The sequence below is a fragment of the Myxine glutinosa genome, chromosome 1 (assembly GCF_964187855.1).
Source record: "Myxine glutinosa chromosome 1, kmMyxGlut1.1, whole genome shotgun sequence".
NCBI classification, from domain to species: domain Eukaryota; kingdom Metazoa; phylum Chordata; class Myxini; order Myxiniformes; family Myxinidae; genus Myxine; species Myxine glutinosa.
In genome coordinates, this window is record NC_136261.1 from 402,941,133 (window position 1) to 403,085,311 (window position 144,179).

Sequence of the window (144,179 nt, forward strand, 5' to 3'; positions counted from 1 at the left end):
CAGTGGCGGAGGTGTGCAGGTAGGTAAACCTGCTGGTAGAGCCACACGACCCAGCCCCGAAATTGTGCAAAGGCACAGTATTGAAAAATTGGGGGGAGTGAGACCCCAAATTTGGAAGAGCACCACAGAATGGTCAATTGGAATTGGTTTTTAGAACCACATAGAGTAAAGAGGCCAATTGGATTGGCAGGGCAAGACCCCGGGTAGTGTCACTGGTTAATTTCAATTAGAAGGATAGTTAGGATGAAATCTCTTTGCACCATCCGCATCCACTCACCGAGGTGATAGAACTCCACACCAAGTTTTTGCAAATGTTTGGATGGTGAGACGCATCATGATGTGGGTGAGACAATGTGTTTATTCCATCCCTTCCTCCTTGGGGGGGATTGGGTGATGAATTTGGATTAGGGGAGATATGGGAGACAAGACGATAGAGATGGAATTTGTAAAGTGTAAATATGGGGAGGGGCAAGGGTAGTGTAGGCTGACATGGGGGGTGATGAACGGTAGGGACGAGCCTGCTCTGCTCGCTCCACCACGCCACTCGCAGTGCATTGCCTTGTTTTGATGTGTACCCTTGTGTCCTTGCCCCCGCTTAAGTATCTGCTTTTTGTCTTTCCTCCCCACCCATGGACCCATCCTTTTTCTTGAGGGGAGTGTGCAGGGACCCTGGGGGGTGCTGTGGCACGTTTCCACCTGTGCAGCCGCACTCTGCTACCTGCCGCCTGCACCAATACACATATGGACCACACGTTCTGTAGCCTGGCACCTTTGATGGAGCAGACCATTGCTGCCAGCAGCATCTTACTTGCGGACCACTGTTCTTAAGTGGCTCACATGCCATGCAGTCGGACCACATCAGTTGGCCCTGCTGGCCTACAATAAAACGGACACGGTTTTGTGCCTTTTATTTGTTTTCCTTTGGTGTGTCAGTGTTATGGGTCCCTCACCGATCTACTGGTGTCGGTAAACCTCCGAACCCCGAGAGGAGCCCCGGCAGAAAAATATATTATTCTGTGTTGAAAATCAATAGTGAAACCACACCAATGATTATAAATGAACAAATACTGTATTAAAAATCACACACAGGAATAACGGTACAACAAATGGCAATTAAGAGTGCACTCTATATACCTTATGGCTTATGATGGTACCATCAACTAAAGTCAGATAACTCACTGCGCTCCCAGTGAATGAAAAGGACACTCCTCAATGTCTCGATAACCTTTTCCAAGGCGACGGTGATTCGCTCCAGCGGTCGCTAAACGATATCCAGTCGAAGCCCGAATCGCGTGCAGGTGGCAATGGCGGTTGCCCCGCCGAAACTGTACAAAGGCGCCCTCCAGAGGTGCACGTTCACAGCTCAATCAGCAAACCACAACGTAGTTTGAGACGAAGCGGTCCCACACACACATCCCCGACAGAGGGTAGGATGCTGGAGTTAAGCTGACGCGGAGCGAAACCTTTGTCGGTGTACAAAGCACGAGGTTCAAAATGGCCAACAGCTCTTACTTGAGTCGATGCGGCTAGGCGAGGATTCGTCGGAATCTCAGCACCCAAAACCTGACTACGCAGATTTCTCAATTCCAGCGATAACCCCTATCGCAGGATGTCCTTTCAAGGAACTCAAAATTCCCTCATGTCTTTCGTTAAACCACGCTCGCTACGGAGACTCGAGGTCACGCGTCTTCCCCGACTTTGCTCGCCACGCCTCTCCTCTCTCGTCGTCTTCCGGTTCTCGATCCTGTATCATTTAAAGATATCCTTTTTAACTTTTGAATACCGTTCATGAATAATAAACCTTTTCGAAAATAATAATAGTACATAATATCAGAGATATGTCAAGTGGGTGAAAACCACAACAACGGAAGTGACGAATCCGTAACACTTCCCCCCCTCAAGAAAGAAAGTTTGAACACAGCGAAAACATTCTTTGCATGCAAACTCTTTAAACAAACAAAAATAAACTCACAACCCAAATCATCAATTCCCGGGAGCAACAATTTATCAATATCTCAAAAATAAAGCAACAACATTTCACACAACCCACAGAGATTTCCAAAGTTAATTTACTCTGGACAGAGCATCAGCAACGGCAGTGTCCCTGGCCTTCACATGTTCAGTTTCCCAGTTGGACTCCCACAAAGCCCAAACTCCATTACATCCCCTTATGATTTTTTACTTTTAGTTTTTCTTGAATGAAGGTTAAGGGGTTGATCAAAAATATCAAAGTCAAGCAAATCGATAGCACTTTTTCCCGGGAGGCCGAGCTGAGAGTCAGGTTCCACGGTGGTTGGGTGGTGAGGCCTGGAAGTATTCACTACATGGATGCCTTTAGGAACATGGAGTTCACGGTTAGTCCGTGCAGGAAAGTTCACTACATGGACGCCTTTAGGAACGTGGCGTTCACAGTTAATCCATGTAGGAATCTTGGCTCGGCTGCTCTGCAGCATTCAGTGCTTCAACTCTTTCTAACTTTCGTAATAATCACAGTTGGACCACTTATCACTGTAGTCACGTAAATAGCGGCCTCTTTCTCGGCCACCGCCCTGATAATTATTCCTTCGGGAGGTGCCGTAACTCTGGGAGCCTCCAGAGTAATATCGACTGCGGCCACCACCAAAACTACCGCCACATTTTCCTCTTCTGTAGTCCCCTCGATGCCTACGGCCTGCCTTCTCTCCCGCTATGGTCCGACCATCCAACTCCTTGCCATTCCAATCCTTCTCTGCCTCTTTGGCGTCCTTTGTGTTTTCAAATGTGACAAAGCCAAACCCTCTTGACCTTTGCGTTTCCCTGTCTTTTATCAGCCGCACTTCCAAAAGTGGTCCATATTTGCCAAAGACAGAGGTCAGAACCTCTTCCCTTGTTTTGAAGTTCAGTCCCCCTACAAATAGCTTGCCAATATTGCCTCCATCCCTGACTGGTGTGGTGTTATTTTCCATACTGGACTTTTTACCAACCATCAGGTTACCAGAAACTTGACTACCGGCCAAATCATTCCCAATAACAACAGATACTCCCTCTACAGGAAGAGTGGCTTGTAGACCTACGGTGACCGGTCCTGACACTATATCAGACTCTAAATGGATAACATGCAGTGGAGCTCTCACACTGCCACCAATCCCCTGTAAACAAACACTACCACCAGTTGCCGTCTTCCCTGACAATGGCAAAATGCCTTCAAGCATTAACGATTGATGTGCTCCTGTGTCCCTCAATACCCTAACAGGTGTCTGGTTATTCGATTCTCCATCCAGTGACACAAACCCCTCTGAAATAAATGGTTGGTAACCCTTTTGAGGGCGATTTCTCACATTGGCCATTGCATTCGGAGTTGTACTAGTCTGACTCCATTCTTGTTTTCCCTTTTCCAGAGCATAACATTGGGACATCAAGTGTCCAGGTTTATGGCAAAAAGTGCAAGTAGGCCCAGAGGAGAACCTCGTGGTCTGTCTCAAGCCCCCCGGAAGAGAAGTCTGTCTTGGAACCGTAGTCTTCGGATTTCTAAAAGTTGTGGTGTCAGAGTGGTCCTCATAGTCATCTCGAGGCCGCCCCCATGAATCTTCGTTCTCCGCCCCTGATGTACCATAGCTCCCATGGCTAAGTCTAGGCGAAAAGTTAGGTTTGTGGAACCCCATCCTGTGTGTTAAGGCATAGTCATCTGCCATGGTTGCTGCCTCATACAACTTTGGTACTTTCCTTTCCTCCAGGTGTACTTTAATGTCCTCATGGACACACTGTTGGAATTCCTCCACCAGGATCAATTGTCGCAATAGTTCGCAGTCTTTCCCGACCCCTTTTGAATCACACCACCGATCAAACATGGTTTCTTTCATTCTGGCAAACTCCACATGGGTCTCACTCTCCCTCTTCCTGGCATTCCGGCATTTTTGCCGGTAAGCTTCAGGGACCAATTCATAGATTTTGAGAATGGTTTTCTTCACTATCCCATAATCTGCACATTGGTCAATCGGTAAAGCCGAATAAATATCTTGAGCTTTACCCAACAGGACACTTTGCACTAACATGGTCCAGGACTCCTCCGGCCATTTTAGCATTTGAGCCACTTTCTCAAAGTGTAAAAAAAACTTGGCTACCTCCTTTTCATTGAATAGTGGAACCAGCCTCACATGTCTGCCAACATCCCAGGTGTTTTGACTAGTTGTCAAACCAGTCGGCATGGGTGGTACCTCTCCCCTTTCCCTCATTAAATCCAGCTCCTTGGCTTTAATTTCCTGCTGAAGCGCCATTTCACGTTCCCTTAACTCCCTTTCGGCTTTTTTCTCCTCTGCTTCGAGTTCTCTTGCAGCTCTCCTTTCCTCTGCTTTTTCCTTTTCTGACCTTTCCTGGCGTTCTCTTGCAGCTCTCCTTTCCTCTGCTTTTATCCTTTCCTCGAGTTCTCTTCCAACTCTCCTTTCCTCTGCTTTTTCCTTTTCCTGGCTCTGCAATTATTGCATCTGCAATTTCTGGAGCTCCACATTTTCTTGTTCTTCTGGTAACCAATCCAAGGCTACCTCTCTCCATGTTCCTAGTTCCACCATAGATTGTATCACCACCGTCTGCATCTCTGTTTTCTTCATCTTAGCTCGGACCTCCAAGGTAAAATGTTTGGCCAATATCAAGAGTTCCGATTTTAGTAACGCTCGGAACTGTGCCTCACTAGGGGTTGCTGCAAACCTCTCTGTGTCAAACTCCATGGTGACTATCCGTTAGCACCTGTTAACCTTCACACAAGAAAAAAAAATTGTTTAAAAAAAAAAGAATTTGGGAATATTGAAAAAATATTCCAAAATTGGAAAATTTTGGGAATGCTCAGGAATTCTTTCCCAGACGAAATTTAAGGAATTTAATCCACCATCCGAGATTTAGGGAATTTAATCAGCAAAGCCGAGCCCCCAATTTTTCCACAGTACAAACCCCCAATTTCAATCTGGATCAATCCCAAATGGATGTTTTTTAGGGAATTTTATCCCAGACGAAGACCCAATTGTCAATTGTCAATTGGAGTCAATTGGACGAGCCCCCAATTTCTGTTACAGGTCCCTCACCGATCTCCAGGTCTCGGTAAACCTCCGACCCCCGAGAGGAGCCCCGGCAGAAAAATATATTATTCTGTGTTGAAAATCAATAGTGAAACCACACCAATGATTATAAATGAACAAATACTGTATTAAAAATCACACACAGGAATAACAGTTCAACAAATGGCAATTAAGAGTGCACTCTATATACCTTGTGGCTTATGATGGTACCATCAACTAAAGTCAGATAACTCACTGCGCTCCCAGTGAATGAAAAGGACACTCCTCAATGTCTCTATAACCTTTTCCAAGGCGACGGTAATTCGCTCCAGCGGTCGCTAGAACGATATCCAGTCGAAGCCCGAATCGTGTGCAGGTGGCAATGGCGGTCGTCCTGTCGAAACTGTACAAAGGCGCCCTCCAGAGGAGCACGTTCACAGCTCAATCAGCAAACCGCAACGTAGTTTGAGACGAAGCGGTCGCACACACACATCCCCGACAGACGGTAGGATGCTGGAGTTAAGCTGACGCGGAGCAAAACCTTTGTCGGTGTATGAAGCACGAGGTTCAAAATGGCCGACGGCTCTTACTTGAGTCGATGTGGCTAGGCGAGGATTCGTCGGAATCTCAGCGCCCAAAACCTGACTAAGCAGATTTCTCAATTCCAGCGATAAACCCTATCGCAGGATGTCCTTTCAAGGAACTCAAAATTCCCTCGCGTCTTTCGTTAAACCACGCTCGCTACGGAGCCTCGAGGTCACGCGTCTTCCCCGACTTTGGTCGTCACGCCTCTCCTCTCGTCGTCTTCCGGTTCTCGATCCTGTATCATTTAAAGATATCCTTTTAAACTTTTGATAACCGTTCATGAATAATAAACCTTTTGAAAATAATAATAGTTCATAATATCAGAGATATGTCAAGTGGGTGAAAACCACAACAACGGAAGTGACGAATCCGTAACAGTCAGGAAAGAAGATCTTAAGTTAATGACGGCACACTGAAGACGAAGCCAGAAGATGCGGCAGCCAAGCAAGCAAGGCATCATTAATTATCAAATGTGCATTTTTGATGACTGTGCATATTGGTGTCTTGCATTTGTGTGCTCTTCTCGTGCATTTTGGTGTGCATATGGTGTGTATTGGTGCAGTGCATAGCATTTGTTGGTTCTCCTCTCAAATTTCTCAACTTTATTTTCCCAAAAAGAACAGGTCCTGGGTTGTAGTATTGTAAATAATTTGTAGTCTTGTAAAGAACTTGCTCCCCCACCGGCTCTATGTGTAGTTTGAGAACCTTTCCATAATTTGGTTAATTGTGGGCGTGAGTCTGTTAGAATAGTACACAACGCAGTAGGTGGGACATATTAAGTGTTGTAAGACTGTCGCACACAGGGTGGTAGAGTAAATGGAGAGGGAAAACCACACCTGAGTGTCACTAAAGTTAAAGAGTAGTCCTGACCCTTGTCTCGAAACCGGTCGTACTCCCTGAGTGGGTTCGGCTCGGGACCGAGCCTGGCGAAGGAGGGATGCAGTGTTGCAGTTTTGAGACCGCACACTCGTAAGAAATAACATCATTTAATAAAGGTTAAAGACCGGTAGCACCTCATAGTAAGGCCACAAGCAACACGTAGGCCCATATAGACCATTAGTTATGTCTTAGTATGTGTTTAGGATAAGGCCATTTCCCCTAGTAAAATCATCTGCGTTGTGTAAAACAAATAAGAATAGGTTCCTTTCCTTTTCCAGCCTCCACCCCCCAAAAGCTACCCTACCCCATCAGGCGCAATCCATCTTGGGCCTAGCATTTCGGCTGCCACTAGTCAAGGAACACGAGATAGGCCCGAAAAGGGGGGGTGGGGGGTGGAGAGGCGTTGAGATCAAGGGTCACAGCATTGGGGGACGGTAAGGGCCACCAGCCAATCAGGACTGAGATGGGATGGCCTGGTAAGGGTGTGGATGGAGCTTCCAGAGGGTTCGCTGGGCTGGTCTATATAAGCGCGCATGCAAAGCCCTCTGAAGGACTCGAGTTATGAGCAGAGGTTTGAAGGACTGCCTCTGAGGACTTATTGGAAGGAGCGCATCTTATGAGGACTGAGCAGGAACGCGCCATTGTGAAGGACTTGCTGAGGATTCGTTGATGGTGAAGGACTTGATGGTAAAGAAGGACTTGTAGGAGATCGCTGGTTGGGAATTTGGCTTGGGCTTGCGGTGAGCGCAGATAAAGCGCCAGCATTCCATCACATACGCGGCCGTGAGCCAACGTAACCACAAACCGCTTACGGATCCCCCGATATATAATTGTTCGCTCCGCGCATCCGCCACGCGGAGAGCTTGCCTGCCGTCTTCCAACGCCTGCACGGTACGAGTCGGGGACCGGAGCGAGCTGTGGACACGATCCTTCGGACCATCGCCTGATCATCTGCAAGCCCCGTGTGAGTCTGAGAGTCTGTGTCTGAGTGTGATCGGGCCCGTGTCCAGGTATAAGTATAAGACTGTATAAGGCTGCCCTGTGTATCTGCTTCTTCCTCTTCACTGCACATTTCTTTCTCTTCCTCTTCTTAGTGTACGAAGTGTTAATAAATTCCTGTTATTCCTTTTCCTCTTGGTCCGACCGTTTTAGTCATTTCCTCCATTGGGTAAACGTGGCACAATTCAGAACCGCTATAATCGGGTCTAGTTATTGTTAACAGCTCGGATAGCGGATCGCTATCCGTTCGGCATATTCCATCAATATCCGTGATTTGGGCAGGAGTTATTTCCACGTTTCCAGTCAGCGTTAGTACTTAGGTAATAGCGAATCCCCAGTCCGAAAAACCCTACCTAACGCTGCCAGGGAAGGACGTCATAGCCCCCGGATCCCGTCGGTCAGTAAAAGACAAGGGGATTAACCCCCTTCTTGGTAAGGGGAGAAGGCCGACGAGGAGATCCGCAACCATATATATATATACAGTCACGTGAAAAAGTAAGTACACCCCATGTAAAGTTTTGAATTTTTCAACATATTTCAACATACAGCTATTTGATCTTCATTTCAACAATATTGATAGATAAAGGTGATATAATACAACAAATATCATGAAACATTTACATTTTGTAGTCCATTGTATAATTTAAATAAACATAAATGCAAATTTCGCATGTGGAAAAAGTAAGTACACCTTTGGCACTGATAGGTGGTATTGCCCCCTTTGGCAGAAACAACCTCAAGTAGGCGTTTCTTATAACTGTCTACCAGTCTCTGAAATCGACTGGGAGAAATTTTGCCCACTCCTCCATGCAGAATTCTTTCAGCTGTGCGATGTTTGAAGGGTTTCTTGCATGCACAGCTCATTTCAAATCCCCCCACAACATCTCGATGGGCTTTAGATCCGGGCTTTGACTTGGCAATTCCAGAACCCTCCATTTCTTTCTTTTCAGCCATTCCTTGGTGGATTTACTGGTATGTTTAGGGTCGTTGTCATGTTGAAAGGTCCACCTTCGGTTGAGCTTCAACTTTCGGACAGATGGCCTCACATTATCCTCAAGCACCCTCTGGTACATTGAAGAATTCATAGTGGATTCTATGATGGTGAGCTGCCCAGGCCCTGATGCAGCAAAGCTGCCCCAAACCATAATATTTCCACCACCATGCTTTACAGTTGGTATCAGGTTCTTGTGGTCAAATGCTGTCTTTGGTTTACGCCAAACATGTCTTCTGGTACTGTGGCCAAATAGCTCTACCTTTGACTCATCTGTCCAGAGCACATTGTCCCAGAAGTGCTGGTCTTTGCCTCGGTGTTCATTGGCAAACTTTAGTCTTGCCCTGATGTTCTTTCTGGACAGCAAAGGTTTCCTCCTGGCACACCTCCCATGTAGATCAAATTTGTGCAGCCTCTTTCTAATGGTAGACTCGTGCACTTTGACATCAACAGTGGCAAGAGCTACCTGTAGGTCCCGTGATGACATTCTGTGGTTCTTCGAGACTTCTTTCTGCATCTTGCGGTCTGCTCTCGGGCTGAACTTGCTGGGGCGGCCTGGCCTGAACAAGTTGGCAGTTGTTTGGAATCCTCTCCACTTGCAGATGATCTTCCGGACAGTCGAATGATTGATTTCAAATTGTTTGGAGATCTTTTTAAATCCCTTCCCAGACTTGTAGGCATCTATAACCTTTCTGAAGGCCTCAGAGAGCTCTTTTGATCTAGGCATGGTGACGCAGCACACTTCAACAACAAAGAGCAAACCAAACTAAATGTCTGAGGTTTAAATAAGACAGGTTCCTCCAAGATCTTCTCCAACGATGTTCTAATTATTTGCACCTGAGCTGGTGCACCTGATTCTAATTTTAGGGATTTGAAGTAGTGATAAATGTATGGGTGTACTTACTTTTTCCACAAGCGAAATTTTCATTTATGTTTCTTTAAATTATACAATAGACTACAAAATGTAAATGTTTCATGATATTTGTTATATTATATCACCTTTATCTGTCAATATTGTTGAAATGAAGATCAAATAGCTGTATGTTGAAAAAGTCAAAACTTTACATTGGGTGTACTTACTTTTTCACGTGACTGTATATATAAATATATATATATATATATATATATATATATATATATATATATATATATATATATATATATATATATATATATATATATATATATATATATAAATACATATATATATATATATATATATAAATACATATATATACATATATATAAATACATATATATATATATATATATATATATATATATATATATATATATATATATATATATATATACATATATATATATATATATATATATATAGTTATGAATTTGGTAGAGCAACATCTAGAGCTAGGTAGATCTGTATAGGTAGGTATTCGACTGTGGTGACAGGGACTCTATATGTAATAAGTTATTGATGTTTCGGCGTTTGTCGGGGTAAGATTTATGATTGTGGATCTACCTGGAGATTCGAGTGTTAAGCAGAGAGGGATTAAAGGTAACGCCCCTGTGAGTCTTGTGAGTATATATATATATACATATATATACTGCATTCCAAACTATTGCTTCATCGCACAGTCCCTCTGCGCAGTCCCATCCCATGACGTTGTGGCCACTTTTCCACTTGTCCTCTGTCCATCCTTGCCGGGCCTGTGGCTCCCATCCTCCTCATTTCTTCTGCTCGTCTCTGGCCTTCACCTTTATCTTTTATTTTCATTTTATTTGGAATTTTTTGAATCGAATTCGGCCCAATAGTGAGCAAGTCCTTTGTCAAAAACGGTATTTTTTGTTTTTTGATTAATCAATTAATTGAGGAGTTATTTAATTATTAGCGTTTAATTAAGTACTTATTTAATTAATTAAATTTCATTTCTCTTCTGACCATTATTAACTCAGGCACCTTTTGAGTTAGGAAGCTGATATTTGGACATGCCAATGACCAGTTGACTTGGCTGCAAAGGATATTTTTGATTTATTAATTAATCAATTAATCGATTATTTATTTAATTATTCGATTAATGACAAAAAATGTTTTTTTTTTTAAGTTACAGATTCTGATGAAATAGTGGTAGTTTATGTGTTCTCTGACCAAATTGATCAATAATTTAATTTTTTTATGATTATTATTTATTTATTTTCATTATTAATCATTTACTTATTTTCTTGCTCATTTGGCCAATATCTCAGGCACCTTTTGAGCTGGGAATTTAATATTTGGACATGAGTGACCAAGTGATGTGGCTATCAAGGATATTTTTGATTTATTGATTAATCATTTCATCTATTAATTATTTATTGATTAATCGATTAATTATTTATTGAGTAATCAATTAATTATTTAATTTTTTATAAATGACTTATTTAATTAAATTTCTAAAAGATACATCTTCGGATGAAGCACTAGTGGTTTAGTTATGCGATTAGCCAATTGATTATGAAAATATTTTGTGATAGTCTTTTATTGATTTTAATTATACAATTAATCAATCAATTAGTGTACACCTCTCCCTCCCATTGCAGCCTCAATGAGCTGCACTGCGGTATTGCCGGGCGCCAGAGGCGCCCCGGCAATGCCGCGCTGCAGCATATTTAATTATTTGGCATGGGGCGGTGTACTTTGAATGTATGTGTACTTGTTTTCTTTCTTGTTGTACACCGCTCCTTTCCTATGCCATCACCAGGCATTGCAAATCGTCATTGCCGGGCACCAAAGGGGGCTCGGCAGTGACGCACGCTGAAAGAGAGTACTCAGTTTTCACTCTGGTTTCTTGTTTTCTTTCTTGTTTTCTTTCTTGTTTGTCCGGACGATATCTCAGCCATCCTTTGAGCTAGGAAGCTGAAATTTCGGCACAATAGTGAGCAAGTCTTTTGTCAAAAACGTTATTTTTTTTTTTGATTAATCAATAAATTGAGGAGATATTTAATTATTAGCGATTAATTAAGTACTTATTTAATTAATCAAATTTCCTTTCTCTTCTGACCATTAACTCAGGCACCTTTTGAGTTAGGAAGCTGACATTTGGACATGCCAATGACCAGGTGATTTGGCTGCAAAGGATATTTTTGATTTATTAATTAATCAATTAATCGATTAATTATTTAATTATTCGATTAATGACAAAAAAATTTTTTTTTTTAAAGTTACAGATTCTGATGAAATAGTGGTAGTTTATGTGTTCTCTGACCAAATTGATTAATAATTTAATTTTTTATGATTATTTATTTATTTTCATTATTAATCATTTATTTATTTTCTTTCTCATTTGGCCAATATCTCAGGCACCTTTTGAGCTGGGAAGCTAATATTTGGACATGAGTGACCAAGTGATGTGGCTATCAAGGATATTTTTGATTTATTGATTAATCATTTCATCTATTAATTATTTATTGATTAATCGATTAATTATTTATTGAGTAATCAATGAATTATTAAATTTTTTATAAATGACTTATTTAATTAAATTTCTAAAAGATACATCTTCGGATGAAGCACTAGTGGTTTAGTTATGCGATTAGCCAATTGATTATGAAAATATTTTGTGATAATTTTATTGATTTTAATTATACAATTAATCAATCAATTAGTGTACACCTCTCCCTCCCAATGCAGCCTCAATGAGCCGCGCTGCAGCATATTTAATTATTTGGCATGGGGCGGTGTACTTTGAATGTATGTGTACTTGTTTTCTTACTTGTTTGTTTTCTTTCTTGTTTGTCCGGGCGATATCTCAGCCATCCTTTGAGCTAGGAAGCTGAAATTTCGGCACAATAGTGAGCAAGTCTTTTGTCAAAAACGTTATTTTTTTTTTTGATTAATCAATAAATTGAGGAGTTATTTAATTATTAGCGATTAATTAAGTACTTATTTAATTAATCAAATTTCCTTTCTCTTCTGACCATTAACTCAGGCACCTTTTGAGTTAGGAAGCTGACATTTGGACATGCCAATGACCAGGTGCTTTGGCTGCAAAGGATATTTTTGATTTATTAATTTATCAATTAATCGATTAATTATTTAATTATTCGATTAATGACAAAAAAATTTTTTTTTTTAAAGTTACAGATTCTGATGAAATAGTGGTAGTTTATGTGTTCTCTGACCAAATTGATTAATAATTTAATTTTTTTATGATGATTATTTATTAATTTCCATTATTAATCATTTATTTATTTTCTTTCTCATTTGGCCAATATCTCAGGCACCTTTTGAGCTGGGAAGCTAATATTTGGACATGAGTGACCAAGTGATGTGGCTATCAAGGATATTTTTGATTTATTGATTAATCATTTCATCTATTAATTATTTATTGATTAATCGATTAATTATTTATTGAGTAATCAATTAATTTTTTAATTTTTTATAAATGACTTATTTAATTAAATTTCTAAAAGATACATCTTCGGATGAAGCACTAGTGGTTTAGTTATGCAATTAGCCAATTGATTATGAAAATATTTTGTGATAATCTTTTATTGATTTTAATTATACAATTAATCAATCAATTAGTGTACACCTCTCCCTCCCAATGCAGCCTCAATGAGCTGCACTGCGGTATTGCCGGGCGCCTGAGGCGCCCCGGCAATGCCGCGCTGCAGCATATTTAATTATTTGGCATGGGGCGGTGTACTTTGAATGTATTTGTACTTGTTTTCTTTCTTGTTTGTTTTCTTTCTTGGTTGTCCGGGCGATATCTCAGCCATCCTTTGAGCTAGGAATCTGAAATTTCGGCACAATAGTGAGCAAGTCTTTTTTCAAAAACGATATTTTTTTTTTTGATTAATCAATAAATTGAGGAGTTATTTAATTATTAGCAATTAATTGAGTACTTATTTAATTAATCAAATTTCCTTTCTCTTCTGACCATTAACTCAGGCACCTTTTGAGTTAGGAAGCTGACATTTGGACATGAGTGACCAAGTGATGTGGCTATCAAGGATATTTTTGATTTATTGATTAATCATTTCATCTATTAATTATTTATTGATTAATCGATTAATTATTTGAGTAATCAATTAATTATTTAATTTTTTATAAATGACTTATTTAATTAAATTTCTAAAAGATACATCTTCGGATGAAGTACTAGTGGTTTAGTTATGCGATTGGCCAATTGATTATGAAAATATTTTGTGATAATCTTTTATTGATTTTAATTATACAATTAAGCAATCAATTAGTGTACACCTCTCCCTCCCAATGGAGCCTCAATGAGCTGCACTGCGGTATTGCTGGGTGCCGGAGGTGCCCCGGCAATGTTGCGCTGCAGCATATTTAATTATTTGGCATGGGGCGGTGTACTTTGAATGTATGTGTACTTGCGTTCATTATTTTCACACTTGATTTGGAAATAACTTCCCTTTTTCAGCATGCCAAGAAGAGCAAGAAAATCTTCATTTTCAACTAAATCCAAACGTGTCAAAATAAACGAGGATACAAGGTCCCAAGAATCACAGGAAACAAGATGTACCCACTTAAGAGAACAGCTAGAAAGACAAGCTGCAATAACAGCAAGAGAAGATGAAGAGGCTACAACAAGAAGGCTAACACAGCAGCAACAGCGACAAGCTACAATAAGGGCAAGAGAAGATGAAGAGGCAAAAACAAGAAGGCTAACACAGCAACAAAAGCGACAAGCTACAATAAGGGCAAGAGAAGATGAAGAGGCAACAACAAGAAGGCAAACACAGCATCAACAACGACAAGCTACAATAAGGGCAAGAGAAGATGAAGAGGCAACAATAAAAAGGCTAACACAGCAACAACAGCGACAAGCCACAATAAGGGCAAGAGAAGATGAAGAAGCCGCAACAAAAAGGCTAACACAGCAACAACAGCGACAAGCTACAATAAGGGCAAGAGAAGATGAAGAGGCCACAACAAAAAGGCAAACACAGCAACAACAACGACAAGCTGCAATAAGGGCAAGAGAAGATGACGAGGGTAGAATAAGAAGGCAACAATTTGAACAAGAACAACGGATTGTTTGGAGAACAGCTGCAGCAAGGAGACCAACATTATTCTTAAATGCTTTCAACTATGATCCCAACATTGACTACGAATCAAACACTGATTATGATATTGGGAGATCAAAAATATATGAGTATTGCCATGCAAAAAATGGAAAAGAGAGCCACCTTCCATGTGTTGCTCAAATGCTGAAGTTCAATTACCACTTTTGAGGGAGCCACCAGAACCACTAAATGCTCTTCTTATGGGAATAACTCCAGATTCTAAAATGTGCTTGAAAAACATAAGAAAGTACAACAGCTGTTTTCAGATGACATCTTTTGGAACAAATCAAATCAGAGAGGATGGTTATATGCCCACTTTTAGAATTCAAGGGCAGATTCATCATAAACCTGGGTCTCTTTTACCATTACGAGATGAACCTGCTAAATTTCTGCAATTTTATTTCATGGGTAATGACGAAGAAGAGGCCAAACAAAGAACAAATTTACAAATTCCTAATCTTGATTCAAACAGTGTTCATGCTCTTCAAGATATGCTTCACCAATATAATCCTAATGTATCCAGTATAAAGTCTGCAATGGAAAAGATGAATTCAGATCACCATAAAATAATCGTCCATGCTGATAAAACCCCAGCTGGAGAACATGAAAGGAGATGCAATGCTCCGATTACAGATGAAGTAGCGATATTATTGGTTGGTCAGGAGCACAGCACAAGAGATATCGTCATCGAGCAAAGAGACAGCCGACTGAAAAGAATCAATGAAACACAGAGAGCCTATGACTCACTTCAATCTCCTTTGCTGTTTTGGAATGGGGAAGATGGTGACCACTTTCAGTATTTCCAGGTAAATCCACAAACTGGAACTCAAACTTCACAAAAGTTTTCGGCTATGAATTTTTATTCATAATCGATTAATGGAAAGAGAACATGAATTCAACACAATACTAAGATCTACGTCTCTTTGCTGCCAATTTGCAGTTGATATGTGGGCTAAAATTGAATTGGAAAGATTATCATTTGTTCAGACCCATCAAGCTCAGTTACGAGCAACTGATTACCAAAATCGAAGTGATGCATTTAGAAATTACAGAGATCCGACAACAATAGAAAAATTAGTAATTCTTCTCTCTAACTTTATTGGTGGACCAAGGTACATGAATGAGAAAATACAAGATGTAATGTGTTATGTGCGGAATTATGAAAAATCTGATATCATTCATTACATACACTTACAATTTGAAGGGGTTTGAAGTAGCATATCACTTCCGTTTCCGGTCCCTGGAGCAAGGAAGCGTCTTCGATCTCTGCACGGCATCAAAAGTTATCGTATTTTTTCCATTCATGTCTTCGTCAATTTCTACTCGCTTTTTATTGTGCATGTGTTGCAGTGCGTTTTCCAGTTGGTGTTGATTTGCAATTCTTGCAAACTTTTGTATAATTTAATCGTTTTCTGTTCCACCGCGTGCGCGGCCTGGAGTCTCTCGGCTTCCCTACCCCCATAGGTGTTCTGTGAATTTTAAGTTCTTTCCTTCGCTGTATTGCTTATTTCTTAGATTTTCTCTTCTCCCCCTAACTTCCCGGAACATCGACCACTTGTCTAACGTTTTAAATCTCTTCAAAGTCTCTTCACGTCTCTTCTCGTCATGTCACGTCTCTTCAAAGCTGTCCATGCGCGCACGCTTTCGAAGTTAAGTAACTTTTCACAATTGTGTTTTTGTCGAAACTGTATCTTTCTTTCAGTGTGTGTAACTATTGGTGTGTCTTTAATAGTATTCTTGGTGTTGGTTTTTCATACCTGTGTACAGAATCGTCGGTTAGTTCATGTCGCGTATTCTGACGCCTAGTGTAGTACTAGTAGGCTACCGTGTCTGACCTTGGCTTGAAGCTTTGTTTCTGTCTCAGCGGCTCTTCGATTGCGCTCGCAATTACATTCGGGCTCTATTTTTCACGTTTCACGTTCGGTCTCTGTCTCTGTTTTCAGCTCAACTCAAAAAAAAAAAAAAAAATAATAATAAATTCTCTTCTCTGTTCTTATCCGTTGTTCGTTCTTATTTGTTCGTTCGTTCTTCGACCACGTTGTTCGTGATCACGTGTTCACGTCATTAAAAAATGTTTCAACTGTCCCCTGAAGAACTGTATTCTGTCATATTATAACACCTTTTTCTTCTTCTTCTATAAAAGGATGCTTTCGACTTGCTCACCAAATGTATTCATTCCAAAAAAAAATTCCATCTCTTACAGTTACAGTGCCTCTTTCATACATTCCCTAAACTCTCCAGAACTCCACCCATCCTTCAGTGTCCTCAAACATATTTTTGACTCGAAGGTCTCAAGAAACTCATTTTGCAAGAAATGTTCGTTTCCCATTAATCGTACATTTTTCAAAATCCAATCTCACCCCTCCCCTCCAAATCTTCCCCATCACCCCTTCCCTCCAAAACTTCCCCATCACCCCTTCCCTCAAAAACTTCCCCATCACCCCTCCCCTTCAAAACTTGCCCATCACCCCTCCCCTCCAAATCCACCACTTGCCCCTCCCCTCCAAATCTTCCCCATCACCCATCTCTTTCAAATATTCCCCCTTGCCCCTCCCCTCCAAATCTTCCCCATCACCCATCCCTTTCAAATCTTCCCCCTTGCCCCTCCCCTCCAAATCTTCCCCATCACCCATCTCCTTCAAATATTCCCCCTTGCCCCTCCCCTCCAAATCTTCCCCATCACCCCTTCCCTCCAAAACTTCCCCATCACCCCTTCCCTCAAAAACTTCCCCATCACCCCTCCCCTTCAAAACTTGCCCATCACCCCTCCCCTCCAAATCCACCCCTTGCCCCTCCCCTCCAAATCTTCCCCATCACCCATCTCTTTCAAATCTTCCCCCCTGCCCCTCCCCTCCAAATCTTCCCCATCACCCATCCCTTTCAGATCTCCCCCCTTGCCCCTTCCCTCCTAAACTCCCCCCACACCCCTCCCCTCCGAGACTCTCCCTCACTCCTCCCCTCCTAGACTCCCCTCTCACCCCTCCTCCTCAAAGCGTCCTCCCTGCTTCTTCCCCCTTCCAACTTTCACCTTCATCTCCCTCAACCTTCTGCCTCACTCTTCCCCCTCCTCAAATAACACCTCACTGCACCTCACCCAATCACCATCAAACCTTTTGTCCGCCCCATTCTTCCCTTTCTCCAAGCTATTCTGAAATCTCTGACACACCTTCAACAGCTCTCCCTACCTCTTCCTCCTCTTCCACATCTTACCCTACCACTCCCCCCCCTGTTCTGTATCCGATGCTCCCCCTTCCTCTTCTTTAACAGAGTTGACCTCAAACATCTGGGGCCTTCGCTCAAACTTGACTGATCTCTCCATACAGGTTGCTTCTGACAAACCAGACGTGATCTGCTTAACAGAAACTTTCCTCCTTCATGATGACTCTGATTCCTTGGTATCTCTCCCAGGTTACTCCCTCCTCCGGTATGATAGACCTGAGCCTCGTCCTGGAGGGGGCGTTGCTATCTTTATAAAAAACTCTTCCTCACTCGCCCTGCACTGCCCTCTCTCCCTCACACCCAGGAATACCTTTGGCTACGGCTTCCCCTTCGCTCCCACCTTTTGTGCATATGTGTGTTGTACCGTCCACCAAACAGTGATGACTCCATCTACATCTCGCTGTCTGATAATATGGACCAACTTCTATCTACCCATCCCAACTCTCTCTTCCTCATATGTGGTGATTTCAATTGTCACCATGCCAGTTGGCTGGGTGTGGGTACCTCTCTCACCAGCCATGGCTCTTCAGCAAAGGACTTCTGTGACTCACTGGGACTGACACAATCTGTCAATTTCCCGACCCAGATCTCAGTCAACGGAGCATCTTCTCTTCTGGACTTGGTTATGACTAACTTCCCTGAAAATGTCTGCTGCTCTTCTTCTGCTTCAATCGGCTCATCTGATCATGTGCTTGTTACAGTGGACATCTCTCTGACCATTCTCAGAGAGCCTCCTCAGCATCGACGAGTCTGGCATTTCACTCAGGCAAACTGGCACGGTCTTCAAGCAGCCATCAATCATCTGGACTGGTCTCCCATCTCTACCGCCTCTGACATCAACTCATCCTGGGAATTCTTCCAAAGTAAATTGCTCTCTCTCATGCACAGATTTATCCCATATCGTCTTCAGTTGTCATACCCTTCCTCCCATCCATGGTACACGGAATCTTGTGGTGAGGCTATTGCCCAGAAACACCACCCTCAGGAGAGCCAGGAAACAATATCTCTCCGTTCTCAGGACAGAACTCTCTTATCTGTCTCCCTCTTCCAAATCCTGGTGGCATCTGGTCAAATCTGTGTCTGGTGTTTGTTCCCCCTCCATCCCCTCCCTCACCTCAAACAGCCACACGGCTGACTCCGCACGTGAAAAAGCTGAATGCCTCAACTCTGTGTTTGCCTCTAAATCTTGTGTCCCAAACCCATCCCTCTCTGTTTCCACCATACCCAGTTGTACCCAGCTGCTCCTGGACTCTGTGTCCTTTCCTCCTGACAAGGTGGAAAAGTTTCTGTCAACCCTCGACTCTGATTCTGCAACTGGACCTGACGGCATCAGCCCATGGGTCCTAAAATCCTGTTCTTCCGCTCTTTCACCCCCTCTCTCTGTTCTCTTCACCCTCTCTTTTGCTCAAGGTCATCTGCCATCTGCTTGGAAATCTGCCAACAGCACCGCTTTGCACAAAAAAGTTGCAAAAACAGATCCCAGCAACTACAGACCAATCAGCCTTCTCCAAATTATCAGCAAAGTCATGGAATCCATCATTGCTTCAGATATGAAATCTTTCCTCTTCTCCAATGGCTTGATCTCTGATCATCAATTTGGTTTCAGACGTGGTCACTCTACTCTGGACATGCTGCTTCTGCTTTCTCAACAATGGATGGAGGTCCTCAATACCAAACAGGAAATTAGAGCTGTCTCCCTTGACATATCACGTGCCTTCGATACGGTCTGGCACCCCGCTCTGCTCACCAAACTCTCCTCTTTTGGTATCCATGGAAATCTCCACGCATGGCTGGTGGTCTTCCTCTCTAGTCATAGTCAACGTGTGGCCCTGGATGGGTTTCTCTCATCTCCTCTTCCTGTTCAGGCTGGAGTTCCCCAAGGCAGTGTTCTGGGCCCTGTGCTTTTCTGGTCTTCATCAATGATCTCTCTGACTCTCTTGAAAATCCTCTCTATCTCTTTGCTGATGACTCTACTCTGTCGCTCCATTCTTCATCCCTCAGATCGGCAGTCTCCAGCCTCCTCACTCTCTGCAGACCTGGACAAAATCACAGACTGGGCAAACAAGTGGAACATCTCTTTCAATCCTGACAAATCTCACACTCTTACGATGTATCTCCGAAAAGACCGACTGGACAACCCTCCCATACACTTTCTGAATAATCCTCTCCAAGAAGTTCTATCACTCAAGCTTTTGGGTCTCACTATCTGCCATGATCTTTCCTGGGAAAACCACATTTCAAATCTGGCCTCCAAAGCCAGTCACCGACTGGGCATCCTCCATCGTGCGAAGTCCTTCCTTGGCACACCTGAGCTCCTCACCACATACAAGGCTTTCATCCAGAGCTCAATGGAATACTGCTCTCCTCTCTGGGCTGGTGCTCCTGCCTCACACCTAGCTCGTCTTCACGCTGTTGAAACCAAAGCATTCAGAATCATTGGAATCTCCCGCGATGAAGCTAACTACAAGGGCCTCTCACTCACTCACCGCAGGCAGGTTGGTGGCCTTTCTGTCTTCTCCCGACTCCTCTCTGGCCTTGCCCCCCCCCAGCTCTCTCTGGGCTCTGTCCCGCAAATATTCCTACAGGTCGCACAATATCTGCCTGCAACCCTCTTATGGTTAAACTGCCAAAATCAAGACTCTCTGCTCACCTTCACTCCTTCATTCCTCTTATCTCCCACCTCTGGAACAAACTCCCTCACTCTCTTCAATCCCACTCCACCCTCCAGGTCTTTAAAACAGCTGTTCACCACCATCTCTTATCTTCCCCCATCCAAAACCTTCATCTTTTCTATCCCCGCTAATTTCACCCCAATTCCACTTTTTTGAAATACCAACTTCTGTCCTGGAAGTCCTTGGTGTCCTTGTGTTTAATACTTCTCCCACTCCCCCTCCTTCCCACGCCTCCTACCCCCAAGCCTTCTCCCTCCCACACATCTCCCTGCTCTTAAATGTTGTGTGCTCTCAAGTGTTTGTGTGCTTCACCTTCTCTTGTCTTCCGCTCCCTCTTTTTATATATTTTGTTTGTCTGGTTGATTTGTTTGTGAAGTAAATGTCAGCTCTTTCACGAGCCTCGATTCAGTATACAACAACAACAACAAAAAAATTCTCACTGGGCAGGGATTAAAAGAGCACCCACGGTAAATCCAAAGCCAGATGAGCGTCATGATGTAATAGCAAGAGTTTTCAGACAAAAGAAAATCATTGCTTTTATGGATTTGCTCAAGAAAAAAAAACACGTATTTGGAAAAGTAAGATTCCACATAACATTTGAATCGCAGAGGAGGATTGCCACATGCCCATATATTGATTTGGCGACAGGAGAAGATCATGCCCAATGAAATAGATGCTGTAATTTGTGCAGCATTGCCCAGTAAATATGAAGATCCATTACTCCATAAAATTACATTGACAAAAATGGTTCATAGACCATGTGGACCTTTGAATAGAAAGTCACCTTGCATGAGAGCTGGAAAATGCAACAAGAACTACCCGAAAGATTTTCACTTGGAGACCCAATCAGGTAGAGATGGATATCCTTTGTACCGGAGGAGAAAAGTTGCTGATGGTGGCATTGAGGTGCAAAAGGCTAAACATGTTGTCGACAATCGTTGGATTATACCACACAATCTATATCTCTCCAGAATGTGCAATGCCCCCATCAATGTATAATTTCACAATTCTGTTAAATCGATTAGGTATGTCTGTAAATATGTAAATAAAGGTCAAGATATGGCTGTATTTTAATTAGGCAGAGATAGACAAGATCACTATGATGAGACTTATGCATATCAGAATGCTCGACATGAAAACAACAATAAGGCACTCTGGATAATCTTTGGCTTTCCCATCCATGAGCATCATCCAACCTTTCAGAAACTTCAAGTTCATCTCCAAAATGGTCAGAGGATTTATGATAACTCTAGCAATGCAGCACAAAATGCCCAAGAGGCCCCCATTACAACTCTTCCAGCTTTTTTCCAGCTTTGTAGAGAAAATAATTTTTCTCAGACACTCCTTTTCAATGAGGTTGCAAAATATTTCACCTATGCTGCTGGTGGCAGAAAGTGTTAAAGGAGATTTCAAGGCAAACCTGTAGAAGGTCATCCAGGGGCAAAGTCTAAAGATTCCCTTGGAAGGGTGTGCACAATACATCCAAATCTGGGTGAAGTCTTCCATGTGAGGCTGTTACTTCGTACTGTTCATGATCCAAAGTCTGAGGATTTAAAGACATACGAGGATAGGATTTGCGATACCTTCAAGGAGGCCTGTTCATTGCATGGCTTCCTAGAAGATGACCTACTCTGGAAACAAACTCCAGAAGAAGTTGTTATTAGTCGCTCTCCTTGATGACTGAGACATTTATTTGCCATTCTCATAACACAGTGTGCCCTAACTGAACCCCCAACAACTATGGAATTATAATAAAGAGAGCCTGTGTGAGGATATCTTACACATAATTCAAAGAGAAGTTCATGATTTAGAAATGATTTGTAGAAATGAAATTATTTTCAATGAAGCTCTCATGATGATTGAAGACAAAGTTATGGATTTCAGAGGATATGATCGGAATCATTATGGACTTCAAAGACCTAAAAGAACAACATGTGAATTAACGAGAGAAATGTTAAAGGAGATACATTATGACAAAGAAGAACTTGCAGTTTGTTCAGGAGAATGAATGAAAGCTCTTGCATAGCCAAGCAGCCATATTTAGGAAAATCATGTTACGGATTTGTCACTTCCGTTGTGGTGGTTTACATCCACTGCAAATATTTCTGAATCCATGTACTATTATTGTTTTCAAAAGGTTTATTGTCCATGAACTGTTTTCAAAAGGTAAAAAGTTAATGTTAAAAGAAACAGGAAACCGGTTCGGGAACCGGACGACGACAAAGCAGCAGGGGAAAAGAAAAAGGCGGGCCGATTGAAGTCGGACAAGAAGCGAGTCGTTTCAAGGTCTGGAGCGAACGTTGTCGAACGAGACTCGCTAGTGAACTTTCAGGTTTCCTGGGGAAGGGATTCCTGCGACAGAGTTGTTATCGCTGTAACTGATCAACCTGCGTGTCAGGTTTGGCGTTGGATTCCGAGGAATCATTGTCGTGTCGTTTCGTCTCGAGTACGGGCCGTCAGCCATTTTAACTCGTGCGCTTCGCGCGTCGAGCAGGGTTTGTTTGCTTCGTCAGCCATTTCCACCGCTTTCAGACGTATCTGATGTGTGTGTGTGCACCGTGGCTTTTGAAGGTTAATTTGCGGTTCGCCGATTGTGAGCCGTGAAAGTTCATACCCGAGGGTGTGATTTCCCCGTCACTTGGAGGGGGCCTTTGGATTTCCCAGTCGCCTTGAATGCGGCTCTACGCCACTTTGGGCCGCGTGACTCTTTGCGCCGCTTTGGTTGCATACGCCTTTGTGCAGTTTTGGCGGCGTGACTGGGCCTGTCATCTGAACAGGATTCTGGTGTCGATTCGACATCGTTCTGACGATTGCTGGAGGGGATCAACTTTGAGCTTGAAGACGGGAATATAGAGACATTGGGAATGTTCTTTTTTCACTCACTTGGAGCACAGTGAGTTACCTTATACGAGCTGATGGTACCATCATAGGATATATATTGATTGTACTCTTGATTACTGTTATTGTTGTGCTGTTATTCTTGTGTGATTTTAATACAATATTTGTTTGTTGGTAACAATATTGGTGTGGTTTCACCCATTTATTTTTGACACAGAATAACACATTTTTCTGCCGTGACTCTTCTCTGGGCTCGGAGGTACACAGTGACCAGGGGGTCGGGGAGGAGCACATAACAGAAATTGGGGGCTCGTCCGGGATAGAATTCCCTAGCATTCCCCAAATTCCCCAAATTTGGAATTTTTCTAACATTCCCAAATTTTTCAAAAAATTTGGAAATTTTTGTGTGAAGGCTAACAGGTGCTAACTGATAGTCACCATGGTGTTTGATGCAGAACAGTTTGCGGCGTCCCCGAATGAGGCACAGTTCCAAGCGTTAAAAAAATCGGAACTCTTGATATTGGCCAGACATTTTAACTTGGAGGTCCGAGTTAGTATGAAGAAAGCAGAGATGCAGACATTGGTGACAGAATCTCTGGTGGGACAGGGCACATGGACAGAGGTAGCCTTGGATTGGTTACCCGAGGAAAAAGAAAATGTGGAGCTCCGGAAAATGGAGATGCAACTGCAGAGCCAGGAATGGTTAAAAGCAGAGGAAAGGAGAGCTGCAAGAGAACTCGAGGAGAGAAGAGCAGAGGAAAGGAGAGCTGAAGAAGAAAGGAGAGCAGAGGGAAGGAGAACTGAAAGGGAACTCGAAGAAAGAAGAGAAAAGGAAAGAGCAGAGGAGAGGAGAGCCGAAAGGGAGTTAAAGGAACATGACATGGAGTATCAAAAGGAAGTTAAACTCAAGGAGCTGAAATTAATGGGAGAATGGGGAGAGGTAGCATCCATGCCGGCTGGTTCGACAACTACTCAGAACACCTGGGATGTTGGCAGACATGTGAGGCTGGTTCCACCCTTCAATGAAAAGGAGGTAGCCAAGTTTTTTTTACACTTTGAGAAAGTGCCTCAAATGCTAAAATGGCTGGTGGGGGTCCTGGACTATGTTAGTGCAAAGTGTTTTGGTGGGTAATGCTCAAGGTATCTATTCGGCATTACCGAATGACTAATGTGCAGATTATGAGAAAGTGAAGAAAGCCATTCTCAAAGCCTATGAATTGGTCCCTGAAGCTTACCGGCAAAAATTCTGGAATGCCAGGAAGAGAGAGAGTGAGATCCATGTGGAGTTTGCCAGAATGAAGGAAACCATGTTTGATCGGTGGTGTGATTCGAAGGGGATTGGGAAAGACCTCAACCTGTTGGGACAATTGATCTTGGTGGAGGAATTCAAACAGTGTATCCACGCAGACATTAAAGTACATCTGGATGAAAGGAAAGTACCAGAGTTGTATGAGGCAGCAACCGTGGCAGATGACTATGCCTTGACACACAGGATGGGGTTCCACAAACCTAACGTCCCGCCTAGAGTTAGCCAGGGGAGTTATGGTAAATCAGGTGCGGAAAACAAATATTCATGGAGGCGGCCTCGAGATGACTATGAGGACTAATCTGATACCGCAACTTTTAGGGATCAGATGACTACAGTTCCAAGACAGACTTATCTTCCGGGGGGCTCGAGGCAGACCACGAGTTTTTCCTCCGGGCCTACTTGCGCTTTTTGCAAGAAACCTGGGCATTTGATGTCCCAATGTTACGCCCTGAAAAGGAAAAATCAGGAGCGATATCAGACTAGTACAACTCCGAATGCATTGGCAAATGCGAGAAATCGTCCTTTGAGGACAGGGCCTTGTGAAGGTTCCCATGCCAAAGTTACGGCATCACAGAACGACCTTGTTCAAGAGGGTTACAAACCATTTATTTCAGAGGGGTTTGTGTCACTGGATGGAGACTTAACGAACTAGAGACCTGTTAGGGTATTGAGGGACACAGGAGCACATCAATCTTTGTTGCTTGAGGGCATTTTGCCATTGTCAGAGAAGACGGCAACTGGTGTTCGTGTTCCTTTACAGGGGTTGGTGGCAATGTTAAAGCTCCACTTCATGTCATCCATTTGAAGTCTGATTTGGTGTCAGGACCGGTCACCAGAGGTTTACAAGCCACTCTTCCTGTAGAGGGAATCTTTTATTTTCGGGAATGATTTGGCCGGTGGTTAAGTTTCTGGTAATCCAATGTTGGTTGAAAAGCCCAGTATGGAAAATAACACCACACAGTCAGAGCAGGAGATTCTGGGTATCTTTCCATCCTGTGCAGTGACTCGTGCTATGGTAAGAAAGCGCTCTGAAGAGAAGGAGATTGAAAGAGATGTGGATTGGGGTTATTTGGAGATATTGGAGGAAAATTCTGAAAGAGGTAATAAGAAAGGGAGTGACATCAAGGAACTTAAGGAAAAGGTGGCATCTGGAACCAAAGAGGAAATGTAGTGTCCGTCGGAGACATCGGTGAACGAGGTTGAGCAAACAATGCTGGTCCGAAAGGGACTTGTTGAAGAACAACACGGAGACTCGAAGATCCGGAGTTTAATTGGTAAAGCCATTACAGAGGAAGAGGCTATGAAGATACCTGTTGGTTACATCATGAAAGGGGAAATACTTATGAGAAAATGGAGACCACCGGAGGTGCCAGCAAACGATGAGTGGAAAGTTCATTACCAAATTGTGGTGCCACCGCCGTACCTGAAGGTGATATTGAGTTTGGCACATGAGTCACCTTTGGCCGGGCACCTTGGAGTGAACACGACCTGTGACAGAATATTGGTACATTTTTTCTGGCCAGGATTACGACGTGATGTGGCGAGTTCTGCAAATCTTGCCATTCTTGCCAGCTGGTGGGAAAACCTTATCAGAAAATCCCATCTGCACCTTTAAAACCTATTCCAGCTTTTGAAGAGCCATTCAGCCAAGTCGTTATTGACTATGGGCCCTTTACCTAAAACTAAGGCTGGACATCAATATTTGCTGACCATCATGTGCGCTTCCACATGGTTCCCAGAGGCAGTGCCTCTTAGAAAAATTACTGCGGCAGTTATTGCGAAGGCCTTGATTAAATTTTTCACTTTGGTTGGTCTACCTAAGGTCATCCAATCTGATCAGAGTTCCAATTTCATGTCAACGCTTTTTCAACAAGTGGTACACCTGTTGGGAGTGGAACAAGTAAGATCAAGCACTTACCATCCCGAGAGCCAAGGGGCCTTGGAAAGGTTTCACCAGACATTGAAGAATATGATCAGAACATATTGTTTTGAATGTGACAAGGATTGGGATGAAGGAATACCCTTATTGTTGTTTGCTGCGAGGGAATCCGTTCAGGAGTCATTGGGATTCAGTCCTTTTGAACTTGTGTTTGGACACGCAGTACGAGGACCATTGAAAATGGTGAAAGATCAGTGGCTACAGGAGGAGTCACAGTCAACAGTGGTGGAGTATGTGTCAACGGTTAGGCACGGATTGGCAAAGGCTTGTGAAGTTGCGAGAAGAAACTTGAAAGTGACACAGGAAAAAATGAAAGTGAGACATGACAAGAAATCTCAGATAAGAAATTTCAGTCCTGAGGACCGAGTGTTGGTGTTGCTTCCTGTCCCAGGTCAGCCACTACAGGCTAGATATTATGGTCCCTATGCAATCGAAAGGAGGGTAAATGAGACAGATTACGTGGTAACAACTCCCGACCGACGGAAAAAGCAGCAGCTGTGTCATGTCAACCGACTGAAGAAATATCATGAGAAGAAGCCTGTGGAAGAAATGGTTCCTGTCTCACCTGTTGTGCCTGTAGCCGGGGTGCAAGAGAATACAGAGGTTGACGCCGGTGTGAAGTTTGATAACTTTGATGACCAGGCTTGTCCCAGATTGACGAACACAGAAGTGTTGAGTCATTTAGATGAGAAATTAGGTCATTTGGCGAGGGAACAACAAGGACAACTATCCAGCTTAATTTTTGAATTTGCACATTTGTTCACAGATGTACCTGGTCGTACTGACCTGGTATATCATGACATTGAGGTGGGGGAAGCCACTCCAGTGAAGCAACGCCCCTATCGGATGAACCCTGTGAAGATGGAGTATCTTCGGAAGGAGGTTCAGTATATGTTGGAGAATGACATCATCGAACCAAGCAGCAGTGAATGAAGCTCACCATGTGTGTTGGTTCCAAAACTCGATGGCAGTTTTCGTTGTTGTACGGATTTAAAACGGGTTAATGCAGTGACCAAGACCGACTCCTATCCCATCCCGAGGATTGATGACTGTATTGATAGAATAGGCCCAGCTAAATTTGTAACCAAGTTTGACTTGCTGAAGGGGTATTGGCAGATTACTCTTACTGATAGAGACAAGGAAATCTCAGCTTTAGTCACACCAAATGGGTTGTATCAGTACAAGGTTCTTCCCTTTGGATTGAAAAACGGGCCTGCTACATTTCAACAGCTGATTAATAAGCTTATTGCAGACCTTGAGGGGGTGGAGGCTTATCTGGATGATGTCATCATCCACACCATGACCATGGAAGATCATATTAAACAAATCCATGCATTTTTCAAGAAACTGACCGAGGCAGGGTTGACCATCAACTTATCTAAGAGTGAGTTTGTGAAGGCACAGGTGGTGTTCTTAGGCCATGTCGTAGGTCAGGGTCAGGTGCAACTGGTGACAGCCAAGGTAGAAGCCATTGATCGCTTCCAAGTTCCAAAAAGGAAGAAGGAGCTTAGGAGATTCTTGGGTATGGCTCGGTGGTACCGGTGGTTCTGCAGGAATTTTTCTGATGTGGAAGCCCCTTTAACGAATTTGCTGAGGAAAGAGACCAAATTTGTTTGGGATGACAAATGTCAGGCTGCCTTTGCCCACGTCAAAGCAATATTAATGAGCTCTCCTGTCCTAGCAGCCCCGGATTTTCAAGCACCTTTCAAGTTGGCCATTGATGCAAGTGATGTGGGGGCTGGGGCAGTTCTATTACAGGAAGATGAGGATGGAGTGGATCACCCGGTGTGCTACTATTCCAAAAATTTCAACAAACACCAGGCAAATTATGCCACCGTGGAAAAAAAGACCCTTGCTCTCCTGCTGGTGCTTCAGCATTATGAGGTGTATCTGGGAACTACTACCTTTCCTATAAAAGTCTTCACTGATCACAACCCCTTAACCTTCATTCAAAAAATGAAAAATAAAAATCAGAGGTTGATGAGATGGAGTTTGGCTTTGCAGGAGTTCAACTTGTAAATTGAGCATGGAAAGGGTAGGGACAATGTCGTTGATGATGCTTTGTCCAGAGTGAACTAACTTTGGAAATCTCTGGAGGTTGTTTGAAGTTTTGTTGCTTTATTTTTGGGAAATATTGATTATTATCGTTGCTCACGGGAATTGATGATTTGGGGGTGAGTTTACTTTTGTTTGTTGGAAGAGTTTTGCCTGCAAAGAATGTTTTCACTATGTTCAAACTTTCTTTCTTGGGGGGTGGGGGGGGGGAGGGGGGAGGGGAGTGTTATGGATTAGTCACTTCCGTTGTGGTGGTTTGCATCCACTGTAAATATTTCTGATTCCATGTACTATTATGGTTTTCAAAAGGTTTATTGTCCATGAACTGTTTTCAAAAGGTAAAAAGTTAATGTTGAAAGAAACAGGAAACCGGATCGGGAACCGGACGACGACAAAGCGGAAGGAGAAAAGAAAAAGGCGGGGCAATTGAAGTCGGACAAGAAGTGAGTCGCTTCAAGGTCCGGAGCAAAACGTCGTCGAACGAGAGTCGCTAGTGAACTTTCGGGTTTCCTGGGGAAGGGATTCATGCGACAGAGTTGTTATCACTGCAACTGATCAACCTGCGTGTCAGGTTTGGCGTTGGATTCTGAGGAATCATCGTCGTGTCGTTTCATCACGAGAATGGGCTGTCAGCCATTTTGACTCACGCGCTTCGCGCGTCGAGCAAGGTTTCTTTGCTTTGTCAGCCATTTCCACCGCTTTCAGACGTATCTGATGTGTGTGTGTGTGCACCGTGGCTATTGAAGATTAATTTGCGGTTCGCCGACTGTGAGCCGTGAAAGTTCATACCCGAGGGTGTAATTTCCCCGTCGACTGGAGGGGGCCTTTGGATTTCCCAGTCGCCTTGAGTGCGCCTGTACGCCGCTTTGGGCCGCGTGACTCTTTGCGCAACTTTGGCCATGTACGCCTTCGTGCAGTTTTGGCGGCGTAACTCGGCCTGTCATCGGAACGGGATTCTGGTGTCAATTCGACATCGTTCTGATGATCGCTGGAGGGGATCATCTTTGAGCTTGAAGACGGGAATATAGAGACATTGGGAATGTTATTTTTTTCACTCACTTGGAGCACAGTGAGTTACCTTATACGAGCTGATGGTACCATCATAGGATATATATTGTTGCGGTTTTGAGAACCCCTCACTTGTAAAATAATAAACTTGTAAATATCCCCTTTGTAAAGGGTGCACCCTAGTTAGGCCATGTACAACACGTCAGACACCATAGGACCTCTCTCGTTATTTCATTAGTCTATGTTTCAGTTAAGGATCTGTTCCCAATAGTTTGAATCTGCGTTGTATTAATGAAGTAAACACAGGCCCCAAAAACGTCCCTCTCAAAGCATCGGCGGTGACTTTTCCCTTGGTGAGCCGCCATAGACCACGCAGCCGAGTTTGGAGAAGAAGGGGGAGGAGCGCCAGGAACCAAGGCGTGGCTCCATCAACGTGTCCTTGCGACCAATCAGGGCCGAGGCGTGGTCACTGGGAGGCATACCCAAGAGGACGCGTGTTGATTTGTATGCACGTGATATAAACGCCGCACGCAGACTACTTTGGCAGATGAGATGAGAAGCGTGGTCGTGACGAGAGTTGAACTTTGAGAGCTGCGAGGAGTTGAGCTGCGTGGGTTAGTACAGGAGAGCTGCAGCGGATTGTCGCTGAAGCAAGCTGCTTCAAGGACGACTGCCGATTATCAGAGTCCGGAACATTACCGACCTCCCTCCCCGATATACGAACCGCCTTTGATAAGGTCCGATCGCGGTTCAACGCTACAACCAGCGCTGCCTGCCGGGGGCGCTGTGAACCCAAAGCCCGGGAAGGATCGGAGCCACGTGGTGCCCTGCATTGGACCTTCCCTGTCTGCCATCCATTCCCTCTGAGTGCAAGTCTGTTTGTACTGTCCTGGGTGTGTTATATAAGACTGTAATGAGGCTGCCCTGTGTTACTGCTTCTTCCTCTTCACTGTACATACCACCTTTCGTTTCCTCTTCTAATATTGTAATAAATTCTGTGTTCTTCCTTATACTTTGGTTTCTTCTCCATTCGGTCACCTTAGTCTGTTTCCTTAAATTGAATATACGTGGCACGATTTGGCCAACGCTCAGGATCGGGTTGGTGTTTGCTAATGGCTCGGATTTCGGACTGCTAACCGCTCGGCAAACTCCATCTTGTCTGGGTCCGAGTGGGAATTATATCCCTTCTTTGCGGAGGGATTGGCAATCAGGTATTTGAGAACCCATTGACCAATCACCCTGGCCAATCTCGCCCGCAAAGGAGCGTTGTAGTTTCCAGGAACGGAGATGGCCAGCTTAAAGGACAAGGGGACTAAACCCCCCCTTGGTAACGGGAGTGCCGCTCCGAATCCATAACAATTGGTGTCAGGAGTGGGATTGAGCCCAACCAAATTTTTTACAACATCTGAAAAATTTGGTCAAAATTACAAGCGGCCAAATTTTTTTATAACATCCAAATTAAGATCGTGCCATGGATAGTCAAGGCGATCGGATGCCGGTAAGGGAGAATGGGGAAGGTTTAGAGGCAACCCAGGACCCCAGGGAACAATGGGGAGCGATGGAAGAGGAGGTTGAGGAAGGTGGGGTAGAGGGGATAGCAGGCGCACAAAATGGCGGCGCCTCACACATGGCCACGAGGGCCGCACCCATTGCACAAGTGGGGGTTATGTACATGCAAGCCTTCATGGCGGAAATAAAAAAATGATTGAGGAATCCACCAGCAGAAAGGAACAAATTATAGAAAAGACCAGTGAGCGATTGGGAAACCTAATTGGGGGATTAGGAAGCAAATTGGGGGGATTGGGAAACCAAATTGGGGAATGGAGAAATGATATTAGAAAAGGAAATAAAAGAATCTGGAAACAGAATGGGTGACCAAATAAAAAAGGTGGGGAAAGACATTGGGCGCGAGTTGGGCGAAGAGGTCTCATTGGTATGCAATGGGGTAGCGCGGCTTCAGAAGCACGGGGAAAGTGAGTTGGAGCAAAGCACAGCCGGGTGGACCGGGGTAGCAATCGCGACGTGGGGTATGGGGAAGCCGGCGACCGCCGAGGTGGAAAAGAAAATCTTTTTAGAGCCGGCGGTCATCGAGGAAAAATAAAAAGACATGATTATAATTCAAATTGGGATGGAAGAGACGGCAGGGTCAGGAATTAAATTGGAGAGGGAGATAGAATATGAGCAAAGTCCATGTTCGCATCATGATGCCGTGCTTAACCCCAATGAAAGTTTGCAGCTGCGTGCGGAGAGGAGGATCCCAAAGGTGAGACGAAGTGTCTATCACGGGAATGTATATGGTGTAAAAAGATTTTTGGCACGCTTGGGATTCCAGCGTAACCCGGGCACTCGTGGGAGGTCCGTGGTACGCTGTACGAAAGTGCATGGCGCGAGTGTGAAGAAAAGGTGTGTGAAAGTGAATGGTGCGCATGGGCGAACGGCGTCGGGGTGTATTTGTGATGAATGTGATACAGAAGCAGAGTGTGGAAGTGACGAGTGCATGTGTGACACAGTGTGAGATGGACGATGAGGAGTGTGTGCGGGGATGCACACCTGAATTGGTTGTGGAGCGCGTGATTGGGTGTGCAAAAGAGTGCACACCCGTGGGTAAAGGTGCGCTGTGTGGGTGTGTACAGAGGGAGTGCACACCCATAGTGGGTACGGAGTATGTACCGGGAGGGTGTGCAACCGAGGAGTGGTGTGTAACAGAGTGCGGTGATCGGGTGCAGGGAATGTATGGGTTGTATGAGAGACATTGGAGCGCCGAGCGTTATGAGTAGAGCAAGCGAAATAACGGAATGCATGGAGTGTATGAGAAGCGCAGGGGCACATCAATGTGCGAGAGAGGAGTGGGTCGCGAGATGTGTGTGTGAGTATGCGACCCCAGCATCGACATTGACCGGGTTAGCGTTTAAGCTGATGGCTAGCCGACGTGAGCCCTCGGTCCGTGGTGCTCTTTGTGTGCTGTGGGGACTGGCCGGGATTGGCAGTGCGGTGGTTTCGCCAGAACCGCCATGCACGATCCTGGCCGGGCCCCGCCCTGTACGATCGATTCCACGCTTTGCCGGGCAAGGTGACCGGCCCGGTTCGAGGGAAGGTAGGAGGGGTCGGAACGGCGCCCCCTTGTGGTGGCGACGTTTCGGCCGGGCAAGGCTGGGCCATCGCGCATGGCAGCGCAAGGCATTGCGCCGGGATGGTGCCTGGTGTCTTGGCCCGACAAAACCCCCTCCCCTGAATCGAATGCCGGACAGACTAAACCTGCAGTAGACTAAATCACCCGAATGCATTGCGGGGCTTTGTGAAGCCGAGCTTTGATAATGCAATGATGCACCGAGGAGGCTCACGTTTAGCGGACTGAAGAGGATATCATTTGTTTGTTGTTGGTGTCGGGTTTGTTTGTTGTTGGCGATAGTGATTGGAAATTGGGAATGGTGATGGTTGGAAATTGACACCCAGTGTTGGGGGGTGGTATCCCTACCATCCCTCACACTGGGGGCAAATGAGCAGTAGTTTTATGGGGTATGGCTGAACAAACTAGCCCGGGAGGGTTAGGTTATGGTAGGGATCTAGAGATGACCATAGGGACGAGATGTAAGTAGGAACATGGTACAAGTAGTGGGGACGTAGAGTAGAGTAGTTGGATGATAATGACGAAGGAATGCATAGTTTAAGGGATGACAGGGAAAGCACGAGTTTTAGAAGGGAAATAGTTAGCTTAGATGATGCAGTGTGTTTGTGGTACTGGTGAGAGGTGAGAGTTTGTGGTACTGGTGAGGTAAGTGAGGAATTGATGTGCTGGTGAGCATGTTGAAGTGAGGCAATGCTCGGGAAGGATGTGTGTGTGTATAAGTGATGTATTGGGAGAGCATTGTGGATGAATGTAATGAAGTTGTATTGAGTGTTGGCTTGCAAGGTGTGCAAGTGAATGAATTGAGTGGAGTGTGGAGTGTGGAATACGTGGAGTGGAGTGCACGGTGCGAAGGAGTGGATGGGGGAAGGATGGACCCCCTTCACGAATACCCGGGGAGGGTAGTTTAACAGTAGGTAGAGGGAGTAGGTAAATTGTGGTTGGAGATTGGCATCTGTGGTGCGAGTAGTTGCACAGAAGTGTTGTGTTGGGTGCATTAGTGTATGAAATTGGCTGGGCGTGTGGCCTGGTAGTAAGTGTGATTGGTTGAGCACTCCGCCACTGTTAGTCTGTCGGCCAGGTGAGGCCGCAGGAGGTTCTGGGAGCCAGTAGTTGTTCAATGGGGCCCGGGATTCTATGGAGAGGACCCGGGCAGCCCGACGCCAGAGAGGGCGGGAGAGGGGTGAGAGAGCCAGAGGGCCATCCCCAGGTTAGATAGCTTAGGGTGAGGAGCAGGTAAGCTCGGGAGGCGACTGCAGTGGTGGAGGTGTGCAGGTGAGTTGACCTGCTGGTGAGCCACACGACCCAGCCCTGAAATTGTGCGAGGGCACAGGGAGTAGAATCGGGTGAGTGAGACCCCAAATTGGTGAGCACCACAGTATGTTCAATGGGAATTGGTTCTTAGAACCACGTAGTGTAATGATGGCCAATGGTTTTGCAGGGAAAGACCCCGGGTAGAGTAAAGTGTTAAAGTCATTTAGAGGTATAGATAGGATTGAAAATCTCTTCGCACCATCTGCAACCACTCACCTGAGGTGATGAGAAGCCTCCACACCTGGTTTGCAAATATTTGGTTGGTTGTAAGATGCATCGTGATGTGGGGAGGACATTGTTCATTGTTCCATCTCTTCCTCCTTCTGAGGGATTGATGTAAAATTTGGCTTAGGTGGGAGTGATGAGAAATTGGGATTGATAACGAATTTGGAATTAGGGGAGATATGGGGAAGACGAGACCCATAGAGACAGATTTGTAAATTGTGTAGATACGGGGAGGGGCAAGGGGTAGTGTAGGTTATATGCGGGACGAACGCTAGGGACGAGCTTTCCCAGCTCGCTCTCCCGCGCCCCTCATTTTGCATTACCTTGTTATTGTGTGTACACTTGCGCCCTTGCCCTCACTTAATTCTCTGCTTTGTCTTCCTGCCCCACCCATAGACCGTGGTCTCTGGGTATTGAGGGGAAAGCGTGCAGGTGCCATAGTTGTGCGCCCGCACCTTCGCTGCCTGCCTGCCTGGACCGGTACACCACCTATGGACCACACATTTGTGGCCAAGCCCACTTTATGGACCACTCGTTTTGTGGCCGAGCACCTTATGGACCACACGTTCTGTGGCCTTGCACCTTTGCTGCGGCAAATCATTGCTGCCAGCCACGTCTTGCTTGCAGACCTCGGTTTTAAAATGGCACCTATGCCCAGCAGGTGGACCACTTCAGTTGGCCCTGCGGGCCGTAATTAAAAAGCGGACGTGTTGTGTGTCCTTTTTTTTTGACCAAATAGGCCGCAAGCAACGAACACCAAGACGACTAGAAACATCGTCCCAGCAGCCAAGTACATCGGCCCAGCTGAGAAGACGCCAGTGTGATTTTTTGAAATGTACTGTGCACTGGATGGTGCTGACTGTGGTGCTTTTATTGGTGATTATTGGGTGCATGGTGGTGTTTTTGTGCTCTTAGATGCACTGCAATATCAATTGTGCATCTCTGAGCATGTGGGTATGGTGTATCGGTACAGTGCAGTGCATGACCTTTCCTCTTTTTAAAAGCTCTGCTTTTGTTTCCAAAAAGACAGGTCCTGGGTTTAGTTTGTAAATACCAAATAGTATAGTCTTTGTAAATAATGCTCCCCACCGTAAATGTGTAGTTTGAAAATTAATTCCGGAATTCGGTTATTCTGTGGGCGTGAGTCTGCCAGATAGAATACAACGCAGCAGGCGGGACATATTTAGTGTGTAAAAATGTCGCACTCAGGGTGAGGTTAACAGTAGAGGGTAACCACACCTAAGTGTCACACTAATTGGTAACAGGTAACCCTTTTCGGCCCGGGATGGGCCTGGAGGAAAGGAGGGTGCAGTGTTGCGGTTTTGAGAACCCCTCACTTGTAAAATAATAAACTTGTAAATATCCCCTTTGTAAAGGTTGCACCCTAGTTAGGCCATGTACAACACGTAGGACACCATCGGAACCTCTCTAGTTATTTCATGAGTCTATGTTTCAGTTAAGGATCTGTTCCCAATAGTTTGAATCTGCGTTGTATTAATCAAATAAACACAGGCCCCAAAAACATCCCTCTCAAAGCATCGGCGGCGACTTTTCACTTGGTGAGCCACCATAGACCACGCGGCCGAGTTTGGAGAAGAAGGGGGAGGAGTGCCAGGAACCAAGGCGTGGCTCCATCAACGTGTCCTCGCGACCAATCAGGGCCGAGGCGTGGTCACCGGTAGGCATACCCAACAGGACGCGTGTTGATTTGTATGCACGTGATATAAACGCCGCACGCGGACTACTTTGGCAGATGAGATGAGAAGTGTGGTTGTGACGAGAGTTGAACTTTGAGAGCTGCGTGGAGTTGAGCTGCGAGGGTTGGTACGGGAGAGCTGCAGCGGAGTGTAGCTGAGGCAAGCTGCTTCAAAGACGTCTGCCAATTATCAGAGTCCGGAATGTTACCGACCTCCCTCCCCGATATACGAACCCCCTTTGATAAGGTCCGATCGCCATTCAATGCTACAACCAGCGCCGCCTGCCGGGGGCGCTGTGAGCCCAAAGCCCGGGAAGGAGCAGAGCCACGCGGTGCCCTGCATTGGACCTTCACTGTCTGCCATCCATTCCCTCAAAGTGTAAGTCTGTATGTACTGTCCTGGGTGTGTTATATAAGACTGTATAAGGCTGCCCTGTGTTACTGCTTCTTCCTCTTCACTGTACATACCACCTTTCGTTTCCTCTTCTAGTATTGTAATAAATTCTGTGTTCTTCCTTATACTTTGGCTTCTTCTCCATTCGGTCGCCTTAGTCTGCTTCCTTCAATTGAATATCAGTGGCACGATTTGGCCAATGCTCAGGATCGGGTTAGCGTTTGCTAACGGCTCTGATTTTGGACTGCTAACCGCTCGGCAAACTCCATCTTGTCCGGGTCCGAGCGGGAATTATATCCCTGCTTTGCCGAGGGATTGGCAATCAGGTATTTGGGAACCCATTGACCAATCACGCTGGCCAATCTCGCCCACAAAGGAGCGTTATAGTTTCCAGGAACGGAGACGGCCAGCTTAAAGGACAAGGGGATTAAACTCCCCCATGGTAACGGGAGTGCCGCTCCAAATCCGTAACAATATTGATTGAACTCTTGATGACTATTAATGTTGTACTGTTATTCTTGTGTGATTTTAATACAATATTTGTTTGTTGGAAACAATTGGTGTGGTTTCACCATTAATTTTTGACACAGAATAACACATTTTTCGGCCGTGACTCCTCTCGGGGCTCGGAGGTACACCGTGACCAGAGGGTCAGGGAGGAGCACGCAACATATGTAAATAAAGGTCAAGATATGGCTTTATTTTAATTAGGCAGAGATAGACAAGATCACTATGATGAGACTTATGCATATCAGAATGCTCGATATGAAAGCACCAATGAGGCAGTCTGGAGAATCTTTGGCTTTCCCGTCCATGAGCATCATCCAACCTTTCAGAAACTTCAAGTTCATCTACAAAATGGTCAGAGGATTTATGATAACTCCTGCACTGCAGCACAAAGAGCCCAAGAGGCCCCCATTACAACTCTTACAGCTTTTTTCCAGCTTTGAAGAGAAGATAATTTTTCTCAGACACTCCTTTGCAATGAGGTTGCTAAATATTTCACCTGAGCTGCTGGTGGCAGAAAGTGGAAAAGGAGAGTTCAAGGCAAACCTGTAGAAGGTCATCCAGGGGTAAAGTCTAAAGATTCTCTTGGAAGGGTGTACACAATACATCCAAATATGGGTGAAGTCTTGCATGTGAGGCTGTTACTTCATACTGTTCATGATCCAAAGTCTGAGGATTTTTCAGACATATGAGGATAGGATTTGCGATACCTTCAAGGAGGCCTGTTCGTCACATGGCTAACTGGAAGATGACCTCCACTGGAAACAAACTCCAGAAGAAGCTGTTATTAGTCGTTCTCCGACGACTGCGACATTTATTTGCCATTCTCATAACAGTGTGCCCTAACTGAACCCCCAACAACTATGGAATTATCATAAACAGAGCCTGTGTGAGGATATCTTACACATAATTCAAAGAGAATTTCATGATTTACAAATGACTTGTAGAAATGAAATTATTTTCAATGAAGCTCTCATGATGATTGAAGACAAAGTTATGGATTTCAGAGGATATGATCGGAATCATTATGGACTACAAAGACCTAATAGAACAACATGTGAATTAACGAGAGAAATGCTAAAGGAGATACATTATGACAAAGAAGAACTTGCAGTTTGTTCAGGAGAATGAATGAAAGCTTTTGCATAGTCAAGCAGCCATCTTTAGGAAAATCATGGAGGTTATTGATGGTAATGAAGGATGACTGTTTTTCATAGATGCACCTGGTGGTACAGGGAAAACTTTCATTTTAACGTTAATCCGAGCAAAGGTAAGATCACAGGGGTATATTTCACTGGCAGTTGCATCCTCATAAATTGCATCTACTCTCTTGCACGGTGGTAGGACAGCTCATTCCACATTCAAACTATCACTTAACACTCCAAATGAGGAGACACCAACTTGGAATATTGACAAAGGCTCTGCAAAGGACAATGTCTTGAGAGATCCAATGTTATCATCTGAGACGAGTGTATGATGTCACACAAAAAAAGTCTCGAGGCATTAGATAATACACTCCAATACTTAAAAGAAAGTATTCTTGTCATGGGAGGAACTCCACCGATTCTTTCTGTGGATTTCCAACAAATTCTCCCGGTAATACCAAGAGGAACTGGAGCAGATGGAATTCAAGCAAGTCTGAAGGCATCTCCTCTTTGGGGTAAAGTTGTGTTATTTACATTGACAGTGAATATGAGAGTTCATCTTTCAGAGGATGAGGAAGTTGGCAGTTTTGCCAAATTACTCCTTGATATTGGAGATGGCAATATTCCATTAGCTCCTAATTCCAACCAAATTACAATCCCAAATGGATGTGGAATTATTGCAAAAGATGAAGAAGAACTTAAAAGCAATGCCTTCCCAACTATTAAGCAATATTACAAAGACATTGATTGGCTTTGTGGAAGGGCAATCTTAGGTCCCAAGAATTCTGATGTAGAAAAGATCAATATACAATTAATAGAATAAATTCCAAGAAGAGAAGCGAACAACAACAACAACAACAGGCATTTTAAGGCCATTTTCCCTGCTAGAGCGGGGGTTAGCCTTGCGGTCCCCATGACAATCTTCTCCATTTTGCCATATTAACTGCATCTCCCCTTGTTAACGCCCTTGCCCACATTTCTTCTTCCACCACCTTTAGCCAAGTCTTTCTCGGTCTTCTCCGTCCTCTACGTCCTTCTACATTCATTTCCATCACTCTTCTCAACCAGTCACTTTCATCCTTCCTCAATACATGACCAAACCATCTCAACCTGTTCCTCTTCACAGCATCAATCACAGGCTCTATTCCCATCATCTTTCGCAATTCATCATTTGTCTTCCTCTCTCTCAACGATACTCCGCACATCCAGCAAAGCATTTGCATTTCCACCCTTTGTTGCTGCTCGACGTTCATTACCCATGTCTCGCTCCCATAAATCGTAACACTTCTCACACATGCAGCATACACCATTCCCTTCAGCTTCAACGACACTCCCCTCCTCGTCAGCACGCCACTCAGTTCCCAAAACTTCTTCAACGCTCATCTCATCGTGTTTTGTACACAAGGATATTTATTACTCGGATAGTCTGGAGGAATGTACACTGCACTCACCTCTAAAGTGTCTCACCTGGGTTTGAATCTGTATCGGCACTGCTGTGTCCCCATCAAATGTTGATACCTGCAGCCATGTGCTGTGTACAAAATAATAATAATAATAATAATCGTTTTGTGAACATTTTAATTCTGTTTCGATCAACATTCCACCCTCACTGTCTGCGTTTTCTCTCGACAGGTTTATATTTCAGTCTGTTGGTGATGAAGGTTTGGAGATTTTGATTAAGTCCCTCATGAGCAAACCAAACCGACTGAAAAAAACTCACGTGAGTACCTGTGTATCATTCAAAGTACCTGTGTATCATTCATATGAGTACCTGTGTATCATTCAGATGAGTACCTGTGTATCATTCAGATGAGTACCTGTGTATCATTCAGATGAGTACCTGTGTATCATTCAGATGAGTACCTGTGTATCATTCAGATGAGTCCCTGTGTATCATTCAGATGAGTACCTGTATATCATTCAGATGAGTACCTGTGTATCACCAGATGGGTATGTGTGCATCGCCAGATGGGTATGTGCGCATCGCCAGATGGGTATGTGCATATCGCCAGATGTGTATGTGTGTATCGCCAAATGGGTATGTGTGTATCGCCAGATGGGCATCTGTGTATCACCAGATGGGAATCTGTGTATCACCAGATGGGTATCTGTGTATGGATGATTGTGATGTTTGAACATCAACTTTCTGTGAAGGTAACGCTCGTTGCTGCTTGACGTTCATTATCCAGGTCTCGCTCCCATAAATCATAACACTTCTCTCACATGCAGCATACACCTTTCCCTTCAGCTTCAACAACACTCCCCTCCTCGTCAGCACGCCACTCAGTTCCCGAAACTTCTTCCGTGCACATCTCACTCCAGCAACCGTTGCTGAGTCTGATCCACCTTCTCCATTCAGCATGTTTCCAAGGTAGCAAAATGTTTTCACACCTTCCAGTTTCACACGGTCTCCAAGATCCAACTCAACATTTTCTCCATCTGCAGCTTCCTCTGTGCACACCTTACACTTGAATGTAGCTGCCACACTGGTTAATGACCCTCTCAGACCACTACATTTTTGATGAACCCACTCAGCGCACATTGTACATTGAATGGAGTTCACTCTGACACCCTTCCTGCACACAGCACACGGCCACTTCCCAGTTCTTTCCACCTCACCACATGCTTTACCACTTGCTATCACCTTTGTCTTTCCGATATTCCCCTTCAGACCTTTTCTCTCCATACATTCCTTCCACTTGATCATCTTCTCCTTCAGTCCATCCATACTTTCTGCAATCAACACCAGATCATCTGCATACAACAACTCCCCTGGTAAACCCTCCTTTACGTTCTGAGCCAGCACCTCCATCACTGCTACAAATAGTAGTGGACTTCATACCGACCCCTGATGCACTCCCACCTTCACCTCAAACTCACCACTGTTCCCGTCCTTCATCCTTACAGCTGTGCGCGCTCTTTCGTACATTGCCATCACGACTATGATCAACCATTCCTCCACTCCTAACTTCCTCAATGCCCAAGTCAATACTTTGCGTGGAACCCGATTGAATGCTTTCTCCAGATCAACAAACCCAAGAAACAACTTCTTCCTCTTCTCCATGTACTTCTCCTGCAACTGCCTTACAATAAAAAGCATGTCTGTCGTTCCTCTTCCTGGCATAAATCCAAACTGCATTTCGTCGATCTTCACTTTCTTCCCTATCCTCCTCTACAACACCCTTTCCAATACCTTCATTCCATGCTCCAATAACTTTATCGCTCGATACAAGCCACAGTCCAGATGGTCACCTTTCCCCTTGTTTCGAGGGACGAGGGTACTGAGTTCCCAATCCACTGAAATGCGGCCTTTATTCACCACCAGATTACAGATCTTTGTCATTCTCTTCACACCCCAAATTCCTGCTGCCTTCAACATATCTCCCACAACTCCTGTCGGCCCTGCCACTTTTCTACTCTTCATTGCTTTTATCACTTCCTCAACTTCCTTCTCAGTTATCTTCTCTGCCGGTCCTAAAACTGGGACACTCTCAATATTGCCATCCCATTCATTCTCTGCATTCAACCGATTTGTCACATTTGTCACACTTCATCCTTCAAGCGACTCACCCCCATCACATCACACCTCTCTTTCGCTATCTGCTTTGCAATCCTGAATACCACTCTGACCCTCTTCCGAATCCAAGCGTTCTCCGAACATTTTCCTACATGCCTTCTGCGCCTTTGCTACCTCTTTATTTGCAGCCTTCTTGGCTGCTTTATAACTTCCATGCTCTGCCTTTTCTGCCCCCGTACCCTTCGCCTTCTGCCACTCCTTGAACTTGTTCCTCTTCTCGTCAATCCTCTTTCCAACTTCATCATCCCACCACCATGTTTCCGAGGGCCTCGGTGGTCCTTTTGTCCATCCACATACCTCACCAACGGCTCCCAACAGACTATCTTTCATTGACATCCGGCCACTTTCAAGCTCAACCACATCATCCTTGACCACACTCAGCCTCTCTTTTAATGCCCCCCTCAGTGTCACCTCTTTCAACCTCCACACCTTCATTCTCGGTTGGTTCTTCAGCTGCCGAGCTCTCCTCGTACCATTCACCCTTATGTCACAGACAACCAAGTGGTGCTGTGAAACAGCCTCCTCCCCCGGGATCAACGTTGTGTCCCGGAGGTGCCCCCTATCTCACTTACGCACCATCAGGTAGTCAACGGTTGTCGTCGACCCACCTGACGTGTATGTAACAAGCTCATTATCCTCTTTCTGGAACTGAGTATTACAAATCAACAAATCAGCTCCATCAGCAAACTCGAAAATCCTTTCACCTTCTCCATTTCCCCTCCAAATATACACACAAAATATACATACTACAGTTTTAAACAATCAATTTTTATTCATCTATATATATAAAACACAGTTTGTGTGTGTGTGTGTGTGTGTGTGTGTAATGTTACCGTTAGACTCCTAAACGGAGAGGCTCACGTGCTTGATATTTGGCATAGACATGGCCATTGAGCCTGGGAAGAACATGGCCTACATAAAAAAATTATTTCATAATATTTTTTTACCATATTTTTACCTGAGCACATTTCAGCGAGGAAAATTATACACGGAATCTGAGCCGGTGGCAGAGCAGCGCGCTGATTCGCTCAGAGCGATCACGTGATGTTCCATCCCCGCCGCCAGACCCCTTCCCCCTCTCCTCCCCCTCCCCCTCCTCCTCCTCCTCCCCCCTCTTCTCCCCTCCCCTCCTCCCTTTCCCCCATACCCCTCACCCCTCCCTTGCCCCCTCCCACCTCCGCTTCCCCCTCCAACCTTCCCCCTCCCATCTCCCCCTCCCTCCCCGCTCTTCTCTCCTCCCCCCCGTTCCGTTCCCCTCCCCTTCCCTCCTACCTCTCCCTCCCCCCCCAACCCTTCCTCCCCCCCCACCCCTCCCTCTCCCCTTCCCCTCCCCCCCTTCCCCCTTCCCCCTCCCTCTCCCCCCTTCCCCTCCTCCTCCCCTCCCCCCTCAATCCTCCCCTTCCCCCCCCTCCACCTCCCCCCTCTCCCTCCCCTCTCCCCTCCCCCCTCCACCCTCCTCTCCTCTCCCCTTCCCCCTCCCCCTCGTTCCCCCTCCCCCACTCGGCAATGCCGGGTACTTCTGCTAGTATGCCTATATCGTTGTTTAGAGAATGTGTTACGACTGTCTGACAAAAAAACACATTTCGAATATCTCATTTAATTAAGTCGTGATGATTTGGGTGATCAGGCCAACTGGTTTAACTAAGGTGATCATTTAACTAAGGCCGTTCGTTATAAGTTCCCAATGACTGCAGTTTGAAATTACAAGTCGTGCAGATTAAACAAATACATTAAATTAAAGCCAGAACAGCGACGCATTCAATGAAACAAGTCAGAAGGGGTGAAAAAAGCAACAACAATATTTGGAGTCATAACAGCACTGGTGGGACATCATCATAAACGAGGGTAGATCCTTATACGCAATGCCGGCCAAAAACCCACGTGCCGCCATGTGCAAGCCGCCACGTGCCAACGGGTAAACCTACAACATCTACTTCTCTCACAATAAGGTGAGTTGTTGTTTTTCTGTTTGTTGGTGACCTCACTGCTTTGAGCTCCCAATGATAATCACAATTAAACCTTCCACAAAGCGACTTTTTACAACAACGCACCTGAATATGGGGTTTTGAACAGTCATGAGGACATATTTGGCCCATTATTTCCTTGGTGAACTCCTGAGTTTATTTATTTCCGGACCCGAGGTAATTTATTTTCTACACCTTCACTCCTCAACACCCTTCAAACACTTTCCACCCTTTGGACCCCCTCCACCCCTCAAGCAGTACTTTGGAGGTGCAACAAGCACCGATTGGAAAACTTCACTGATGGAATGGAATGAGGTTGTCAAGGTTACCAACTCCACCCATTGTGACGTATGCTCACTGAATATTTACATTGAATTCCCGTTTCTACCAATACACACTCCAAAGTAAATTTCTCAATTCAGGTGAGACATCTGCAAACCCCCTTCATTGACAGGTACCTTCCCGAGAATTCCCAATAACACAGGCAGTGCATTTGTGCTTTTAGGACCTCTCTTTATTGTGAAACCCTTCACAAATTCAAGTTTCGTAACAGGCAGGAGACTTCTTCTGACAAACAATTTTACAACAAGGGTGTTCTCCCCATATCACAAGTCAATGAACAATGGGCTACAGCAAAGATCGAGTAAAAAATGATGCCCAAACTGGCATACAAAGATGCCATCTGATCATAATCAAAAAGGGACAAGAAAAACAACTAAATCAGAAATAGAACAAAATTCCGAAACACTGGTCACAATCAAAACACTCAAATGGAACTTGGCTGAATACATGGCAAGTCCAGAAACAAGAATTACAAACTGGCAATCTAAGGAAGACCCTGAAAGAAGCACAATGAGATCCAAGATCAGAATGAGAGATGAAGTTATATTACCATTGGAGTTTTGGCATAAATTTTTCAATAATTTTCTACTATGAGAATATGGAGAACCAGATTAATAAATTTTACATTTTTATTAAAGCTGTTATTTTCTTATCCACTTAACCTCATTTTTCATATCCTGGTATTTCCGATTTTAGCTCTCCTGTGTGGATCTTCATATGCGATTTCAAACTGCCTTTTTGAGAGAAACCTGTATCACATATCGAGCATGTGTATGGTCTCTCTCCTGTATGGATCCTCATATGCAATTTCAAACTGCCTTTTCGAGATAAACTTGTATCACATATCGAGCATGTGTATGGTCTCTCTCCTGTATGGATCCTCACATGCAATTTCAAACTGTTGCGATTAGAGAAACCTTTATCACATATCGAACATTTGTGAGGTCCCTCTCCTGTATGGACCATCATATGTGATTTCAAATGGCATTTTTGAGAGAAGCCTTTATCACATATCGAGCATGTGTATGGTCTCTCTCCTGTATGGATCCTCACATGCAATTTCAAACTGTTGCGATTAGAGAAATCTTTATCACATATCACACATTTGTAAGGTCTCTCTCCTGTATGGATCCTCATATGCAATTTCAAACTGCCTTTTCGAGATAAACTTGTATCACATATCGAGCATGTGTATGGTCTCTCTCCTGTATGGATCCTCATATGCAATTTCAAACTGCCTTTTCGAGATAAACTTGTATCACATATCGAGCATGTGTATGGTCTCTCTCCTGTATGGATCCTCACATGCAATTTCAAACTGTTGCGATTAGAGAAATCTTTATCACATATCACACATTTGTAAGGTCTCTCTCCTGTATGGACCATCACATGTGATTTCAAATTGCCTTTTTGAGAGAAGCCGTTATCACATATCGAGCATTTGTATGGTCTCTCTCCTGTATGGATCTTCATGTGCCTTTTCAAATTCCTGTTGACAGAGAAACCTTTATCACATATCGAGCATTTGTGAGGTCGCTCTCCTGTATGGATCCTCACATGCAATTTCAAACTGTTGCGAATAGAGAAACCTTTATCACATATCGAGCATGTGTATGGTCTCTCTCCTGTATGGATCCCCACATGCAATTTCAAACTGTTGCGATTAGAGAAAGCTTTATCACATATCGAACATTTGTGAGGTCCCTCTCCTGTATGGATCCTCACATGCAATTTCAAACTGTTGCGATTAGAGAAACCTTTATCACATATCGAACATTTGTGAGGTCCCTCTCCTGTATGGACCATCATATGTGATTTCAAATTGCATTTTTGAGAGAAGCCTTTATCACATATCGAGCATGTGTATGGTCTCTCTCCTGTATGGATCCTCACATGCAATTTCAAACTGTTGCGATTAGAGAAAGCTTTATCACATATCGAACATTTGTGAGGTCCCTCTCCTGTATGGATCCTCACATGCAATTTCAAACTGTTGCGATTAGAGAAACCTTTATCACATATCGAACATTTGTGAGGTCCCTCTCCTGTATGGACCATCATATGTGATTTCAAATGGCATTTTTGAGAGAAGCCTTTATCACATATCGAGCATGTGTATGGTCTCTCTCCTGTATGGATCCTCACATGCAATTTCAAACTGTTGCGATTAGAGAAACCTTTATCACATATCGAACATTTGTGAGGTCCCTCTCCTGTATGGATTCTCACATGCAATTTCAAACTGTTGCGATTGGAGAAACCTTTATCACATATCGAGCATGTGTATGGTCTCTCTCCTGTATGGATCCTCACATGCAATTTCAAACTGTTGCGATTAGAGAAACCTTTATCACATATCGAACATTTGTGAGGTCCCTCTCCTGTATGGACCATCATATGTGATTTCAAATTGCATTTTTGAGAGAAGCCTTTATCACATATCGAGCATGTGTATGGTCTCTCTCCTGTATGGATCCTCACATGCAATTTCAAACTGTTGCGATTAGAGAAAGCTTTATCACATATCGAACATTTGTGAGGTCCCTCTCCTGTATGGATCCTCACATGCAATTTCAAACTGTTGCGATTAGAGAAACCTTTATCACATATCGAACATTTGTGAGGTCCCTCTCCTGTATGGACCATCATATGTGATTTCAAATGGCATTTTTGAGAGAAGCCTTTATCACATATCGAGCATGTGTATGGTCTCTCTCCTGTATGGATCCTCACATGCAATTTCAAACTGTTGCGATTAGAGAAACCTTTATCACATATCGAACATTTGTGAGGTCCCTCTCCTGTATGGACCATCATATGTGATTTCAAATTGCATTTTTGAGAGAAGCCTTTATCACATATCGAGCATTTGTATGGTCTCTCTCCTGTATGGATCTTCATGTGCCTTTTCAAATTCCTGTTGACAGAGAAACCTTTATCACATATCAAGCATTTGTGAGGTCCCTCTCCTGTATGGATCTTCATGTGCCTTTTCAAATTCCTGTTGACAGAGAAACCTTTATCACATATCGAGCATTTGTGAGGTCGCTCTCCTGTATGGATATTCATGTGCCTTTTCAAATCCCTGTTGACAGAGAAACCTTTATCACATATCGAGCATTTGTGAAGTCGCTCTCCTGTATGGATCTTCATGTGCCTTTTCAAATTCCTGTTGACAGAGAAACCTTTATCACAGACAGAGCATTTGTGGGGGCGTTTTTCAGTGTGGATCCTTATGTGTACTTTGTTATTCGTTGAAGCAAAATCCATTTTGCACACAATTACACTAATAACGTATTCGCCTTTCTCCAACCTTTTTGTGTTTGTTTAATTGAATATCAATCTTGGTGTTCAATCAATCTTGGCGAGGACCCGACATGCACTTGAATTTTATACAAAGTGAGTCTTGATTACGTGATTGTTTCTTCAAAAAAGGCTTCTTCTTCACTGACAAGCTGGGACTGGACCTTATTTGTCCCATATGACTTCTGGATTGTTCTACAGAAACAAAGAACATCACTGCTTAGTTTTTTTTTGGTCAAAATCAAATTTGAAAAATATTGAACACTTTTCCGAACATTATATATATTTTTTCCAACACAAAAGATTGCATGTTAATTTCATACGTTTCCACTCACCAGTTGCAAAACAGGAGGCACTTCCGTTTGTCATGTGAATATCGTCTGAACCTTCCTTTGCATAAGCACATTTTGAATCTTCTGTGACAGATGAATTGTTGTGTTGTTTGCCTTCCACATTTACACGATGGACATCACCTGTGTAGAAATCAGCGTCAGTCTTTTGCAGGGAAATGAGACTGAGAACCATCTTGAGAGTTCATAGAACATGTTACACTATGAAATGTATACTTCCATGAAAATATAATAATGATGTTCAAGATTGTTTAAAATAAAAATTCTGGATGTTAAGCGCTATTGAAGTAGTCTTCTACATCACCCTTATTGACCACCCTATTTAACAAGTACTGCTAAACTGGAGGTTATTATAAGTAACAAGAAGGCGATTTGTGTTTAACAGTGTTCAAGTATATATTTCAACTTGATTAAAATAAAAATTGTAAGATTCATCAAAATGTTTGTCTGGAATTTACTGGCGTTAAAAATTTCTCAAAATTTCCTTTCACAAAGCTTGGAACAAGTGTGTTTCTACCCTCAGAAGAGCCAGGAAATAATATCTCTCTACTTTCAAGACTGAACTCTCAAACTTGTCTCCCTCCTCTAAGTCCCAGTGGCATCTGGTCCAATCCATATCTGGTGTTTGTTCCCCTTCCATCCCCTCCCTTAACTGAAATTGTTACACACCGAACACTGCACATGATAAAGCTGAATGCCTCAACTCTGTGTTTGCCTCAAAATTTGTCACAAACCCATTGCTCTCTGTACCCAACATAACCAGTCATATCGAGCTGCCCCTGGACTCTGCTTCTATCCCAACAAGGTGGAGACGTTTCTGTCAAATCTCAACTCTGATTCCACAAATAGACCAGACGGCATTGACCCACGGGTCACAAAATCCTGCAATGCCGCTCTATCCCACCTTCCCTCTGTTCTCTTCACCCTCTTTTGCTCAAGGTCATCTGCCATTTGCTTGGAAATCAGGCAACATTACCGCTTTGCACAAAAAGGTGCAAAAAACAGATCCCTGCAACTACAGACCAATCAGCCTGCTCCCAATCATCAGCAAGGTCATGGAATCCATCATCGCTTCTGATATTGAGTCCTTCCTCTTCTCCAATGGCTTGATCTCTGATCATCATATTGGATTCAGACCAGGCCCCTCTCATCAGGACATTCTGCTTCCACTGTCTCAACAATGGATGGAAGTCCTCAATGCTAAACAGGAAATGAGAGCAGACCTCTTGACATTTGTTGTGCCTCCAATGCAGTCGGGCACCCAGCCCTGGTCATCAAACTCTCCTCTTGTCGTATCCATGGAAATCTCCACACATGGATTTGTGGACTTCCTCTCTGGTCGTAATCAGCATATGGCCCTTAATGGAATTCACTCATCTCCCCTTCCTCTTCAGGCTGGACTTCCTCGAGGCAGTGATCTGTGCCCTGTGCTTTGTCTGTTCTTCATTAATGAACGATCCGACTCTCTGGAATACCCTCTCCATCTATTTTCTGATGAGTGCACCCTCTTCTGCTCCATCTCTCAACCCGGAGATCGGCAGGAAGCAGCCTCTTCAATCTCTGCAAACTGAATAAAATCACAAACTGGTCAAACAAGTTAAACATGTCATTCAATCCTGACATATCTCACACCCTCACTATTTCTATTCATAAAGACCATTTGGAAAACCCCACCCATCTACTTTCTCAACAATCCTCTCCAAGAAATTCTGTCACTCAACCTTTCGTGTCTCACTATCTGCCATAATCTTTCATGGGAAAACCACATTTCCAAAGGCAGTTGCTGACTGGACATCCTCTGTCATGCGAAGTCCTTTCTTGGCACTACTGAGCTTCTCACCATACAAAAACCTTTATCCACAGCTTGAATGGGTACGACTCTCCCCTCTCGGCTGGTGCACCTGCCTCACACATAGCTCAATTTCATGCTGTAGAAACCAAAGCTTTTAGAATCATTGTTATCTCCCATGATTAAGTAGATTCTGAAGGCCTTTCAGTCCATCACCGCAGGCAGATTGGTGGTCTTTCTGCCTTATACCGACTCCTCTCCAGCCTTGCTTACCCTGCTCTGTGCTGTGCCCTCCAAATATTCCTTCAGGACACACAAGACCTGCCAGGAACCCTCTTCTGGTGAAACGGCCAAAATAAAGACTCTCTGCTCACCTTCACTCTTTCAGTCCTCTTTTCTCCCACCTTTGGAACAAACTCCCACACTCTCTTCAATCCCACTCCTTCCTCCAGGTCTTTAAAACAGCTGTTCACCACCATCTCGTCATACCCCATCCAAAACGTTGGATCTTTTATACCCCAGTCAATTCACCCCAGACCCACTTTTTTGAAATACCGAAGTCCGAGCAGGGTCCTTTTGTATTTCCCTCTCCCACCCCTCCCTTCCACAGATCTCCCAATGTCCCTGTGCTATCCTGTTATTGTGCTTGGGTGCTTCCCTCTCCCCCCCCCCCCCCCCTCTCGTCTCCTGCTCCCTTTATTATATGTTTTATGTGTTCGCTCTGAATCGAGCCTCGGCTTTGTATAAAATAAATTTAAAAGTAGAATGGCACTCAGCAGCTCTTCCTTTTGACTTCAAAAATATTTGGTGGTTGAATACAATCAGTGGAAAGGAAAACCCGAGACAAATTTCAAATCAATTGGATAAAAATTCAAGATTTTAAAAATCTGGAATGGCTGTTGACCTTTGGCCTATGCTGATCTCAAAAATAGTTGGTGGTTGAATTCAGGTAGCCGATATGAAAACCCTTTTCAAGTTTCAAGTCAATCGAATGAAAATTGAGGATTTTAGAAACTGGAGAAAAAGTGGTTGACGTTTGGCCCATGTTGACTTTTTGACCTCAAAATTAAATATGATTCAGTTGGACCACAAACTCTACCGCTGCTAGCTCTTACACGAGCCTCGATCTTGTATCCAAAAATATATATATAGTTCGTGAAGATCAGTTTAAAATTGCGACCTTAAGACAAGTACAAGTGAGAGGACAGACAAACACACAAACCAGAGTGATCAACATACTTGTCAGAAAAAATAATTTTTGCCAAGTAACAAACAGACAGGGGTGAAAACATAACCTCCATCCACCTTCAGTGGCAGAGGTAAAGATACCTGTTTTCAGTAACATGTTCGGGAACTCAAGTCAAAGCTGAGATGAACCGAGTAAGGTTATGTGACATGGCAAAGTTAAATGTACTGTCACCAGGAGTATCTGTGCTGTGAGAGTGAACGATGTGAGAGAGAACCCATCGATTTATTCAATACATACCATTGAGGAGAACCCTGATTGCCCGATGGCTCGTGGCATGAGTGATCGGTGATGCAAAACATCCTGTCTGTTGTTATGTATTCCCTCCCCAAACCCCGGTTACGGTGCACCTCAGAGTCTCGAAAGGGAATGCGGCAGAAAGATTTGTATTGTGTGGTCTAATAAACCATGGTAAAACCACACCAATGCAATTGTAGAACAAAACAAGTCATTGTTTTAACAACTCTCACATGCACAATAATAACACTATCAAGGAAAGCACAAGGAAAATGTCACTCGCATCAAGAGAACAATACATGTGATGGTGCCATCACTCCGCAATGCTCTCAAAGCATTGAACTCACGATATGACAACCATGAGTTTTTTGTTTTTGTTTTTTTGTATACAAGATCGAGGCTCGTGAAAGAGCTAACATTAATCACACAAAAAGAGAAACCGACACACAAAACACAAAAAACAAGGGGAGCAGCAGACAAGATGGGGAGAGAGGGGGAAGGACACAAACACAACATTTGAGAACAGGGACATCGGGAGGACTTGGGGGGAGGTGGGAGAGGAATAAAACATATGAACACTGCAAGGACTCTGGGGTGAATTACCGGGGGTAGAAAAGATCAAGGTTTTCGATGGGGGAAGATAAGAGATGGTGGTGAACAGCTGTTTTAAAGACCTGGAGGGAGGAGTGGGATTGAAGGGAGTGGGGGAGTTTGTTCCAGAGGCGGGAGAAAAGGGGACTGAAAGAGTGAAGGTGAGCAGAGAGCCTAGACTTTGGCAGTTTAACCATAAGAGGGTTGCAGGCAGATCTTGTGCGACCTGAAGGAATATTGGGGGGGACAGAGCACAGAGAGAGCTGGGGGAGCAAGGCCGGAGAGGAGTCAGTAGAAGACAGAAAGACCACCAACCTGCCTGCGGTGAGTGAGTGAAAGGCCCTCGGAGTTGACTACATCGCAGGAGATTCCAATGATTCTGAAAGCTTTGGCCTCAACAGCGTGAAGCCGAGCAAGGTGTGAGGCAGGAGCACCAGCCCAGAGGGGGGAACAGTATTCCATTGAGCTGCGGATGAAAGCCTTGTATGTGGTGAGGAGCTCAGGTGTGCCAAGGAAGGACTTCGCACGACGGAGGATGCCCAGTCGGCGACTGGCTTTGGAGGCCAGCTTGGAAATGTGGTTTTCCCAAGAGAGATCATGGCAGATAGTGAGACCCAAAAGCTTGAGCAACAGAACTTCTTGGAGAGGATTGTTGAGAAAGTAGATGGGAGGTTTGTCCAGTCGGTCCTTTCGGAGAGACATCGTAAGAGTGTGAGATTTGTCAGGATTGAAATACATGTTCCACTTGTTTGACCAGTGTGTGATTTTGTCCAGGTCTGCAGAGAGTGAGGAGGCTGCAGACTGCCGATCTGAGGGATGAGGAATGGAGCGGCAGATAGTGGAGTCATCAGCAAAGAGATAGAGGATTTTCCAGAGAGTCGGAGAGGTCATTGATGAAGATCAGAAATAGCACAGGGTCCAGAACACTACCTTGGGGAACTCCAGCCAGAACAGGCAGGGAAGATGAGAGAAATCCATTCAGGGCCACACGTTGCCTACGACCAGAGAGGAAATCCGCAAGCCATGAGTGGAGATTTCCACGAATACTATAGGAGGTGAGTTTGGTGAGCAGAGCTGGGTGCCAGACCGTATCGAAGGCACGTGATATGTCAAGTGAGACAGCTCTGATTTCCTGTTTGGCATTGAGGACCTCCATCCATTGTTGAAACAGCAGAAGCAACATGTCCAGAGTAGAATGACCTGGTCTGAATCCAAATTGATGATCAGAGATCAATCCATTGGAGAAGAGGAAGGATTTGATATCTGAAGCAATGATGGATTCCATGACTTTGCTGATAATTGGGAGCAGGCTGATTGGTCTGTAGTTGCAAGGATCTGTTTTTGCACCTTTTTATGTAAAGCGGTAATGTTTGCTGATTTCCAAGATGCTGGCAGATGACCTTGAGCAAAAGAGAGGGTGAAAAGAACAGAGAGAGGGTGAGATAGAGCTGCAGAGCAGGATTTTAGGACCCGACGGCTGATGCCATCTGGTCCAGTTGCAGAATCAGAGTCAAGGTTTGATAAAAACTTCTCCATCTTGTCAGGAGAGAAGGACACAGAGTCCAGGAGCAGTTGGGTTCGACTGGGAAAGGTGGGAACAGAGAGAGATGGGTTTGGGACACAAGATTTCGAGGCAAACACAGAGTTGAGGCATTCGGCTTTGTCACGTGCAGTGTCAACTGTGTAGCCATTTGAGGTAAGGGAGGGGATGGAGGGGGAACAAACACCAGAAACTGATTTGACCAGATGCCACCAGGATTTGGAGGAAGGAGACAGGTTTGAGAGTTCAATCTTGAGTGTGGAGAGATAGTGCTTCCTGGCACTCCTGAGGGTAGAAACACACTAATTTCGAGCTTGGTGGAAGGAACTGAGATTGCCTTCAGTTGGATTTGCCTTCCAAGATGCAAAGGCAAGTTGTTTCAGGGCAACTGCCTCACCACAAGATTCAGTGTACCATGGACGGGAGGAAGGGTAAGACAACTGAAGACGAGATGGGATAAATCTGTGCATTAGAGAGAGCAGTTTGCTTTGGAAGAATTCCCAGGAAGAATTGATGTCAGAGGCATTAGAGATGGGAGACCAGTCCAGTTGATTCATGGCTGCTTGCAGACCGTGCCAGTCGGCCTGAGAGAAATGCCAGACTCGTCGGCGCTGAGGAGGCTCTCTGAGAATGGCCAGTGAGATGTCTACTTTAACAAGCACATGATCAGAAGAACCGATTGGAGCAGAAGAAGAGCAGCAGACATTTGCAGGGAAGTTAGTCATAACCAAGTCCAGAAGAGAAGATACTCCATTGACTGAGATCCGGGTCGGGAAATTGACAGATTGTGTCAGTCCCAATGAGTCGCAGAAGTCCTTTGCTGAGGTGCCATGGCTGGTGAGAGATGAACCCACACCCAGCCAGCTGGCATGATGACAGTTGAAGTCACCACATATGAGGAAGAGAGAGTTTGGATGAGTTGATAGAAGTTGGTCCATGTTGTCCGACAGAGAAATGTAAATGGAGTCATCACTGTTTGGAGGACGGTACAGAACACATATGAACAAAAGGTGGGAGCGGAGAGGAAGCCGTAGCCAGAGGTACTCCTGTGGGTGGGGTGGAGAGAGGGCAGTGCAGGGAGAGTGAGGAAGAGAGTTTTTGATAAAGATAGCCACCCCACCACCAGGACGAGGATCAGGTCTATCGTACCGGAGGAGGGAGTAACCAGGAAGAGATATTAAGGAATCAGAGACATCTTGAAGGAGGAAAGTTTCTGTTAAGCAGATCAAGTCTGGATTTTCAGAAGCAACCTGAATGGAGAGATCAATCAAGTTTGAGCGAAGGCCCCGGATGTTTGAGGTCCATACCGTTAGTGAGGAGAGAGGGGGAGCATCGGGTGCAGGACAGGGGAGGGGAGGGGTAGGGTCAGATGAAGGGTGAGAGGGGGATGTAGGAAGAGCAGTTGATAGTGTGTCAGAGATTACAGAAGAGTTACAAGAAAGGGAAGGATGAGGAGGACGAAAGGTTTGATGGTGATGGAATGAGGCACAGTGTGAGTTTGTTTGAGGGGGAGCAGAGGAAAGTAGAAGGTTGGGGGAGGTGGAGGTATGACATAGGAGGGAGAGGAAGTGGGGAGGAGGCAGCTTTGAGAAGGAGGTGGGAGGAGGGAGAATTTGGGAGGGATGGTTGGGGGGGAGATTTGAAGGGGAGGGGCAAGGGGGGAGTTTAGAAAGTGGATGATTAATGAAAGATGAACATATATAACAAATTGGGTTTGTTGTGATTTTCAAGTTAGCGATTCGTTTAAGAATGATGGAGGAGGGATGGAATGAATGAGAATTTAGAGCATGGAGTGATTTGGAATCATAAGAGATTGAATATTTTTTTGAAATGGAATGAGTTGAAGAGGAAATTGAAAGGAGCCTTTTAAATAAGAAGAAAAACAGCGTGTTGTAATAAACCACTGAATAAAACACTGAAGGGGATAGTTGAAACATATTTAAACAGAACTGTGAAGAACAATCTTATATTCACAAAAATACCAATGGGGAGGAAGCCTAGAGTGACGACCACGAGTCACTTGAACAGGGCAAAAGGTGGAAGGCAAGGGGAAAATGGGGGCGGGGCGAGACAGCGCACGTGGGCAGAGGCAAAAGCACACGAGGAGAAAGGGAACTAAAACTTTTTTTTGTTTGTTTTTTTGTTTGTTTTTTGGGGGGGGGGGTGTGGGGGTTACAACGTTAGACAAATAGTAGATGTTTGGTGAAGCTTGGTGGAGAAGGGGAAATCAAAAAAGCTAGCAAAACAGCGAAGGAAGGAACACCCTTCGACGGGGGAAGCCTGAGGCTGCAAGGCCTTGCTCGCGACGCAGCAAACAAACGATTAATTTATGAAAGATAAACACCGAGAAACTTCCAAGAAGGACACTACAAGTTCACACACCGAACGATAAATACAGTTTCGACAAAATACAATTGTGACCAGACTTAACTTTGAAAAACGTGGCGACCATGTGGACCGTCGAAAACCCCTGCCACCGTCTCCAAGATCTCGCGAGATCTGAATCCGAGAATGTTTTCTTTGGGGGAATGTAACATTCCCCCAAAGTCCGTGCATGGATCTCCACGTTGGTTGAAGCTTTGCAGAATGACGAAAACAGCAGGAAGGTATTGGCGTGGCTGTGTATGAGGAGTTACGAGGTGAGAGGTCGTGTCGCTGGCGGCTCACGGGATAACGATCCCCCAAAACGTGTGTAATCCACACCTCACGTCCACCAATGATTAAGCCGGTGTAAAACCAACGGCGACCAACACAATGATGTCGATATGGGAATCGAAATGACAAAACACGAAGCACCAGGTGGACAACCACTTCGTGTTCAAAATGGCGTATTGGCCTGTAATGGAGGCGCTTGATTTCTCTCCCACAATAACTCACACTGGGTGATAAAAGCTGAGACACAGGTTTAATTGCGCTAGCAATATATAACGATGTCACGGGCAGTCCCTCCCCTGGGAAGCCCTAACTCATTCGCGACCAATATCAAAAAGGTCCGCTCGCAGCCTCGACCCGATTCATGGCTGTATCACTATCAAGGCCATCCTCCTCCTCTCTCTGCCAATCCTCCTTTTCCGGCCTCTTTACCACGCTTTCCTTTTTCTTTCACAAACATTTATTTTTACCTTTTACTGGAGTCATCTCCATTTCACACAAAAATCTTAACAACAATATTACCTGAAACTAAAAATATTCTACAAGTATATTGTTTCAGTTTTGTGATTTTATAATAAAGGTTAATTTCCCCTCCTAGTTAGTTACACGACAACATGTAGCCTCGTTTAAGCTCAGTTATTTCTTAGTAAATGTAAGCGTAGTCCTTTTCCTGTGTAAGTTTTGCGTTGAGTAGGCCAGTGAAAATTAGGTGCCCTCATGATGCTTCGATGCTTTTTGGTTTTGGCGTGAAATACCACGAGGCAGGCCTGAACAAGTCGACCAAGGCCAAAGGAAGGCGGAGGAGGAGGCATCAGTAAGCGCGAGCCGCCAATCAGAGCTCGAGGGGAGTGACTTACCACTGCTGCAGAGGCGGGGTTTTGCAACATTCGAGTCGGGCTAGGGTGGGGCCATATAACCCTGTGCCCAGAGCCCCCCACCTCAGTTACGAGATGAGACGGGAGTTCAAGTTGTCAGATGGCAGATGAGTTGAGCACGGACGGCAATTGAGTCCAAGTTCAGAGTGCAGTTCAGGGCAGTTCAGAAGGAGACGAGTGGCACAAACATAAAGAAAGGCACAAAAGAACAGATCTTACCCACAGCACTTATTCCCCCCTGAGCATTCTTACTTATTTAATTATACACAAGAAATGGCTCCATCAGAATCATGATGGAAAAAATAGAGAGAGGAAGTAAAGAGGATAAGGAGAGAGGGCAAACTATACTGAAGACCACTGATTCACCCTCGGCAGGCGTCGACATACGTGTGCCAATCCCGCAATGGGAAGACAAACAAGGAAAAAGGGAGGGGTAATGAGAGCAGAATGTGGTGAGTGCAAATGAGAACAGTGTGTGCAATGTAGGCTATAGACTTTAAGGAAGGGTGTAACAGACTGATCAAGAGGCCAATCATTGACAGCTCTTTCAATCATGATACTCCATGTGCGACTTGTGCGTCTAAAGGAGAGAAATTGCCGGTTCTTTCGAGGAAAGCAAGAAGAGGATCATGTATATCAGCAGTGGAGATATCTTCCCACGCTGAGGACTTTGTGGCTCTTTTGCTCTCGTCCTTCAGCCCTGTGCTCGACTCCTCACAATGCAGTCTGCCCAGTGCTGTCTGACTTAGCTATGGAGCAGCTCTTCCCAGCTTCAGCGCAATTGATCTTGGCAAGCGATCCCTCCATGGCACAAACATGTATGCAGCTTCTCCTCGGGTCCCCAGCACGTTCTAACCACAGAAACTCTGACATTCCGGCTTTTTAAGCCAAATGGGTTGGGAGGATATACGAAGGAGTAATGTGCCTGGGAGGTGGAGTTCCTGGAAGCAGAGGTCGTGGCATGCCCTTTGACTCGATGCAGCACGTACCAGCTGACTCTCCAGCAAGAACAATCATTCCGAATGTCTGGCTCATCCCCAGGGTCGGCTGCTGCTCCTCGTCATGACTTTTCCCAGACAGCCAACGATCTTTCCCTCCTCGCGCTTTTGAGTGAGTGAAGAGTTTTTGTCTGCGATGTGGTTTTGTTTGGAAGATGCGAGAGCATCATGTAAGAGAATTGGAGAGAAAGGGAAAACCTAACTAAACCCACCCAACACATTTGTCCCATTTCCCTCTGAACAGGCGGAGGTCGATCTGTGCAGGTAAACCAACAGCATGACCGATTCTGGACAGTTATCCGTGTTCACAAATGTCCTCACTCCAGGGGGAGGTTTCATAACCATCACAATATTAGCTCACTCTCTGCGCATGAGCAGTCGTAAAAATTCCCAGCCAAAGTACTGTCAAACGACAGGTTTGTTCACCGATTCATGTTCCGATTCGTGTTCAAAATATAACGTACAATTTAAATAAGTTGTCCACATTTGTAGACAGACAGACGTGAACCAATTGCTTGACCACACTAATCACTGAGTTCGTGGGTAATTGAACAGCTACCTCCAAGCACAACATGGGAATCTAAAAGTCTTTCGTGTCGAAGACCCAAGAAATGCCAATATTATGGACTGCATGTTCCAATTTGCAGAAACCCCTTGCTGACACCACAGTTAAACTGATATTTTTTTCAGTGATTTTCATCCCATCTGAAAGTACAACAAATACGGCGAACAGGGTTTGATCAGGTGTGGCAGCCCATCGACACACCCACTTTGACGGTACTCTACGGGAGTATTGAAGCAGTGGAGCTGAAGCTCGATACTTAGTGAATGTAGATTGCAGACTCAATCAGAGGTGGTTCGTGTCTCTGGAGAACTGTGGTTTCCTGGGCGTTGATGTGAGAGAGTCGAGGACGATGTGGCTGGTAATTTGAGTGGCACAGAGAGGATAATCAAGGAGCGGAGACGAAGCCTGACAGGAGACAAATGTGGATTGAATGCCTGCTTCCACCAGAGACGACACTCAGATACTGTTCCGGTCTCGAGAGGACATGAGGTCGACCTGGCTGGGAAGGAAATGCTCAGAATGGCAAGGAAAAGCAATTCACTGACAGATACATTGGGCGTGCAGGTCTGCGAAACTGAACAAGGCCTTCCGGTTGATTGTGTGCTGCGAACATTATGCAGAGAAGCAATCGATGAATGTAATGTCGAGTCGCAAGCTCGGGGATCCCCGAGGTGAGAAACTACTTCCAATGGCCTGAAGGAGGGTGGGCGAAGTGCCGGGGGAAGGTAAGAGACTTCGACGAACGAAATGGTGTTTGAGATAAAGGAAAAGAAAACAACTTATGTGAAACAGACCACCATGTGGTATTAGTCTATGTGGCGGTATCAAGCTCACGCCAAAGAATGAAGCCTGCACCTCCTCCGGTGGGAAGAAACACCAACTCACAATTGGATAGAGATTTGCACCAAGCCAAGAGGCTGTGCAGGTGCTGCCAGTCTCAAAAACTAAATTCAAGAAAAGGAACCTTCGAGCAAGGAAGAGAAGGAGTCCATTTACTTCTGTAATGTCTATTCAAGACAACAGTGGGGGATAGCCAGCAGAGGAACTACATTAATGGACCAGCTGAAGAATACCAGATTGACCACCAGAGCAGGGATGGTGCCATCCAAAAAAAAAGAAGAAAAAGTTTAGTCAACGGCACATAAATCCGAAAATTAAAATAAAATATGTTTGGTGAAGGGCAGAAGACAAACACAAGAAATGAGGAGGATGGGAGCCACACGGTCATCTGAAATGGACAGAGAAGAGGTGGAAAAGTGGCCACAATGGCATGGGGAGGGACTGTGCGATGAAGCAATGGTTTGGAATGAGGAGCATCACTGGGGACCTCACGGCGAAGGTATGGTGAGACGGAGGTAGAGGAGACAAAGAACCACTCTAATGGGGAGGGGAAAAGACGCAACTTACAATCGTGGACCGAGTGAAAACACCAACACAAATTGAATGGGATGAAAATGAGAACGGCAGATGATAACACACAGAAGGACAGAAGGAACAGGGAGGTGAAGGAGAGAAGGAGAAAAGGATGATGAGGAACAGCAAAGACTGGAATAAGAGCTGGGAAACAAAATAGTGGAGATGATATTGCACCATTTGGGGAAAGACCACAACTACACTGGAAAACAACCGATGGACAAAAATGTTGTTTGGGCAACACCCCCCCAAAAAAAGAAGGAATATAGGGCAATTCACTTACCCATCTGCAAAAGTCTCAATATTCTATTTCCAGAAAACTCATGGAAACGTTATCCAAAAGCAATCATGTAAAACAATGAAGTAATCGCTGGCTCAGGTACAACCTAATTATCCCAATGAGAACAGAAAACAAAGCATTGTGACCATATATATGGGGTTTTATATGCATGAGGGCATAATTATCGACAATTTGTTACCATTTGTATATATCTTGAGTAAATATTAGTGACTGTAAAATTTAACAAATTAAGAAATATCACGAATCACATGCATGATGAGCCCGGTGAATATGATCACAACTCGTTTGTGTGAACCTTCAGATAATGACAACTGGGCGTTTCTAGTCCACAATGGTCCCATCGAGACAAATACATGGGTTTCAGGTATAAATGTACACAGATGCATGAATGAAAATCACAATACAAGCCACTTTCGTGAAGTTGGTTCTCATGCATTTGCGATTTCAATTGTCACCTTGCCAGTTTGCTGGGTGTGGGTACCTCTCTCACCAGCCATGGCTCCTCTGCAAAGGACTTCTGTGAATCACTGGCCCTGACACAATCTGTCAATTTCCTGACCCAGATCTCAGTCAATGGAGCATCTTCTCTTCTGGACTTGGTTATGACCAACTTCCCTGCAAATGTCTACTGCTTTTCTTCTGCTCCAATCGGGTCATCTGACCATATGCTTGTTAAAGTGGACATCTCTCTGACCATTCTCAGAGAGACTCCTCAGCGTCAACAAGTCTGGCATTTCACTCAGGCCAACTGGCACGGTCTTCAAGGAGCCATCATTCATCTGGACTAGTCTCCCATCTCTCCCGCCTCTGACATCAACTCATCCTGGGAATTCTTCCAAAGTAAATTGCTCTCTCTCATGCAAAGATTTATCCCATCTTGTCTTCAGTTGTCACACCCTTCCTCCCATCCTTGGCACACGGAATCTTGTGGTGAGGCAGTTGCCCAGAAACAACTTGCCTGCGCCTCCTGGAAGGCAAATCCAATGGAAGGGATCTCATTTCCTTTCACAAAGTCTGAAACAAGTGTGTGTCACCCTCAGGAGAGGCAGGAAACAATATCTCTCCACTCTCAAGACCGAACTCTCAAACCTGTCTCCCTCTTCCAAATCCTGGTGGAATCTGGTCAAATCTGTTTCTGACATTTGTTCCCCCTCCATCCCCTCCCTTACCTCAAATGGCTACACAGTTGACAACGCATGTGACAAAGCTGAATGCCTCAACTCTGTGTTTGCCTCAAAAACTTGTGTCCCAAACCCATCTCTCTGTTCCCACCATACCCAGTCGAACCCAACTGCTCCTGGACTCTGTGTCCTTCTCTCCTGACAAGGTGGAGAAGTTTTTGTCAAACCTCGACTCTGATTCTGCAACAGGACTAGACAGCATCAGCCCACGGGTCCTATAATCCTGCTCTGCCGCTATATCTCACCCTCTATCTGTTCTTTTCACCCTCTCTTTTGCCCAAGGTCATCTGTCAGTATCCGAGCCGGTCCACCCATTGGATGCCTGCTACTTCACTTCTTTTGGGGCCCTACCCACCCGGTACCCGCTGCCTGGATATACTTTATCCATTTGGCACAGTGTTCTACGACTTTCAATCCCTTCTCTTGTCATTGTCGATGGACTTGCATAACATCCGCCCTGAAAACGGCAATGGCGGCCATATAGCACCCCCTCAGTGTCCCCCTCGATGCGCGCGCTTCGCATCCCAGTGCATACCCAGCTTAATGCACCACCCGTTGTTGCCCCGGCTCCAGTCTGGCTGTAAGACACGCACTCGGCACACCACCGCACTGCACACTGCAAACTGCACACCACATCAAACCAACCTGTCATCTCAGATGCCTGGACAGGGGAAGATTTTATCTGCTGGCGCACCATGTATCCACGAAGCCTCCAAACTGTACCTCGTGCCTCCGCTCCGCTGGCTGACCACCTCAGCCTTGCATCGCACCGCCAAAATCACAGACTGGTCAAACAAGTGGAACATGTTTTTCAATCCTGACAAATCTCACACTCTTACAATGTCTCTCCGAAAAGACCAACTGGAAAACCCTTCCATCTATATTCTCAGCAATCCTCTCAAAGAAGTTCTGTCACTCAAGCTTTTGGGTCTCACTATCTGCCATGATCTTTCTTGGAAAAACCACATTTCCAAGCTGGCCTCCAAAGCCAGTCACCAACTGGGCATCCTCCATCGTGCGAAGTCCTTCCTTGGCACAACTGAGCTCCTCACCACACACAAGGCTTTCATCCGCAGCTCAATGGAATACTGTTCCCCCCTCTGGGCCAGTGCTCCTGCCTCACACCGAGCTCGGCTTCACGCTGTTGAAACAAAAGCTTTCAGAATCATTGGAATCTCCTGCGATGAAGTTAACTCCGAGAGCCTTTCACTCACTCACCGCAGGCAGGTTCGTGGTCTTTCTGTCTTCTACAGACTCCTCTCTGGCCTTGTTCCCCCAGCTCTCTCTGTGCTTTGTCCCCCAAATATTCCTTCAGGTTGCACAAGATCTGCCAGCAACCCTCTTAAAGTTAAACTGCCAAAATCTAGGCTCTCTGCTCAACTTCACTCCTTCATTCCCCTTTTCTCCCACCTCAGGAAAAAACTCCCCCACTCCCTTCAAACCCACTCCTCCCTCCGGGTCTTTAAAAACAGCTGTTCACCACCATCTCTTATCTTTCCCCATCCAAAACCTTGATCTTTTCTACCCCCACTAATTCACCCCAGATCTACTTTTTTGAAATTCCAACTTCTTTCCTGGAAGTCCTTGCAGTGTCCATATGTTTTCTACCTCTCCCACCTCCCCCCAAGCCCTCTTCCTCCCACAGTTATCTCGATGCCCCTGCTCTCACATGTTGTGTTGGTGTCCTTCCCCCTCTCTCCCCATCTTGACCACCACTCCCCTTATTTTGTGTTTCATGTGTCGGTTTGACTTTTTGTGCGATTAATGTTCGCTCTTTCACGAGCCTCGATCCTGTATATTAAAATAAAAAAATTAAATACTATTACTGAAATGGAGGTGGATACTTCGAGACTGGAAGGACTCCATTCCACCTTCTGAAACACACATATGGAGACAAAAACAACACACACACACAACACACACACACACACACACACACACACACACACACACACACACACACACACACACACACACACACACACGTCTCCCTTGCGCGGCGGATGGGCCGATTGTCGGACATGCATCCACATCTTCACCAAAATTTAACCACTACATCCTCATCACACACGCAACCTGTCCAACAAGTTTAGTTGTCCTCCAAGCAACCTGTCCAACTACAATGTTTTGAGATATCCTGCTCACAAACAAACAGACAGGAGTGAAAACATAACCTCCGTCCACCTTTGGTGGCAGAGGTAAAAAATAAAAAATAAATCAATCACAGAACATGAAGGTTACTTCTTGACATGCCATGCTGTATTTAAAAAATACGTCACGGACAAGACTTGGGTGTTAATCCATCATCCTGAAATTGGAGACTGCAGAACTCACTGAGCCCGATTCCACAGAAACCAGAAACGTTGTCCCGGTGCACATTTTGGGATCCGAAAAACTTTTCACAGAAACTGGAAAGTTGCCGAATAACATTCTCCAAGTTGACGAAAATACTTCCCAATAGAGAAGAACATGCAATCTGGACATCTTGCGGATTCGAAAAAGAATTCATAAATCTACAGAAGTCAGAATACATTGCAAATTGCAATTTCTCTTTGGCGAGAGAGAGGAGCTCGGTTCGCAATGGATTAGGCTCAGTACAAGCTCGAATAACCTTCTGGTCCTCAATTCTAAGCTTATTGATCACTGCTTGGGCTGTTTCTGCGCTCAGACCTTGGGAGTTGAGCCATTCAAAGAAGTTTTCCATTTCACCGATGACGTGCCAAGGATACAACGCTTATGTTAATCAGAGAAAAGTTATACATGTTATTTTCTTGACTCAGTTTGGAATGTTTTGTGAGATATTATCTTGTCCAACTTGATCACGTATCCAGCTTGATCACCACATTCACACTGATAGCATACGTGAGAGACAACCACACTCACCTTTGAGCTGTGAAGCATGGTCACAAACTAGAACGCCACTCAGTAGAGCGCATACTCCCGCCGTGGGTCAAGTTGGAATCGTACGATTTCACAAAAGTTTGAGGGAGTAGTTCAGTGACAACACAAGACAAGAAGCACAAGACAGACACTGCACAGATATATATATATATATATACATATATATATATATACAGTATCTATAAATATATATATATAGAAAATTAAAAACACCTCACAGCCATGAAACTCGTAATTAAAAACACTTCACAGCCACGAAACACGAAATTAAAAACACTTCACAGCCACAAAACACGAAATTAAAAACACCTCACCACCACGTCATTTTACACCTCACCACCACATAATTCAAAATACCTCACCACCACATAATTCAAAATACCTCACCACCACATAATTCAAAATACCTCACCACCACGTGATTCAAAACCACCACCACGTTATTAAAACCACTTCACAACCACGGAAATAAAAGTTTCAGGGAGTAGTTCAGTGACAACAGACACTGCCCAGATATGTAGATATATAGAAAAAATAAACCTGAAAATCGCAGAACCAGAATTATTTATTTGGTTTGGAAACCCATGCGAGGTTTCTTCTTCTTCAACCTCACAACCCTGGGTGAATATGCGATCTTTTTCTTAAAAGTTGGAATTTTGCCAAATCTGTTATATTCGTTTGTTAATATACCTCAGCCATTGACAAATTTGGAACGAAGTCTTTATAAGTTCATCAAATACTGACACCGCGAATGACATTCGCTGAGCTAAATCTTGATATCTCTTCTGAGTTTAAAAAAAAACAAAAAAAAACTGTTTTAAAGCATTATACGTATCAAACGATACATTTTATGAAATGGGGAAACCTAATACACACTTTGGTGGTTTTAAAATGACAGAATATGTCTATTATAAAAATTAAAAAATGAACATTGAAGACGACGCTGGTAAAAACAAAATACACCGCTCTAACGCATAACCACGAGTTTAAACTACATTTACAACAAATATGAAAACTATTTTCATATCACAATGTTAAATATGGAATATATAGAAGATAATGTTTAAAAAAATGAGCCCTATCTTCCAATGGTAAAAAAATCCTTCAAAAAATTGCTGGATCGGGAATAATATCCTGAGCTTCACCAAAAACTAATCAATTCTTTCTTATCCCAAGGGCAATCATCCCACCAACTTTCATCCAAATCCGCTCAGAACTTTTCCAGATATCTTGTTCACAAACACTCGAACACACACACATGGACACGAGTGAATGCATTACTCCCTGGCAGGAGTAATAAATGATTTGCCAGTACATTATCCTGATGAGCCCATCATGAGGGGGTAAGCTGCATCATCCACTCTAATTCCATGTATTTGTGACCAAAATCTCTGTCTTTAAAGACCTGAGTTGCACATGGATGCTGTCCCAGTTTGAAGGTTTCGCACGTGAAAAAGCTGAATGCCTCAACTCTGTGTTTGCCTCTAAATCTTGTGTCCCAAACCCATCCCTCTCTGTACCCACCATACCCACTACCCAGTCGTACTCAGCTGCTCCTGGACTCTGTGTCCTTTCCTCCTGACAAGGTGGAAAAGTTTCTGTCAACCCTCGACTCTGATTCTGCAACTGGTCCTGACGGCATCAGCCCACGGGTCCTAAAATCATGTTCTTCTGCTCTTTCACTCCCTCTTTCAGTTCTCTTCACCCTCTCTTTTGCTCAAGGTCATCTGCCATCTGCTTGGAAATCAGCCAACATCACCGGTTTGCACAAAAAAGGTGCAAAAACAGATCCCAGCAACTACAGACCAATCAGCCTTCTCCCAATTATCAGCAAAGTCATGGAATCCATCATTGCTTCAGATATTAAATCTTTCCTCTTCTCCAATGGCTTGATCTCTGATCATCAATTTGGTTTCAGACCTGGTCACTCTACTCTGGACATGCTGCTTCTGCTTTCTCAACAATGGATGGAGGTCCTCAACGCCAAACAGGAAATTAGAGCGGTCTCCCTTGACATTTCACGTGCCTTCGATACGGTCTGGCACCCTGCTCTGCTCACCAAACTCTCCTCCTTTGGTATCCATGGAAATCCCCACGCATGGCTGGCGGACTTCCTTTCTGGTCGTAGTCAACGTGTGGCCCTGAATGGGTTTCTCTCATCTCCTCTTCCTGTTCAGGCTGGAGTTCCCCAAGGTAGTGTTCTGGGCCCTGTGCTTTTTCTGGTCTTCATCAATGATCTCTCTGACTCTCTTGAAAATCCCCTCTATCTCTTTGCTGATGACTCTACTCTCTGTCGCTCCATTCCTCATCCCTCAGATCGGCAGTCTGCAGCCTCCTCACTCTCTGCAGACCTGGACAAAATCACACACTGGTCAAACAAGTGGAACATGTATTTCAATCCTGACAAATCTCACGCTCTTACGATGTCTCTCCGAAAGGACCGACTGGACAACCCTCCCATCTACTTTCTCAACAATCCTCTCCAAGAAGTTCTGTCGCTCAAGCTTTTGGGTCTCACTATCTGCCATGATCTTTCTTGGGAAAACCACATTTCCAAGCTGGCCTCCAAAGCCAGTCACCGACTGGGCATCCTCCGTTGTGCGAAGTCCTTCCTTGGCACACCTGAGCTCCTCACCACATACAAGGCTTTCATCCGCAGCTCAATGGAATACTGTTCCCCCCTCTGGGCTGGTGCTCCTGCCTCACACCTTGCTCGGCTTCACGCTGTTGAGGCCAAAGCTTTCAGAATCATTGGAATCTCCTGCGATGTAGTCAACACCGAGGGCCTTTCACTCACTCACCACAGGCAGGTTGGTGGTCTTTCTGTCTTCTACCGACTCCTCTCCGGCCTTGCTCCCCCAGCTCTCTCTGTGCTCTGTCCCCCCCAATATTCCTTCAGGTCGCACAAGATCTGCCTGCAACCCTCTTATGGTTAAACTGCCAAAGTCTAGGCTCTCTGCTCACCTTCACTCTTTCATTCCCCTTTTCTCCCACCTCTGGAACAAACTCCCCCACTCCCTTCAATCCCACTCCTCCCTCCAGGTCTTTAAAACAGCTGTTCACCACCATCTCTTATCTTCCCCCATCAATAACCATGATCTTTTCTACCCCCGGTAATTCACCCCAGAGTCCTTGCAGTGTTCATATGTTTTGTTCCTCTCCCACCTCCCCCCAAGTCCTCCCGATGTCCCTGCTCTCAAATGTTGTGTTTGTCTCCTTCCCCCTCTTCCCCCTCTCTTTTGTGTCCTTCCCCCTCTCTCCCCATCTTGTCTGCTGCTCCCCTTGTTTTTTGTGTTTTGTGTGTCGGTTTGTCTTTTTGTGTGATTAATGTTAGCTCTTTCACGAGCCTCGATCTTGTATACAAAAAAAAAAAAAAAAAAAAGGTGATGTGTTGGCCTAAAATAAACATTTATAGTCTAGTAGGAAGACTAGGTCCCCCTGCACCCCCCGGAGATATACTTCTAATCAGTGTTTCCAGATTGGAAAAAATGTGTAGAAAATGACTAGCTATGGCCCCAAGCTGAAAAAATGTCCCACATACCATTTTTATGCAAATTACTGCTGCAAATTTTATGCAAAATTATGCAAATTTTATGCAAATTTTTGATGAGGAGTAGAGTTGAGGGGTCTTTGAGGGCTTCATCGAGGTGCTCTCGGTTGCAAGACTGGGTCATTCTGAGAAGCACAGCAGGGTCAGAGATCATGATGTTCTCCTCCTCAGTGAATCTCTCCATCAACAGCCCTCCATTGCCTCACACACTGTTTTGAGGCAAAAGAGGGACTTTGCGTAGGCCTTTCCACTGAGAACACCTTTGAGAGATCCACTTGTTACTAGTTGTGCCTCAAAGAGAATCTCTGCATATCCAGAACCACGCATCTTGTGTCCAGTGAGCATCCCGATGTAGTTCATGGATGTGTGGAAGGGTCCAATCGTTACTACATGACTAGCAAATTCATTTGGCCAGCGCCAGATGATGGGAAGGGCTTTCATGCAGACACCCAGATCAAATGTATTCAGGACCCATCTCTGACCCACCTCAGCAGTTGCTGCCTCGGAACGCTTCAGTAGCTCACGAACAACTGCGTTGTCTGTGATCGGTCTGTGCCTGGTGCCTGCATGGCATGGCAATGGCCTGCAGCCTGTGCCTGGGCTAGGGGGTTTCACCTCTGCAACTGGTTCTCCCCCACCCAGCAAATCAACAGTCGACTACTGCACGCCTATCCACCAACCGATCACAGACAACGCAGTTGTTCGTGAGCTACTGAAGCGTTCCGAGGCAGCAACTGCTGAGGTGGGTCAGAGATGGGTCCTGAATACATTTGATCTGGGTGTCTGCATGAAAGCCCTTCCCATCATCTGGCGCTGGCCAAATGAATTTGCTAGTCATGTAGTAACGATTGGACCCTTCCACACATCCATGAACTACATCGGGATGCTCACTGGACACAAGATGCGTGGTTCTGGATATGCAGAGATTCTCTTTGAGGCACAACTAGTAACAAGTGGATCTCTCAAAGGTGTTCTCAGTGGAAAGGCCTACGCAAAGTCCCTCTTTTGCCTCAAAACAGTGTGTGAGGCAATGGAGAGGCTGTTGATGGAGAGATTCACTGAGGAGGAGAACATCATGATCTCTGACCCTGCTGTGCTTCTCAGAATGACCCAGTCTTGCAACCGAGAGCACCTCGATGAAGCCCTCAAAGACCCCTCAACTCTACTCCTCATCAAAAATTTGCATAAAATTTGCATAATTTTGCATAAAATTTGCAGCAGTAATTTGCATAAAAATGGTATGTGGGACATTTTTACAGCTTGGGGCCATAGCTAGTCATTTTCTACACATTTTTTCCAATCTAGAAACACTGATTAGAAGTATATCTCCGGGGGGTGCAGGGGGACCTAGTCTTCCTACTAGACTATTAAGCCTTAAATATAGAGTGATGCCTACGTTAGTGAGATCCTTGGTTTGCTTCTAAGAACCAATCAGATCAATCTGAGGTGGGATGGGTGAGAGGCCGACTCGCAGAGTACCATTCAAAGTTGCTTTCAGTTTATTCCTGGTCTTTGATTTTGTGCGAGTCACAAATGAAAACCCTGACTCACACGGATGTGGTTGTCAATGGTAACAGGAACTTGATTGCCCGCTCTGACTGAATCCCCTTCCACTGCAAATCAAAACTTAAGATATCCGGGGTCGTGTTTTCTGACAATGCGTTTCACCTCCTTTCAGCAACTCCTGAAGTTTCGCCACCATCATCGGTTTTTCTTTTCAGTTAACGGCCCATGTCGTCAAAATAAAATACAGTAAAAGTAAAACACAGCAGCTTACCTTTTCGTGTGAACACGAGATGCCCGAGACGTTCTCCACACCGGAAGCACCTTCAATCAACCAAATACGGTCAATGGCGAAACTGCAAATACCGAATCCGTGAATGTTACGGATGGAAACCCTCACGTCATTTCGAAATTCACCTTTAAACTCAATCTCTCTAAATTTTCATTTTAAACAGCATCTTTCCAATCACAAATCAATACAATAGCATTAATATTAAAGCGCGGCGTTACGCGCGCTGCTTGCGAGCAAGGAGGAAGCGGACAAGCGGTAACTTATAAGCGTCTTTATTTCAGGAGCTCACTGTAACACTGGCGCGCTCCGGGCTGCGCGCCCGGTGTATCTCATGAGGCCACGCCTACCCCTCGGGCGTGGCCACCGCCCACTTGGTGCGCGGAATGATGTCACCACGCCAGTGGGCTTTTGTGTCCGCCACAATATGACTTTTTTTCGTGAGGTAAATGTTACAAACACTCGTGAGGTAAACTAATCACCTGCCTTCTCAGGTGGGTATGATGTCCGCGGACCATGAGGTTACACCTTCCGGCGCACTGATGGTTACACCTTCTGGCCCACTGATGGTTACAACCCACCGGTTGAAAATCTCTGGCCGAAACGACTTTTCAGAGAAGATTCTCCAACTTTAGTTTTGGATGAAGCAGATGGTGCCGACATTTTTTTCCGCACCAGCGCTACATGGATGCCTCATCCATCCATCATCGACAACCTTGATAACACCTCCTCATTTGGAGGTGACATTGGCTATACAAGTTAACAATAATAACTTTCTGCCTGGTTTGTAATTAAAAGGAAGAATGAGGTTTAACGATCGTTGTATGAGGTTTAGTGATGACGTGATATAAAACAATGCAGTGAACAAAAAAAAAACGAGTGAAAAACACCTCATCAAATGAACAATCAAATACCTCAACATGCATTCAATAAAAACTCGTTTAACTTTATCTTCATTCCCATCATCAACGAACAGAAAATAATTTTATCTGTAAATAAACATTTTACAGATCTTTCTCAGGATTAATAATAAAATGAGAATCTCCAAACAAACCTCTTCAGATCCGGTCACCTCTTTGTCACAATCACAGCACAAGGTTTGCAAGATCACCCGGAAGTTGTTCAACATTATTAAATACTTCCTGGTTACGCTCTTCGTGCCTCTTTCTCTTTGGAAGAACATTGTTTGTGATGTCAGCAATTTGTAAGCCGCCACATTACAGGGCGAAATAAAAGCGAAGATAAAGAAGAAGCAGGGACGGCTTCTGGGTTAGAATGAACCACGTGCGAGTGAGCGCTGCTCTGTACGCAATGGCGGATTAACGCACGTGCATAATGGTCACGGGACCAGGGCTCACAAATTCAATGACGTCATGCAATCAATGCAACCCGAGACCACGAGAGATGAGAGATAACGCGAGACCGATCGTGATCCACAATGTTTCGAGATGAGACCGAGGGTGGCTCTCACTTTGCCCACAAAACACATCACCTTATGAGAGGTGATAAACAGCGTAAAGGGAATGCTCCTTCTTGAGGAAAGAAAACATTGTCACGTGATTAATCGATTGAAAAAACGTTTTTTTCCCTGATGTTTTCCAGGGTATTGACGGAGATGTTAGAGCAGATAACGTTGATGTTTATACACAGTGTATAACATCATGTTAATCTGCTCTGCCAACACGAGTCCGTGTCATTGTATTATAGTGTTACCTTTGCTCGTACCACGTGATCGATGTTAATATACAGTGCACTAGCCGAAACCACCCGGCATTGCCCGGGTTCTTTTTGAATGAATTTACTACTATAATTCAGCTTTTACTCGTGGCCATAGAATATTGACTACGATAATTCAGCTCAGCTTTTAATTGCGAAATGGGCCCAGCCTGGCCGAATCGGCCACGACCACTGATCTCTATACTTACTGTATTGGGTGCTGTGCACTATTTGTACAATCGAGAGTGAAGCCGCCAATGCGAAGCGGCGGCCATCTTGGGACCATCAAAAAGCTAATAAAACGCAACAGCAGTATATCATGATCTAATTACGAATTTTACTTCATTTGTTCAGCTGAAGTGAAGCTGAACGGAAAGCTTCACTTTCCGTTCTGTCTTCTGTCTTCTGTCTGTCTGTCTGTCTTCATTCCAGCTTTCTGTCTTCTGTCTGTCTGTCTTCATTCTGTCTTCATTCCAGCTTTTTTGTACTATTTTGATTTGCCAAGATCATGGCAGCCTGTGTCCCATATGGCTGCATGAATCGGGATGAGAGAAAACTTTGGCGAACCGGTGTAACATTTCACAGGTGAGTGTCTGTGTCAAAAAGTGTTTGGTTGTTCTTGGTCCCAAATGTGTTTTATGTGTGTCTTGTGTTTTAAAAGTTGCACCTTTTAGAAGTTGTCAGAAATAATTATATTTCAAGCAGGTGATTCTCCTCCACTTTGGAATTGAACTCACCTGTGGAATAAAATATAAAAATATGCCTGCAATATAAAAATCACTCATTCAACCTGTTTGAATGGAGAAAAGGAGTCATTCTGCTGTTTTGTGTCATTGTGTGTACTGCAATGAGCATGGAGAAAAGAAAGAAAACCAGAAAATTGTCTGACAAGGTCAGACACAAAATTGTAGCCAAACATGGACAATCTCCAGGCTACAAGTCCATCTCCAGTGACCTTGATGTTCCTGTGTCCACCTTACGCAATGTTATCAGGAAGTTTAAGGCCCATGGCACTGAAGCCAACCTCCCTGAATGTGGCCGCAAGAGAAAACTTGATCGAAGATTGCAGCAAATGATTGCTCAAATGGTGGAGAAAGCACCTCGATCAACTGGTACGACAGTTTCAACTTGCACCATCAGTCCTCCGACTCAATGGAAGGGGGTTCTATGGGAGGAGACCCAGGAGGAACCCACTGCTGAGAAAACCCAACTGGAATTTTCCAAAACACCCCTGAACAAGCCAATATCCTTCTGGGAGAATGCCCTGATGACAGATGAGACCAAATTAGAGATTTTTGATAAAGCACATCATCTCTGTTTACAGAAGACAAAACGAAGCCTTCAAACATTATAACACCTTCCCTCCAGTAAAATATGGAGGAGGTTTAGTGATGTTTTGGGGTTGCTTAATCTTGCTTAATCAAAACAAGAAAGGTAATCTTGCTTATCCAGAGGAACTGAGAGCGTTTGCTGTGACTCTTCAATTCTACTCATCGAGGGCGTTTGACTTTGTCAGACAATCGTTTGATCTCTGTTTGCCTCATCCGCGACAGACCAGAGAATGGCATACATCCATCGATGGTGAAACAGGGTTTACCAAGCCTGCCTTTGCCGCCGCCTGTGCTGAAACAGGGCATAAGCTGCATCGCCAACTCGAATTCCCTGTATTTGTGACCAAAAATCTGTCTTCAATGACCTGACCAGCACATGGATGCTATCCTAGTGGAGAAGAAGAAAATTAATTTGTGTACGTAATTTGTGTAAATCAAGTAGATTTACCTGAGCCTCGACTTTGCCATTGAAAATACATAAACTTAATGAATATATATATTAATCGGTGTTAACTGCATTCTATGAACTATATAACAATTCAATAGGCTCGCATTAGAGGCAGACATTCAACCCAAGCTGTGATGCCTATCTCGTTTTATAACCACGCACCAAAGTAAGCTCAATTAAAGAATAGAGATATAGTCCTTTGTTAGCCTGATATTGCATATATAGTATATTTTTATATGATACGACTTTTCATATGATACCTATATACACATATGTATTAAAAAGATTTAATACATAGAACTTATAAGAATGATGTATATTCGAACTTTCTCCGACCCTGTTTTTCTTCTTTAACCGATGTCTCCATGCACGCTATCAGAAAGAGCAGGAGGCTTTGTTTACATTTGATGAAGAAAGAAAACAGCTGACCCGAGGATTGGAGACTCACGCAATGCTTGTTATCTTTCTTGAACTTTACCTGACCCCTCTCTTTGATCTCTGACTATAAAAAAGCCATTTCACGGCACCCTCGGGTAGTTCTTGGTTCATTTTGTCATCTGAATGTGTGTAGAATGTAGCGTGGTGATTTCGTTTTATTCATATATCTGTAACTCAAATGGAAGTGTATTCTGTAAACACCTTTGGTGAAAGTGAATCAAGTATTACCATGTGTCATTAAATCTTTAATTGTCTTCTGAGATGAAATGTGGACATTTAATTCTCTTGAGTCTTGTCAAATCAATTCAAAGGCTTTTTTAAAATTCCACAACACTACTTTGAAGGTGAAGTGTTGGCATAATTTACGCATGCAACATCAGCATCATGTCGCGTTCAGGGTCAGAGTTGATCCTCTTGTTTAATACACACGTACATATAAAACCTGTTTTTGTTTTCCTCTTACTGCAATTATCTCACACACATGCACCAAGGAGTCTCCACTTTGCTGGAAGTTAGGCTTTTCAGGTTCAACTCGCATAATCCTGCCATTTCAGAAACTCGGTTTGTGCTTGGATGGGAGACGTATGCATAGAAGGCTGAGTGTTGTTCTCTTGGCGGGCAGCAGAGACAGACACATACCTGCACAATGGGCAGAGACAGACACACAACCATGGGCAGAGACAGACACAGACCTGCACAGTGAGCAGAGACAAACACAGGCAGAGAAAAACACAGGCAGAGAAAAACACAGACCTGCACAGTGAGCAGAGACAAACACAGGCAGAGAAAAACACAGGCAGAGAAAAACACAGGCAGAGAAAAACACAGACCTGCACAGTGAGCAGAGACAAACACAGGCAGAGAAAAGCAGACCTGCAACATGGGCCGAGACAAACACAGATGCAGATCGGCACGACAGAGGCGGGCATAGACACACACCGGGCAGCACAGTCATGGCAGAGACAGTGTATGCATGTGTGTGTGTTTATGTGTGTGTATGTATGTATGTATGTGTGTGTGTGTGTGCGTGCGTGTATGTGTGTGAGTGTATGTGTGTGTGAGTGTGTATGTGTGTGTGAGTGTATGTGTGTGAGTGTATGTGTGTGTGAGTGTATGTGTGTGTATGTGTGTGTGTGTATATGTGTGTGTGTGTATATGTTTGTGTGTATGTGTGTGTGTGTGTGTATGTGAGTGTATGTGTGTTTATGTGTGTGTGTGTTCTTGTGTTTATGTGTGTGTGTGTGTGTTTATGTGTGTGTGTGTGTGTGTGTGTGTGTTTATGTGTGTGTGTGTGTGTGTTTATATGTGTGTGTGTGTGTGTGTGTGTGTGTGTGTGTGTGTGTTTATGTGTACGAGTGTGTGTTTATGTGTACGAGTGTGTGTTTATGTGTACGAGTGTGTTTATGTGTACGAGTGTGTGTTTATGTGTACGAGTGTGTGTTTATGTGTACGAGTGTGTGCTTATGTGTACGAGTGTGTGCTTATGTGTACGAGTGTGTGCTTATGTGTACGAGTGTGTCTTTATATGTGTGAGTGTGTGTTTATGTGTGTGGGTTTGTGTTTATGTGTGTGTTTATGTGTGTGAGTGTGTGTTTATGTGTGTGTGTGTGTTTATGTGTGCAAGTGTGTGTTTATATGTGTGAGTGTGTGTTTATGTGTGTGAGTGTGTGTTTATGTGTGTGTGTTTAATTGTGTGTGTTTATTTGTGTGCTTATTTGTGTGCTTATTTGTGTGTGTTTATTTGTGTGTGTTTATTTGTGTTTATGAGTGTATGTGTTTGTGTGTGTGTGTTTGTGTGTGTTTATGTGTGTTTATGTTGTGTTTATGAATGTATGTGTGTGTTTAAGAGGTTCGGTGAAGGATTGTGGGAGGGGTTTGAAAATAGGTATTCCCTCTCTTCTCCAAAACTAAACACAATTTCGACGAAACTTGACTACAGCCTTGATCACCTGTGATGTACCAAAGTGTGCTCTAGGCATATAAAACAAATCAATGTCTAAAAGGGGGTCTGGGTCTGCGAGGGGTTTGAGTGACTGTTGCTCCTCATGCAGGTGAGCGTCAGGACCCGCAGTCCTATTTTTCGCTTTTGCCATGATCTGGAGTAATGAAAAGAGATACCTGCCTCGACAATGAACAGATCAGGCAGGTTCGAATATGTATCCTTATCGACTTTTTAGAGAAGATACTCCAACTTTAGTTTTGGATGTGGCAGTGTCAGGGATTTCACACATTTAAGCTTCATATTTTCTGTTTTACATACAACTAAAGGCCAATACTGGGCAACTGCTACAAAGTATTCTGGGAAGAGTAAAACCGGGCAGCACAAAGCTGTTGCTGAGCAGCTGCAAGGGCCATCTGGTTTGAGTAAGAAAACAAAGGGCAAACTGTGATAACCACCCTTCCCTTAGGCTTGGCAAAAGGAACTCTCATTACATTTTCTCTTGGCTCATCTCCTGTTAATGCATTTCCTATCTTCTGTTGATGCACTTTCTCTCAGCCCTGTCTAAAAGTGAGTGGGTAGGGAAATAGTTTCCTGCTGACCGAGAAACAGGGTGTCTTATCTGTTTCCTTCACTTCCTCTGAGTCTGACTATATATATGTATGTGTGTATATATATATATATATATATATATATATATATATATATATATATATATATATATATATTGTAACGAATGTGGAAACGTTACAATGTGAACGTTACAAAAGTATGGTAACACCCTGTTAAAGTAAATAATGGTCGCAGCCGTCGTCCTAGTTAATTCCATGAAACTTACACGCAGGTCACGATATATCTTTTAAATAGTGTATTTCCTTATTCCATGTAGGCTAAATATGTGTTTCCCACTAGATTGACTTTGCATTGTATCAAACAAAATAAGCGTAGGCCCTTCCAATTTCCCCAAACATCTCCGCTCTCCAAAGTTCCTTTCAAAAGGGGAGTTGTTTTCAATCCCGCAGGCCGCCATTGCCCATGTGCTTTGAGTCGGAGAAGAAAGGCGTGTCTCCACCTCGTCATAAGAGGGAAGGAGTGAACCAGCCCTAACAGCCAATCAGCACCGCCGTGAGCGACCCGGTAGGCGTGCCCTCGGAGCCGGCGGCTTGATTTCGCCCGAGGTGATAAAAGCGACTGTAAGGGACTGCTTTAAGAGAGGCCTTGGGAGATGACCTGGGAGATGAGCAAAGAGGCTGCACCAAGAGGAGCGGTGAGATGCGAAACGCTCCAAGCCAAAGAGGAGAGGTACTCGGCAAGGAAACCAGCTTTGGAGAGACGCGCTGAAAGGAGGGAGACGGCTCCACCACAAGAAGAGGAGCAGGTGTGCCGAACCAGCGCGTGACGTCTACCGCAGCGGATACGCGACGGAGGGTTTTCCCGCCAAAACCGCGAGGAATCGCGAGCTGCTGCCTCCCGACTTTGCCTCCCTCTCAAGCAATCCACCTCAAGCCCTACCTGCCTGCAATATCCCCTGTGTAAGTGTGAACGTCCTGTCCTGCTCGTTGTCTTTGGGTTAAGTAAAAATGAATAGTGTAAGTTAACGATTCGCTGTGTTACTGCTTCTTCCATCCATTGCTTGTGTGTGTATAATAAATCTGTTCTTCCTCCGTATTCTTCTTCTTCTTCTTTTTCATTCTCTTTCGGTCGCTTTAGAGGTTTCCCGATTGAATATCTGTGGGGCGATCTGGTCAACGTCGGGTGGAATCGGGTTCTAATCGGGGAGTAACTGTTCGGACGTGGTTAAATACACCACCGCTCGGTCAATATAACATCTAAAACCGCGTCTGTAACAATTGGTGTCAGGAGTGGGATTCGGACCTGGGACTAAATTTGTTAGGCCCAAATTTTGGAACACCAATTGTACTATTAGAGTAACAATTGGTGTCGAGGAGTTGGATTCGGACCTGGGACTAAATTTGTTAGGCCCAAATTTTGGAACACCAATTGTACTATTAGAGTAACAATTGGTGTCGAGGAGGGAGATCGGACCCGAAATCGGACCCGAAGCACGCTTAACGCGCTCAAAATTACAAGCTGCTGAAATTTATTTTGTTTTATAAAGCAAAACCCGAATTTTGAGATCGCGCCATGGACAATCAAGGCGATCGGATGTCGGTGGGAGAGATAGACAGGGTGGAATCGACCCAGGACCTCGGGGAAATGTATGTGGAGGAAAGGGAGGAGGAGAAAAATGGCAATGTCGTTGCGGAGGTTTCAGACGCACAAAATGGCGCTCTCGCGCACGAGGTTTCAGGCGCGCAAAGAGGCGCCTCGCACGAGCGCGCGGTAGCCGAGCCCGCTGTATCAGCGGGCTTTAACATGCAGCAGTTCATGGCACGGTTTAGCGAATAAATGGCACAGTCGAAGTGCGACAACAAAAAAAGAGCCAGGAATATGGAACGATTGGAAAACCAAATGGGGGTAATGGGGAACCAAATTGAAGCAACAACGAATGGAATGAGGGCCGATAGAGAGGCAAGGGAGCAGAGGGACAGAGACCGCAAGTTGGGCGAAAGGGTCCCAGGGGTGCACAAGGAAGTAACGCGGGTCGAGAAGCGCCGGTTGAGTGAAGCGGAGGAAAGCGCGGGTACAATGACGGGGGTAGAAATCGCGACACGGGGTTTGGAAAAGCCGGCGACCGCTGAGGTAGAGGAGGGTGTTTTATTAAAGCCAGCGGTTGCCGAGGTTAATAAAGAAAAAGCAGTGCTGGGAATTAAAATTGAAGAGATGACGGAGGTAGCCCGGGAATTGCAGGGAGAAATGGATTATGTACAAAGTCCCTGCTCACATCACGATGCTGTGCTTAACCCGAATGGAAGTTTGCAGGTTCGCGTGGAGAAAAGGATCCCCCAGGTGAGTCGTGCTGTTGTGTATTGTGCGGGGAGATTTTGTAAGAGGATGTTTGGCGACAAAAGAATTGTCGCGCGATTGGGATCGATATGGCACCAGGGTGTTGGTGAAGGGTCCCGTGTGAGTGGAAATGGCACGCGTGGGAGAAAAAAGTGTGCGTCGGCGAGTGGGTGTGCTATAAAGTGTGGGAGTGAAACCGAGTGCGAGCGAGAATGCACGTCGGGGTGTACGGAGTGTGACACGAATAGTGAGTTGGTGATGGCGCAGGTGCGAGAGGGCACATCGGAGCGCGAGTGTGAAACCGAGTGCAAGCGAGAATGCACGTCGGGGTGTACGGAGAGTGACACGAATAGTGAGTTGGTGATGGCGCAGGTGCGAGAGGGCACATCGGAGCGCGAGTGTGAAACCGAGTGCGAGCGAGAATGCACGTCGGGGTGTACAGAGAGTGACACGAATAGTGAGTTGGTGATGGCGCAGGTGCGAGAGGGCACATCGGAGCGCGAGTGTGAAACCGAGTGCGAGCGAGAATGCACGTCGGGGTGTGCGGAGAGTGACACGAATAGTGAGTTGGTGATGGCGCAGGTGCGAGAGGGCACATCGGAGCGCGAGTGTGAAACCGAGTGCGAGCGAGAATGCACGTCGGGGTGTACGAAGTGTGACATGGAGAGTAAGGTGGTGGTGGAACGTGTGCGAGGAAGCACACCTGAGTTGGTCATGGCGCGGGTGTGGGAGAGCCCATGTGAGCGCGTTAGTGGGTGGATGCAAGAGTGCATGCCCATGGTGAGTGTTACGGAGGACGTAACGGAGGAGAGGTGTGGACCAAAGTGTGCGCGAGAGGTGTGGTGTGTAACAGGGAGAGCGTTGGTGGAATGTACGGACGGCGTTGGAACGCCAGGTTTTGTGAGTGTGAAAGGGGTAGCGTATGCTTGTAAGCATGCAAGTAAAGCATCGATGGTAACCGGGTTAGTGGTTAGAGCGAAGGATAGCCGATGCGAGCACTCAGTGCGAGGGGTGCTTTGTTGGGTGCGAGGCCCGGCGCGGGTCGATGCTGCGTCGCTTCTCTTCGAAGCGTCGTTGCCGATTCGGGCTTGGCCCCGCCCCGCACGGTCGAGTCCGGGCTTTGTCGGGCGAGGCGACCGGTCCGGTTCAAGGGCGAGTGGGAGGAGGCGGAACGGTGCCCCCTCGTGGGGACGGGGTTCCGACCGGGGGAGATTGAGCCATCGGGCCCGGGACCGCAAGGTGCCGCGCCGAGATGGTGCGTGGAGCCTCGGTCCAACCAAACCACCTCCCTTGAACCGAAAGCCGGACGGATTCAACCTGCAGGCAACCAAACCACCCAAATTCATTGCTCGGCTTTACGAAGCCGAGTTTAATGATGTCATGACGCACCGAGGCTAGGATATAGCGGACTGTGATGATGGTGATCGGGATAGTGATAGTGATTTAAAACGAAATTTAGAAAAGTGAGTAGAATTGGCAGTAAATGGAAAATTTTTGAATTGGTTGGAATCTGGACGAACAAAATTGATAGTGAGAGACCCCCGATGTGGAGGGATGGCAAATCCACCATCCCTCACAGATGGGGGCAAATGCGCAATAGTTTATGGGGTGGCTATGACAACCGAGCCAGGGAGGGCTTGGATAATTGTAGGGATCTAGCGAAGATGACATTAGGTAACGTTAAGTTTAGTTAGTGACTGATACCTGTAGTGGGGACGCAGGTAGATTAGTGTGGATTATAATGACGTGGGAGCGCAATAGTTTAAAGGGACGACTGGGAAGCGCAAGTTTCAGAGGGGAGTAGTTAGCTGAGATGATGCCGTGTGTGTGAGGATTGAACAGGTGAGAATGGAACAGGTGTGATTGCACAGGTGTGCAACTGAACAGGTGTGTGGAGCAGTGTATGAGGGAGTGGTGGTGATTGCGTGTTGTGTTGACCAAATGGTCCAGGAAGAAATGAGGGTGCAGGTGGCACCAGGTGTGAGGGCACAGGTGTGCAACAACAGGTGTATGTGGCTGTGTGGAATAAATGGTAGTGTGGAATATCTGGAGTATTGGAATGGATGGTCGTGGAGTGAGAATGATAGAAATTGTGGAGTGGAGTGGATGGTGCGAAGGTGTGAATGGGGGAAGAGTGGACCCCCATCACGGATACCCGGGGCGGGTAGTGTAAGTGTTAGGTAGAGGGTACAGGTAAATTGTGGTTGGATATTGGCATCTGTGGTGCGGATGCAGAATGGTATGTGGATGGGTGCATTAGTGTTGTGGAAATGGCTGGGCGTGTAGCCTGTTAGTGTGTGTAGTTGGTTTGGGCACTCCACCACTGTAAGGATGTCGGCCAGGTGAGGCCGCAGGTGGGCTCTGGGAGCCGGTAGTAGTTGTTGTGGATGGGGCCCGAGGATCCGGAGGACGGACCCGGGTAGCCCAGTGCCAGAGGGCACCAAGTGGGGTGACAGAGCCAGGAGGGGCCTGCCCCAGTTAGATAGGTTAGGGTGAGGAGCTAGGTAAGCTCGGGTGGCAACTACAGTGGTGGAGGTGTGCAGGTGGGTAGACCTGTTGGGAGAGCTAGACGTCGCAGCCCAGAAATTGTGCGAGGGCACCGGGAGATGAATCGGGGGAGTGAGACCCCAAATTGAGAAGCACCACAGTTTGGCCAATGGGAATTGGTTATTAGAACCCACAGTGTAAGTTGGCCAATGGATTGGCAGGGAAAGACCCAGGGTAGTGTAAAGTGTGTTAAAGTCATTTAGAGGATAGTTAGGATGAAGGATCTCCTTGCACCATCTGCATCCACTCACCTGAGGTGACAGGTACTCCACACCATGCCACGTTTTGATTATTTTTTATGATGCAAATGTTTGGATTGTGAGACGCATCATGACGTGGGTGTGACATTGTGCGTAATTCCATCTCTCCCTCCTTATGAGGATTGATGATGAATTGGTGATGGCAAATTTTGAAGTAGAGGGATTGTGGTGACGAATTTGGTACAGGGGAAATATGGGGAAGACGTGACAGTAGTGACGAATTGGTAATGTGTAGATTTTGTACATATGGGGTAAGGGCAAGGGCAAGGGTAGGGTAGGTGACAGGGGGGTGACATACGGTATGGACGAGCTTTCTCACTTCGCCCTCCGTACGCATTTCGCCTTGCATTGCCTTTTTGACGTGTACCCTTGTGACCTTACCCCTCGCTCAATTGTCTTTCTTTTGTCTCCCACATGACCTGTGCGCCATTGGGTGTCGAGGGGAGCGTGCGTGAGGTGGCCATTGTGCGCCCGAGATTCCCAGAACCAGCATGCATTGCGTTGATGTACCACTTTATGGACCGCTGTTCTGCGGCCACGTACCACTTGATGGACCCCAGGTTCTGGGGCAGGGCACCTCTGTTGGAGACCGGCCATAGTGGCCAGGGAATCTTGCTTGCGGACCTCGGTAAGGTGGCACCTATGCCAAACAGGTGGACCACCCTTAGTTGGCCCCTGAGGCCCTAAATAAAAATGGACACAAGTTGTGCTTTTTATTATTTCCAACTAGGCCGCATGAAGCCAGAAGACGTCGGGAAGAACATCGGCCCAGCAGAGAAAGAGAAGACCACCACCAGTTGTTTTGTTGTGTTTATTATGAACCATGGTGACTGCGCACCGAGTGGTGCTTTTGGTGCTTTGTGGTGCTTTGTGGTGCTTTTGGTGCTTTTGGTGCTTTTGGGTGCTTTGGTGGTATTGGTACTGGTGCATCGATGCAATGCGTGCTGTCTCCTCCCTCCCAACAGGAATTTCTTTTTCTTGTTCCCTAAAAAGAAACAAACAAAAAAAAAAACACAGGTCCTGGGTTGCGTTGTAAATAAGAAATCACGTCATTGTAAATAATGCTCCCCACCGTAAATGTATAGTTTGAGAATAATTCCATAATTCGGTTAGCTGTGGGCTTGAGTCTGTTAGACAGGGTGCAATGCAATAGGGGGACATACTTATTTGTGTTTTAAGATTGTCACACTCAGGGTCAGGTTAATTGTAGAGGGAATTACACCTACGTGTCACACTAAGTTAAAGTTTAGTAGGCCCGAGGATGGGCCTGAAGAAAGGAGGGTGCAGTGTAACGAATGTGGAAACGTTACAATGTGAACGTTACAAAAGTATGGTAACATCCTCGTAATGTAAATAATGGTCACAGCCATCCTCCTAGTTAATTCCATGAAACTTACACGCAGGCCACGATATATCTTTTAAATAGTGTATTTCCTTATTCCATGTAGGCTAAATATGTGTTTCCCACTAGATTGACTCTGCATTGCATCAAACGAAATAAAGCGTAGGCCCCTCCGATGATCCATGGCAGCTCAAGTGCCAGGGATTCGCCCACTTGAGCTTTGACATCAACCGTTTATTGCAGTACTGAACTGCTGTGCAAAGTGACGGCGCCTTACCTGCAGCTGCTGACCGGTTTTCGACATTTGCGGCCATTACGAACAAGGGGAGTGGCTAGAGAAGATGGGTCGCCCCCCTCGTCATAGGGGGGAGGAGTAAGGCGGCCCCGCTCATCCAACCCAGAACAAGGGGTTTGGCTAAGAGAGGGCGGAGCGGGAACCCCCGGGAAAGTGCGCGAAGGTTCGGTGAGGAAACCAATATAAGTCGCCGCGGGACGCACTCCACTCTCTTGCTCTGGCTTGCTCTTGCTCCTCTTGCTCCTCTTGCTCCTCTTGCTCTTGCGTCCTCCAAGCTCTTGCTTTGACCCCGTCCTCTTGCTTGCTGTCCCTCGTTGTTGCTGGGGAGAAGGAAGACGCCTGAACGAGCAGGTGTGTGCGAGCCATCGTGCGACCAGCTGCGCTGCAGCTAAGGGGGCAGCTAAGGGGCCGCAGGCCATGAAAAGGATGCGCCAGGCAGCAATCGACGCTGGACCCTCCATTGCCTCCCAAAAACAACCATCCATCCTCAAGCCATACCTGCCTGCAATATCCCCCGTGTAAGTGTGAACGTCGTCTGTCCTAATCGTTGTCCTGGGGTTAAGTAAATAGACTAGTATAAGCTAACGATGCACTGTGTGACTGCTTCTTCCAGTTCCATCCATTGCTTGTAAATAATTTTGATCGCTCCTTCCATTCGCTGAATATAACCGATTGCTCTCGTTGCTCTGGCTTGTGAAAATACACAATAAATCCTGTTATTCCTCCGTACTCTGTCTTCTTCTCTCTTCCTTCTCTTTCGGTCGCTTTAGAGGTTTCCCGATTGAATATCTGTGGTGCGATCTGGTCAACGTTGGGGGAGTCGGGCCAATTGGGGATCCTGTAACGGTCGCGGTGGACCATCCGCTCGGCCCAAAGTAACATCTAAACCGCGTCCATAACAATTGGTGTCGAGGAGTGAGATATGAGGCCCGAACCAAATTTTTAAAACGTGTAGGAAAAAAATATTTGGTCAAAATTACGAGCTGCCGAAATTTTGTTTTATAAAACCCGAATTTTGAGATCGCGCCATGGACAATCAAGGCGATCGGATGTCGGTGGGGGAGATAGACGGGTTAAGGGTAACCCAGGACTTAGGGGAAGCAAGGGAGGAGGAGAGCAATGAGGTGGTTGAGGGTGTATCAGGTGCACAAAATGGCGGCCTCGCGCACATGGATATTGTGGCGCCAAATTTAGCCACGCCCGTGACCGTAGCAGCGCCGCCGATGGATTGGGGCCTATTTATGGAACAAATAAAGGCCTTTATGGTTAAGTCGGGTGAAGAAATGAAGGACGAGATGAGGGCTAATAGTCAGCAATTGGGAAACCAAATTGTGGGATTGAGGGCTGATAGTGAGCGATTAGAGGGCCAAATGGGGGCAATGAGGGACGAAGCGAGGGGTACCGGTGAGGGGTTAGACAAGAAATTTGGGAAGTTAAACAATAATTTTGAGGGGTTAGACAAGAAATTTGGGAAGTTAGACAATAATTTTGAGGGGTTAGACAACGGGATAAAAGAGGTGAAAAATGGGTTAATGGGGTTAGAAAATAGGATGGAGGACAAATTGCGGGAAATAGGGGAACAATCTGCCAGGGAAATCAAACGAATGGGGAACCAGATAGAGGAGGTGCAAATCGGGTTAGAATGTAAACTGGATGCTCAGAGGGATGAATTGGGACAGATGAGGGTGGCATCTACAAAAGAGATGGAGGAGATGAAAGAGGGGATACGACGAGGTGTAAGTGAGGAGGTTTCGGGGCTACGCGAGGACGTAAAGCGAGGTGAGAAGCGTATGGAGAAAGAGGTGAGGAATAATACGGCTAGGTTACAGGGGGGAATAGAGGGTCTGACGAAGGGAGTAGAACAGCTGACAGTCGGACAAAGGGAACTAGCGGACCAAGTGGAAAAGAACACTGCAATCATCGGGGGTTTAAAAGCGACACAAAAGGACATTAAAAACGAATTAATAGCAACACAAAAGGAATGTCAGATGGTACATGAGGGGTTGACGAAGAAGTTGGAGGAGGTGACAGAAGTAATGGAGACGAAGGACCGAGAGGTGAGGACGCACATAGAAACGGTTAAGGTGGCGTTAGAGGAAGAGATAGAGGGGGCGCACCGGGAGATGAAGGAGGTAAAGGAAAAATTAGAGGAGGTGGAAGAGGGGGTGAGTGAAATTAAGAAGAGACGGAGGGAAACTAAGAGGGAGATAAAGGAGGAAGTAATGGAATTGGTACAAGGTCTGTGCTCGAATCGTGATGTGCTGCTCACTAACCAAATAAAGAGTTTGCAGGTGGCAAAAGAGGTGCGGAGACGAGGTGCCAAGGTGAGTGGCGATATAATCGGAAATGTACATGATGTGAGGAAAGCTTCAGTCGGCTTGGGGATTGGTTTGGATCCGGGTGTTCATGAAAGGCCGTTGGTGAAGTGTGCGACAGGTCTGGTGTGCGAAAAAAGAGGTGTGCGAGAATGTCCGACCATGGGGTGTGTGAGGAAAAAGTGCGCGCCGACCAGTGAGTGTGCTGTCGAGAGTGAGTCGGTCGTAGCGCGTGTGCGAGGGAGCACATGAAAGCGCGGTGTGGTAAGTGTTATGGAGGAAGTAACGAAAGAGTGTGCGCAAGAGGATGCGCGAGAAAGGTGTGTAATGGACGGGTGCATGAGGAAAGAGTGTGCTGTCAAGAGTAAGGGTGAGTGCGTTGTCAAGAATGGAGGTGAGAGTAGTGAGAGTGACACGGAGCGTGAGTTGGTTGTGACAGGTGAGCAAGGATGTACACCTGGAATGGAAGGATGCACACCTGGAATGGTAGAGCATGTGTGGGAATGCACACTTGAGTTGGTCGTGAGGCACGTGGTTGGGTGTGCGAGTGAGAGCACACCTGTGATTGTCACAGAGGAGGTGACCGGGGAGGGGGCGCGAAGAGGTGTGTTGGTGAGGTGTGCGAACGACGAGTGTGTGCAAAGGTGTTCGGTGGTCAGGTGTGTGACCAAGTCTGTGAGCCATCTTGGATTTTGACCTGGCGACCTAATTTTCAATAGGGTTCTTCCTGATGCCTAGATACACCGACACACCAGATTAGAAGTTGGTACTTCGTGTATTTTTCAAGATATTTCGCTCACAATGTTCAGACATATATATGGTGGTGGCCATCTTGGATTTTGACGTGGCGACGCAATTTTCAATAGCTTTCTTCCTTATGCGTAGATACACCCACACACCAGATTATAAGTTGGTACTTCGCTTATTTTTCAAGATATTCTGCTCACAAGGTTCAGACATACATGGCGGCGGCCATCTTGGATTTTTATGTGGCGACCCAATTTTCAATAGGGTTCTTCCTTATGCCGAGATACACCCACACACCAGATTAGAAGTTGGTACTTTGCTTATTTTTCAAGATATTTCGCTCACAAGGTTATGCCTAGATACACCCACACACCAGATTAGAAGTTGATACTTCACTTATTTTTCAAGATATTCCACTCACAAGGTTCAGACATACATGGCGGCGGCCATATTGGATTTTGACGTGGGTTGCACCCACACACCAAATTTGAATGCGTTCCTTCGCTTACGCACGCACGCATGTACGCCTGCACGCACGGACGGACACACGGACGAAGGGGAAAACCATAGTCCCCCTTTCGCTCCGCGGTGCGACGGGGGACAACAAAGGCCAAAAAGTCAAAATAGGCCAAAAGGTCAACATAGGCCTGATTTCTAAAATTCTCAATTTTCATCCGATTGACTTGAAATTTGAATACGATTTATGTATCAGCTAACTGAATTCAACCACAAACTATTTTTGAGATCAGAATAGGCAAAAAGGTCAACATAGGCCAAAGGTCAACAACAATTTCAGATTTATAAAATCCTCAATTTTCATCCAATTGACTTGGAATTTGAATGGGATTTTCATATCAGCGAACTGAATTCAACCACCAACTATTTTTGAGATCAACATAGGCCAAACGGTCAACATAGGCCAAATTTCTATAATCCTCAATTTTCATCCAATTAACTTGATATTTTAAGAGGATTTGCATATCTGGTCACTGAATTCAACCCCAACTATTTGAGGTCAACATAGGCCAAAAGGTCAGCATAGGCCAGATTTATAAAATCCTCAATTTTTATCCGATCAATTTGAAATCTGAACAGGATTTGCATATCTGGTCACTGAATTCAACTATCCAGTATTTTTAAGGTCAACTTAGGCCAAAGGTCAACAACTTCGGTGCAATTTCTAAAATTCTCAATTTTCATGTTTTTATTAATATTGTGAGATAAATGTGCTCCCAGTGCGTAATACCCAAGCCCTTTAGTATGGGTCAGTAAAGCACTGTCTTTAACTATGTCACATGTCCACTGCAAAATTGCAGGTTATCTCCACAGCTGACTTGTGATACCCTCTCCCACCACCATCGGTTGGTGCTATATAATACACATAATTTGCATATAGAATTTGCATCTGTCTCTCTCACTCATTATTTCTATCTCACTCATTCTCACTCATCATCACATCAATCCATTCCATTGATGGAATCAAATGAAATGCATGCAAGCACAACTTCAGGGTACCCTCAAACAATTATAAAGTCTTGTCAACATTATACCAAAAATACTTTTAATTGACACTCGATTCAATATTGGGAATGTTTGGACATGAAGGAATTGACAGAATATCAGATGATTTCAAATACATTCTTTTGTTTGTGTTGTGATTACTGGCAATTCATAACTGGCCAGATAATTAATTTCAGAACAAGAAGAAAAAGACATAAAATGTCATAGTCCCCATGGTTTTTACAACGAAAATGGCTGCCTGTCTACCATTCAGCCATCTTTGATCGAATTACAAACCAAAATATTCTGCATATGTATACTGTAATGTATTATCTAAGTGCCAGGTTTGAACAAAATCGGTCCATACATGTCCGCGAAATGATTGATGATAAGTTGAAGTAACAAAATGGCCACCAGTTGGCTGTCTTGGATCTGATTTCGAAAAGCAATGACATGTATATGTAAGCCATCATTCTTTATAAGTGTGCCAAGTTTGAACAAGATTGGTAAATGGGATGTCTGAGAAATGGTTGAGGACGTGGTCAATATCGGGTATTTTTTACAATTAAAATGGCCGCTAGTCTACCAGTCGGCCATCTTTGATCAGATAGCAAAATACACTGAGGTTCATGTTTCTGCCAACATGTATTGTACTTGTGCCAAGTTTGAACAAAAATGGGCCATGCATGTCCGAGAAATGGTCGGGGACACGATTAAGTAACAAAATGGCCATCAGTCGGCCATCTTGGACCTGATATCAATATAAAATGACATGTAAGCCATTATTCATTATCTGTGTGCAAAATTTGAACAAGATCGACGAATGCCTGACCAAGAAATGGTTGAAGACATGTTCAACATCGGGTTTTTATGCCTCCAGCGACTAATATGATGTTTAACTGGACGAGACTATTATAAAATTAAGGGGTGAAGTTAGTATTGGTAAAAAAGCAGGTTAAGCAGAATAATGAATAACTCATTGAATGTATACAAATGCAACAATAATGACATTAAAATTCTATAATTGCTATTGTCAATACATATCGATATTGTTTATCAAATGCACATTATAATATACTAGCGGGGTCACCCGTGGGAATCCCACGGGCATGGATGTGTGTGACATTTCGACATATTGAGTTATATGCTGCACATTCATTTTTACAAAATGGTTACTGGCAAGTCATCAGATCCAGAAATGGTGTGATGAACACAATTTATTTATTTCACATAATATGTGACCCCTCACTCCTCTCCACCTGACACTCTCCTGTCTCCACCTGACACTCTCCTGTCTCCACCTGACACTCTCCTCTCTCCACCTAGCACTCCTCTCCTCTCCAAACCCTCACATCCCTCTCCTTTCCAATCCCTCACCTCTCCAATCCCTCACACTCCTCTCCTCTCCAATCCTTCACACGCCTCTCCAATCGCGCCTCACACTCCTCTCCAATCGCGCCTCACACTCCTCTCCAATCGCGCCTCACACTCCTCTCCAATCGTGCCTCACACTCCTCTCCAATCGTGCCTCACACTCCCCTCCAATCACTCCTCTCCAATCGTGCCTCACACTCCTCTCCAATCGTGCCTCACACTCCTCTCCAATCACGCCTCACACTCCTCTCCAATCGTGCCTCACACTCCTCTCCAATCGGCTTTCCCCGTCTCGTTTCTCTCCTTTTTCTCCCGTCTCGTTCTTTTTCTTGCTCCAAATCGGCCCGTCGGAATCGGAAATCGGCCCGTCTCGCCCGTCGGCCCGTCGGAATCGGAAATCGGCCCGTCTTGCTTTTGTGCTTGTGCGTAAATAAATTGTGTTCATGACACCATTTCTGGTGTTGGGCTAGCGGCTAGGGTGCCGGCTTAGGATCCTGGGTTCGAATCTCGGTCGATCGCCGAATTAATGCCAGGGGGGTTGACTCAGCCTGTCATCCTTCCGAGGTCGGCTAATTGAGTACCAGTTCACTGGTAATTCCCTGTTTGTCGTTGAAGGCGGCAAAAAGGGTTGGCGTCAGGAAGGGCATCCGGCCGTAAAACATTGCTTCAAAAAGGGGACAAAAAAACAACAACTACCACGGTCCCCGAAAAGGCCAACCCCCGCTTTGCGGGGAAAAATGGCCTCTAAACGGTGGTTTTTACACCATTTCTGGATCTGATGACTTGCCAGTAACCATTTTGTAAAAATGAATGTGCAGCATCTAACTCAATATGTCGAAATGTCACACACATCCATGCCCGTGGGATTCCCACGGGTGACCCCGCAAGTTTGCATTGACGTTCGTCGATGGACTCGTTCGCCCGTCTCATTCGTTTTCTTGCTGCATCCTGTTCAAGTCTGCGTTCTTCATCGATCGTCTCATTCATTTTGGAAATAGAAGTTTCCACGCAGCGCATGAATTGTCACGATCCTCAAGAGGAATTTGTCTCGTAATCATCAAATGATAAATGGCAAGTAAATTATATTGTGGAAAATTAAAGATTTCAAATAAACCTATTTAAAGTGTATTCGCACATAACTAATTTTAAAAAACGAAGAAATATCTCTCGGTAATTTCCTGAAACACATTTTACTTCCGGCTAATAATGTTGAATTAAATAAAAACGAAGAAATATATGTCGGCATCATTGTTGACGTTTTTGTGACGACTGTCATCAAACGAAAAAGTAATATATCTTAACGGAAAAGCAAAAGCGAATTTTTAATATATATCGACACGTTGCCGTCGGTGTCATGTTGGGCGGTGTATGATACACCATGACGCGATTTTTAAAAATATATCTCTGCATTTTCCCGCGTGTGTGGAATGTTCTCAATTATTGCTGACACCGAGTCCAAAACCATCGATAAAAATGAAATCATATGGTGAGTTAGATTGGAGATAAAGGCGTGAGAGAGACTCAATGGCCTTGAAGTTGAAGTTACAGGCGTTTGAGAATTCATTTCGTTCTATAAACGGCAACTTTCATTGGATTTCCTTCCCGTTTTTTTTCAACCGAGTCGAAAACTATGTTAGCGACTGTGAAAAATGAAATGATATATCGAATTTTTAATATGTATCGACACGTTGCCGTCGGTGTCATGTTAGGCGGTGTATGATACACCATGACGCGATTTTAAAAAATATATCTGCATTTTCCCGCGTCTGTGGAATGTTCTCAATTATTGCTGACACCGACTCTAAAACCATCGATAAAAATGAAATCATATGGTGAGTTAGATTGGAGATAAAGGCGTGAGAGAGACTCAATGGCCTTGAAGTTACAGGCATTTGAGAATTCATTTCGTTCTATAAACGACAACTTTCATCGGATTTTCTTCTCGTTTTTTTTCAACCGAGTCTAAAACTATGTTAGCGACTGTGAAAAATGAAATGATATATCGAATTTAAAATAGATATCGACACATTGCCGTCGGTGTCATGTTGGGCGGTGTATGATACACCATGACGCGATTTTAAAAAATATATCTCTGCATTTTCCCGCGTGTGTGGAATGTTTGTGGAAAATTAAAGATTTCAAATAAACCTATTTAAAGTGTATGCGCACATAACTAATAAAAAAAACGAAGAAATATCTCTCGGTAATTTCCTGAAACATATTTTACTTCCGGCTAATATGTTGAATGAAATAAAAACGAAGAAATATATGTCGGCATCATTGTTGACGTTTTTGTGACGACTATCATCAAACGAAATAGTAATATATCATAACGGAAAAGCAAAAGCGAATTTTTAATATATATCGACACATTGCCGGCGGTGTCATGTTGGGCGGTGTATGATACACCATGACGCGATTTAAAAAAATATATCTCTGCATTTTCCCGCGTGTGTGGATTGTTCTCAATTATTGCTGACACCGAGTCTAAAAGTAAAAATGGTGAGTGAAAATGAAATCATATGGTGAGTTAGATTGGAGATAAAGGCGTGAGAGAGACTCAATGGCCTTGAAGTTACAGGCCTTTGAGAATTCATTTCGTTCTATAAACGGCAACTTTCATCGGATTTTCTTCCCGTTTTTTTTCAACCGAGTCTAAAACTATGTTAGCGACTGTGAAAAATGAAATGATTTATCGAATTTGATTTGAAATAAAACTGGGGGAGAGCAAGACACCACGGGCCTACAAAACAGGACTCAAAGCTATGCGAGTTAATAAAATGGTGGATATTTGTTTATAGCCACTCCCAGAATGGGTGGAGCTATGGGTGGAGCTACTCTGCAAACCGAGTAAGCCACACCCCGGACAGACACCCAACAGATAGACAGACAGACAGACAGAATCATCTACGGCTATTATAATATAGATTGTTACGAATTTGGGTAGTGATATATGTAGAGCAGAGTAGATCTGAGTAGGTAACATGCTTTGACTGTCGCGATAGAGAATCTACCTGTAATAAGTCATGTTTAGGCGTTTTGTCGGTTAAGGTGTATAATTGTGAATCTACCATGAGATTCGTGTGTTAGGTAGTGTTGGGGTTAATGAGTAGAGCCCTTGTATGTCTCACCTGGTAGTCAAACCTTTGTCCATTATGGCACTACAGACCACATAGACATTGGTTAGGATTCCCTTAGTACAAAACTAATGACGCCCTTTCCCCCTGCCATGACTTAGGAAGAAATCAGGCCAGAACACTGCCACACGGCCGCCACCATTTGCACCTCCACGAGGCCTATCCACCTCGCATAGCACGTGCTGTGACCACGGAGTCGGGGACCGGAGTGGCAGTGGCACAGTGGGCGTGCCCCTGGACGAGCCGGCAAGTCGGTGGAGGCTCTGATTGGCAGGACAGTGCGCCAATGCTGACTTCATCGGCCGGGTATATTAACTGGGGCCGGACACCATTTTGAGCAGTTAGTTGCCGAACGCCATTTGCACAGTTGAGCAGGAGGACCAAGAGAGTCGAGTTCCATTCCTGAGTCGAGTTGAGTAGTTCAGCAGATGGAGTAGGACTGGCAGTTGAGTGACATTCCTGGCAGTGAGAAGGTTTTTGAGTTCACGGTTCGCAGTTCACAGCTCGAGAGAGTCCTGGTGCGATCCTGAGTTGGCTGGTGAGCAGAGTCCTTGCCCTGGTTGAGTTGGCTGTCGTGTGGAAGATCGCCGTCGAGGTGGTTGGAGCTCGCTCCTTTTTGCTGGGGGGATTCGCGATAGCCTGCTGTGGGACCTCATGGTGATCGGTGCTTGGTGCTTGGTGCTCTGGAACTTGGAGTGAGGCGTGCCGTGGGACGAAAGGAGCCGCGTGTTGGACAGCAGCCAAAGCCAACGTCAAAACAGATAAGCCCGAGCTCCACGTATACATTTTACACAACAGACGTGTTTCTTTCGTATTTCATCCCTCGTTTTGTTTCTGATATCTGTTGTGTGTGGGATCCCAATTTAGGCTTCTTATTAGAGTTATTATCGTGCTTTTCCTGTCCTTGCTTTTCACAATAAACCCTTGTATTATTTTATTGTACAAATATCTGAACGCAGTTTACCGGGTGGTTGATTTCAATAGATAAGGCTGCGGGGACTTTCGCCGCTTCCCTCCATTCTGCACGCTTAGGTGTTTTAGATTTTGGAATCTGCCATTTAGTTTCCGCCTCGGAGTTAAAGCCTTCGTGATCAGCAATCCGCGACCGCCAGATATTAATTTCGGCGGTTGCACGACAATATTGTACAATGACAAAAGAAGTTTCTCATTAGCAAATGGATTAACCCGTGAGTTCGGCGGAACATTGCGTTTTATAAAATCAGAACTCCTGTCCTGAGGATGATGATGCAACCAAACTACCCAAGGATGATGATGCAATCAAACTACCCAAGGATAGTGATGCAACCAAACAACCCGAGGATAATGATGCAAGCAAACTACTCGAGGATAATGCAACCAAACTAACCGAGCGGTGATGACGCAACCAAACTACGAGGATGATGATGATGCAACCAAACTACCCAAGGATGACAATGCAACCAAACTACCCAAGGGTGATGATGCAACCAAACTACTCGAGGATGATGATGCAACCAAACTACTCGAGGATGATGATGCAACCAAACTACTCGAGGATGATGATGCAACCAAACTACCCGAGGATGATGATGCAACCAAACTACTCGAGGATGATGATGCAACCAAACTACCCGAGGATGATGATGCAACCAAACTACTCGAGGATGATGATGCAACCAAACTACTCGAGGATGATGATGACACCAAACTACCCGAGGATGATGATGCAACCAAACTACCCGAGGATGATAATGCAATCAAACTACCCGAGCGGTGATGAAAAGTGAAACATAGCTCAACGAGAACAGCACTCGGTAGGGAGCACACCTGCACCATGTAAATTCTTCGCTGCCCCCTCAGGAGACAAGCGTAGGGCTCCCCCTTCTCCGGTCAAATTTTTGGTGATAGTATCGGCCTCCAAAGGGTCGAAACCGTTGGGTCCAAATAATCCTAGTAAGTTGGTGGGACTTAACAATTCGGCGACATTTCGAGTGCTAAAATTTGATATCTGGCGAGCTATGAATTGAATGCAAATCGGGTGCTCACCGGGATGAGGTGTTGAAAGGGTCGGGACGAGGTGTTGAGAGGATCGGGACGAGGTGTTGAGAGGGTCGGGACGAGGTGTTGAGAGGGTCGGCACGAGGTGTTGAGAGGGTCGGGACGAGGTGTTGAGAGGGTCGGGACGAGGTGTTGAGAGGGTCGGGACGAGGTGTTGAGAGGGTCGGGACGAGGTGTTGAGAGGGTCGGGACGAGGTGTTGAGAGGGTCGGGACGAGGTGTTGAGAGGGTCGGGACGAGGTGTTGAGAGGGTCGGGACGATGTGACCCTTGGCCACTTGAAATAAAAGTGATGGCAACTCCTCCAGCATAGCACTCCAACTGGTGGATATTTTGTGCAGATTTCCAAGAGCACGGTGAAGAGGAGCCCATTGCTGGAGATCTACACCAGGAGGAGTGGCGGGAAGGATCGCTGGACAGCCAAGTTCAGGATACATCATGGGAGTCAGCGGAGGACAAGGCAACTAAGAGTAAGGCTCACAGGACCTAGAATTTATGCATTTGAAATGTTGTTTGAATTTTGTAATAGTATTTCTTCACAAAACAGGGATGCTTTCTGCAAAATATTTTCGGTATTTCGGAAATATTGACACTTGGAGATTTCGTAAGAGAGACAATAATTGTCGTTCATTTTACGGTTGCCGATTTTACCAATGATAAGCATTTAAATTTGAAATTGAATCAATGCTCAGGACGCCTTACAAGTGAAGTAACCATACAAATGCATTCCAAAATATGCTTTTTAGCATAGCACATAGCATAGCACTCGGTAGGGAGCACACCTGCACCATGTAAATTCCTCGCTGCCCCCTCAGGAGACAAGCGTAGGGCTCCCCCTTCTCCGGTCAAATTTTTGGTGATAGTATCGGCCTCCAAAGGGTCGAAACCGTTGGGTCCAAATAATCCTAGTAAGTTGGTGGGACTTAACAATTCGGCGACATTTCGAGTGCTAAAATTTGATATCTGGCGAGCTATGAATTGAATGCAAATCGGGTGCTCACCGGGATGAGGTGTTGAAAGGGTCGGGACGAGGTGTTGAGAGGGTCGGGACGAGGTGTTGAGAGGGTCGGGACGAGGTGTTGAGAGGGTCGGCACGAGTTGTTGAGAGGGTCGGGACGAGGTGTTGAGAGGGTCGGGACGAGGTGTTGAGAGGGTCGGGACGAGGTGTTGAGAGGGTCGGGACGAGGTGTTGAGAGGGTCGGGACGAGGTGTTGAGAGGGTCGGGACGAGGTGTTGAGAGGGTCGGGACGAGGTGTTGAGAGGGTCGGGACGAGGTGTTGAGAGGGTCGGGACGAGGTGTTGTGAGGGTCGGGACGAGGTGTTGTGAGGGTCGGGACGAGGTGTTGTGAGGGTCGGGACGAGGTGTTGTGAGGGTCGGGACGAGGTGTTGTGAGTGTCGGGACGAGGTGTTGTGAGGGTCGGGACGAGGTGTTGTGAGGGTCGGGACGAGGTGTTGTGAGGGTCGGGACGAGGTGTTGTGAGGGTCGGGACGAGGTGTTGTGAGGGTCGGGACGAGGTGTTGTGAGGGTCGGGACGAGGTGTTGTGAGGGTCGGGACAAGGTGTTGTGAGGGTCGGGACGAGGTGTTGTGAGGGTCGGGACGAGGTGTTGTGAGGGTCGGGACGAGGTGTTGTGAGGGTCGGGACGAGGTGTTGTGAGGGTCGGGACGAGGTGTTGTGAGGGTCGGGACGAGGTGTTGTGAGGGTCGGGACGAGGTGTTGTGAGTGTCGTGACGAGGTGTGATTGTCGGGACGAGGTGTTGTGAGTGTCGGGACGAGGTGTGATTGTCGGGACGAGGTGTGGTGAGGGTCGGGACGAGGTGTTGTGAGGGTCGGGACGAGGTGTTGTGAGGGTCGTGACGAGGTGTTGTGAGGGTCGGGACGAGGTGTTGTGAGGGTCGGGACGAGGTGTTGTGAGGGTCGGGACGAGGTGTTGTGAGGGTCGGGACGAGGTGTTGTGAGGGTCGGGACGAACTTGGTTTGGGCCCAGAAGCACGAGGCGGAGGAGAGAACAGAAACTATATAATACGAAAGTTTAATATTAAAAACCCTTGAAACCACATTATACTTTGTCCACAGATGTCCCATATATTTATACACTGAATTATAATGAAGGAATACCTTGTTACCTCTTTATGCTGGGATCCAAAGACGAGGTACCGTGCTTAGATTCGGCGGCTTCTCTTCCGTTCAAAGACGTTGGGCGAATGAATAAAAACCGTTGGACCTATTTTCGAACATGGTCAAAGTAATCACACACGTACATTACAAAGTATTCCAATGCATGACTCTGGGCTGGACAAACACATCTTGTGGTAACAGTGTTCAAACTGAAGTATATCTTCTTCTTCTTCTTTTTTGAGATTTAATGGCGCCTTCAGAGCCGCGAGGCTCTATATACGCCACGCACCCTAACATCCAAACAAAATAAAAACCAGGAGGTTAACACTAGAAAAATTGGAGCCTCACACTGCTAACCCCGTATCTTTGATGAACTTTAAAACTGTTCTACAAAACCCAGGATGTTTCAGATCCAGCCAGCAAAAGGCTTCCGGCAGACCTGACCACGTGTCACGTGATCCCCATTCCGCGGACAGAAAGCTGAAGACGAGATCTAGCATTATTATAACGCGGACAAAAGGAAAAAACATGGTCCAGGTCTTCGGGAACCTTACAGCGATCGCACCACCCCGAGGGATGGCACCCGATCCTGTCAAGATAAAAATTGAGAAAACAATGTCCAATTCTTAGTCGAGATAAGATAGACTGCTCCCTGCGAGGGAGCCGGGGAGACGACCCCAAGGACACGATCGATGGATGCACCTTGTGACACCACCTCCACTTAGGGGAGGAGTCCCACTGACTTTGCCATTTAGCATTAATTGTACACCGCACCTTTCCTATGCCATCTCCAGGCATTGCAAATCGTCATTGCCGGGCACCAAAGGGGGCTCGGCAGTGACGCACGCTGAAAGAGAGTACTCAGTTTTCACTCTCGTTGTTTGTTGTACACCGCTCCTTTCCTATGCCATCTCCAGGCATTGCAAATCGTCATTGCCGGGCACCAAAGGGGGTTCGGCAGTGACGCACGCTGAAAGAGAGTACTCAGTTTTCACTCTCGTTTCTTTCTTGTTTTCTTTCTTGTTTTCTTGCTTTCCTGTTTGTTTGTCCGGACGATATCTCAGCCATCCTTTAAGCTAGGAAGCTGAAATTTCGGCACAATAGTGAGCAAGTCCTTTGTCAAAAACGGTATTTTTTTTTTGATTAATCAATAAATTGAGGAGTTATTTAATTATTAGCGATTAATTAAGTACTTATTTAATTAATCAAATTTCCTTTCTCTTCTGACCAGTAACTCAGGCACCTTTTGAGTTAGGAAGCTCACATTTGGACATGCCAATGACCAGGTGATTTGGCTGCAAAGGATATTTTTGATTTATTAATTAATCAATTAATCGATTAATTATTTAATTATTCGATTAATGACAAAAACTTTTTTTTTTTTTTACTTAGATTCTGATGAAATAGTGGTAGTTTATGTGTTCTCTGACCAAATTGATTAATAATTTAATTTTTTATGATTATTATTTATTTATTTTTATTATTAATCATTTATTTATTTTCTTTCTCATTTGGCCAATATCTCAGGCACCTTTTGACCTGGGAAGCTAATATTTGGACAAGAGTGACCAAGTGATGTGGCTATCAAGGATATTTTTGATTTATTGATCAATCAATTAATCGATTAATTATTTAATTATTCGATTAATTACTAAAATATATATATATTCAGTTACAGATTCTGATGAAATGGTGGTGGTTTCTGTGTTCTGTGACCGAACTGATTGATAATTTAATTTTTTAATGATTATTATTTATTTATTTTCATTATTAATCATTTATTTATTTTCTTTCTCATTTGGCCAATATCTCAGGCACCTTTTGAGCTGGGAAGCTAATATTTGGACATGACAGTGATCAAGTGATGTGGCTATCAAGGATATTTTTGATTAATTGATTAATCATTTAATCGATTCATTATTTATTGATTAATCGATGAATTACTTATTGATTAATCAATTAATTATTTCATTTTTTATTAATGACTTATTTGATTAAATTTCTAAAAGATACATCTTCGGATGAAGCACTAGTGGTTTTGTTATGGTATTAGCCAATTGATTAAGAAAATATTTTGTGATAATCTTTTATTGATTTTAATTATACAATTAATCAATCAATTAGTGTACACCTCTCCCTCCCAATGCAGCCTCTATGAACTGCACTGCGGTATTGCCGGGCGCCAGAGGCGCCCCGGCAATGCCGCGCTGTAGGATATTTAATTATTTGGCAAGGGGGCGGTGTACTTTGAATGTATGTGTACCTGTTTTCTTGCTTTCTTGTTTGTTTGTTTGTTTGTCCGGACGATATCTCAGCCATCCTTTGAGCTAGGAAGCTGAAATTTCGGCACAATAGTGAGCAAGTCCTTTGTCAAAAACGGTATTTTTTTTTTTTGATTAATCAATAAATTGAGGAGTTATTTAATTATTAGCGATTAATTAAGTACTTATTTAATTAATCAAATTTCCTTTCTCTTCTGACCATTAACTCAGGTACCTTTTGAGTGAGGAAGCTGATATTTGGACATGCCAATGACCAGGTGATTTGGCTGCAAAGGCTATTTTTGATTTATTAATTAATCTATCAATTAATAGAATAATTATTTAATTATTCTATTAATGACTAAATTTTTTTTTTTTTTAGTTAGAGATTCTGATGAAATGGTGGTGGTTTATGTATTCTCTGACCGAATTGATTAATAATTTAATTTTTTTATGATTATTATTTATTTATTTATTATTTAATTATTTGATTAATGACAAAAAAAAATTTTTTTTTTTGAAGTTACAGATTCTGATGAAATGGTGGTGGTTTATTTGTTCTCTGACCGAATTGATTAATAATTTAATTTTTTATGATTTATTATTCATTTATTTTCATTATTAATCATTTATTTATCTTCTTTCTCATTTGGCCAATATCTCAGGCACCTTTTGAGCTCAGAAGCTAATATTTGGACATGAGTGACCAAGTGATGTGGCTATCAAGGATATTTTTGATTTATTGATTAATCAATTATTAATTAATCAATTAATCAACTAATCGATTAATTATTTAATTATTTGATTAATGACAATTTTTTATTTTTTTTTCCCAGTTACAGATTCTGATGAAATGGTGGTGGTTTATGTATTCTGTGACCGAATTGATTGATAATGCAATTTTTGAATGATTGTTATTTATTTATTTTCATTATTAATCATTTATTTATTTTCTTTCTCATTTGGCCAATATCTCAGGCACCTTTTGAGCTGGGAAGCTAATATTTGGACATGACAGTGACCAAGTGATGTGGCTATCAAGGATATTTTTGATTTATTGATTAATCATTTAATCGATTAATTATTTATTGGTGAATCAATTAATTATTTAATTTTTTATTTATGACTTATTTAATTAAATTTCTAAAAGATACATCTTCGGATGAAGCACGAGTGGTTTAGTTATGCTATTAGCCAATTGATTAAGAAAATAATTTGTGATAATCTTTTATTAGGTTTACTCTCCATGAAATGGAGAGAAACCTATTATTACTGCTAGAGTTTTTCTTATTATTATTCTTCCGCCCTATTTTGCACCTCCGAAAACTTCATAATTAATGTTCTCAGCAACCGCTGGTCGGATTGACAGGAAATTTTCATCAAATGATCCTCTCGGCTCCTAGAATTTTTTCATGCTAATTATGACGTCATAGGTCACGTGGTGTGGGCGCCATCTTGTAAAACAAATTCTACTTTTCCCCTCTATCTCCGCAACGGCTCAATGGAAAAATTTGAGGAATGGCTCATTCTAAAGAACTCTTCAATGGGAACAAAAGACATGTGTATCGAGTATATTAAAAATGCTAACGTTAAGAGGTAAGAATTCGTCAAACAAAACATTTTCTCCCCCGAAAATGAGATTTTTTACCCAGATGCTTAGTTAAAAAAAACTCAGAATGCGAAAATTTTCGAAGTCATACGTCACATGGTTCGGCCGCCATCTTGTTTTCCGTGAAAAAACACAAAAAACCCTTTTTCTCCGCAACGGCTGAACGGATCGAGCCCAAACTTGGCATGCATATTCGGATACCCATGACAAACAAAAAAGTCAGCGAGCACGACGTCATCCGACACGTGGTTTTAGAGTTATGACGTTTTCAAATTTCAAACTAGAAATGGAATCACCTCCATAATTTGTGGAGATATCGAGTGGAAACTTTACACAAATGTTCCACATGGGGGGACGTTTCATCGTTACTTGAGATGTTTTGATAAGTCACATGGTTTGGCCGCAATAAATAATGGAAGTTAAATTTTAAAAAGCTTGTAACTCTTGAACCGCTGCATGGATCGACTTGAATTTTTAATGCAATGTAGCTCTCATCGGGTGGAACAAGTGTGCAAAATTGCAAGATGATTGGATGTACGGTCGCGAAGCTAAAGTCTTTATTGATGAAAGAAGAATAAACACACCATTTTGTCCTCCCAGGCCACGACATCATCCGACATCAGTGCGATTGCCATTTTCAGTTTTAATTTCCTTTAAAAAACATTTTCTCTGCAATAATAGGACCGATTGAGAAAAAATTTTCACCATACGAGGGACTCGGTCTGAAGAATATTTTAATGGTAATTATGACGTCGCAGGTCACGTGGTTCGGCCGCCATCTTGTTTTTCGTGAAAACACAAAAATCCCTTTTTCTCTGCAACGGCTGAACAGATCGAGGCCAAACTTTGCAAGCCGAATCGCATACCCATGACGAACAAAAAAGTCAGCGAGCACGACATCATCCGACACATGGTTTCAGAGTTATGACGTTTTTAAGCATGAACCTTTAAAACCTAGCTCCTCCCTCATTTTTGATCCAATCGAGGAGAAAATTCAGAGTTCTGTTCAGCATGTCAGTCTACTACACTGTCATTTTAGAATTTGCGATAGGTCACGTGGTTTGGCAGATATCGTTAATTAAACGAAAATATGTTTTTACAAATGGATATCTCTTGAATCACTTTATTGATCGACGTGAAACTTCATACTCTAGTAGAAGTCATGAAGAGTAACAGGTGTGCAAAATCTCAAGATGATTGGATGTACGGTCTGGAAACTAGAAGTTATTGCCTGAAGAAGAAGAACCACAACACTTTTTTTTGACCAGGCCATGTGACATAACCACCTCACGAGCTAAGGGTAGCTCGAAATTAAATTGTCTTCGGATTTGACAGTCGCTAGAGGGTGTTAACATTCGAATGCAACAAATCTGGGCAAATTCTGATGAATTTTCGTAAAACTACACGATATTGTCATTTACATTGGAAAATAACATTGTAAAACTCTCCGCCGCCTCGGCTTATTTCTCGCTCTGAAGTTCATCCTGTCTTCAATTTTAAGGAGAAAGAGAGGTATCTGCAAGCAATGGTGACCTTTATTTTGTGGAAATCCGATTTACAATGACGAAGTTATCCAAAATCTAACATTTTAAATGGAGCGTATTTCCAAAGTGAATCTTCCACAGGTAAAATATCCACACGTGCAGGCACACCTTACGGCGTCAATTTGGCTCCGATTTCAAATCGGATTTCGATTGTCGTATTGCCTCGGATGAGTTAACAAAATACCACAACAAATTTGGTGACAATCATGAAAAATTTGACCAAGTTCGATCGACGGGATACTTCGTTCTACGCTGACATACGGCACGGGCCACGGATGACGTCATGCCACGGCAGGACGTTCTTCCACGGGTGACAGATATCGTTAATTAAACGAAAATATTTTTTAAAATGGATGGGGTGGGGGGGATGTGTGTGTGTTTGTGTGTGTGTATGGATGTGCGTGTGTGTGGATGTCTGTGTGTGTGTGTGTGTGTGTGGGTTGGGGGAGGGGGGATATGTGTGTGTGTGTGGAGGGGTTGGGGTGTGCATGTGGAGGAGGGGGGGATGGATATGTGTGTGTGTGTGTGTGTATGTGTGTTGGGAGTGGGGTGGGGAGATGTGTGCGTGTGTTTGTGTGTGTGTGTGTGGATGTGTGGATGTGCGTGTGTGTGTATGTGTGTGTGGGTGTGAGGGGGCGGGTGGATATGTGTGTGTGTGGAGGGGTGTATGTGTGGAGGGGTGTTCGTGTGGGGGGAAGCGTGTGGGGGTGTTTGTGTGTGTGCATGTGTGTTAGGGTTGGGGGGGGTGGGGGGATGTGTGCATGTGTTTGTGTGTGTGTTAGGGGTGGGGGATATGTGTGTGTGTTTGTGTGTGTGTGTTGGGGGTGGGGGGGCTTTGTGCATGTGTGTATGTGTTAGGGGTGGGGGGATATGTGTGTGTGTGTGTGTGTGTGTTGGGGGTGGGGGTGGGAGGACGCGCGCATGTGTTTGTGTGTGTGTATGTGTGTGTATGTGGGTGGGGGGTAGGGGGAATGTGTGTGTGTGTGTGTGGGGATGTGTGTGTGTGTGTGTGTGTGTGTGTGTGTGTGTGTGTGTGTGTTTGTCGGGGTTATATCCAAGGGGGTTGTGTCAAAGCATGTATAATGAAAATGGGGTTGTATCACAAGTGGGGTTGTATCAAAAGTGGGGTTGTATCAACAGTGGGGTTGCATCAACAGTGGGTGCGAGTAAACCGGTCATCACTGCCAGCAGTTTTAAAGTGCCAGTTCTAGTTGATTTTAATTCTACAATTAATCAATCAATTAGCGTACACCTCTCCCTCCCAATGCAGCCTCTATGAGGTGCACTGCGGTATTGTCGGGCGCCTTAGGCGCCCCGGCAATGCCGCGCTGTAGGATATTTAATTATTTGGCATGGGGGCGGTGTACTTTGAATGTATGTGTACTTGTTTTCTGTTTAATTAAATTAGAGAGGTCTGCCTGGCCTAGCGGAACCGGGGTTTCGAAATCCAGATTGAGGGCGCTTTTGGCCGCCTGATAACACACTTCGTTGCCTGCAATGCCCACATGGGCCGGGACCGAACATAGATCGACGACCGTGCCCCTCCAATGGGCCAAACTTACGAGGTGAATTACCTCAAGAACCAATTCGTTCCTACTGCCAGGCTGGAACGACCTAAGCGCTATCAGAGCCGAGAGGGAGTCAGAAAATATGACCGCGCTGAGGGGATAAAAGTCTATATTCCATTCATGAGCCAAAACAATTGCATAAAGTTCTGCCAAAAATACAGACAGGTGGTCTGAAAGCCTGAAAGCCTTGGTCACCTTCACATCGGGGATGCAGAAGGCAGCCGCAGTGCGGCCAAGACCCGGATCTTTGGAGCCATCTGTATAAGCATGGAGAGATTGACTCCAGAACTTGTGAATGAATTCCACAGCCATGTTACTTGTCGCGACGGGATTGGCCCTGTCTGTCATACTCTGTAAATCCAAGTGAATTCTTGGAACCACGAGGGTCCAAGGCGGCCATAGGGAGACTTTATTGGCTGTGTTAACCGGGGGGAGGTCCAACCCCAGCCCCTTAACCGCCCTAACACACTTGAGACCAAAAGGGGGAAGCCGACGAAGATTACCGAGAGCATGATACTCCCAGCAATCCAGGAACAGAGAACTGCCAGGATGATTTACCCTGAAGGAAATGCATTTGGACCAGTATTTGAGAATAGACACTTCCCATCGAAGTGACAAAGGCAGCTCACCCGCTTCAACCAGGAGAGCGCTCACTGGAGAGCTTTTAAAGGCACCAAGACATATGCGGAGAGCTTTGGACTGAACTCCTTCCAACCTCCTCTGGGTGGACAGGGACATGTCCCAAAAGGCTTGACACCCAAAATCAAAGTGCGAACGTATTAGAGCTCTGTACAAGATAAGGAGGCTATCTTGGTGGGCACCCCAAGAAGTACCCGAGATACAACGGAGAAGGTTGAGACCCTTCGAGCACTTAGCTACAAGTTTGGCACAATGGGCATTCCAGGTTAAGCCCTTATCAAAGATCACCCCCAAAAAGGGGACCACCGGAGAGACTTCTAGGGCCGTGCCATTGACTGTTAATCTGACGTCCTCAGCCTTTCTCTTGAGAGTAAAGATTCCAAGCTTAGACTTAGGCCCAGATATGGCAAAACCCCATTTTGCAGCCCACTGCTCAATACTGACAACATCAGCCTGAAGGCGCTTGGAGATGAACGCACAGTTCCTGCCCCGAACCCAGATAGCTATATCATCGGCAAACAAAGACAAATTGCCCCACACCCCTGGGAGAGAGGCAACATCATTTATCATTATGTTGAAAAGGGTGGGGCTAATACAACTACCCTGAGGAATACCCTTTTTAGTGAGAAACACGGAGGACAGAGCAGCACCAACACGCACTTGAAAAGATCTGCCAGACAGGAAATCACGGACCCACCAGAAAAGTCTGCCCCTGATGCCTAACTGGTGGATCTTAAACAGAAGACCATCCCTCCAGACAGAATCATAGGCCTTCTGAATATCAAGGAAAACCCCCAGCACCAACTCGCGGCCGATGAAAGCCTTCCTAATGTCATTCGCCAGAGAGACTATTTGATCTGAAGAGGACCGACCCCTCCTGAATCCACTCTGACATCTATTAAGCAGTTTATTCTTTTCTTAGTAAAATATCAGGCGTTCATTGACCATCTTCTCCATAAGTTTGCTAACAACAGAAATAAGAGCTATAGGGCGGTAAGAGGATGGATCTGTAGGATCCTTACCAGGCTTTAGAACAGGAATGATTATGGAATGCTTCCACGCACAAGGGAGCCTTCTTGATGCCCAGACCTTATTGATCAACACCTGAAACACTTCCAAAACACTATCATCCATGTGCTTGAACATAGAGTGAGTGAGCGAATCAGGACCAGGAGCACTATTCTTGGACTTGGAGATGACCTGCTTTAATTCACCCAGAGAGAAATCCATGTTAAGCGGTGAGTTATCCAGGCTCACATCACAGAGGATGTCTTTGTGCTGGGAGACAAACTGACGCTTGGCCTCAACTGACTCCGAATCGACAGGATCATCACCTGACTGATCTGAAAAGAAAGACGCTAAAGCAGAGGCCTTCTCTTGGCTTGAATAAACAGGGACGTTATTGCTGACCAACCAAGCTATCGACCACCCTCCACCATTCCTGCCATACATACTTCTAACCCTATGCCAAACGGAACTAATGGAGGTGTCCGGATTAATAGACGCACAGAATGCTCGCCAAGACTCTGACTTGGCGTGTTTAATTACCCGCTGAGCTTGAGCTCTTCTTCTCTTGAACTCGATGGCATCTTGAAGCAGCAAGGATTTCCTAATAGTGTAGCAGAATAGCAAACCTGTTGTGCATTTTGTGATACAAGCACCAAATTTGGCACAAATGTACATTAATATGTTGCGAACATTTTCAGATATTGGGCCACTTGAAATTCCGTAATTTTTTTTTTCAAATTTTTTCAAATTTCGTAATTTCAAATTTTTCGGGTGACACCGTCACAATTTCGGTCTTCGAGGCCGGCCGATATAGTGGGGCGGCTTAGCCCAAATATTCAAAAGAATTGTGCATTTTGTGATACAAGCACCAAATTTGGCACAAATGTACATTAATATGTTGCGAACATTGTGTGGTCAGCAATGAAGACGAGAGTCTGAATTACATGTATGCAAAAGACCTTGTGAACCAGTGAAGCAAATACACGGGTAAGCATGAATTAAATCTAGGGCATGATATAATTTCCATGATGTTTACCTCTACACTCAATGGTGGAAGGAGGTAATGTTTTGATCCCAGCTTGTCTGTATGTCTGTTTGTCTGTTAGTCCACAAAATTCCAGACAAAGCTTGTAGTAGTGGTAGTTGCAGTGGTAGTGGTGATAACAGAAATTGTTATATAGAACTGAACTTATATTATTATTATATGCAGAAAATAACTTCATTTCTATATGCCCTGCAGTGGACAGGTTAATTGGTTTATGCACTGAAGGGGTCACCCTGGTGTGCACTGCTGTGTTCTGCCTCACTGAGTTGTTCAGGTATGATGTACTCAGCACAAGCTTCCGGTCGGCCCGGAGGTGGGGGTGCGGGGCCTGTCACGGAACGTCAAAACAAACGGCCTGCCGGGGCCGCCCAAAAGTCGGGCGTGAGGGGCGCGTCCACTAATGGAATGCCTCTCGCTTCCCAGATCGAGGGCCACGTGGTCAGGAGAACCTCGTCCCTTCCGGTCACACTTTGCCTATCGGCCGGCCTCGAAGACCGAAATTGTGACGGTGTCACCCGAAAAATTTGAAATTACGAAATTTGAAAAAATTTGAAGAAAAAAAATTACGGAATTTCAAGTGGCCCAATATCTGAAAATGTTCGCAACATATTAATGTACATTTGTGCCAAATTCGGTGCTTGTTTCACAAAATGCACAATTCTTTTGAATATTTGGGCTAAGCCGCCCCACTATAACTTTTTTAAAGGAAGACTTTCTGGCCTTAATGGCCCTCGCGCATTCCTCATTCCACTAGGGAACTTTAATTCTCTGACCGATCTGGCCTTTACAAGTGGGGATAGACTCGAGAGCACTGCGATAAACTCCTTTGACTAAACTATTACTGAAGATATCAGGATTCTCGTTAAATAATTCAGGCTTGACCACCTTGGAGCAACATCTGGAAAACGTACCCCAATTAGCCCTGGAGAGACTCCAAGAGGGAGGCCTATCCAACCCCTCCAGATCTCTCTCCAATTTGAGGTGAGTGGACACCGGAAGGTGGTCACTACCCAGACTGTCTGGAAGAACCCTCAATTCACACCTTGCTGCAAGCGAGGCAGAGACTATCATGAGGTCAAGAGGGGAAGACTGACCAGAGCCAGGATTTGTGAAAGTTCCACTACCATCATTCAGTATTACTAAGTCAAGGTCGTCCATCACCTTCTCCACACAAGAACCATTACTGTCCGTGAGCTTGGAGGCCCATAGAGTGTTGTAGCTGTTGAAGTCACCGCACCAAAAGATTGACCCTTCGCACTTGCATAAAACCTCTTTAAGCGCAAGAACATTCAAAGAGAGACACGGATTATAAAAGTTAACCACTGAGAAGGTCTCACTAGGGCTAGGAAATAAAACCACATTACACTCCAACTCCACGTGACAATCAATAACCCTATGAGGAACTCCTGACCTCACAAAAACCCCACATCCCCCCCACTGCCCCTAGCTCTATCCCTGCGAATTAACAAATAATTTGCAATCCTATATGAAATGTGGCTCTTTAACCAAGTTTCTTGGATACATATTATATCTGGTTTTACTATGAGATCACTTAAAAATTTAATAAACTCTGAACCGTGGGCTGGTAAACTTTTCGCATTCCATTGAAGGAGCCTCAGTCCTAAGGAAAGGGGGGGGGGGGGGGGTCTTTCTGAGGCCTGGACTTCGACCCGCTCCTCTAGTGCCCCAACAGAGTGTGGCTCTGACCAATGGAAAATTCATCCCAACCCAGATGCTTAGCCGCGGCGACCGACACAGCATGGATTTTGTCCGTGCGACTAGACACTACTGCAGAGCAGTTGATAGATTCGGAAATAAACGCAATAAACGCGTCTTTAGAAATATTTAAATCTGAATCAGATTTGGCTCTCTCGGATCGACACTCGACTCGTTCAGTTTCAGTCTGGACTCCTACTGTTTTGGTAGCGACCTTCACTGAGCCAATGGGATTAGAATTACGCAAACCTGCATACGAGGCAGGTTTAGTCCCAGAAACTTTCGAAGCGGCTTCAGTGTAAGTTAATTTTTCCTTTACCTTCACCTGCTGAATTAGCGCTGCTTTTTGAAAAACCGGCAGCCTCGGAAAGCAGAGCTGTGCGCCCCACCACAATTCCCACAATGCATTTGCTCACTCGGGCAAGCACTATGCTCATGATCGCCATTGCATCTGCTGCAGTGAACCTTGCCCCGACAAGCTGGGGCCGTATGCCCAAACCTCTGACACTTGTAGCATCTAAGAGGAGCCGGTATGTAATCTCTTACCGTGAAGGCCAAATAGCCGAGCACTACCTTTGATGGAAGGCAAGAACCACTGAAGGACAACAAGACTGATAAGGTGTTCACCTTCTCTCCATCCCTAAATGTGGTAAGACGGCGAGCATCAGTCACTCCACTGGAGGCCAAATAACTCTTAATCTCTTCGATTTCTATGGATGAATCCACCCCATAGATGACACCACGACATTCTCTCATGTACTTCGGGATTTGACACGAAACACAGACCTCACCAAAATGGGTTGCTTTCAACACCTTGTCCCTTTGCCCAGCTGACTGCACTCAATGAGCAGGTCGCCCGACCGAAGCACTTTCGCAGACACTACTTCCCCGAACTCTTTCTTTATGAGCTCTGCTAACTTTATAGGGTTGGACGGACCCACACGATTAAGCCTCTCAACGGCCGCCACAATGACCACAAACTTATCGAGCGAATCAACGGGGTTGCCAGAGGCCTGGGAGAGGGAAGCCCTACGCTTGGGCTTCCCAACTGAGGACACCTCATCAGAGGACACCTGGTCTCCCCTCTCTCTCTTCCGAGGTTTGCTAACAGATTTAAAAGACCCCTCCTCATCCTCCCCCGAGGGACTCTCCATTTAATCCCACGAGCGGGAATTTAATCAGGACCGGTAATCAAGCCCGGAAGTGCGAGCGACGAAACCGCAACGAGACCGCAACAAAAACAAAACGAGGATTACGCAGCTCACTGGCCATTCTCAGAGAGCCTCCTCAGCGCCGACGAGTCTGGCATTTCACTCAGGCCGAATGGCACGGTCTGCAAGCAGCCATCAATCAACTGGACTTGTCTCCACTTTAACAAGCACATGATCAGAAGAACCGATTGGAGCAGAGGAAGAGCAGCAGACATTTGCAGGGAAGTTAGTCATAACCAAGTCCAGAAGAGAAGATACTCCATTGACTGAGATCCGGGTCGGGAAATTGACAGATTGTGTCAGTCCCAATGAGTCGCAGAAGTCCTTTGCTGAGGTGCCATGGCTGGTGAGAGATGAACCCACACCCAGCCAGCTGGCATGATGACAGTTGAAGTCACCACATATGAGGAAGAGAGAGTTTGGATGAGTCGATAGAAGTTCGTCCATGTTGTCCGACAGAGAAATGTAAATGGAGTCATCACTGTTTGGAGGACGGTACAGAACACATATGAACAAAAGGTGGGAGCGGAGAGGAAGCCATAGCCAGAGGTACTCCTGTGGGTGGGGTGGAGAGAGGGCAGTGCAGGGAGAGTGAGGAAGAGAGTTTTTGATAAAGATAGCCACCCCACCACCAGGACGAGGATCAGGTCTATCGTACCAGAGGAGGGAGTAACCAGGAAGAGATATTAAGGAATCAGAGACATCTTGAAGGAGGAAAGTTTCTGTTAAGCAGATCAAGTCTGGATTTTCAGAAGCAACCTGAATGGAGAGATCAATCAGGTTTGAGCGAAGGCCCCGGATGTTTGAGGTCCATACCGTTAGTGAGGAGAGCGGGAGAGCATCGGGTGCAGGACAGGGGAGGGGAGGGGTAGGGTCAGATGAAGGGTGAGAGGGGGATGTAGGAAGAGCAGTTGATAGTGTGTCAGAGATTACAGAAGAGTTACAAGAAAGGGAAGGATGAGGAGGACGAAAGGTTTGATGGTGATGGAATGAGGCACAGTGTGAGTTTGTTTGAGGGGGGGCAGAGGAAATTAGAAGGTTGGGGGAGGTGGAGGTATGACATAGGAGGGAGAGGAAGTGGGGAGGAGGCAGCTTTGAAAAGGAGGTGGGAGGAGGGAGAATTTGGGAGGGATGGTTGGGGGGGGGGAGATTTGAAGGGGAGGGGCAAGGGGGGAGTTTAGAAAGTGGATGATTAATGAAAGATGAACATGTATAACAAATTGGGTTTGTTGTGATTTTCAAGTTAGCGATTCGTTTAAGAACGATGGAGGAGGGATGGAATGAATGAGAATTTAGAGCATGGAGTGATTTGGAATCATAAGAGATTGAATATTTTTTTGAAATGGAATGAGTTGAAGAGGAAATTGAAAGGAGCCTTTTAAATTAGAAGAAAAACAGCGTGTTGTAATAATCCACTGAATAAAACACTGAAGGGGATAGTTGAAACATATTTAAACAGAACTGTGAAGAACAATCTTATATTCACAAAAATACCAATGGGGAGAGGAAGCCTGGAGCGACGACCACGAGTCACTTGAACAGGGCAAAAGGTGGAAGGCAAGGGGAAAATGGGGGCGGGGCGAGACAGCGCACGTGGGCAGAGGCAAAAGCACACAAGGAGAAAGGGAAATAAAAGTTTTTTTTGTTTGTTTTTTGGGGGGGGGGGGGTGTGGGGGTTACAACGTTAGACAAATAGTAGATGTTTGGTGAAGCTTGGTGGAGAAGGGGAAATCAAAAAAGCTAGCAAAACAGCGAAGGAAGGAACACCCTTCGACGGGGGAAGCCTGAGGCTGCAAGGCCTTGCTCGTGACGCAGCAAACAAACGATTAATTTATGAAAGATAAACACCGGGAAACCTCCAAGGGGGACACTATAAGTTCACACACCGAACGATAAATACAGTTTCGACAAAATACAATTGTGAACAGACTTAACTTTGAAAAACGTGGAGACCGTGTGGACCGTCGAAAACCCCTGCCACCGTCTCCAAGATCTCGCGAGATCTGAATCCGAGAATGTTTTCTTTGGGGGAATGTAACATTCCCCCAAAGTCCGTGCATGGATCTCCACGTTGGTTGAAGCCTTGCAGAACGACGAAAACAGCAGGAAGGTATTGGCGCGGCTGTGTATGAGGAGTTACGAGGTGAGAGGTCGTGTCGCTGGCGGCTCACGGGATAACGATCCCCCAAAACGTGTGTAATCCACACCTCACGTCCACCAATGATTAAGCCGATGTGTAAAACCAACGGCGACGAACACAATGATGTCGATATGGGAACCGCAATGACAAAACACGAAGCACCAGACGGACAACCACTTCGTGTACAAAATGGCGTATTGGCCTGTAATGGAGGCGCTTGATTTCTCTCCCACAATAACTCACACTGGGTGATAAAAGCTGAGACACAGGTTTAATTGCGCTAGCAATATATAACGATGTCGCGGGCAGTCCCTCCCCTGAGAAGCCCTAACTCATTCGTGACCAATATCAAAAAGGGCCGCTCGCAGCCTCGACACGATTCATGGCTGTATCTCTATCAAGGCCGTCCTCCTCCTCTCTCTGCCAATCCTCCTTTCCGGCCTCTTTACCGCGCTTTCCTTTTTCTTTCACAAACATTTATTTTTACCTTTTACTGGAGTCATCTCCATTTCAAACAAAAATCTTAACAACAATATTACCTGAAACTAAAAATATTCTACAAGTATATTGTTTTGGTTTTGTGATTTTATAATAAAGGTTAATTTCCCCTCCTAGTTAGTTACATGACAACATGTAGCCTCGTTTAAGCTCAGTTATTTCTTAGTAAATGTAAGCGTAGTCCTTTTCCTGTGTTAGTTTTGTGTTGAGTAGGCCAGTGAAAATTAGGTGACCTTATGATGCTTCGATGCTTTTGGTTTTGGCGTGAAATACCACGAGGCAGGCCTGAACAAGTCGAGCAAGGCCGAAGGAAGGCGGAGGAGGAGGCATCGGTAAGCACGAGCCGCCAATCAGAGCTCGAGGGGAGTGTCTTACGACTGCGGCAGAGGCGGGGTTTTGCAACATTAGAGTCGGGCTAGGGTGGGGCCATATAACCTTGTGCCCAGAGCCCCCCCACCTCAGTTACGAGATGAGACGGGAGTTCAAGTTGTCAGATGGCAGATGAGTTGAGCACGGACGGCAATTGAGCCCAAGTCCAGAGTGCAGTTCAGGGCAGTTCAGAAGGAGAAGAGTGGCACAAACATAAAGAAAGCCACAAAAGAACAGATCTTACCCACAGCACTTATTCCCCCCTGAGCATTCTTACTTATTTAATTATACACAAGAAATGGCTCCATCAGTATCACGATGGAAAAAATAGAGAGAGGAAGTAAAGAGGATAAGGAGAGAGAGGGCAAACTATATTGAAGACCGCTGATTCACCCTCGGCAGGCGTCGACATACTTGTGCCAATCCCGCAATGGGGAGACAAACAAGAAAAAAGGGAGGGGTGATGAGAGCAGAATGTGGTGAGTGCAAATGAGAACAGTGTGTGCAATGTAGGCTATAGACTTTAAGGAAGGGTGTAACAGACTGATCAAGAGGCCAATCGTTGACAGCTCTTTCAATCATGATACTCCATGTGCGTCTAAAGGAGAGAAATTGCCGGTTCTTTCGAGGAAAGCAAGAAGAGGATCATGTATATCAGCAGTGGAGATATCTTCCCACGCTGAGGACTTTGTGGCTCTTTTGCTCTCGTCCTTCAGCCCTGTGCTCGACTCCTCACAATGCAGTCTGCCCAGTGCTGTCTGACTTAGCTATGGAGCAGCTCGTCCCAGCTTCAGCGCAATTGATCTTGGCAAGCGATCCCTCCATGGCACAAACATGGATGCAGCTTCTCCTCGGGTTCCCAGCACGTAGCACGTTCTAACTGCAGAAACTCTGGCATTCCGGCTTTTTAAGCCAAATGGGTTGGGAGGATATACGAAGGAGTAATGTGCCTGGGAGGTGGAGTTCCTGGAAGCAGAGGTCGTGGCATGCCCTTTGACTCGATGCAGCACGTACCAGCTGACTCTCCAGCAAGAACAATCATTCCGAATGTCTGGCTCATCCCCAGGGTCGGCTGCTGCTCCTCGTCATGACTTTTCCCATACAGCCAACGATCTTTCCCTCCTCGCGCTTTTGAGTGAGTGAAGAGTTTTTGTCTGCGATGTGGTTTTGTTTGGCAGATGCGAGAGCATCATGTAAGAGAATTGGAGAGAAGGGGAAAACCTAACTAAACCCACCCAACACATTTGTCCCATTTCCCTCTGAACAGGCGGAGGTCGATCTGTGCAGGTAAACCAACAGCATGACCGATTCTGGACAGTTATCCGTGTTCGCAAATGTCCTCACTCCAGGGGGAGGTTTCATAACCATCACAATATTAGCTCACTCTCTGCGCATGAGCAGTCGTAAAAATTCCCAGCCAAAGTACTGTCAAACGACAGGTTTGTTCACCGATTCATGTTCCGATTCGTGTTCAAAATATAACGTACAATTTAAATAAGTTGTCCACATTTGTAGACAGACAGACGTGAACCAATTGCTTGACCACACTAATCACTGAGTTCGTGGGTAATTGAACAGCTACCTCCAAGCACAACATGGGAATCTAAAAGTCTTTCGTGTCGAAGACCCAAGAAATGCCAATATTATGGACTGCATGTTCCAATTTGCAGAAACCCCTTGCTGACACCACAGTTAAACTGATATTTTTTTCAGTGATTTGCATCCCATCTGAAAGTACAACAAATACGGCGAACAGGGTTTGATCAGGTGTGGCAGCCCATCGACACGCCCACTTTGACGGTACTCTATGGGAGTATTTAAGCAGTGGAGCTGAAGCTCGATACTTAGTGAATGTAGATTGCAGACCCAATCAGAGGTGGTTCGTTTCTCTGGAGAACTGTGGTTTCCTGGGCGTTGATGTGAGAGAGTCGAGGACGATGTGGCTGGTAATTTGAGTGGCACAGAGAGGATAATCAAGGAGCGGAGATGAAGCCCGACAGGAGACAAATGTGAATTGAAGGCCTGCTTCCACCAGAGACGACACTCAGATACTGTTCCGGTCTCGAGAGGACATGAGGACGACCTGGCTGGGAAGGAAATGCTCAGAATGGCAAGGAAAAGCAATTCACTGACAGATACATTGGGCGTGCAGGTCTGCGAAACTGAACAAGGCCTTCCGGTTGATTGTGTGCTGCGAACATTATGCAGAGAAGCAATCGATGAACGTAATGTCGAGTCGCAAGCTCGGGGATCCCCGAGGTGAGAAACTACTTCCAATGGCCTGAAGGAGGGTGGGCAAAGTGCCGGGGGAAGGTAAGAGACTTCGACGAACGAAATGGTGTTTGAGATAAAGGAAAAGAAAACAACTTATGCGATACAGACCACCATGTGGTATTAGTCTATGTGGCGGTATCAAGCTCACTCCAAAGAATGAAGCCTGCACCTCCTCCGGTGGGAAGAAACACCAACTCACAATTGGATAGAGATTTGCACCAAGCCAAGAGGCTGTGCGGGTGCTGCCAGTCTCAAAAACTAAATTCAAGAAAAGGAACCTTCGAGCAAGGAAGAGAAGGAGTCCATTTACTTCTGTAATGTCTATTCAAGACAACAGTGGGGGATAGCCAGCAGAGGAACTACATTAATGGACCAGCTGAAGAATACCAGATTGACCACCAGAGCAGGGATGGTGCCATCCAAAAAAAAGAAGAAAAAGTTTAGTCAACGGCACATAAATCCGAAAATTAAAATAAAATAGGTTTGGTGAAGGGCAGAAGACAAACACAAGAAATGAGGAGGATGGGAGCCACACGGTCATCTGAGATGGACAGAGAAGAGGTGGAAAAGTGGCCACAATGGCATGGGGAGGGACTGCGCGATGAAGCAATGGTTTGGAATGAGGAGCATCACTGGGGACCTCACGGCGAAGGTATGGTGAGACGGAGGTAGAGGAGACAAAGAACCACTCTAATGGGGAGGGGAAAAGACGCAACTTACAGTCGTGGACCGAGTGAAAACACCAACACAAATTGAATGGGATGAAAATGAGAACGGCAGATGATAACACACAGAAGGACAGAAGGAACAGGGAGGTGAAGGAGAGAAGGAGAAAAGGATGATGAGGAACAGGAAAGACTGGAATAAGAGCTGGCAAACAAAATAGTGGAGATGAGATTGCACCATTTGGGGAAAGACCACAACTACACTGGAAAACAACCAATGGACAAAAATGTTGTTTGGGCGACACCCAAAAAAAAAAAGAAGGAATATAGGGCAATTCACTTACCCATCTGCAAAAGTCTCAATATTCTATTTCCAGAAAACTCATGGAAACGTTATCCAAAAGCAATCATGGAAAACAATGAAGTAATCGCTGGCTCAGGTACAACCTAATTATCCCAATGAGAACAGAAAACAAAGCATTGTGACCATATATATGGGGTTGTATATGCATGAGGGCATAATTATCGACAATTTGTTACCATTTGTATATATCTTGAGTAAATATTAGTGACTAAAATTTAACAAATTAAGAAATATCACGAATCACATGCATGATGAGCCTGGTGAATATGATCACAACTCGTTTGTGTGAACCTTCAGATAATGACAACTGGGCGTTTCTAGTCCACAATGGTCCCATCGAGACAAATACATGGGTTTCAGGTATAAATGTACACAGATGCATGAATGAAAATCACAATACAAGCCACTTTCGTGAAGTTGGTTCTCATGCATTTGCGATTTCAATTGTCACCTTGCCAGTTTGCTGGGTGTGGGTACCTCTCTCACCAGCCATGGCTCCTCTGCAAAGGACTTCTGTGACTCACTGGCCCTGACACAATCTGTCAATTTCCTGACCCGGATCTCAGTCAATGGAGCATCTTCTCTTCTGGAATTGGTTATGACCAACTTCCCTGCAAATGTCTACTGCTTTTCTTCTGCTCCAATCGGGTCATCTGACCATATGCTTGTTAAAGTGGACATCTCTCTGACCATTCTCAGAGAGACTCCTCAGCGTCAACAAGTCTGGCTGGCATTTCACTCAGGCCAACTGGCACGGTCTTCAAGGAGCCATCATTCATCTGGACTAGTCTCCCATCTCTACAGCCTCCGATATCAACTCATCCTGGGAATTCTTCCAAAGTAAATTGCTCTCTCTCATGCAAAGACATATCCCATCTTGTCTTCAGTTGTCACACCCTTCCTCCCATCCTTGGCACATGGAATCTTGTGGTGAGGCAGTTGCCCAGAAACAACTTGCCTTCGCCTCCTGGAAGGCAAATCCAATGGAAGGGATCTCATTTCCTTTCACAAAGTCTGAAACAAGTGTGTGTCACCCTCAGGAGAGGCAGGAAACAATATCTCTCCACTCTCAAGACCGAACTCTCAAACCTGTCTCCCTCTTCCAAATCCTGGTGGAATCTGTTCAAATCTGTTTCTGACATTTGTTCCCACTCCATCCCCTCCCTTACCTCAAATGGCTACACAGTTGACAACGCATGTGACAAAGCTGAATGCCTCAACTCTGTGTTTGCCTCAAAAACTTGTGTCCCAAACCCATCTCTCTGTTCCCACCATTCCCAGTCGAACCCAACTGCTCCTGGACTCTGTGTGCTTCTCTCCTGACAAGGTGGAGAAGTTTTTGTCAAACCTCGACTCTGATTCTGCAACAGGACTAGACAGCATCAGCCCACAGGTCCTACAATCCTGCTCTGCCGCTATATCTCACCCTCTATCTGTTCTTTTCACCCTCTTTTGCCCAAGGTCATCTGTCAGTATCCGAGCCGGTCCACCCATTGGACGCCTGCTACTTCGCTTCTTTTGGGGCCCGACCCACCCGGTACCCGCTGCCTGGATATACTTTATCCATTTGGCACAGTGTTCTATGACTTTCAATCCCTTCTCTTGTCATTGTCGATGGACTCGCATAACATCCGCCCTGAAAACGGCAATGGCGGCCATATAAGACCCCCTCAGTGTCCCCCTCGATGCGAGCGCTTCGCATCCCAGTGCATACCCAGCTTAATGCACCACCCGTTGTTGCCCCGGCTCCAGTCTGGCTGTAAGACACGCACACGGCACACCACCGCACTGCACACGGCAAACTGCACACCACATCAAACCAACCTGTCATCTCAGATGCCTGGACAGGGGAAGATTTTATCTGCTGGCGCACCATGTATCCACAGAGCCTCCACACCGTACCTCATGCCTCCGCTCCGCTGGCTGACCACCTCAGCCTTGCATCGCACCACCAAAATCACAGACTGGTCAAACAAGTGGAACATGTTTTTCAATCCTGACAAATCTTACACTCTTACTATGTCTCTCCGAAAAGACCGACTGGAAAACCCTTCCATCTACATTCTCAGCAATCCTCACAAAGAAGTTCTGTCGCTCAAGCTTTTGGGTCTCACTATCTGCCATGATCTTTCTTGGGAAAACCACATTTCCAAGCTGGCCTCCAAAGCCAGTCACCAACTGGGCATCCTCCGTCGTGCGAAGTCCTTCCTTGGCACAACTGAGCTCCTCACCACACACAAGGCTTTCATCCGCAGCTCAATGGAATACTGTTCCCCCCTCTGGGCCAGTGCTCCTGCCTCACACCGAGCTCGGCTTCACGCTGTTGAAACAAAAGCTTTCAGAATCATTGGAATCTCCTGCGATGAAGCTAACTCCGAGAGCCTTTCACTCACTCACCGCAGGCAGGTTCGTGGTCTTTCTGTCTTCTACAGACTCCTCTCTGGCCTTGCTCCCCCAGCTCTCTCTGTGCTTTGTCCCCTAAATATTCCTTCAGGTTGCACAAGATCTGCCAGCAACCCTCTTACAGTTAAACTGCCAAAATCTAGGCTCTCTGCTCAACTTCACTCCTTCATTCCCCTTTTCTCCCACCTCAAGAAAAAACTCCCCCACTCCCTTCAAACCCACTCCTCCCTCCGGGTCTTTAAAAGCAGCTGTTCACCACCATCTCTTATCTTTCCCCATCCAAAACCTTGATCTTTTCTACCCCAGCTAATTCACCCCAGATCTACCTTTTTGAAATTCCAACTTCTTTCCTGGAAGTCCTTGCAGTGTCCATATGGTTTCTACCTCTCCCACCTCCCCCCAAGCCCTCTTCCTCCCACAGTTATCTCGATGTCCCTGCTCTCACATGTTGTGTTGGTGTCCTCCCCACTCTCTCCCCATCTTGACCACCACTCCCCTTATTTTGTGTTACATGTGTCGGTTTGACTTTTTGTGCGATTAATGTTCGCTCTTTCACGAGCCTCGATCCTGTATATTAAAATAAAAAAATAAAATACTATTACTGAAATGGAGGTGGATACTTCCAGACTGGAACGACTCCATCCCACCTTCTGAAACACACATATGGAGACAAAAACAACACACACACAAACACACACACACACACACACACACACACACACACACACACACACACACACCACACGTCTCTCTTGCGCGGCGGATGGGCCGATTGTCGGACATGCATCCACATCTTCACCAAAATTTAACCACTACATCCTCATCACACACGCAACCTGTCCAACAAGTTTAGTTGTCCTCCAAGCAACCTGTCTAACGACAATGTTTTGATATCCTGCTCACAAACAAACAGACAGGAGTGAAAACAACCTCCGTCCACCTTTGGTGGCAGAGGTAAAAATAAAAAATAAATCAATCACAGAACATGAAGGTTACTTCTTGACATGCCATGCTGTATTTAAAAAATACGTCACAGACAAGACTTGGGTGTTAATCCATCATCCTGAAATTGGAGACTGCAGAAATCACTGAGCCCGATTCCACAGAAACCAGAAACGTTGTCCCGGTGCACATTTTGGGATCCGAAAAACTTTTCACAGAAACTGGAAAGTTGCCGAATAACATTCTCCAAGTTGACGAAAATACTTCCCAATAGAGAAGAACATGCAATCTGGACATCTTGCGGATTCGAAAAAGAATTCATAAATCTACAGAAGTCAGAATACATTGCAAATTGCTATTTCTCTTTGGCGAGAGAGAGAGGAGGTCGGTTCGCAATGGATTAGGCTCAGTACAAGCTCGAATAACCTTCTGATCCTCAATTCTAAGCTTATTGATCACTGCTTGGGCTGTTTCTGCGCTCAGACCTTGGGAGTTGAGCCATTCAAAGAAGTTTTCCATTTCACCGATGACGTGCCAAGGATACAACGCTTATGTTAATCAGAGAAAAGTTATACATGTTATTTTCTTTACTCAGTTTGGAATGTTTTGTGAGATATTATCTTGTCCAACTTGATCACATATACAGCTAAACGGTAAACGTATCCAGCTTGATCACCACATTCACACTGATAGCATACGTAAGAGACAACCACACTCACCTTTGAGCTGTGAAGCATGGTCACAAACTAGAACGCCACTCAGTAGAGCGCATACTCCTGCCGTGGGTCAAGTTGGAATCGTACGATTTCACAAAAGTTTGAGGGAGTAGTTCAGTGACAACACAAGACAAGAAGCACAAGACAGACACTGCACAGATATATATATATATATATATATACAGTATATATTGTTGTGGATATGAGAATGTTTTTTTTATTTTTTTTGTTGTGGTAAAATGTTGTTGTAAAAGGTTGTTGTAAAATATCACCCCTCCTCCCTCCGTTGTGGTTGTATAAAGGTCAAAGGGCGTTCCCGTAGTTAGTCCATAAAACATACATGCAGGACACGATATATCTTTTTTTGACAGTTATATCCTTATTATGTGTATTAGTGTAAGGCTGTGTCTTCCATTAATTGAAATACTCCATTGCACCAGTGAAAGAGATAGATTCCCTTCATTCCCACTCCCAACACTTCCATTCCCCCCTTTCCGTCAATTGCAATTCGCATTGCCAACTGCAGGTTGGGCGGTTTTCCCTTCATCCGCCATTGACCACGAGGCAGGGTTGGGGGAAGGAAGGCGGGTCCCCACCTCGTCAGAGAGGGGAGGAGTGAGCCGGCCCCACTCGACCAACCATGAACAAGGGGTTTGGCTTGAGAGGGCGGGGAGAGAACGTTTGGGGGAGGTTCGCAAAGGTTGAGGGGCGGGGCCTATATAACCCACGGCGGGGGTGTTCCCAAAGGAGAGGCACTGAGAGTTGGTCTGAGTCGGTTGCCAGAGGAGGGTCAGTGGTTGCGTTGGTTGCGGTGGTAAGAAGTCGGTGGTGAGAAGTGGTGGCGTCGAGGGGTCAGTGGTTGCGTTGGTCGCGTTGAGTTGTCAATGGTGAGGAGACACCAGGGCCAGGAGAGAGAAGGTGCCAAGGGCCATTACCAGCAGTTGCGCCAGAGACGGCAGACGCGCCCTGAGCTGAGCCAGAGAGGCAGCGTTGACTCCACCAGGCAGCTTCAACCCGTTACCCCGCGGGGACCAAATAGCGGTGGCATCGGTGGCCGTCGAGGTCCAGCCGACGTCCCGTGCGGGATCAAGCCCGAACCATCTGCCCCCAGCCGAACCTTCCCATTCCTCCTTCCAACATTCATTCCATTCCATCCTTCTTGTATACGTGAGTTTGTTCTGTTTGTGCTGTCCTGGGTTAATTAAGCTGTATAAGTTAATAATTGCGCTGTGTCTCTAATCCTTCTGTATATTATTTTATTATCTTTCCTTCTCCTTGGTTACTTTGAGCATGTAAATAGTAGGAATAAATTTAGTGGTATTTCCAACCTTTTTTTTGTCTTCGTTTTCCTCTTTGCATTGCGTCGTTTTCGTCTTTTCCCTCATTGAGCAGCTGGGGTGCGATACGGCCAAAGTTCTGGGTAAATCGGGTGAGTCAGGGATCCTGTAACGGTCGCGGCAATACCAAACCGCTCGGTAACTAACATCTTAAACCGCGATCGGTAACAATTGGTTGTCAGGAGTTGGGATTCGGACCTGGGACTAAATTTGTTAGGCCCAAATTTTGGAACACCAATTGTGTTATCGGTAACAATTGGTGTCGAGGAGTGAGATTCGGACCCGAAGCGCGCTTCACGCGCTCAAAATTATAAAGAACCGAAATTTGTTTTGTTTTACAAAACCCGAATTTTGAAATCGCGCCATGGCTGTTCAAGGCGACGGGATGCCGGTGGGAGAGATAGAGGGGTTAGAAGTAACCCAGGATCAAATGGAGGGGAGCAATGAGGAGGCGGTTGAGGGAGTATCAGGTGCACAAAATGGCGCTCTCGCGCACGTGGTTACAGCGGCACCAAATTTAGCCACGCCCATGGTCGCGGTAGTCGAACCCGAGATGCCAATGGATTTGAACCTGTTTATGAAACAGATGATGGCCTTTATGGTAAAAACAGACGATAATTTCAAGGGGATGGAAAACAGGATAGGGGGCCAAATGGGGGTAATGGGGAACCGGATGGATGCTCAGAGTGAGCAATTGGGGGTAATGGGAAGCCAAATGGGGGTAAGGAGGGACGGAGCGAGGGCTGATAGTGAGCGATTGGGGGGCGAAATGGGGGGCAAAATGGGAGAAATGGGGGAACGGCTAGAAGCTAAATTTGAGGGGTTAGACAATGGGTTAGAGGGGGTGATAAATGGGTTAATGGGGTTAGAAAATAGGATGGAGGACAAATTGCGGGAAGTAGGGGAACAATCTGCCAGGGAAATCAAACGAATGGGGAACCAGATAGAGGAGGTGCAAATCGGGTTGGAAAGTAAACTGGATGCTCAGAGGGATGAATTGGGACAGATGAGGGTGGCATCTACAAAAGAGATGGGGGAGATGAAGGAGGAGATACGACGAGGTGTGGGTGAGGAGGTCTCGGGGCTACGCGAGGAGGTAAAGCGAGGCGAAAAGCATATAGAGAAAGAGGTGAGAAATAATACGGCAAATTTACAGGGGGGAATGGAAGATCTGACGAAAGGAGTAGAACAGCTGACAGAGGGACAAACGAAGTTAGTGGAGCAGGTTCAAAAGAACACTGCGGTACTAGGAGGGTTAAAGGCGACACAAAAAGAAATTAAAAACGAATTAATAGCGACGCAGAGGCAATGTCAGATGGTACGGGAGGAACTGACAATGAGGGTGGACGAGGTGACAGAGATAATGGAGACAAAGGACCGGCAGGTGAGGAGGCACATAGAGACGGTCACGGTAGCCTTAGAGGACGAACTTGAAGAGACGCACCGAGAAATAAAAGAGGTTAAACAAAAATTAGAGGAAGTGGAAGAAGAGGTGAGTGAAATTAAGAAGAGACGGACAGAAACTAAGAGAGAAATAAAGGAGGAGATAGCGGAATATGTACAAGGTCGGTGCTCAACTCATAATGTGATGCTCACTAACCAAATAAAAAGTTTGCAGGTGGCAAAGGAGGTGCGGAGACGAAGTACGGAGGTGAGTGGCAATGTATATGATGTGAGGAAAGCTTCAGTCGGCTTGGGGATTGGATTGGATCCGGGTGTTCGTGAAAGGCCGTTGGTGAAGTGTGTGACAGGTCAGGTGTGCAAAAAAAGAGGTGTGCGAGAATGTCCGACCATGGGGTGTGTGAGGAAAAAGTGCACGCCGAGGAGTGAGTGTGCCGTCAAGAGTGAGTTGGTCGAAGCGCGTGTGCGAGGGGGTACATGGAAGTGCGGTGTGGTGAGTGTTATGGAGGAAGTAACGAGAGAGTGTACACCTGTGGTGAGTGTTACAGAGGATGTAACGAGGAAGTGTACGCCTGTGGTGAGTGTTACAGAGGATGTAACGGGAGGGTGTGCGCGAGAAAGGTGTGTAACGGACGGGTGCATGAGGAAAGAGTGTGCCGTCGAGAGTAAGGGTGAGTGCGCTGTCAGGAGTGGAGGTGAGAGTAGTGAGAGTGAAACGGAGCGTGAGTTGGTTGTGACAGGTGAGCGAGGATGTACACCTGGAATGGAAGGATGCACACGTGGAATGGTAGAGCGTGTGTGGGAAGGCACATTTGAGTTGGTAGTGAGGCACGTGGTTGGGTGTGCGAATGAGAGCACACCTGTGATTGTCACAGAGGAAGTGACCGAGGAGGGGGCGCGAAGAGGTGTGTTGGTGAGGTGTGCGAGCGACGAATGTGTGCCAAAGTGTTCGGTGGTCAGGTGTGTGACCAAGTCGGTGAGCGGAATGAGTGTACCTGGGTGTGTAAGAGAAGGTACGACGAGGAGCATGGAAACAGCTGGAGGTATGAGCAAGAAAGGGGTAGCGTATGCATGTAAGCCTGCAGGTGAAGCATCGACGGTAACCAGGTTAGAGGTTAGAACGACTTATAGCCGAATCGGGCCCTCGGTGCGCGTCGGCCAGCTTCGCGTGCCGCGAGAACCAGCGGGGATCCGAGCCACGGCGGGTTCGAAAGGACCGCCGTGCGCGATCCACGCTGGGCCTCGCGTGGAACGGCCGCGTCCGGGCTCCACTAGGCGGAGCGGGCAGCCCGATAGGAAGGGTCGTCATGGCGACCACTTTCTATTGAGACGTGCCGGTAGGTCGAGATCGGGACATTGGATGGCTCCACGTCGAGGTGGTGCATGGGATCTCGGCCCGGGTAAGCCTCCGTCCCTGCCCCGAATGCGGGACGTATCCAGCCACGGGCACAAAAGAACCCGCGTTCATTGCTCGGCTGTACGAAGCCGAGCTTTAGAAGGGAATTGGCGCACCGAGAGGATGTAATAAGTAGACGAAGGGTGATGGTGATAGTGATAGTGATTTGATACGAAATTTAGAAAAGTGAGTAGAATTGGCAGTAAATGGAAAATTTTTGAATTGGTTGGAATTTGGACGAGCAAAATTGATAGAGAGACCCCCGATGTGGTGGGATGGCAAATCCACCATCCCTCACAGGTGGGGCAAATGCGCAATAGTTTATGGGGTGGCTATGACAACCGAGCCAGGGAGGGCTTGGATAATGATAGGGATCTAGAAGAGATTGACATTAGGTAACGTTAAGGTTAGTTAGTGACAAGGATACCTGTAGTGGGGACGCAGGTAGATTAGAGTGGATGATAATGACGTGGGAGCGCAATAGTTTAAAGGGACGACTGGGAAGCGCAAGTTTCAGAGGGGAGTAGTTAGCTGAGATGATGCCGTGTGTGTGAGGATTGAACAGGTGAGAATGGAACAGGTGTGATTGCACAGGTGTGCAACTGAACAGGTGTGTGGAGCAGTGTATGAGGGAGTAGTGGTGATTGTGTGTTGTGTTGACCAACTGGTCCAGGAAGAGGAGGAGGGTGCAGGTGGCACCAGGTATGATTGCACAGGTGTGCAACGACAGGTGTATGGAATAAATGGTATGGAGTATTGGGATGGATGGTCGTGGAGTGAGTATGGTGGGAATTGTGGAGTGGAGTGGATGGTGCGAAGGTGTGAATGGGGGAAGAGTGGACCCCCATCACGGATACCCGGGGCGGGTAGTGTAAGTGTTAGGTAGAGGGTATAGGTAAATTGTGGTTGGATATTGGCATCTGTGGTGCGGGTGGCAGAATGGTATGTGGATGGGTGCATTAGTGTTGTGGAAATGGCTGGGCGTGTAGCCTGTTAGTGTGTGTAGTTGGTTTGGGCACTCCACCACTGTGAGGATGTCGGCCAGGTGAGGCCGCAGGTGGGCTCTGGGAGCCGGTAGTAGTTGTTGTGGATGGGGCCCGAGGATCCGGAGGACGGACCCGGGTAGCCCAGTGCCAGAGGGCACCATGGGGTGACAGAGCCAGGAGGGGCCTGCCCCAGTTAGATAGGTTAGGGTGAGGAGCTAGGTAAGCTCGGGTGGCAACTACAGTGGTGGAGGTGTGCAGGTGGGTAGACCTGCTGGGAGAGCTACACGTCGCAGCCCAGAAATTGTGCGAGGGCACCGGGAGATGAATCGGGGGAGTGAGACCCCAAATTGAGAAGCACCACAGTTTGGTCAATGGGAATTTGGTTTTTAGAACCAATAGTGTAAGTGGCCAATGGATTGGCAGGGAAAGACCCCGGGTAGTGTAAAGTGTGTTAATGTCATTTAGAAAGTAGTTAGGATGAAGTCTCCTCGCACCATCTGCATCCACTCACCTGAGGTGACAGGTACTCCACACCATGCCATGGTTTAATTATTTTTATGATGCAAATGTTTGTATTGTGAGACGCATCATGACGTGGGTGTGACAATGTGCTTTGATGTTCCATCTCTGCCTCCTTATGAGGATTGATGAGGAATTTGGTGATGGCAAATTTTGAAGTAGAGGGATTGTGGAGACGAATTTGGTATAGGGGAAATATGGGGAAGACGTGACAGTAGTGACGGATTGGTAATGTGTAGGTTTTGTACATATGGGGTAAGGGCAAGGGTAGACTAGGTGACAGGGGGGTGACGTACGGTAGGGACGAGCTTCTCACTTCGCCCTCCGTACGCATTTTGCCTTGCATTGCCTTTTTGACGTGTACCCTTGTGACCTTACCCCTCGCTCAATTGTCTTTCCCCTTTTGTCTCCCACATGACCTGTGCGCCATTGGGTGCCGAGGGGAGCGTGCGTGGGTCGGCCATTGTGCGCCCGAAATTCCCAGAACCAGCTGTCTGCATCGATGCACCACATTATGGACCACATGTCTGTGGCCGAGCACCACTTATGAACCCCATGGGTTGGGGCATGGCCCCTCTGCTGGAACCGGCCATGAGGGCCCGAAATCTTGCTGGCGGACCTTGGCCACAGGGCACCGATGCCCCACAGGTGAACCACACGTAGTCGGCCCTGTGGGCCATAAATAAACGGAAATAAAAAGGACACATTGGGCACACTTTATTTGCAAATAGGCCGCCAGTAAGCAAAGCAAAAGAATGACAACATCTGGAAGACCAAATATAATAACCAGCAGAGGGAGCCGAAGAGCAAGAGATCACCTGCAGGGTTAGGGGTTGTTGAATTTATTTTTATTCATTGAACAATGGTGACTGCACCGATTGGTGCTTGGGTGTGTATTGGTGCGGTTTTGGGTGCGTTAATGGTGCGTCGATGCAGAGCAGACTGTCTCCCCCCCAGAAAGAACAATCACAGGTCCTGGGTTAGTCTTGTAAATAAAGTAGCGTCAATTGTAAATAATGCTTCCCACCGTCAGTGTGTAGTTTGAAGACCATTCCACAATTCGGTTAACTGTGGGCGTAAGTCTGTTAGGTAGGGTGCAATGGAGCAGCGGGACACATTTATTTATGTTTTAAAACTGTCGCACTCAGGGTCAGGTTAAAAGTAGAGGGAACTACACCTACGTGCCACACTAAGGTAAAAGTAATAGGCCCGGGCCATGCCTAAGGGGAGGAGGGTGCAGTGTTGTGGATATGAGAATGTTTTTTTTATTTTTTTTGTTGTGGTAAAATGTTGTTGTAAAAGGTTGTTGTAAAATATCACCCCTCCTCCCTCCGTTGTGGTTGTATAAAGGTCAAAGGGCGTTCCCGTAGTTAGTCCATAAAACATACATGCAGGACACGATATATCTTTTTTGACAGTTATATCCTTATTATGTGTATTAGTGTAAGGCTGTGTCTTCCATTAATTGAAATACTCCATTGCACCAGTGAAAGAGATAGATTCCCTTCATTCCCACTCCCAACACTTCCATTCCCCCCTTTCCGTCAATTGCAATTCGCATTGCCAACTGCAGGTTGGGCGGTTTTCCCTTCATCCGCCATTGACCACGAGGCAGGGTTGGGGGAAGGAAGGCGGGTCCCCACCTCGTCAGAGAGGGGAGGAGTGAGCCGGCCCCACTCGACCAACCATGAACAAGGGGTTTGGCTTGAGAGGGCGGGGAGAGAACGTTTGGGGGAGGTTCGCAAAGGTTGAGGGGCGGGGCCTATATAACCCACGGCGGGGGTGTTCCCAAAGGAGAGGCACTGAGAGTTGGTCTGAGTCGGTTGCCAGAGGAGGGTCAGTGGTTGCGTTGGTTGCGGTGGTAAGAAGTCGGTGGTGAGAAGTGGTGGCGTCGAGGGGTCAGTGGTTGCATTGGTCGCGTTGAGTTGTCAATGGTGAGGAGACACCAGGGCCAGGAGAGAGAAGGTGCCAAGGGCCATTACCAGCAGTTGCGCCAGAGACGGCAGACGCGCCCTGAGCTGAGCCAGAGAGGCAGCGTTGACTCCACCAGGCAGCTTCAACCCGTTACCCCGCGGGGACCAAATAGCGGTGGCATCGGTGGCCGTCGAGGTCCAGCCGACGTCCCGTGCGGGATCAAGCCCGAACCATCTGCCCCCAGCCGAACCTTCCCATTCCTCCTTCCAACATTCATTCCATTCCATCCTTCTTGTATACGTGAGTTTGTTCTGTTTGTGCTGTCCTGGGTTAATTAAGCTGTATAAGTTAATAATTGCGCTGTGTCTCTAATCCTTCTGTATATTATTTTATTATCTTTCCTTCTCCTTGGTTACTTTGAGCATGTAAATAGTAGGAATAAATTTAGTGGTATTTCCAACCTTTTTTTTGTCTTCGTTTTCCTCTTTGCATTGCGTCGTTTTCGTCTTTTCCCTCATTGAGCAGCTGGGGTGCGATACGGCCAAAGTTCTGGGTAAATCGGGTGAGTCAGGGATCCTGTAACGGTCGCGGCAATACCAAACCGCTCGGTAACTAACATCTTAAACCGCGATCGGTAACAATATATATATATATATATATATACAGTATCTATATACAGTATCTATATATATATAGTATCTATATATATATATATAGAAAATTAAAAACACCTCACAGCCATGAAACTCGAAATTAAAAACACCTCACAGCCACAAAACACGAAATTAAAAACACCTCACCACCACGTCATTTTACACCTCACCACCACATAATTCAAAATACCTCACCACCACATAATTCAAAATACCTCACCACCACATAATTCAAAATACCTCACCACCACGTGATTCAAAACCACCACCACGTTATTAAAACCACTTCACAACCACGGAAATAAAAGTTTCAGGGAGTAGTTCAGTGACAACAGACACTGCCCAGATATGTAGATATATAGAAAAAATAAACCTGAAAATCGCAGAACCAGAATTATTTATTTGGTTTGGAAGCCCATGCGAGGTTTCTTCTTCTTCAGCCTCACAACCCTGGGTGAATATGCGATCTTTTTCTTAAAAGTTGGAATTTTGCCAAATCTGTTTTATTCGTTTGTTAATATACCTCAGCCATTGACAAATTTGGAACGAAGTCTTTATAAGTTCATCAAATACTGACACCGCGAATGACATTCGCTGAGCTAAATGTTGATATCTCTTCTGAGTAAAAAAAAAAAAAAAAAAAAAGCCGTTTTAAAGCATTATACGTATCAAACGATACATTTTATGAAATGGGGAAACCTAATACACACTTTGGTGGTTTTAAAATGACAGAATATGTCTATTATAAAAATTAAAAAATGAACATTGAAGACGACGCTGGTAAAAACAAAATACACCGCTCTAACGCATAACCACGAGTTTAAACTACATTTACAACAAATATGAAAACTATTTTCATATCACAATGTTAAATATGGAATATATAGAAGATAATGTTTAAAAAAATGAGCCCTATCTTCCAATGGTAAAAAAAATCCTTCAGAAAATTGCTGGATCGGGAATAATATCCTGAGCTTCACCAAAACTAATCAATTCTTTCTTATCCCAAGGGCAATCATCCCACCAACTTTCATCCAAATCCGCTCAGAACTTTTCCAGATATCTTGTTCACAAACACTCGAACACACACACACGGACATGAGTGAATTGTTTATATATATATATATATATATATATTGTTACGGTCCGCGGATTAGATGTTATTTTTACCGAGCGGAGGTAACCGCGGCCGAACAGTTGTTCCCCGACTAAACCCGATTCACCCAAACGTTGGCCGTATCGCGCCACAGATATTCAATGTGGAAAAGACTAAGACGACGAATGCAAAGAGGGAGAAGAAGAAGACGTACAGAAGAGTAACGGGGTTTATTATTATTTACACACACATAAGCAAAAAGAGCAGTCACGGTTACTTACAGGTGACATGAAAACGCAGGCAACACAGTGCAAATTACTAGCTTATATGGACTTAGTTTACTACCCAGGACAGCACGAACAAAACAAACTCATGTACGCAAATGGATGGAAGGGTAGGAATCGTTTGGAGGGATGAGCAGGTGGGATCGCAGGGCACAGCGAGCCGGTCCACTCCGGGCGGGAAGCGAGGAGCCGGCAGCAACTTGTATTTGGCTTTTCGGCGCACGCCGGCAGGGTCACTCGGCTGGTTGAAACGGGGCTGGTTGAAGCGGCTCTTTGTCAAAGGCTTTCCGTATCTCTCACGCAACTCCGGTGCAACTCTGAACTCTCTCCCGGTGGACTGCCAACCCTCTTACGCACCTGGACTCATCTGCCGTATCTCTCGTGTATCTTGGTCCAGCGATCGTCGCACCCTTCTCCCATACCTTCAGCGCGGGTCTGACACGCCCTCCTCGGTTTCGGTACTGCCCTCTCTCCCGTGCTCTGTTTCGTGACCTTGTATGGCAATCTCACGGGCTTGTCTCCTTATTTGGGCATGGCGCCGACGGCACGCCCCTCGTGGCGAGCCACGGGCTTGTTTCCTTATTTGGGCATGGGGCTGAACAGCCCCGCCCTTCGTGGCGCGCCCTGGGCTTGCCTCTCCCTGGCGACCCCGCCCCTCCTGTTCAAACAGCGCACAGAGCACATATTCACTATAGCAGCGAATTGAGAGGGCGTGCACCCCACGCTTGTGAACTGCTTTACCCACAGATGGAGAGTTTGGCTGGGAAATGGAATTATTGAAGGGGAGCTATTCTTAATTGATTCGGTGCAATGGAGTGTCATTCTAATGGAAGACAAAGCCTTACTCTAAAACACATAATAAGATATAAGCTACTGAACAAGGGTTTTATCGTATCCTGCAATGTGGTGTTTATGGAATTAACTTCCGAGACGCCCTTTTTATCTTTACACAACTCCGGAGGCAGGAGGGGCCATATCCAAACAATGTTCATCACCATTTCCAATACAATACAACAAAATCAAAAAAAATGGAATCCTCATATCCGCAACACTGCACCCTCCTCCTCTTAGGCACATCCCGGGCCTACAACTTTTATTTAGTGTGACACGTAGGTGTAGTTCCCTCTACTTTTAACCTGACCCTGAGTGCGACAGTTTTAAAACATAAATAAATATGTCCCGCTGCTCCATTGCACCCTGCCTAACAGACTCACGCCCACAGCTAACCGAATTGCGGAATGGTCTTCAAACTACACACTGACGGTGGGGAGCATTGTTTACAGTTGACACTACTTTTATTTACAAGACTAACCCAGGACCTGTGATTGTTCTTTCTGGGGGGGAGACAGTCTGTTCTGCATCAATGCACCATGAAAGCACCCAAAACGCACCAAAACACCCTCAAGCACCCATCGGTGCAGTCACCATAGTTCATCAATAAAAATAAATCAACAACCCCTAACCCTGCAGGTGATCTCTTGCTCTTCGGCTCCCTCTGCTGGCTATTATTATTTTCTTCCAGATGGTCTTTTTCCTTTGCTGGCGGCCTATTTGTATTAAAACTTGCACCCAACGTGTCCCTTTTATTTATTTATGGCCCACCAGGCCGACTAGTGTATGGTTCACCTGTGGGGCATCGGTGCCCTGTGATCAAGGTCCGCCAGCAAGATTTCTGGCCCTCATGGCCGGTTCCAGCAGAGGGGCCATGCCCCAACCCATGGGGTCCACCAGTGGTGCTCGGCCACAGACATGTGGTCCATATGTGGTGCATCGATGCAGACAGCTGGTTCTGGGAGTTCCGGGCACACAATGGAGGACTCACGCACGCTCCACTCGGCGCCCAATGGTGCACAGGTCATGTGGGAGACAAAAGGGGGAAGACAAATGAGCGAGGGGTAAGGTCACAAGGGTACACATCAATAAGGCAATGCAAGGCGAAATGCGTACTGAGAGCGAAATGAGAAAGCTCGTCCCTACCATACGTCACCCCCCCTGTCACCGACACTACCCTTGCCCTTACCCCATATTTACAAAATCTACACATTTACAAATTCGTCGCTATCGTCACGTCTTCCCATATTTCCCTTATACCAAATTCGTCTCCACAATCCCTCCATCCAAAATTTGCCATCACCCAATTCATCATCAATCCTCATAAGGAGGGAGAGATGGAACACAAAGCACAATGTCACACCCACGTCATGATGTGTCTCACAATCCAACACATTTGCACATTAAAGTAATTAAACAACCTGGCATGGTGTGGAGGTACGTCATCTCAGGTGAGTGGATGCAGATGGTGCGAGGAGATCCTTCATCCTATCTACCCTCTAAATGACTTTAACACCCTTTACACTACCCGGGGTCTTTCCCTGCCAATACATTGGCCAACTTACACTATGGGTTCTAAAAACCAATTCCCATTGACCAAACTGTGGTGCTTCCCAATTTGGGGTCTCACTCCCCCGATTCATCTCCCGGTGCCCTTGCACAATTTCTGGGCTGGGGCGTGTAGCTCTCCCAGCAGGTCTACCCACCTGCACACCTCCACCACTGCAGTTGCCACCCGAGCTTACCTAGCTCCTCACCCTAACCTAACTAACTGGGGAAGGCCCCTCCTGGCTCTGTCACCCCTTGGTGCCCTCTGGCACTGGGCTACCCGGGTCCGTCCTCCGGATCCTCGGGCCCCATCCACAACTACCGGCTCCCAGAGCCCACCTGTGGCCTCACCTGGCCGACATCCTCACAGTGGTGGAGTGCCCAAACTAACTACACACACTAACAGGCTACACGCCCAGCCATTTCCACAACACGAATGCACCCATCCAAATACCATTCTCTCACCCGCACCACAGATGCCAATATCCAACCACAATTTACCTGTACCCTCTACCTAACACTTACACTACCCGCCCTGGGTATCCGTGATTGGGGTCCACTCTTCCCCCATTCACACCTTCGCACCATCCACTCCACTCCATAGTTTCCACCATACTCACTCCACAACCATCCATTCCAATACTCCATATATTCCACACAACCATTTATTCCATACACCTGTTCCTCATACCTGTTGTTGCACACCTGTGCACTCACACCTGGTGCCACCTGCACCCTCCTCCTCTTCCTGGACCAGTTGGTCAACACAACACACATCACCATCACCATCACTCAAACACTGCTCCATACACCTGTTCAGTTGCACACCTGTGCAATCACACTACAACTCACACTCACAATCATTTACTCATACCCTGCTCAATACACTTCCGATCCTCACACACACATCTCTCCCGAGCATTGCCTAGCAATTCCTCATTTCACCGATATCAATACTCACTCACTCGGCATCATCTCATCTAACTACTCCCCTCTGAAACTTGCGCTTCCCAGTCGCCCCCTTAAACTATTACGCTCCCACGTCATTATTATCCACACTAATCTACCTGCGTCCCCACTACAGGTATCATTGTCACTAACTAACCTTAACGTTACCTAATGTCATCTTCTAGGTCCCTACACATTATCCAAACCCTCCCTCGGCGAGCTTACACTGCCATAAACCCCATAACTCTAGTGCTCCTTTGCCCCCCCGCTGTGAGGGATGACAGAGTTGCCATCCCACCACATCGGGGACGTTCCACTACCAATTGTGCTCACCAAATTTCAGCCAATCAAAAATTTGCCAATCACTACCAATCCTCTGCCAATCATCACTCTGCCAATCCCTTTTGCCAATCATCAAATTTTGTTTTTCTAATTCCGGGTCCAGACCACTATCCTCATCATCAGTCTTCTCACTAGTGCCTCTCGGTGCGCCAATTCACTTCTAAAGCTCGGCTTCGTAAAGCCGAGCAATAAATGCGGGTTGTTTGGTGCCGGCGGCTGGATGCGTCCGGCACTCGGTGCAGGGACGGGGGCTTACCCGGGCCGAGATCCCACGCACCACCTCGGCACGGAGCCATCCCATGGCCCGATCTCGACCTGCCGGAACGCCTTAACAAAAAGGGGTCGCCATGACGACCCTTCCTATCGGGCTGCCCGTTCCGCCTAGCAGAGCACGGACGCGGCCGTTCCAAGCGTGGCCCAGCGTGGGTCACATACGGTGGTCCTTTCGAAACCGCCGTGGTTCGGATCCCCGCTGGTCCTCGCGGCACGCGAAGCTGCCCGACGACCACCGAGGGCCCGATTCGGCTAAATGTCATTCTAACCGCTAACCCGGTTACCGTCGATGCCTCACCTGCATGCTCACACGCATACGCTACCCCTTTCTTGCTCATACATCCAGCTGTTCCCAAGGCTCCTCGTCATTGCACCTTCTCTTACACACCCAGGTACACTCATTCCGCTCACAGACTTGGTCACACACCTGACCATTGAACACCTTTGCACACACTCGTCGTTCGCACACCTCACCAACACACCTCTTTGCGCCCCCTCCTCGGTCACCTCCTCTGTGACAATCACAGGTGTGCTCTCACTCGCACACCCAACCACGTGCCTCACGACCAATTCAAGTGTGCATTCCCACACACGCTCTACCATTCCATTTGTGCATCCTTCCATTCCAGGTGTACACCCTCGCTCACCTGTCACAACCAACTCACGCTCCGTGTCACTCTCACTACTTTCACCACCACTCTTGACAGCGCACTCACCCTTACTCTCGACAGTGCACTCTTTCCTCATGCACCTGTCCGTTACACACCTTTCTCGCGCACCCTCTTGCGCACACTCTCCCGTTACACCCTCTGTAACACTCACCACAGGCATGCATTCTCCCTCACTCTTGACAGCGCACTCTTTCCCCATGCACACGTCCATTACACACCTTTCTCGCGCATCCTCTTGCGCACACTCTTTCGTTACTTCCTCCGTAACACTCACCACACTGCGCTTCCATGTGCTCCCTCGCACATGCGCTACGACCGACTCACTCTCGACAGCACACTCACTCCTTGGCACGCACTTTTTCCTCACACACCCCAGAGTCGGAAATTCTCGCACACATCCTCCTTCGCACACCGTACCTGTCGCACACTTCACCAACGGCCTCTCACGAACACCCGGATCCAAATCAACCCCCAAGCCGACTGAAACTCCCCTCACATCATATACATTTCCACGTATATCGCCACTCACCTTGGCACCTCGTCTCCGCACCTTCTTCGCCACCTGCAAACTCTTTATTTGGTTAGTGAGCACACCATTATGAGTTGAGCACCGACCTTGTACATATTCCATCACCTCCTCCTGTATTTCTCTCTTAGTTTCTGTCCATCTCTTCTTAATTTCACTCACCTCTTCTTCCACTTCCTCTAATTTTTGCTTCACCTCTTTTATTTCCCGGTGCGTCTCCTCAAGTTCGTCCTCTAAGGCTATCTTGACCGTCTCTATGTGCGTCCTTACCTGCCGGTCCTTCGTCTCCATTACTTCTGTCACCTCTTCCAACTTCTTCGTCAATCCCTCACGTACCATCTGACATTGCTTCTGTGTCGCTATCAAGTCCTTTTTTATGTCGTTTTGTGTCGCTTTTAACCCTCCTAGTACCGCAGTGTTGCTTTGAACCTGCCCCGTTAGTTCTTTTTGTCCCTCCGTCAGCTGTTCTACCTCCTCCGTCATATCTTCTATTCCCCCCTGTAACCTAGCCGTTCCATTTCTCACCTCTTTCTCTATACGCTTTTCACCTCGCTTTACCTCCTCGCGTACCCCCGAGACCTCCTCACTTACACCTCGTCGTATCTCCTCTTTCATCTCCTCCCTCTCTTTTGTAGATGCCACCCTCATCTGTCCCAATTCATCCCTCTGAGCATCCAGTTTGGTTTCTACCCCGATTTTCACCTCCTCTATCTGCTCTCCCATTTGTTTAATTTCTCGGGCGGATTGCTCCCCTATTTCCCGCAATTTGCCTTCCATCCTATTTTCTAACCCCATTAACCCATTTTTCACCCCCTCTATCTGATTCTCCTGGGCAGCCATTCTATTTTCCACCCCCGTTAACCCATGTTTCACCCCTTCTATCCCATTGTCTAACCCCTCAAATTTCTTGTCTAATCCTTCAAATTTCTTGTCTAATCCCTCACCGGTACCCCTCGCTTCGTCCCTCATTACCCCCAATTGCTCACTCTGAGCCCTCGCTTCGTCCCTCATTACCCCCAACATTCTGTTTTCCATTTGTTCCATACTGTCGTTTTTTTCTGCATTTCCACCATTAATTGGGCCATGAAGGCTTGCATTTGGACCACGCTCATTGGTTCCGCAGCCGTGGCCCCTCAACCACGTGCGTGAGAGTGCCATTTTGTGTGCCTGATACCCCCTCAACCACACCTTCTTTACTCTCCTCCACCCTTTCCTCCACATACATTTCCCCGAGGTCCTGGTCCAATTCCACCCCGTCTATCTCTCCCACCGACATCCCGTCGCCTTGACCAGCCATGGCGCGATTTCAAAATTCGGGTTTTGCTTTAAAAATAAAACAATTTCCAGCAGCTCGTAATTTTGAGCGCGTTAAGCACGCTTCGGGTCCGATCCGACACTCCTGACACCAATTGTTACGGTCCGCGGATTAGATGTTATTTTTACCGAGCGGAGGTAACCGCGGCTGAACAGTTGTTCCCCGACTAAACCCGATTCACCCAAACGTTGGCCGTATCGCGCCACAGATATTCAATGTGGAAAAGACTAAGACGACGAATGCAAAGAGGAAGAAGAAGAAGACATACAGAAGCACCTCGATCAGCTGGTACGACAGTTTCAACTGAATGGTGGTTATTGGCGGTGTTCGTGGAGCTGGATGGTGGTTATTGGCGGTGTTCGTCGCTATTGGTGGTCTTCGTGGAGCTGGATGATGGTTATTGGCGGTGTTCATGGAGATGGTTGATGGTTATTGGCGGTGTTCATGGAGCTGGATGGTGGTTATTGGCGGTGTTCATGGAGCTGGATGGTGGTTTTAAGCATCGGGGATGAAGAGCTCAGTGGCACTTCGGGGCTGCCTGGTGGACGTGCTGACCAAGCTGTTTCACCGAAGGTGTCAACTGGGGCCGTGTGGTCACCTTTCTGTTCGGTGTCGCGCTGCACGCAGAGTTGGCTGCCACAGCACACATGCACTCGCTTTATTCATTCAGGAATGACTACATGGAGAACGACCTCCATCCTTGGATCATTGCTAATGGTGGGTGGTTTCCTCCATCTCTTGCTGGAGAGCTTTTCTCACTGCTGGTGGTGTTTTACTGCAGTCGGGGCGAGGCCAAGGATACAGTGCCTTGAAGTAAATACTTGAACACTGCGTGGAGCATCCTGTTCTATGAACTCTCAAGTTTTTCAAGTTATGTAAGATGTAACCTCCAGTCAACCTGTTCAACTCTGCACATTTTTGTTAAAATTTAGATGTTATGTTGTCTTGGATATACTCATATTGCCATGGATATTCATTGTGTATTTACTGTACACTATCCTTTGTATTTATAGAATTGTTCTGTGTATTTATGGTATTGCATTACACTTGTCATGTCCAATTTCACGATGTGTAGTCTTACTTGAATGATGTTCATATTGCTCCAAGGTCCAGGAGGAACGTCATTTCGTTCCATTTTATACTGTATTGAATATGGATGGGATGACGATAAAGTTTATTAAATTGAATTGAATGATGATTTTGACCGATGGACGACACACCGTCTGTCGGTTGATTTGGAGGCCATTTTGATTTGCTCATAAACCTAAAACCTAATTTCCTAAAACCTAAGCTCCTAAACCTAATTTGCCCACCTAAAATGTTGTTTTAATTTTATGCTCTCCTACAGGTTGGAATTCCAGCATGGATTCAGGAAATCAAAGTATTGTGATTGGAAAAATCGGTGACATTGCGACTGAGGAACTAAAATATGTTCTACTCCCGAAATATAAATTTCCAGGAAATAACTTTCTTACTTTCCACTTATTCCCTCTGCTTCTGAAGGTGGATGGAGGTTATGTTTTCACCCCTATCTATCTGTCTGTCTCTTTGTCTGTCTCTGTCTTGTTTGTCTATGAGCAGGATATCTCAAGTTGTGGATAGATTCAGACGGAATTTTGTGGATAGGTTGGGCGTGTGACAAGGCCGAATTCATATGATATGATGAAGATTCGAATCCAGACCCGGAGCAGAGAATTTTTAACTGATTCCTCATCATTGAGAGTTGGGGCCAAAAACGATTTTCTGTATACCACGATATTTCAAATAGTTGTGAATGGGTTATGAGAAAACTTGGCGAATGAGTTGGTTGGGGAACAATAACAAGCCAATTCGACTTTGGTTCAGGTCTGGATCCAGATCCTGTCTTTCAGTGGATACAAAACAAACTGTTCAGCCTGGTGGAGGTATGCGCTTGACCGGGTGCCGTTCTAGTTAATTTTGGTATGATAAATAAACATTATGGACCAGAAATACAAGACTAACAGTATTTAAATCATTTTTCATAAATTGAAAGAATCATAACATGAAGTCCACAAAGTTCTAATCTGGGATGTAGGGAACCGGCCAGTGAGGAAGAGAAATCTTCTTTTGTGCCGAAAACAAACATTTTACAGGTGAATGAGGTCATGAGTTGAGATTGTGAAGAATCAGGACATGAACTTTGTGTTTGTGCAAAACTTAACATCTAATTCAATGTTACTGATCATTCATTCACTGTTTTATTCTCCTCATGAACTGTAATTGTAAAAGTTTGTAAAAGTGGAGGATCTTTGTGTAAAAGTTGTTAAAATGAATTCTGTGCAGAGAAGTGTCCACGGAACATCACAAACGGAGCAGAAACTTTTGGTTAATATTTCCAGGTGTTGTACATAAAACACACACACTGATTACACAGTGATGCATCACATGGAAACATGTCACATGAATGAGTTGTTCTCACTTCCATCTTCAAATAATTTATTCATTCTTGTGATAAAAACAACTGATCAATGAGCATCATGGAAGGCTGGAAAAAAAATTCAGTCATTTCCATTTCAAATCGATCAACCATTGGGTCAATATAGGGAAACTTAAAAACAATAGGACCACGTGTCCTGAAGCTCACCTGGATCAGGAGCAATAGTCACTCAACCCCCTCAGACCCAGATATTTTAATGCTGTGAACAAACTTTGGGACATCACGGGTGATGAAGGTTGTGATCAAATTTCATCAAAATTGTGTAGTTTTGGAGAAGAGATCAAATACATATTTTGGGGGAGGAGGGGTCAAAACACCCCCGTAGCTCCCCTTAATGAGCGCACATTTTGATGTGATCAATGCACCTTCATTCGGCATCAGGTATGAAGCTTTTGGCCAAGTTTCATCAAAATCATTGTGCTTGGTTCAAGCAACTCCCTCACTCACTCACTTACCTACGAACACTGCACGATTGCATAAGCTCATCGTACTAAAGTCCAGGCGAGCGAAAAATTCTGACTTGGTAAAGGGAATTTTTAAATCTAAAATTTTTTCACAGGTGCACTGCCCTATCATGGAGCGATCAACAGATTAATATCACCAAGAAAGAAACCACGTCAACAAATAATTCACAAGTTCCTAAAATCATTCACATTCATAATTAATCATTCACATGTACCTTAAATCATTCACATGTTCCTTGAATCATTCATGTGTACCTTGAATCAATTGTATGCACATTTAATCATTTACATGCACATTGAATCATTCACATGCATATTTAATCATTCACATGTACCTTGAATCATTCACATGCACATTCAATCATTCACATGTACATTCAATAATTCACATGTTCCTTGAATCATTCACGTGCACCTTGAATCATTCACTTATTCCTGGAATCATGTGATGTTCAATTCCAGTGAAAAACGAAAAATTCATTCTTTCTTGTGGAGAAAACGAATGAGCGATCATTTCATTCTAGTACATTAGAGGGAAGTGTAAGAACAATGTTGTGAAATTCCCTTCATGAATCAATGAAAAATATATTTTATTGAATACAAAAAGGAGGTTCCATTTCTCTTCCCCCATGTTTGTTGTGTTTAGATTTTTGGTTAAAAGATAAAAAAAATCTTCATAAACATAAAAACAAGTGAATTTCACATCTTGTAATTTTTGTTCATCTTTAATCATTTCCACAAAAGGGCCGGTGGAGCATCCGGAGAAGGTTGATCTGGATCAGAAGAACTTGAGAAGACTTTGAAAGTGAAGGGAAATAGGGAGGGGGTTCTTCTTCTTCCCACCATTTACAGATTATTTAAAATTCCATATTTCCTCCTTTTCATTCTTTCCTTTATCTTCTTTTTTATTTCCCTATTTATATTTTCCTTCACTCTATTCCACTTACTTATTTTCCAACTCGACTTGCCCACTTGTCAACTGTCACAAGACCCCAACGTTGTTTAATTGAACGATCTCCAACCAGGAAGAGGGGATAGTCCAAACGTATGTTTACTGATTAAAGGCCTTTTTTAAACTCCACTCGCTCCTCCTCCTCACTCTCTCCCCCTCTCTCTCCCCTCTCACTCCCCCACGACCCCATCCCCCACTCTCAACCTCCCCCTCTCACGACAAGACCCTTTCTTGACAATTACTATTTCGTTCGACAAACAAACATAAGCCGGTATAAATGGCTTGTTCATCCTGATAATTTGCAATCGCTGAAGGAACTTGTAAGATATTATCGATCTCTCACATGAACATTTGCATCAACAAACATTGTGGAATCATATATCTATCTTCTATCTTCTATCGATCTATCTTCCATCTTCTATATTATTATTTATTATTTATTATATATCTGCTTCTTCTGTCTTCCATATATATAAAAGAAAGTTTTTGTTTGTTTGTTTGTCTGCACCCGCTAATCTCCTGAACGGTGAAAGATAGGAGAAAACCACTGAAACAAAAAATGTTGGGATGGGCCCAGGGGAGGTAAAAGGCTAAGTGGCGAGGCCGGTCGAAGCCGACTCGGCCAGGCTGGGCCCATTTCGCAATTAAAAGCTGAGCTGAACTATAGTTGTCAATCTTCTACAGCCGGGAGTAAAAGCTGAATTATCGTAGTAAATTAATTCAAAAAGAACTTAAAATGTCGGGACGGGCCCCGGGAAGGTTATAGGCCAGGTGGCGAGGCCGGTCGAGGCCTCCTTGGCCAGACTGGGTCCATTTTGCAATTAAAAGCTGAGCTGAATTATAGTCAATCTTCTATGGCCACGAGTAAAAGCTGAATTATAGTAGTAAATTCATTCAACAATAACCCGGGCAACGCCGGGTGCATTCGGCTCGTATATATGACGGGTTGGTACTTAGGACTCAGGATTCAGAGAAGGAACAACTGCTATATTTATTAGAACTCGTTATACACAAGCTTGCGGAAAACAGGATGTCGCAAGAAGCTCACAAAATGACCAACTCTACAACAAGATGCTCTGAAGTAATTCGATTTAAACTTGCTATATATAAAGAATATTAGGGTGTGGCTTTAGCTCACAAGATACAGAGAAAGAATTGGCTCATTGGTCCCCCCACCATTAGTCCCATCCTGTTGTTCAGTTAGTTTAAGGGAGTTCGAGGCCAGGCAAGGGTTATGCCGTTTGATATCATAATCATTGAAGCTTGAAGGGATAATCATTGAGGCTTGAAGGGAAAGAACAAGGAGATAAGGAGTGGACAGCCATGAAGCTGTCAACGAGGAGAATATTGAGAACTTTGGAGTGGGGGAGTATAACAGCTACTGCCGAGACCATAGTATGAGAAATGAGGACACAAGCTGGATTTCGACATTAAAAAAGAGAACATGCCATCAACGGGGCATAAAGTCACACAAAATATATAATCCTTAAAAGGCTTTACAAACAAAGTAATGTAACATAAGTCCTTTGATTGAGAAAGTACAGAGGGAGTGGACACTCATAAATGTGCCAACATACAGGAAATTGGCAAAGGCCAGAAAGATAGCAGTTTGCAACCAAGGCCGTAGTCTGGGGAACAAGGGATTGTGCCAACACAGGGCAAAGGGTTGTAAGGCATTTAACTCCTTATAAGGGTACAACCAGCTTTCAGAGAATCATGGAAAGAATAAGTATTAAAAGGATACAGTAAACAATCAAACCAAACATATAATTGGTTATACTTGGTCAAATAGTAAGAGAGCACAAAGGGGGAGGGGCTCACGCCCCACATATATATAAAAAGAAAGTTTTTGTTTGTTTGTTTGTTTGTCTGCATGCGCTAATGTCCTGAACGATGAAAGATAGGAGGAAACCTCTGAAACAAAAAAACGTCAGGACGGGCCCCGGAAAGGTTAGAGGCAAGATGGTGAGGCCGGTCGAGGCCACCTCGGCCGGGCTGGGCACATTTCGCAATAAATCTTCTTCTTCTTTCAAGATCCCCATGAAGTACAACTTATGCACTTAATAGGAATATCTGACTGATTGCAACACATGCTTTCAAAATTCTCTCTTGCGGGGCCTGACAGAAGAAAGCACAAGGAATCGTTGAGCACTAATTGACACTGGGCTCATGTCAGACCTATGTACAGAAGATTAAATTCATTCAAAAAGAACCCGGGCAACGCCGGGTGCATTCAAATAGTCTAGAATAATAAAAGGGTGCTTGTGTGTGTGTTCATCTCCCCCATAACTCCAAAACCATAAAACTTAGCAGCCCCAAACTTTACATACATACTTCTCCACCTCCAAGGGATGACATGAGTGAAAACTGGGTGTTTGTGTGTGGTTTTAAAGATAATTTATAGTAACAGGCTTACCTTTCATCAGCCTGCGTTCAGGTTGCTTGGCTTGGGGTTGTCGTGGAAGTGTGTTTCGGACTCAAGACTCCAATGACCGGAAACAGGTTTACAAAAGATCAAGACTTTATTAACTACTAGTTCACTTGTTTCAATATAATAAGGAACTACAATACCATAACGAATTTAGTAATTCAAGTCGTTGGTTCTTCCTCGTTGGCCGGTGCTCTCCTGGCGCTGCTTTCCCATTGCATACTCGTTCGTCCGTCGGGCAGATGTTCTCGTGGCAAGTCCTCCTGACTCAAAGTTTGCTCTTGGTTATATGGGCAAATTGGAGTTAATCCTCCGTGCGCTAAATGTTAATCCTCCGTGTGCTGAATGTTAATCCTCCGTGCGCTGAAGCTCCTTGGTCATCCACAACCGCCTCCCTGCTGGGGAGGTTCTTCACCCTCTTTGCATCCCGATGTCCAAAAACAAATAGTGCGGGCTTGGGAATGTGTGTTAGCCCGGGGTCGTAATAAAGGTGGACAAAAGGACTCCCAGCTTCGACAGAGCGAGATACATTCCTGACATTCTTACAACCACCTGCTAGTACCTGCTTCCAAACAATGAGTTATACTGAGTTACAATCAATGAGTTACATTTCCACAATTCCCTCATCTTTTTGTTTTTGTTTATATTAACCATTAATCTAAACATCAATATAAGTAAACAATCAATCACTACAAGTAAACATCAATACAAGTTTAAGTAAATAATCAATCACTACAAGTAAATATCAATACAAGTATAAGTAAATAATCAATCACTACAAGTAAATATCAATACAAGTATAAGTAAATATCAATACAAGTACTCAAACCACAACTTTGGTAATTACATTCCCTTGGGCATACACCGTCATCCTGCAAGAATCACAAAACATTTCGTTGGTCATTGACTCCTTCCATATTGTTCAATCTATTGCATTTGCATCACAAATATCTTTTCAAAACAACACTTCACCATCACAAGATACAACAATTTCACTTCATTTTCAAGTTTTGTAAAGCATCTGCAACATCTGGCAAAAACGTTTGCCTCCACACAAATGTTGACTCTTTGTTTGAAAGGAAGGGCTGATCACTTGTGTTTGAATCCAGGTATGAAACATTTTCTGTCTTCATAACACCTGCACTACTTCGTGTAGGATTTCGCTGTTGTGGTAACAGTGTGGAGTCATAGACTGACCCTGCTCTCCATGTAGCATTCTTGCCACTTTTGCTGTAAACCATAGTAATTCCTGAACAAGGCCTTCGCCCAGTTGTAGTCGACTTGCCTCCTCCCTCATTATGAGTGGGCAGCAAGTATTGGTGTGACGTTGATTGGCCAGCAAGATGTGGAACAGGGATGCCGGATGCATCCACAATGATGTTGGGACCATGGTGTTCAGGTCATCCATGGTCCATACCATGAGCAACCAGCGGAATTGTGCACAGCTGTTGTGAAAAGGCACAGCCATTTGTTTGCAGCTCCATGCTGGCTCCCCGCAAGTTGGTGAAGTAATAACATATGTTTCCGCATTTCACAGAGGTTGCAGGTAAAATGTCGTTGTCCTGCAACTTCTGATGTGATGAATGTTCCAAGCCTTCGAACAAGAGTAAGTGATCGCCTTTCTTTCATATGTTGCAGTGTGATCCAGGCAAATGGTCACATAAATTTCCTTGGTGAAGGTAAGCATCCATCTCCGAGTTACACGGGAGAATGTCTTCATCATTCTTTGAGAAAGAGGGTGTATGCCACAATTAACTTCATTTTTTAGCCACAAATTTTCTTTCTCGAACTTCTTCCCAATTCCGTTAGCACCCCCTTCAAATGTGATCTCGTCTTATCCTTATGCTCAGTCACATCTGAATCTGCTTTCCACACACACTGAATCAGATAGGGTACATCTTACCATGAAATCAGCATAATCATGTATATCTTCCGACAGTTTCACATTCAACAATTTGTTGTTTTCCCTTACAACATTCAAAAAGTTATATTCATTTATATGCGTCACACAAATAATATTCAATCAGGTATGTATTTTCCTACTAAACTAAGAATAGCATCCACAATTGCTTTCAGGTTAATATAGTTCAAAAATTAAATCATGCAGGTATTTTAGCACTACTCTAAGAAAATAAATTGTATATGATTACAATCACAAACAGGAATATCTAATTCCCAACAAAAATTTTCCCAAACCAACAAATTAAGCATAATGTATTATTCCCATAATTCCTCCCCACTTTTCCTTTTCCTTCTTTTTTTTTTTTTCTTTTTTTTTTTACTAACAGTGTGTCACTCGTGGTGATATGAGTTCACTGATCTTGTAATTGATACAACTCATAACATTGTCGTTATGTCATTATCTTAATTCTACTGTATTCATTTGCAACATCACTTGATTTAATCTTTTAATCTCAGTATTTATGTTGCCATAAAAGTCTTCCTCTTGTGGTTCCACGTTTCTTTCCTCATTTGTCACTTCATGCGTTATCATCGTGTTGTTGGTTACCTTATTCAAACACACCGTCACTAAGGCTTTCAAGCAAGCCACCACTAAAACAATTGCCAATATAACTACTAAACCAACAAACAAATATTGGAGTATCTTAGCTGCCACTCCTCCAAATGTGTTTCCCAACCATGCAAAGGCACCCCCTTTTATATAATTGTGGTATCTTGCTCCCTCTTTTCTGATTGTATCGGCTATGTCATAAATTTCTTCTGAATTATCAGGTATGTACGTACAACAATCTGTACCAATGACTGCACATGTACCTCCTTTTACCGCTAACAGCATATCTAACGCCATACGATTTTGTAATGCCATCGTTCTTGTTGCTGCCAGTTCTCTCGTAAGTTTTTTCAATCCACTAGCTGTTTTATTTGCCAATGTTTCTATAGCCAATGCCATGTGCCTAAGTTCTCGCCCTGCCTTCCAGGTTCCATAAAATGGAAATATTACCATTCCAACCCATTCCCCCATGCTAATAGTACTTTTCTGCCTAGAGTGCAGGATATGTGTTGGTGACTTTGTTAACAAGCGCATGTGTGGAAGCACAAACCGAAGAAAACATGATCCTGACCATGTCAGTGGGAGATACGCATACGCCTTGTGTCCACATATAAAATATGTATGTATTTATAGGTCCATGTAGTATCTGACATCCAAGTTCCTTCCCAATACAAAGATATCATCTTTAAGCCAGTGTCCTTTACTGGGACAAGCAATCTCATATAGCCCAACTCGTAAGTATAATGGTGGCAGGTGGAGTTTCCCATCAACTTATTATTC

At 45.3% G+C, this 144,179-nt stretch overlaps 1 protein-coding gene across 7 annotated transcripts; it reads right to left on the bottom strand.

Annotated features, from left to right (window-relative positions):
* Positions 1-43,989: 43,989 nt before the first annotated feature.
* LOC137417231 (uncharacterized) lies at positions 43,990-95,814 on the bottom strand. 7 transcript variants are annotated; one of them, XM_078770353.1, is made up of 6 exons: positions 95,582-95,814; positions 69,109-69,190; positions 56,405-56,485; positions 50,768-50,885; positions 47,478-47,615; positions 43,990-47,337 (listed from the first exon to the last, which is right to left on the bottom strand). In XM_078770353.1, the coding sequence occupies exon 6, from the start codon at positions 47,107-47,109 to the stop codon at positions 44,503-44,505; it is 2,607 nt and encodes an 868-aa protein (XP_078626479.1). In that variant the 5' UTR covers positions 47,110-47,337; positions 47,478-47,615; positions 50,768-50,885; positions 56,405-56,485; positions 69,109-69,190; positions 95,582-95,814; the 3' UTR covers positions 43,990-44,502. The 7 variants fall into 7 exon arrangements, with proteins under 7 accessions (XP_078626479.1, XP_067959193.2, XP_078626480.1 ...); XM_068103092.2 differs by lacking the exon at positions 69,109-69,190; XM_078770354.1 differs by lacking the exons at positions 50,768-50,885; positions 56,405-56,485 and having other exon boundaries at positions 43,990-46,688; positions 46,773-47,337.
* Positions 95,815-144,179: the final 48,365 nt, after the last annotated feature.

Excerpts from the sequence above, each read along its gene's own strand:
- LOC137417231 (XM_068103114.2), bottom strand. The coding sequence starts at position 47,109 with ATGGATTTTGCTTCAACGAATAACAAAGTACACATAAGGATCCACACT.